The sequence below is a fragment of the Juglans regia genome, chromosome 7 (genome assembly GCF_001411555.2).
Source record: "Juglans regia cultivar Chandler chromosome 7, Walnut 2.0, whole genome shotgun sequence".
In the NCBI taxonomy this organism is placed as follows: Eukaryota; Viridiplantae; Streptophyta; class Magnoliopsida; order Fagales; family Juglandaceae; genus Juglans; species Juglans regia.
The window spans coordinates 51,004,439-51,144,884 of NC_049907.1; the positions used below are offsets into that span (position 1 = coordinate 51,004,439).

Genomic DNA, 140,446 nt, shown 5'->3' on the forward strand with positions numbered 1-140,446 from the left:
GCACCAACCTTCCACAGTATTGTCCTTTCGCTTTCTGCTTATTCTAGGGATATATATCATCGATTTATACCTCTAATTTGATGAATAATAAATCGGTACCCTCAAATTCAATGAAACGTACAACATATATATACAAGTTTACATGAGGGCATGGAATGGGCCTCCCCACACTTCTTTTTTTTTAGGCCTCGTTTGTTTTGGGAAAACATCTCATCTTATCTCATCTAATCATTATAACTTTCTCAACTTCCATTACAAAATAAAATAAACAATTCAACTTTTTCAAATCCCAAAACAAAAATAATATTAAAAAATATACTCTAACAATATTTTATTCAACTTTTTAATTTTAATCTCATCTCATTTCATCTCGTCTCCGAAAACAAACGAGGCCTAATGATTAAAATCCAATTCCACGATTGAGCATATATCAAAATCATCTTGGACAAGTGATCCCGTTTGGATAGTGAAAATGTTTAATCTTATCTCATTTGATCATCATTATAATTTTTTTAAAATTCTCACATAAAATATAATAAATAATTTAACTTTTTCAAATCTTAAAATAATAATAATATTAAAAAATAATATTATAATAATATTTTATTTAATTTTCATGCATCTAAAATCATCTCATCTCAATACTATTCAAACCTCAGCTAAGTATATCGTATGATTGATTGTAAGCAAGAAAAATTCTTCTTATCAGTCACTATATATTCACTAATCTCATTCTATATTTTATAAAAAATACTCTCACATCCTATAAAAAAAAATTATAAATATAGAATATGAGAATAAATACTAACTAATAGATAACATTCTTCCTATAAACAAATACCACCTTACCCTCGTGTTTAAATTATGACGGGCTAGGTAGCTAGGTAGCTATTCCCGGATTAGAGCATGAGAAATCTGAATTCCGTCTAGCTCGCAGCACATGATTGAAGCTAGCTAAGACCGCAAAGGCAAAACTAAATTATTAATTGTAGTTGATCATATATATATATATATATATATATATATGTTTTGCGGCAATCTAGTTTCAATGATGCTGCGAAGAAGAAGAAGAAGAAGACTGAAGAGTCTCGACTCTCAACTCAACGAGAGGGAAAATAATTAATTTATTAGAATTTTCTAGACATATAAAATATGTTGCAATATTCTTCCATCCGTACAATGATTGCAGGGATCATCTATAAAAATATCGCGTCAAACAAATACAAGTCGTCCAATAAGAACAAAAAGTCATGATAAATTATATATATATGTACACAAAAAATTGTAATCAATATAATTAATTCGAGCAGTGCAGTGCAGTGCAGAGCAGAACGAACAATTTGTCAAATATTAATTAATTAAGAAAGCAAATTAATAAAGAAATTTCTGGACATCTTTTAATTATATAGATTGAAAATTAGGCAAAACATCATGATCAATTGTTGATCAAGTGGATCGATCGAGTAATTCAATTCTTCAACGAAATTAGATGGACATGAAATTCTACAAGGAGATGATAGGGTCCTAAGCTGAGAGTGAAGAATTGCATGTTGGACACTAGCTAGTACGTACAATATTTTCTTCAAATGTCAAATATGTCGTCCAAATGTCTCCCCCTTCAACTACAGAGGTTTTCAGAAAGGACACAAGCTGCCAAAATAAAGACCGTAGATATTATCTTTTTCATGTACATGAAACGAATCAAAGGATTGCATGCCCCTTACCTGGGAACACAAAACCACTGACCCCAATTCAACTCCCTACAGCTCCCTTCCATCTCTTCCATATCCACTTCTAGCCTAGGTGTGTCTAAAATTGCATTCTTTTGCTGTAACTCACTAATTTGCAGCTATTTATGGGCCGGGGAGGGGTCTCAATTAGGATGTTTAGTGTGTGTGTATATATATATATATATATATATATTTCTTTTAACGGGGGGAGGCATGATGATCTAGACGATCTGATTGATGAGACGTACAAAAGCTAAAGATATGTCTCGCTAGCTAGCTACGTTTAATTAAGTTCATTACAAAAACACAGATCTCATGCTCAGTTTAATCACCTCACGATCCCATGAACATGCACTTCCATGCCATGCCACGACTCTTTTGTTTTCTTTCCTCTCTGCTTATTATAAATTTCACCCACTCTCCTACCAGAGTTTTTCCCCCTCGACGCCATAACCCTCTTCATGTAATCTTTTAAGGCATATGCAACTTTTGTGTTGTTTTCCTTTTCTCGTCCTTAACCGATGTTCATCAGTTTGTCTTGGGGTGGAGGTTCATCCATTTTCAAATTTCTCATCAACGAGCCGAAAGAATAAATTAGGTTTCCCTTCCAGCCACCGCCGCTCTTTTTTCTTTTTTTTTTTTAAATATATCTTGTATTTTTTCTTTGTTAATGGATAATTGGATTTGCTCTTTTAAAACTTACCATCTTTTGTCACCGTTAGTAATGTAACATATTTTAAGTAATTGTTTTTATAATTACTTCAGTATCAATCACTTGATTCACTTATAATCATGTGTGCCGTGTGGCATGTTTTTAAGATAACAAATTTGAAATAAACAACAGCATTAAATCCTAAAAATTAGTTCATGATGCTCATTAATTATATTTCTGGGGAGAGTAATATACTCTTCTTCCATCTTCTCATCATCCTAAATATGATGTGGTATTAGATGATTAGAAATTATAAAATAATCATTTAATACCACATCATAAAATGATGAGAAAAAAGATAATGAATAGATTTTTTTTTACTGAAAATTTCTGATTGGATTTTCATCATTTAAAGGCATAACAAGAGTGCGAAGCATAGTGAATTGTCGAACCACGATAGCAATACGATTTTCAACTAGATACAGGCTGGGCCAGCCAAAATGTTGGGAAGTTGGTGTAACAAGGATCCCAAAGTTCTTATTGTGCATCGTTTTGTCAAAGGGAAAGAGACGTACGGTCTTCAAGTTTTTTTCCGAAGGTGGAACACAATCCACATAGGGTACTCTGCACCATTATAGTGTATTTTGACCAACTTAGCTACCATATCTACCTTCTTTAAGGGAAATGATGAGGATTACGTGGGAGCAACTCCGGTCACGCCCATGGTCAGAGACTCAGTGTTAATACAGCCCCACCTACCATGATTATGTCTGTAAGATCACCCGAGATTCAGATGAGCTTCATAGTTTCTAGAAATTCATAACTTTTCCATATATTTATGTGATCCCAATGTTCTGGTTTAATCATATTAATTTTCTTTGGTGCTTAATTAGTTTTTGTTTTATTTTAATTGCAAACTATATTATATGCTGGTTTGTGATGGGTTAACTACTTATATACGTACCTTAATTAATATGTCTAGCAACATTGTACAAACGTACTGATGATCTATGAGGACACACAAGACAGGGATCCAACATGTACATGAAAGTGGCATGCAGTTGAACCCATGATACGCGATGCCGAAACAGTGATGTTTATTTGACGTATCATCGGCGTGGGTTGGTTAATTTGTGATGCTAAGTTGAGGTCACTGCGCTACGTACGGTTCGGTACTAGTACAGCAGTAGCATACAAAGTTCTGTTGCAGTGGCATCGGTTTCGAAAATGGGACGGACTACTACTGCAATTATATTATATATATTATGCCGGGCGGCTTAATATCTTCGAGGTACTGCTATACACCTACGAAACTATTCAGGATATATAGAAACCAAGATATACAGTCGATGAAAACATTCGAGCTGGCTGCAGTAGCAGCAAGCAGTGGGTTGGCAATGATGATGGCGTTAAGCTGGTGGCAACGCAAGTGTAGTGGGGATTAGACGTGGCGTGCGAAAGTTTCACGAAGTTGTTGAGGTTAGTCATTAGTGGGTGAAAATGGAGGGTGGAATACTAGAAAGTTTACTTTTGCATGCCTTTTTCTTAGCCCGGCCCGTTTCCACAGTGAGATATATTTGCTATGAAGGTGACCTGCTGTAAGCAAACAATATATTTGCTATAAACAAAAATGGGAAAAAAATAAATCAAATCTCGCCTTTTATACAGCAGACGTTTGTAACCCACCAAAACATGATCAGATAATGTCATTGGAATCAAAATCTCGTTTCCAAGGTCTTTGCGATCCAAGAGCTAGCATTGAAAAATCGCGACATAGTTCCAATAGTCTGTTGTTGGAAATGATTTTTCAACCTGTACAACGTGGACCCAGATGCCTTGTATGCACACTTTGCTTGCGGCAGATATCAGACACAAGGTCTTGTCTACTCGGCAACCACTTTCGTATCGAGCTTAGCCATACAACATATAGTACTCCATGCCCGTTAGATTGCATGAGATGAGATATCATGTTCGGTGTCGCGGTCGAGTTTTCACCTAATGATGGCATTAACTTACTTTTGTATAAATTGATTTAGCACGAACTGATGGGAGAAGATCCGAGTTAGATGATGCTAAACTATCAAATTGCATGTTGATGGCGCTGAATTATCTCGAGACGATAGATCAGCACAAGTACAGTAGGAAACAATGATTTTTCTTTATTTGAAGCAGTTTTGAGTACGTATCTGTATTTTAATCATAACTTTGGCTACAAGTATCGGATTCGAGCATATGGCCCCAATTCAGAAAGCACTTTTCGGCGCACAAGTTGTGATCACTAAACTACGCTCAGTGTGCTTGGTTTTTTAGTCTAAAATTAGCTGTTTTCCCCTTTCAAATCTCCAATTTTATATATTTTTTTACCTTTTATGGTAATATTTCGTTTCTCGGTTAGGAAGTGATTTTGAACCCAATTTTGGCCCGTTAATTACGTATTTATTTTTTGTGTTTATTAAAATTTTGCTATTTTTGATAAAATTATGATATTTTCAGCTTTACAGTTATTTCATCCCGGCTTGTGGGTTGGTTGGATGAATCTTAAATTTTAATAATTTTCAATCGAAAAGTGAAAACAAAGTTATTTTTTCTGTGTTTTGGGCGAATCTCGTCTTCTCTGCTTTGATTATCTGTTGAAACTAGCTACCATAATTAATCTTAATTTTGTTCGGCATCAGGAATGAAGCTAGAACTTTTATTGAAGGGGGTTACATTAGACTGTTAATTATTTTCATTAGGGAGGTTAACATTCATAAAATGATTAGACTAAGGGAAAAGCTTCAAACCGGTTAGGGTGTTATTTCTCCTTTTACACCCTCCACTAAAAGAGCAACACATAGCAAATTCATTGGACTTATGATGGGTGCGAGTCCATTCTCCCATCTACCTTCTCTTCCATCTTCTCTCTTCTCTCTTCTCTCTTCTCTCTTCTCCCCTAAAGCTCTCCCTCGACACATCAAACCTCTCTCTCCATCTCTCTCAACAGATCCCATCTTCCTTCAAGAGATTTGAACCCATCTTCATCTCCGTCTCTCTCGACAGATCCCATATTTCTTCAAGGGATTCGAACTCATCTTCGTCTCCGTCAAGATGGTTTTACTAGCCAAAATATACAAGTCACCAAAATATCTAAGTTTAGGTGAAACTGTTCCGATGAAGTGAGATGGTAACACTAAGGATGCAAGTGCTTCCAATTACAAAAGAAAACCCCAACTTTATTTCAAAATAAAAGAATATCACATTCTTTCTTGTTTTACCGTCTCTCTCCTCACCGACATGCCTTTCACGGTAGAACTGAAAGCATGAGCTTTCTCCTTTCAAACCCAACTATTTATCTCCCTCTCCATCTCTGATTTGTGTTAATTTTTTTTTCATTTACCCGGGTTTTGATTTAGTCGGTGACTTTTGATGCTTTTTTTTCATTACGGTTGGAGAAAGGATGGACATGTAGATTATCGACTTTGGACAAGTTCTTTTGTAGTCTGCAATTCTATTTTTTCTTATTTCTAATACCCAAAAGATAGTGTATTTTTTGGAGTGTTTGGATTTGATTTTAAGTGAAATGGAGAAATGGGTTTAGTTTATGTTGACGTCAAATTGGAGGGGGGGTGCGTGGGACGACGATGGGTGTGTGGGGACAACAGAGTGAAGATTAGGTTTCGAGTGTGAAGGGAAGGGGGGACAACAGATTCATTGCATGCAGCTCATATTTAATTTTGATAGAGTTACTACGTGTTTTATTATTATTAGTGGGTGTAAAATGAAGTTTGACACCCATCCGGCTCCTAGCACACTCTTAGACTAACTCAATTTTGTGTTTTTTTCCCCTTTTTGTTGGAAAAGTCCTGGGATTCTGAACTTCCAGACGATCAATACACACATTGGTTTAAGAAACCATGTTACTTTATTAGGAATCTTAAGCTTCGTTTGGTTACTAAACTCAACTGAATTCAGCTGAGTTCAATCTAATTTTAAGTTGAGTCTAACATCCAAACACTCAATTCTCAAATTACTAAATTCATCTCAACTCAAAACATTTTTACACATGGGACTCACAACTTTTTTTAACTTAAAATATCTTTATATGTGGGACCCACAACCTTTTTCAATTTCTCATAAAAAGTACTAAACTCATTTTAACATTCAAACATACTTTAAACTCAGTTTAGATGGATTTCAAATAATTATCTTTACTACTCAACTTATTACTATTCATAAAAAATTTAAGTTAATTGAGTTCAGTTCAAGATTCAAACGCAGTCTTAATAGTGGTCTTCAAATCTCATAGTTAAGTAAAAATCAGCCATCTATTTGAGGTAAAATATTTTGAGGAGTTACTCATTTTGTTTGTTTTTTTTTTTTTTTTTTTTTGGGCCCTGATGACCTAGTTGGGTTTGTGATGAATTTACTGGAGCAATAGGTTTATTGGGTTCATATATCATCTTTCGGCCCTGTACTAACCCGGGCCTACGTGTACCCTCATATCTTGGTCCCGCTTTGTAGTTGGATACGCTTGGGCTGCACCGGCAGCTCTGGAGTGGAGATGAAGTCCCCCGCGGACAGCCTGTGCATTGTTATTTATTTATTTATTTTTATTTTTATATGAAAATGCTTGGGTGAAGACTGAAGAGTCCAGATAAGGCTAACACTGAACAGTAACTTTTATTGGCCTTCAGTGTTTCCGTTTCCATGTTTGGGTCGGTGCATATAGTACGGCTTTTTAAATATTGGTGTGGAAGGATATGGAAGGTTTGGATAGTGAATTGAAAATTAAATAAAATATTTTTTTTAAAATTTAAAAAAATTAAAATATTTTATATATTTTATATAAAAATTAAAAAAAAATATAATAATAAAATGATACGAGTTAAATACATTTTTGTATCCAAATCTGGAAGTCTGAAGTACAAACGGATTGCAGTACTATAGACAGAAATTTTACGGGGATGAGAAAGAAACATAGTGATAGGGCCAAGCGTGGAGATAAAGTTTGAGATAAAGGTGAGCTAGTGTTTCAAATGAACCCATCAGTTTAAAAAATTATAAGAAATCTATATCATATATATATATTTTAATTTAAATTTTAAATTTTAAATTTTATCACTCAAATCTTATCTAAATACTGTATATAATATACTATACACGTCAAATTTAAAAATAGAATAACTCAAAATATATACCTGTATTGTTATTATTTTATTAATTTATAAGATCACTCCATTTAAGTAATTTTATAAATTGATCGCTTAAAATAAAAAATCACTTGACTAGGTTTGGATATCATAATTATTTTGATCTATCTCATTTGATCATTATAATTTTTATAAATTTTTATATAAAATATAATAAATAATTTAATATTAAAATAATATTAATATTAAAAAAATATTTTATTTAATTTTTAATTTTTATCTAAAATATCTCATATAATTTCAATCTCAAAATCTTATTTGATTGAAAACGACAAATCAAGATAAAGAACGACGAAAACACAATGACGAAATAAATATATAATATTGAAATTTATATAATCAAATTCAATCTTTCCAACCCCACGTTTTTTGTTTTTATGTTTGAACTTTTTTGGGTTATTAGCAAAGAATCTTTCCCACCACTGAAAAATAAAAGTAAAAGCTGAGAAATAAAGCAGCTTTCGATACCACCAAGTGTGGGTGGAATGCGTCCGGAGAAAGAATAATAATTAGAAATAACTATAACCAATAATGCCAGCACGTTAAAAAAACATAAAGTTGCCACTAATCTCTAATTTATTAAAACAACCGTTGGATTTCCGGTATTATAGCAGTATATAATGAATCAGGATAGGCTTATTACCCTCCAGCCTCCTGTCACTTTTTTTCTACACTATAGTATATTTAAGATTTTTATTTTTATTTTGTTATAAAAAATATTTTTTATTTTTTTTTTAATTTCTTTTAAAATCCTTAATCATTAAAAATATATATATATATAAACAAATTAACTAATAGTCACTTCATTAATTAAAAAATAAAAAAAATAATAAATAGATAGTAAAAAATAGCAAGTCTATCATTATATATTTTTTTAATAGTATATAATGTCTTTGTACTTGCAAACGCCATTAGAATAAGAATTCCTGTTGTGGTTTTTTAAAAAATGATTTCGCTTTGTATTATACATGAAATAATTGGATCGATAATACTTGATTTAAGATTTTTATTCGTGTTATTATTTTGAATAATTATATTAAAAAATTTATTTTTTTGATAATGGATTCGTTTTTTTTTTTTTTTTTTTTTTACAGAAGTATAAAAAATTTATATATCTTAAAACTATATATAAAATAAATCTAAAGTTCAGGAAACAGCAGATTATCCTACCGAGATTGATTGTAGAGAGCACGTTTTAGCATCAAAAGTAACTTCAACAAACTCTCCTACTTTTACTATTATTATCGTCTTTCTTTTCTTTTTAACTAAGAATATATAAATGATAAAGAAAGGGACTCGGTCCCACTTAAAAGTTCGATCACTGCATATCATTCGACGAGCTTAGCTATATTTGATTATTTAATTAAATTCAATTTATTTCAATTCATTTCAAATTAATTATTTATATAATTTAATTATTTTTTATAAAAAATTAAAAAATTAATATAATTAATATAATTAATAAAATATTACCATTCATAATTCAATTCCTCAACATTCGCAACTTAAATCTGACCCGATTCAATAAATTCTTTCTATTATCAATTGACAGGTGCAAGGTTGAAAGATATAATATAGATTGATGTGAATTGAGCACCAACACTTGCAATAATTAATAAAAAAATTAACATTTCCCTGTCCACCTCCACATTTACTCGCAAACATACAAAGGCATATATATAGGCAACCCAGCCCTGCAAAATCTATCAAATCCAGATTATGTGCATGTCATCGATTTTTTCGGTGATGATTTTTCATGTTTATTTTTGGCTTGGTCTATCGTATCTTGTTTTTATTATGTAATGGATTGAAAGATTAATGAAAATTAAAATGGTAGATAGTCTTAATATAGCACGAAAGCTTTGATGGTAACGGGCAGCTTAACACCTACGCAAGTTAGGCAATTGTCAAAACAAAAAGTTGCGATTGTCTAACCCCCACAGCACACTAAATAAGGACTCTTTAGAAAAAAAATTAAATTAAAGATCTAATTAAGAAATAAAATTCAAATAATATTACTAATAATATATAAAAAATTATATGTGGTATATAATGTGAAAATATTGATGAGTAGTGTTAATATCGTGTTTCATACACCTTTGGACATGGTTCTAACAACTTGAGTCTTGGGTCTTTCACTTATACACTTAAGAGAATACAAAGAGTGGAGGGCCTTGGTGGAGGCTGGGGAGTCTCCGATGCTTAAGTCAGTATATTTTCTTAGTAGTTTGTGAGTAAGTTTAGAGGAATCAGAGAGAGTTATTTGTATATGAGATTCGACTTTTATACTAGGTTTCTGGGTGGGGACAATTCATACATGGCTTCGGGGAGTCCATGTCACCTCAACTGTTTGCTTAGTCATAATCATTTAATGCGGTGTGACTTGTGAGGCAGCGTCATTAATGCAACGTCGAGTCCGGGGAATGGCTTGGCTCCCGTACTCATTTTACCCTGCAAGCGTTCCTTATTAAACTTCTTCATATATGTTGTCAGGAGATTGAAGGTTCTTTGTATTTCTCGCACACTTGCTTGCGCGGCACAGGTTCCCGAGGGTTGGGTGTCGTCATGAAGGTTTTAGGGCGGCATGTCTCGTCTGCCTCACCTATCTGCTTTCCCTACGCTTGGGTTGCTTAATGGGCAAGTTTTACTCATAAGCTGAATACTCAATAGAGACTCACTGACTTTTTTTAGAGAATAATCGTTGGGCTTGACCGGGCTCACTGACTCACTACCTAGTGATCCCCAGTGGGCTTGTAGGCCAATAGGAGAAACTCCCTTACAAGTATAATTTTTCAAAATTAAAACATCTCTTTGTTCAATAAAACTTAAAGGGTGGATCTACACCCACTACTGGGAGTTTCCTCTAATCTATTTTAATTTTTTTAATATTATTTTTTTAATATTTTTAAATATATTTTTTAAAAATTTTATAATATTATTAAATAATATTTTTTTAATCACTAAATAAAATAAAAAAATGGAGTGGGAGCTCCAAGCGAGATCCCTAACTTTTGCAAAACTTAAAACTTCTCTCCTTTTTAGAACGTCTAAAAAAACAAGTAAACGAAAAAAACGATAAAGTTATTTTTTTCACCTCACCAAAAGAGTAAATGAGTATTAAATTGAAAAAAACGTGAGCATTTATACGTTATAATGAATATAAAAAAATATTTTATTTGATCTCATTTTATTATTATAATTTTTTTAAATTTTTATATAAAATATAATATATAATTTAACTCAGTTCAAATTTTTAAAATTTTAAAATAATAATAATATTTTAAATTTTATCTAAAACTAAAAATTATTATGCCACTCTCCGAACCTAAATTTTATTCCTCACTACCTCAGGCCCCAAAGGACCGCCTCTGTCTGATAAGTGGAGCCGCCGCCACTTCTTGTTATTAAAAAAAAAAAAAAAAAAGATCCTAGATTCCCAAGTAAAACCAAGATTGGGGGAGGGATTCGCACCGACGACGGGATAAAAGTGGATTCATTTTGTTTCATAGAATGTATGCTCGTTCTGGGATTCGTCGGCAGTAAATAAATCTGGGGAAGTTGCTTTATTCTTGGCTCCTTTTAGGACTATATAAAAATAAGGAAAGAGAGCGTCTGATAATTCAAGCTGGCTGTGACCTGCATAGTTGAGGCGGAGGAGGAAGAGAGCGCAGCACTGATAGGAGGACCTCAGGTGCTTATGATGGAATGCAGCGACGAAGATTCTCGTCCTCAGACAATGCACGAGGAGGACCCGTTGTCCGTGGACATCCCAGAAACCGCTCACCAGATTAGCAAAGGTTTCGTAATTGTCTTTCTTTCTCTCCCATTTCTTTGTTGGTTAAAAATCGTATATGGGTCGTGAAATTGCTTTTATTCTGGGAGGGTGGGATAAATAGTTTGTGGTTTTCATATTGGTTTGGTGCGGCATATATTCGTTTATACATATTCTTTATTGCATACTTCTATATTTTCCGTCTTCAATGGAATGGTTTTTCTCGTTTTGTGTGTTTTGTTTGCCAGAATGATTTGCAGGTAAACACCTGATCTCTCAATCGGAAATCGGAAAACATTAAATCACCCTGAAAGTACCATGGTCTAGTCCACCAGCTAATTGATCCAGGCAATTAATCCCACAATAATCTTCTATCACCATCCATGTCGACCGTAAACACCCATAAAAGTCTACTGAAAGTTGCCATCCACATTTCTTAAAGTGCAGTCTCCAACATAATCCTTCATGCACTCTTTCGATTTTTTTCTACCCCGCTTGTAGTTGTATCCCTTGTAAACACCAAAAGACTTGCATATGGATAATTTTAAAGGATGAAGAATTTCAATCACCATAAGTTAATGATATTGAATTTTTATCTTTCTTTGAGCGCAATTTTGCTTTTTTTTTTGTTCTTTTATGTATAGATTCATGGTTTCAAGTGGGCTTCGTCCTGACTACTGGTATCAACAGTGCTTATGTACTGGGATACTCTGGGACTATCATGGTGCCTTTGGGTTGGATATTTGGTGTAGTTGGTTTGATAGCAGCCACCGCTATATCTTTGTATGCAAATACTCTTATTGCCAATCTTCATGAATTTGGGGGGAGGAGGCATATCAGATACAGAGATCTGGCGGGATATATATACGGTATGAGCAAAAAAGGAAAATAACAGATGAGAATTAATTGTACTCCTTTCTGTTTTATAATTTCGTAAGCTTTATCTTTTGGGGTTTTCCAATGGCAGGTAGGAAAGCTTATTCTCTCACATGGGGATTGCAATATGTCAATCTTTTTATGATTAACACTGGGTTTATCATTTTGGCTGGTTCGGCCCTAAAGGTTAGATCAAATAGAATAGAATGGCTTATCTTTTCTAACTGCCTTTCATATTCCGAGATATCATTTTGGCTGGTGCTTCACTATTCTTGCAACTGGAAAAGGTTGTCTTCTCCGTCCTTTATAACAGAATTGTGCATAAAATAGATATGCAAAAGATCTCTTTTTTTCGTTAGCTAATACTCTGTCATAGTCTGATAATATGTGCCTCATTCTATTTCACACCATGCTTTACATCTGACAGTTACCGTTGAGCTATTTGAATAAGAACTAGCTAAAGTTATGTCAACTTGACAAAGCATAAGTGTGCTTTATCAGTTAAGAACTCTACCCTGTAAATTGCATCAAATGAATAAATGCAGTAGTTAAAGTTGCCTCAATTATTTCTCAACCTTTTGGTCTATGTATTTTCTATTGCAGGCTGTCTATGTACTTTTCAGGGATGACCATGCTTTGAAGCTCCCATACTGTATTGTTATAGCTGGGTTTGTATGTGCCTTGTTTGCCATATGTATACCCCATTTATCAGCGCTAAGGATTTGGCTGGGATTTTCAACATTCTTCAGCCTAGTTTATATAATCATAGCATTTGTGCTGTCACTTCAAGATGGTAAGGTCTTGGTGTTTTATTCCAGAACTGTGCTTACCATTTGAACATATTCATGTAATGATATAAACCCTGTTCTTTGTGTTGCATGGATGATAAAATGTCAAATTATTAACACGCTAGGACATAAGACTAGGTTCTTAGGCTGGCATCTTAGAGACCAATTGGGGCATTAGCTAGCTTGATCAGTGATCAGGTGGTTTGCAAAACCATGGTTACCTGAGGTGACATTCTAAATGTGCAAGGAAGTGGGATGCGGGTGCTTTAACTACATGGTTTTGAAGGCTTGACTAAGTGCAATTCCCTTGAATGTCCTTGATAGTAATCATTAGCTAGAGTTTCTCCTGTAAAGAATGCTCGTGATTTCTTTCTTGTGATTTTGATTGGTGCCTTTCGTCCATGCTAGTGCAACTAATAATAAATTTTCTAATTAAGAATCTTGTAGTGTCGAGTTTACATCAATATTCTGTGTTATTGTAGGAATCAATGCCCCAGCCAGGGATTATGGCATTCCAGGAACAACAACAAGCAAAATCTTCACAACAATAGGGGCAGCTGCTAATCTTGTTTTTGCATTCAATACTGGAATGCTTCCAGAGATACAGGTAGGCTAGGACTAGTACAAGGCCTTGAGTTTTTAATGAGCGAGGGAATCCTCTTTTGTCTCATCTGCATGAATAATTACTGTTTTACAGTTTTTGAAACTTTCCGCTTCCTGTGCCTGGTCATGGGATAATGAAGGCATTGAAGGGTAGTAGTTTTGATACTTTTAAGGGAAAACTGAACTCTTTGAATCCGCTTGCTGCTTTTAAAAAACAATAAAATTTGCATTCCGCGATAAGAATAGGCATGTCATTTGTAACTCTCTTTCCACGTTTTTTTCCTGCGTTTGGCTTCAAAACTCACTTTTTTCTGTATTTTTTTTTTTTTTTTAATTCTAACAGGCAACGGTGAGGAAGCCTGTTGTTGACAACATGTTAAAAGCTTTGTACTTCCAGTTCACAGTGGGGGTTTTACCAATGTATCTTGTCACTTTTGTTGGATACTGGGCTTATGGATCTTCTACATCTTCTTACTTGCTCAACAATGTCACCGGTCCGGTTTGGGTCAAGGCGATGGCCAATATTTCTGCCTTTCTGCAGACAGTCATTGCTTTGCATGTACTTGCCTTCGTTCCTCACTCTCGGTTTCCCAAAATCTTGTCTTCTGTTTCTTGCTGTTGCACTAACCTCTAACATTAGTTTCCTCTGCTGCTTGTAGATATTTGCAAGTCCAATGTACGAGTATGTGGACACCAAATACGGTATTAAAGGAAGTGCATTGTCATTTCGCAACTTGTCATTCAGAATTGCGGTAAGAGGCGGCTACCTAGCTATTAACACGCTGGTTTCAGCTCTTTTGCCGTTCCTCGGAGATTTCATGAGCCTCACAGGGGCAATCAGCACATTTCCCTTGACGTTTATCCTAGCAAACCACATGTATCTAGTGGCGAAGAAGAACAAACTCAACTCATTACAGAAGCTCTGGCATTGGCTCAACGTTTGTTTCTTTGGCTGCATGTCCGTGGCAGCAGCAATTGCAGCCTTGAGGCTCATTGCTGTAGATTCCAAAGCATACCATGTTTTTGCGGATATATGATGGCTTTCTCTTCTACCTAAAAAAAAAAAAAATACAAAAAACAAAAAATGATGGCTTTCTCTTCTAGTCAGTCTTCTTCCCACATTTTTTTGAAGAAAAAAACTATAGATTAAACTCTCATTTCACTAATATTTTATCCTGGTGACATTGCTCATAATCTTTGAATCAACTCTTATTTTTTTAAGGGAAAAAATCGAGGATTAATGGCAAGTGTTCTCAGTATAATAAGATGAAGTGAGATAAGTGTAATAGATAGCATAGATTTTTATATTATTGTTGTTTTAAAAATTTTCCAAACTGTTCATGAACAATTCATGAGTGACAAGTTGGGTATTTGTTTTTTTTTTCTCTCTCTGTACAAGTAGGAGTATTGTTATCTTTTAGAATAGAGGCTTTCAGTATATATATAATAGCCTGCCGTTTCAAATATGATTATTGCCCAATTTTATCATACTTTGACCCAGGCTTTTTTAGTTCGATCGAACGAGGTGTGTGCGCTTTGCATACGAGGAACTGGCGTACCCATTGCTCAATTACCTCCAGAAGTAGTCACTGCTGACAATGTACTTCAACCTCCAGTATTTGCTATTTTCGAATAAGGGTGACAGCATGATCACAATAAATAAATAACTACTGCATATAATCAGGAAGTTGTTCATGAGTTGGAGGGAGAGGACATGAGTTGTGCTGCTCCATTCAGAGTTACATGCTGACAAACAGCGTACAGTCAAGTACCTATCTATACGTTTGAATCATAATTTCCAAGAACGGCAACATTCAACCATTTTTATAAAAAACAGATTCACAATATCCTCATTTCCCCACCGAGATATCTCATCGAAGCAAAAATGCAACCTTACAATGGCTAATCATATAACAGACTTATCAGAAAATCGCATAACAGGATCATACCCCCATTAAAAGAAGAAGAAGAAAAAGCAGCAGCTAAATTCTTCAGCCTTCCTAAAAAAGAACAAGAACTTTCTTTTGCAGAGTCCCATCAGTCTTGAAGCTTTATGATATCCACAGCCACTCATAAACTGAACATAATATAAAGCCCATTATTGGTATACTCTAATCATCACAGAACGAGAAAATCACAAGAGGTCCACATTTTTATCACCATCAAGCAAGCATGTTATAGCATACATGTGAGAGGACGACAACATAACTCAAAAGTAAGGGGGCAGAAACATGGGGGTCAAGACTCAAAATCACATAAAAAAGACTCGAAAGAGCTACTTTTTCCATGGTTAAAGAACCTTCCTATCCAAGAAGAGTAAAAAGATGTGTTTTCTCATTATATTGGAGAGAGAAGGTCTCTCTTTTTTTCTTTTTTCTTTTTTTTTTTTTCATTTCTCAGCCCTTTTTTTGGAAGGGGGTAGAGCAGCAAGATTCACTTACTGATTTACAAATGGATGTTGCCATTTAACATTTTTTTTTTGCTCTATTACTGTCGATGCTACAAATTCACACTGAAGGAATTTCATTTCCTGCTTACATTTGTCTTAAACACCATTCAAGCCCAATAGAATAGTCTTACAAGGAAAACTAAGCTAAAAAAATCAAAGCTGTGCAGAAAAACTGTAAATCCTACCAGTTACTAGATGTAACATCCCGATTTTAGTATGAAAAAGGTGGTGAATGGGATCTGACATTGACCGGAAGAAAAAAGTTTTATAGTTTATCAAGAATTCCAAGGGGTTCTAGTTGTAACATTGACTAGTCATTTTCCAGTATAAGCTCACATCTGGCTTCAACTTTTTTGGGCTGTTAAATTAGGGTTTAAATGGAACCAACCCATATGAAAGGGGAAGATTTGGATTTTCTAGATCATTTCATACAGCTTTGCTTCTTAAAGAGACATCATTTCTCAAAATCAGAAAATAATTTACATCCTGTATGAATGTAACAACCAACAAACTCTCTGTTTTCATGAAACGTAAAATATCCTAGTTACTTCAATAGAAATGCAAGAGTGAAAATTTGTTCATCATACTTAAATTAAATTAAAAAAATATATCTTACCTCGTGTGGTATCATCCTGATACCAACTTCACAACAATGCAGATGAAATTTAGCAGTATGAGAGGAACTCTTAAGTACTGGGTTGCATAGATAAGACCTATAAGCTGCCCCTTAAATGACTTTGTCTTGCCCCCTGAGAATTCTGAGAAGCTCCACCCACGAGGTGCCAGGAAGCGGTCCTCATTTAATATTGCCAATGCATTAGCAAGAAGCAGACATCCCTCCAATAATGTCCATAAACCCATTCTCCTGTGCAATTAAGAATTTATCATGGAAAACCTTGTCGTACTTTAATTTGTAGGCATTTTTCACCACTCCCCCCCTCCTCTTCATTACATAAAACTACTAAAGAAGGGCATACCATAGTAGTACCTTTTCTGCATCTAGTGAAAAGACATGACAGATGGAACAAATGCTAGCATGATTACTTGACGAAACCATCTTTATAAGTAATATAGGCAGATTTTCTTTTCCTTTTTTCTTTGCTAGGTAAACAAACACAAATTGATGATTTCCAAGTTGCAAAATGCAACTTCAGCCAAGAGTTATCGTGACATAGCAGTTTGAATACAGCTGCCAAGTTGTCACCCCCATCACCCATGAATCAGTCGATATACAAGATGTTGATATAAGATAAAAAGAATCACGTGTTCTTCATGGTGTCATGCACATGGCACTAGTTAAGCATGTTTCTTCACTGGTTATGGAAGACGTCATAAGCAAGTTTGAACATTTAACCCATAAAACACAAACACTTAGGAGACGTTTGGATTCAAAGATGACTTGAGATGAGTTGAGATGGATTGTGAATAGCAGTGAGATGAGTTGTGAATAGCAGTGAAATTTGTGAGTTAAAGTTGCTTAATAGTAATGAATAGTAGTGAGATGAGTTGAGATGAGCTGAAATGAGATGAGCTTCGAATCTAAACGTCTCCTTAATATTTTGGTAAGAGTAAGGCTGTGTTTGGTTGCCAAAGTGAGCTCAACCAATCTTAAACCAATCATTGATAAGATCCACTATTTTTTCAACTTCAAAAAAAAAATTAAACACATATCAACCTATTTCATACATTCAAACACATCTCAATGAAATCCACAACACTACTATTCACAAATTATCTCAGATCATCTGAGATAACCTCAACATCCAAATGCACCTTGTTGGTGTTCAATTTCCTAAGCTTCACGTATTTGTTTTTTTTGTTTTTTGTGCTGTAAGAACCAAACTCACTTATGAACTTGGGGTATAGCCTCGTTTTTTCTGAAAAAAAAAAATTATGAATTATATTAACATGACCCACAAACCCAACTTTTTTTTTTTTGTTGCGTTTCTCAACAATTTCAAGGAAACAAGTGTATCCATGTTTATAATCAGACCGTTCATCATTCAACAATCAGATAAACTAATCCATATGTTATTAGAGCTTATAAGGTTTAAAAATGAAATCCCTTTCAATGACTTCAAGTAGTTGCGGATTACGTATTGCATACAGTATTCTGCCGCAAAAGCAACAATTTAAAGATTCAAAACCAGTTCCAAAGATGTACTTTTTTCGAGCACCATACAGATCCTTAACCAAAATGGGTATCGACCTTCTCACTCTTCTTGTTAAAATCCTACTCGAGTCCCCCACAACAAGAAGGACCTAAATTTTCATGGTACCACGGAAAGAAGACAACAACCCAACGGAAGTAAGATCCTCTCATACAACTAACTATAAGCTGGCAACAGGATTTCAACAATAACCCAATTTTGAGAGACACAAATGTGACTGCTCAAGAAAACCCAAATAAAAACCCTAAGAAAATTATGGAGACGATTTTAGAAGTATTAAAATCTGTGACATTTATGAAGTTAGATTGATAGGTAAATCTGTGATGCGTAGGATTTGGGGCAGAAAAGAAAACTTTGTTCTCACTGACCTGATTGTGGAAACTGATCTCCGGAGAGGCTTTGTCTTTGGGAAGGATCGACGTCGGAGTCTGGAGCAGAGGCTTCCCCGAAAAGAAGAGTGGAAGAACGTGCCGTCCCTTTGTGCGCGGAACGTGACAATAACGGGAAATATACCAAAGAGGGCATCAGCCTACACCGACCTTTACACAGGGCCTCAGATAAATATATATAAAAAAAAATTATACGATAAGGTTATACGGATTTAAGTTCAGTTGAAATGTAAATAATAATAGTTCATAAATTTTATTGAGATCAATTTAATTTTTTTTTAAAAAAAATTAAAAATTAATAAATTCTATTAATAATTAATTTGAGAGGAGTTACGACCAAACAATACAGAATTTTGGCAATCATTACTTCGGAGAAGGAAACAAAATTAAGAATGTGTTCAGGAGACACTCACGGGTTTACTTATTTCCTAACATTACTTGATTAAACTTCTCTTTTTTGCTTAGCCATCGTTTGTATAAACAAAAACAAAACATCACTTTTTGCTGCGTTAAAAAATAGAATAATGCTGGAGTGGACTCTTGCTGAGAGCTCCCGTCGGATTTTAGCATGTGTTTTTTATATATTTTTTATATAAATTCTTTAATAATTTTAAATATTTTAAAAAATTAAAAAATAATTTATAAATATTATTAAAAAATAATTTCTTAATTACGAAATAAAATAAGGAAGTGTTTTTATTTTACTTCATCATTAAGAAAGTATTTTTTAATAATTTTCTTTACTTTCTGATTAAAGAAGTATTTTTAATGATATTCTAATTTTATTTTATTTTTTAAAAATATTTAAAAATATTAAAAAAATTTATGTAAAAAATAACTTTAAAAAAATACAAAAAAACACATGCTAGAGCCAACGAGAGCCCCAAGCAGTGGCTCTAGCGTTGTCCTAAAAAATATCCATAATTTTAAAACAAATGTTGAGATTATAAAGTCGAAAGTTTTTTATATTGTAGTGACAATTAGGATTTCAGGAATTTCATTAAAAAAATTTATTTTGCAAATACAGAGATACTGAAACATGTTTTTATTTTATATTAGCAAACTGGGCTGGACAACCAAATATATGTATGTACTCAACCTATGGGCCATGCCCAACACTGACTCGGGCTCTTATGACCCAAAAGCTTTTGGAACAGGGTTTTCAGTCTATAAGCTCAGCCCATCTCTTTAATAAGTACCCGAATCGATGTCTTCCACCAATTAGGGTTTTAGGTTCTTCTAATTACTTGGCCTCTCCGGATTCTGCTTTCTGAAGCGAGCGCCTCCAAAGCGAAGGGAAATGGTGAAGGGACGCCAAGGAGAGCGAGTCAGGTCTGCCTTCCTTTTTTTCCCGCACTCATTTGATCTTTTAAACCCCTAGATCCAACTTCCAAACGCCTATTTTCACTTCATGCCTATAGATTTTCTCTTATTTTCCATCTTTGACCCTGTATTTATTATCAGGCTTTATGTCAGAGGAACAATTCTCGGCTACAAGAGGTACTAGACTTCATTTTCGTCTGTGTATGCTGTTCGATTTTATTTCTTTCTCGGTAATGATTTTCATGTCTCTTCTGGATTCTGTTGGGCCGCTCAGAAAACCGGGAGAAAATCACTATTACTATGATTATAGTTGGAGTTTCTGTTTCCTCGGTGCCCAAATCCGTAAAAGTGAGGATTTTCTTGTATAGATGGGTTAGGTAGATGGTAATTGCTTTATTTTAGCATCAGTTTGTATGCTGAGAAATATAGGAAAAGAGAACGAGGATTTACTGGGTTGATTCTTTTTTCTTTTTAATTCCAGAGTCACAAAGAGTGAAAGCGGTGGACATAAGATTGTTTATGTAGTTTTATTATTTTCACATGCATTTACTCAGCTGGTCTTTAAATGTTTGATGGGAATGATGGGTCCAGGTCCAAGTCAAACCAATACCCGAACACTTCCCTCATCCAGGTTGAGGGGGTGAACACCAAGGAGGAGGTTGCATGGTACGCTGGTAAGCGCATGGCTTATATCTACAAGGCCAAGGTGAAGAAGAATGGAACTCACTACCGCTGCATTTGGGGTAAGGTGACAAGGCCTCATGGTAACAGCGGTATTGTTCGTGCTAAGTTCAAGTCGAATCTTCCACCGAAATCCATGGTACTGTCAAAGAAGAGATTTTTTCTATGGTTATAAATTGGCTTTCTATAAGGAGATTTCTCGTTTATTTTGTCTTTGTTTCTTCTGCAGGGGGCTAGAGTTAGGGTTTTTATGTACCCCAGCAATATATGAGGTACTTTCCGATCCTTTTCTTCATTTAATTCCCTCGTTTATTTTCGCCCTTATGTATGTTTTCAGTTGTGTTCAATATTATAATAAGTAGGCAGCTATGACATTGTACGTGGGCTACACCTAAATTGCTCACCAATAATGTGATACTCCATATGATATGAATACGAGTAGGTGGTGTATTGGATCCCACATTGCTTGGGAAGGAGAAGTTCTTACTCTTTATAAAATTCCAATGAGGCTCAAATTGCATCATTGACTTAGGTATTCCATTGGGACGTTACAAATGGTCCTACATTTCTGGTTAGGATAGTCTCTGATACTATTTGTAACGCACTAATGGAAGATCCAAATCACATGATCTATACTCCAAAAGGACTAATCAATGATACAATTGGAGCATCATTAGAACCTTATAAAGAGCAAGAACTTCACATTCCCAAGCAATGTGGGATCTCATACATCACCTACTATTATCTATATCATATGAGGTATCACAAATAAAATCTAAAATTACTTATTGAAAAAAAAAATCCAAAGCATGGGCTCTGTGTTCATATCAATGCCAGACATAAATCATAAATGATTTACAAGCATTTTCAATGATTATCGTATGAATTATTATCATATCTTATCAATAATTATCCTACCAGCTGTACTAATGGGGTTTAGCCTTTTTTATCTCTCTATATTTGGAGAATGTTTATATACCCTGTTGTGTCTTAAGATCCTTCAGCAATGATCATATCATTCTACATTTCTTTTTCTCCATCATAATTTTGCTGCGAAGGGTTATGTAGTTATAATGTGTTTTGGGTTTCCCCTTTCTTAGAATGGGTATTAGAGTGTTTTGCATCCGTTTATCAGTTTGAGGGGGAAAGAATAACCATGTGTATGACATTGATTTTGTCTTTTCTAGCACGGTTATTCACTGTGTCTCTACCATTTGTAACAACCATTTGAGATAATGAGAGATCCTGTTGTTTGTTGCCGCCATTAACTGATCTGCTTGACTTAAACTAACCATACATAAACCAAAATTAGGTGTAACCACAAGGATGACTCCGTCTCTGTCTTTCTATCCCAGAATTTGTTAACTCTTTTGGTGAAAAGTTTTCAAAATAATGAGGGATATTATAAGCGTGTGCTTGCTATTATGTTCTTGTGTTAATCTCATGTAACTATCATGTGAATGCATACGTGGCAATTAAATGGTTTTGTGGTTGGACTACCTTCCTCTGTTAATTCATGCTTCATTTTTTTTCCTTGCAGCTCTGAGGTTGTGTAGATGCCAGATTGAGCAGGTGACTGAGAGTTATGCAGTTACGTCTTTTTATCAGTTAAATTTATGTCATGTTTTGGATCCAAATCGTTTTTGTTTATTAAGATTAGTGGATGGAATATTGTTTGAATTTTCTAGTTTCGGAAAGAAGCAATTGCCACCTGTTTATTTCTTGATTTATTTTTTGCGAAAAAGACTGTCTTTTTCATTCTCTTTAGAGCAAAAAATGAATACAAAGGAGGATAATCCTCTAACTGATTACTCTCCTGAGTCCTAGTGCACTCTTTGCTAATACATGTGCAGCATTATTGACATTTCTAGGAACATGCCTTACAGTCCACTGGCTCACTATTTCTTGCAGTTTCTTGACATTTCTTAGGATTCGTTTGGTTGAACAGATAAGAAATATGTAAATAGTAGTGTAATAATTTGTGAACAGTAGTAAAATTATTTGAGTTAAGATTTTTATAGGGTTTTGGAAAAAGAGAGTAAATATTGAATAAAAATTATAAAATTATAAATTTTATTAATATTATTATTGTTTCGAGATTTGAAAAAGTTGAATTATTTTTTGTGTTTTGTTTGAAAATTTAAAAAATTGTAATGATTAGGTAATAATTAGATGAAAAAGTTAAAAATTTGAAATTAAAAATTTTTTGTGTTTGAATGGTATTTTAATGATAATATGAGATGAGATTGTTTCAAAGGTTTGATTTATTTATTTATCAAAAGATTGATTCAAAGGTTTGTGAAACTAAGCCATGCCTTAATAATCATCCCTACTGAATTCCATCTCTTCTCATAACCATTAATGGCATTAACCTGTCAATGCATCTCCTTCAAAAATATGCTGCAAGCCCAGCCCACTGTAGAAAATAGTGGCTTTGAGAACTGCAAGTCTGCAATGGCTTCATCCGTAAGAGCATCAGGATATATTCTCTAGAGTGGATCTCAATAGTGGCTTTATTTCTTGATTTGGCTAGTTTGGGTAGTGGAGCAGTACTATTCAATAGTTTTTTATTATTTTTTATTACTATTTAAAGAATATATGAAATTATTTCACTATCTAAACTCAACCTTAAGCATTTTGACTATTTCTATTTCATAGAAATGGATATTGAGCAATATTAGTCCTAGGTATTTATAAATTTGCTACCTTTCCTCCTTCTGAAAAGTTTTTTTTTTTTTAATTTTTTTAACTTGCTCTATGCTTGTTTGATTGCTCTTTTCATATTACGTTAATTGTAATATGAAAATTTTTAATTTTTTAGGAAAAATTTTATTTATCATTTTTACACTACACTTTTAATATTTTATTTTTCTTTAGTAGGTATGTGAGTGTATAAATGATGAGTAGAATTTTTTTAAAAAAAAATTATAAAATGGTTACATTGGGTGAGAGAAACTATGATGGATGTTGGCGCTAAGAATTGGCCAAAGCTGAAGGATGACTAAATTTAGATAATCTGTGTCAAAAAGATCACACATTAAATTGGGCATCTCTAAAATAATTTGGATTTCAGCTATAATGCTTTACCAAATATAGCTAACTACAAATGTTTTATCAAACATTAAAATATTAATTTCTCATTCCAAACAAACAAATTAAATTAATTATAATATAATTATTATTAACATTTAAGTAGTAGAATTACAAAATGTGATGAAAATAAATTTAATTAATTAAGTATTAAAATAATAATATTTTATTATTATATATAGAGTAAATGGATAATTCAATATGAGGATTGAATTTAAATAATGTAAATTTATTTGATATTAAGCTAAAATTTGAACATGCATTTGATCAATTCAATGAAAATGCTCTAAGTAATTTGTTTGGCTATCAAGCCTATTAAAACCGACACGTCAGAACGTGGATTAAAGTCTCGTAAAAGATGAAAGATAAATCTCCAATCTCTGTTGAGATATTGAAAATATTTTATCTCATTATATCATTATAATTTTTTAAAATTTTCACATCAAATAGTAAAAATATTTTATCTCATTATATTATTATAATTTTTTAAAATTTTCACATCAAATATAAAAAACAATTCATTTATTTTTAAATTTTAAAATAATAATATTAAAAAATAATATTTTATTTAATTTTTAATTTTTATTTCAATTTCTCTCATCTTAATTCATTATCTAAAACGATATATGAACATTTAGGGGTGCAAATAGGTTGGTCTGGTCTTGTCCGGCGATGGACCGAACATTTTCGATCCATCATTTTTTCAGATCGAACTGGACCGAACACTCATAGAGACTAGACCGGTAGCTATCGGTTCAATCTGGCCTTTTTTTTTCTTTTTTTAAATCAATTAATAAAAAAATTTATTTACAATACTAAATTAAATTAAGTGACTTATTAATGTGGATTATGTAGCAAACTCAAAAAAAAAATATTTTATATGGTCAATGATAATAAATTAGATGAAAATTACATTATTAATTTATATAATTACTATATAATTAACTAATTGATATTATATATTAGTTAATTTATAGAATATTAACAAGTGTTAATAACATATTTAAAATTTTATATTATTAATAGTGATAGGTTAGATGAAGATATATATAAAATATTGTTAATTTATAGAATATTAACAAGTATTAATAACATATTTGAAATTTTATATTGTTAATTATACAATTATTATATAAATAATATTTTTTTTTTCATTCGGTCCGGTCCGGAAAAACCTTAGACCGTGGACCGGACCAAAACTTTTTAGTCATCTAAAACGTGGACCGAGACCGACTGGTCTCAGTCTCGGTCCGATTCAGATTGAAACGATCAATCCGTTCGATTCGGACGAACCGTTTATCAAACATTCCTGTATAATTCAGCAGCTTGTTGTGTTATATTATATTTTATGTCTATTGCTCTTCAGCAGAAAACATAGCTAAGCTCCAATCACCGTTGCTTATAAAATATATTTGAATGATACATACATATACGTTAACAAGTACATATATCTCCTATGGGCGATGCCTATTGTTCTATTAAGTAAACTCATGGTTACTTGTTAAAATTAAGAGCTTGTTTGAATAGTAAGATGGAATAAGATAAGATAAATGAGTTGAAATGATTTTTGTATCTAAACAATCCCTAAATCCATATATCAAGTGACATTGTTAGTGCTTTCTGGGAAGTTATGGTGGTATATATTTTCACTTTTGAGTTGGATTGATTGAGTATTAACATAATAAATGGTATTTAGCAACCAGGTGAGTTTAAGGGGATACTTTGGAAATGAGATGAGATAAGAATTTTGTGAAGATAAGATCCTATAGTTGTAAGATAGTTTATGAATAATAGTAAAATAGTTTGAGTGAGTTAAATATTTATTGAATTTTTGGAAATGAGAGAGAAGAAGTTGAATAAAAAAATATTATAAAGTTAAAATATTTTTATAATATAATTTTTGTTTTGAAATTTGAAAAAATTGATTTTTTTTTTTTGTTTGAAAATTTTAGAAAATTATAATAATTAGTTTAAAAGTGCTTGTGTTAGAAAAATGTTTAGTAAGAAAATGAGATGGAATGAAATGATATTAGATGAGATAAAAATTGTTTCCAAACATCCGCTAAGGGGGAAGATTGGTTGGGATTTTGCTTTGGGAAGAGAGTTTTGAGATATATCTTTAGACAAGTTCAAGTCATATTCAATGGAAAAATTGTCAAACAATTAAATGTAAAAATTTTAACAGATTAAATCCAATTATCTACTTGTATTAATTAATTCTGAGAAATAATATTTACAGTTTTAGGATGTGCAAGTCTTGCGTACTCATTTTGTAAAAATTTGATAAATCTAGAACCCACAAAAAAAAAAAAAAAATTAATAGTGTACCCTATTTTTTATTTTTTGAAATGATTGTCGAGGGTGTAGCCCGAGAGATTCTCTCAATAAGGCCATTTGGATTTTTATTTTTATTTTTTTTCATACAATTTTTATACCCTTAAAAAAAATCATAACATCACTAAAAAATATTTTTTTAATCACTAAGTTAAAAAGTTTAAAAAAAAATTGAATCGGGAAAATGTTTCCTTTTTGAAATGGATTGTGCAAGACTTGAACAATTTAGACCATATCTAACGTTACCCAATTAATACTTGTATTGAAATGGGATAAAAATAGCAGGCACATATATACCAAGCTTAGTCCATCAAAGAACCACCAGAAAAAAGTAAGAGGAAAAATATAAGAAAGTAACAAAACTAAATGCAAAAGGTGAGGGAAAGAGGAAAGTTAGACACGCAATGAATAAGTGATATAAACTTATTTTCTCACCTAACATTGATAGAGCCACAATAAAAGAGATATGAGATGTTAGGAAAGAGGACTTGGAGACTTCAGAGCGACTATTACAAGAACACAAAAATCATCTTCAACCTCACAATGAGGGCTTCAAAAATAAGGTATTCTCTAGAAAAAGAAGTCTTTGACCTCCATTATATAGAGAGAAACAAGAGACAATAAGAGACTATAAAATACTCATTTTATAGTAGATTTTTCCTCCAAACGATCTGTAGACGTAGATCCTGTGCCAAACCACATAAATTTGTATATCTCCAATTTTGGTAGCAATCAAATCGAAGCCAACACTAACAAAATCGTAGGTACATAGTAAGGTGTCATTTGGCTAGTGAGTTAAAATGAGATGAGTTGATATGAAAGTTAAATAAAATATTATTATAAAATTACTTTTAATATTATTATTGTTTTGATATTTAAAAATATTGAATTGTTTATTATATTTTGTTTAAAAATTTAAAAACTTTGTAGTGATGAGATGATGAAACACTTTCACTATATAAACGAGCTTAAGTCAAACCCCACTCATGATACTTCATTTCCAAAGTCCATTGATGCTGCTTAATATTGGAAAATTGTTTACGGACGCGATCAAACTAAATTTTAGTGATATTGCTTGTATGATTTCGAAGAAGAGGTAGTTCATTCCTATTGCTATTTTTTTTTCCTTCCAAACTATGAGATCTTTATTCAAAAACTTTAAATAGAGTTCAGTTACATAAATATATCTAGACTATTACGACCATTCAAACAAAACCAGCAAATTAAACTTAAACTATTACAAAAGTTGATGGTGGGTCTTTCCCACTGTGAAAATCCAACATGCACTTAGGCAACTTGATGAGGGGTATATCTCCAAAAATAGCATTTGAAGAAGCCCATTGCACCATTGTATGCGTGCATCGGTTCTGAGCCTGATGTATTTTAACAGTCTTCCAACTCTCAAGATTGTTAAGCAATAATCTTGGCTCTCTTATCCATCATTCAATGAGCCAATCAAAGTTTTGATGAGAATGGAGAAGTGCTGAAATTACCACCTGTGAGTCACCTTTCAAAATGATATTTTTCCATTGATTCCTTATTGCCATTTTGACACCTATGAAAGCTGCTAGCGCTTCTCCACAGTTTGGATTACAGCTGGTGGTAAACTCAATTATGCAACCCACAATATTTCCTAAATGATCTCTTCCTACTGCAGAGGCTGTACTACCTCCCTGTCTTACTGCTACGAAGTCTTTCCTATTTCAGGGTGTTTCCAGTGGAGGTTGCCATGAATGAGTTTAAAAGTCCAAGCCTTCCTATGTTCTTGATAAAGTTTTGAGACTTGTACTACAAAATGTTCTATAGGAATAGAATTTGAGCCATGAATAACTTGATTCCTATAAAACCACAAGCAGTCCATTGCTAGAATCGCAAATATTTGAAATTTATGAGCTTCTCGCGATTGAATGTTTAGAAGGGCAGTAGGATCAAGAATGGCTAGAATCCAATCCTTTATGTCTTGGCCAATTATGAATTCAATATTTAAAGGCCATGGTGACTGTTTCCACAAAATTCTTAAATACGGATACCTTAAAAACAAATGGGAAGTTGATTCTCCATCAACATGGCAAATGGGACAAAGAATCTGGTCATTGTTAAGGGAGATGCAATGATTCAGTAAGGACCTAGTAGGAAGAAAATTGTTCAAAACCTTCCATGTAAAAAATTTAAGGCGATCCTGAATTTGAAGAGACCAAAACTTTTTCCAAATATGAGGGATGTGACTATCATTAGGATTTTGAACAATGGTTGCATAGGCCGATTTGACAAAAAATCTGCCAGTAGAGTGATGAAGCCATTTTAAGCTATCCCTCATATTCTGAAAGTTGTATTGGGCTAGAGGGATTTTGTTGATCTCTTGGACAATATGATCTGAAAAAAGAGTAAGGAACAGGAGATTATTCCATCTCCTTGGCTCTTCTAAGATAAGCTCAGATACTTTTAAATCATAATCCTTGAAAGTGTCTGGCGAAGAAGTAATTGGGAAGGGAGGGGACATAGAAGGTATCCAGCAATCCTTCCAAACATTGGTGGTAATGAACTCCCTTTATTTTGCTAACCCTTTCCAAACTTTAGGGTCGCTTTGCTTTATTTGAACTTCCAACTAGGAAGAGGACTTCAAGTATTTGTGAGAAAGAAATTTTTTCCCAATACTTGAACTATTTAAATAATTTTGAATGAGCGACCAACCTAGTTTGCTCAAGAGTGCTTTGTTAAAAGTGGAAATGAGTCTTAAACCCAGCCCCCCATAGATTTTGGTTTACAAATAGAATTCCAAGACTTGGGAGTAAAATTGTGAGTCTTATTAGGATGAAAACCCCACCAAAATCTCATAAAAGATCTGTCAATGTTGGTTGCAATTTTTTTTGGAATAAGAATACTTGACATCATGTAAGTCGGAATGGAGCAAGCCACTGATCTTATCAAAGTAGTTCTGCTTGCTTGAGAAAAAAGTTTGACTTTCCAACTTGACAGGTTTTGTTGGATTTTATCTTTAATACCAAAAAAATATATATATATATTTGTTTGATCTATCCAAATTGAGATGAAGACCAAGGTATTTAAGCTTATTTGAGACAAGCTTGAAATCCATTACTGATCTAATTTCCCTAATGGAAGAGGGAGGAGTGGTTTTGCTGAACTGAATTGAAGATTTGCTTTTATTGATCTTTTGGTGACCACTCTTAAGTATTTTTCTAGACATTTAAGGAAAGAATGGATATCGGTAAGAGAAGTCTCTGAGAAAAGAATAAGGTCATTGGCAAAAAGAAGATGTGTGAGAAGAAGGCCATCTCTGCCCATCTTGATTCCTTTGATATGACCTATTGCTATTTCTTTTTCAAATCCTGTTTTAAACGCATTAAAAATTACATTTCCAATGGTGATTTGAAAACTGCAATAAATAGAAGTTGCAAAGGACGGACGCCCGCTTTCCATTAGTCATGGTAATTTCACTTTTGCCCTTAGCAGTTAGCAATTGTATATTACATCTAGAACTAAGAACAGTGATGGTTTCGTCTTTTTTGGCTTTTTACCGATTGAATCCATCCTGTGCCATGAAACTTAATCGAGTAGTGGGTACATGGCGCCTGAGTACGCAATGGAGGGACAATTCTCAATAAAGTCTGATGTTTATAGCTTCGGAGTTGTAATGCTAGAAATCATAAGTGGGAAAAAGAACAGTGGTAGGCCACTCTTCCTTGTCTGTATCTCGAGCTCAAATATAAAGTTTATACATGAGATAATGAAATGCAATTCAAAACAGGCATGGCATGGCGACTTTGGAATGAAGGCAAGGGACTAGAGTTGATAGATCATGTCGCATTGTTGTGCGTTCAGGAAGAGTCATCATGCTTGCAAGCAGATCGATATACCTACCTCAGCCATCCGCACATCCATTCTCTATTGCTAGATTTACATCTTTTGATCAATCCACAACAACTGGGTCCGAGGCAGGATTTGCCAATTCTGATCAATCTTCAACTATTGGAAAGTGTCATGTCTGATCAATAATAACTTGCTACTTCTTGATCAAGATCTGTTTTTTGTATAAACAAAAGAGTAATTCTACATACAACCGTGAAGTATGTAAACGTCGCATAATCTTTTTGAAAAAGAGTGAGGTTTACTATTAAAAAATTAATTTTTTTTTATGTGACTCATATTTTACTCATTTTTTTCAAAATGATTATACGGTGATTGCACAATTTACGATTGTAAATATATTTTCTCTAAACAAAATCATACTTTTTTTGCTGCGTTAACAAATATCCATAATTTTAAAACAAATGTTGAGATTGTTAAGTGATTTCAGGAATTTCATTAAATAAATTTATTTTGCAAATACAGAGATACTGAAACATGTTTTTATTTTATATTTAGCTAACTGGGCTGGATAACCAAATACATGTATGTACTCGACCCATGGGCCGTACCCAATACTGGGCCCTCGACTCGGGCTCTTATGACTCAAAAGCTTCCTAGGACAGGGTTTTAGGTTCTTGTAAGTACTTTCTAGGACAGCTTTCTGTAAGCTCAGCCCATCTCTTTTATAAATACCCGAATCGCTTTCTTCCACCAATTAGGGTTTTGGGTTCTTGTAAATTACTTGGCCTCTCCGGATTCTACTTTCTGAAGCGAGCGCCTCCAAAGCGAAGGGAAATGGTGAAGGGACGCCAAGGAGAGCGAGTCAGGTCTGCCTTCCTTTTTTCCCGCACTCATTTGATCTTTTAAATCCCTAGATCCAACTTCCAAACGCCTATTTTCACTTCATGCCTATAGATTTTCTCTAATTTTCCATCTTGACCTTGTATTTATTATCAGGCTTTATGTCAGGGGAACAATCCTCGGCTACAAGAGGTAAATAGACTTCATTTTCGTCTATGTAGTATGCTGTTCGGTCTTTTTATTTTCTCGGGAATGGTTTTCATGGCTCTTCTTGATTCTGTTGGGCCGCTCAGAAAACCGGGAGAAAATCACTATTACTATGATTTTAGTTGGGGTTTCTGTTTCCTCTTTTCCCAAATCTGAAAAGGCGAGGATTTTGTTGTATAGATGGGTTAGGTAGATGGTAATTGCTTTATTTTATCATCAGTTTGTATCCTGAGTTGGGCATACAAACTCAGATCTACTGAAATCGTAATTGCTTTATTCCAGAGTCACAGAGTGAAAGCGGTGGATTTAAGATTGTTTCTGTAGTTTTGTTATTTTCACGAGCATTTTCTCAGCTGGTCTCTAAGGCCTGCTTTTGTTACAAAGATCAAACTATCTCATCTTATCTTATATAATTATTATCACTTTTTCAAACTCCCACTTAAAAATATAATAAACAATTTAATTTTTCAAATCTCAAAATAAAAATAATATTAAAAATTATATTCTACTAATATTTTATTAAATTTTTAACTTTTATCTCATTCTGTGTAACCAAATGAGACCTAAATGTTTGATGGGAATGATAGGTCTATTTGAATATCTGACCCTATGGTGTGCATTTTGACAAACAGGTCCAAGTCAAACCAATACCCGAACACTTCCCTCATCCAGGTTGAGGGGGTGAACACCAAGGAGGAAGTTGCATGGTACGCTGGTAAGCGCATGGCTTATATCTACAAGGCCAAGGTGAAGAAGAATGGGACTCACTACCGCTGCATTTGGGGTAAGGTGACAAGGCCTCATGGTAACAGCGGTATTGTTCGTGCTAAGTTCAAGTCAAACCTTCCACCGAAATCCATGGTATTGTAAAAGAAGAGATTTTTTCTATGGTTATAAATTGGCTTTCTGTAAGGAGATTTCTCGTTTATTATGTCTTTGTTTCTTCTGCAGGGGGCTAGAGTTAGGGTTTTCATGTACCCCAGCAATATATGAGGTACTTACCGATCCTTTTCTTCTTTTAATTCCCTCTTTTATTTTCTCCCTTGTGTTTATTTTTCACTTGTGTTCAATATTATAATAAGTAGGCAGCTATGAAATTGTAGGTGGGCTACACCTAAGTTCCTCACCAATAAAATCCTCAATTACTTACTGAAAAAAAAGCAAAAGCATGGGATCCATGGTCATATTAATCAGATATAAATCATAATTGATTTACAAGCATTTTCAATGATTATCCTACCAGCTGTACTAATGGGGTTTAGGCTTTTTGATCTCTCTATATTTGGAGAATGTTTATATACCCTGTTGTTTCTTAAGATCCCTTATCAATGATCATATCATTCTACATTTCTTTTTCTCCATCTTAATTTTGCTTCGAAGGTTTATGTAGTTATATTGTGTTTCGAGTTTCCACTCTCTTAGAATGGGTATTAGAGTGTTTTGCATCCGTTTATCAGTTTGAGGGGGGAAGAATAAACATGTGTAGAACATTTATTTTGTCTTTTCTAGCAGTGTTTCACCGTGTATCTATTATTTGTAACAACCATTTGAGATAATGAGAGATCCTGTTGTTTGTTGCCATTAACTGATCTGTTTGACTAGGCTCTGTTTTGATAGTAAAAGTGTCTCGTCTCATCTCATCATTATTACTCTTGCAAATTTTCACGCAAAATATAATAAGCAATTCAACCATTAATTCCTAAGACAATAATAATATTAAATAAATAATATTTTAAATAAAATTATATGTTTTTAATTGGTATGCCGGGATGTGAGACTTACGTCTAGAATTTTTCTTTTTGAAATAATGATGTATATCATAAGCGTGTGCTTGCTCTTATGTTCTTGTCATCATCTCATTGAACTACTGTGTTCATGCATACGTGGCAATTAAATAATTTTATAGTTGGACTGGCTTCCTCTGGTCATTCATGGATCATTTTTTTTCCTTGCAGCTCTGAGGTTGTGTAGATGCCAGATTGAGCAGGTGACTGAGAGTTATGGCAGTTACTTATTTTTATCAGCTAAGTTTATGTCATGTTTTGGAGCCAAATCGTTTTTGTTTATTAAGGTTGGTCGACGGAATATTGTTTGAATTTTCTAGTTTCGTATAGAAGTAATTGCCATCTGTTTGTTTCTTGATTTAGGCCCTGTTTGGATACAGTGATAATCATCTCATGTCTCTATTCAAACTGGCCCTTGAGCATTAGGACTGTCTTTCATAGAAATGCGTGTCCAGCATAGTGAGTTTACAGTATGGAGTGAAACACGCCATAATGAGTTTTGCTACACAACCTCCATCACATTCCACACTCCACACTTTTTTAAATTTTTAATATTTTTTTTTTTAAAAATTTTAATTTATTTTTTTAAAATTATTTCAAATTTTTTATTCATTATTCATATAATAAATATTTAATAAAAGAAAAAAATAATAAAAATTAAAAATAATATGGAGTGTGGAGTGTTAGGAGGTTGTGAAGATTTTTTGTGTCCATAAACTCTCTGTCATCTCCTTCACTCTCTCTCTCGACCATGACGCACCCTTCCTAGAAACTCTCTTTCTTCCATCATTAATCAAAGTGGAATGCTACACAACTTCTCATTTTCTATACACCATATTTTTTTAAAATTTTTAAATTTTTAAAATTTTTAAAATTTTTAAAATTTTTAAATTTTTTATTTTATTTTATTCTTTTTAAACTAATTTAATTTTTTTATTCATTATTTATATATTAAATATTTGATAAAAATAATAATAATAAAAAAAAAAATATGGCGTAGAGATTGTTTGAATAGTAAAAGGTTGTGAAGATTTTTTGTTAATCAAAATCATCGCCTTGTGATGGCTATTTTTTGATAGTGAGGTAATCTCCCAAGATAAAATAGTAGCAGTGGAAATATTAATAAAATATTAAATAGTAACAAAAAGTAATAATGAAGTATTGAGATTACTCTGCTATCTTAAGACAGCATTAAACTTGGGAGTTTAAGAGTTTAAACTCTGCGCTTCGTTTGGAACTATAATTTCTCTTAATTCATTTCAACTCATCATTATAATTTTTTTAAATTTTAATATAAAATATAATAAATAATTCAATTTTTTTAAATATCAAAATAATAATAATAATAATAAATAATATTCTAATAATATTTTATTATCTCAATTCAACTCAACTTAATTCACTTTAACATCCAAACGCAACCTAAACGCTACGTTAAGAGTTTGGAAGAAGTTTTATCTCATCTTATTTTCAAATTTAATTCAAATATAAATATTTTTTTAATTTCAAATATTTATTTTTTTTATTTAATCATTATAATTTTTTAAAATTTTAAAATAAAAATAAAAAATAATACAATTTTTTTAAATCTCATAACATATATAATATCAAAAAATTATATTCTAATAATTTAAATATTTTGATTTTTTGTTTTAATTTTTTCTCTTATTTTTCAGAACTCAATGAAACATTATAATTTATTTTATTTTTTATTATTTTCAAATAATTTTATTATTATTCATAAATTTTTCTATCTCATTTTATTGTCGCATCTCATTGATCAAATGTAAAAGTAGAATGCAGCAAATACATTTTGGATGTTATTATTATTTCGGAATCGGAAAGACATAATAAATAAATTGAAGGCAGAATGCTAAACACGCACATTAGCAAGAAGGGATTTCCTGCAAAGGTTCCCCCACAAGAGTTACAGAAGCATTACTCCATGAAATCTTGTAGCTTATCCTATTGTAGATTGATTTGAAGTAGTCCTTCCTCTTATTGAGAGCTGATGTTTGTAGCAGCCAACTGCTTCCCAGAGCTCTGTTTTAACGGGTATAAACCAAAGGAAAGTAGATTGGAAATTAGTTGCCAGACACAAAGGAAAACAAAACAAAACAAATTAATGATGTTTGGGTGATGGGTTATCTGTTGTATAAAGCATGCTCCTTCTAGCTAACTTGCAACTTGAGAGAGAGAGAGAGAGAGAGAGAGTAGTTGAGAAAGAAATCGACGGTGAGAGTAAGGAGAGGAATGGTGAGGACAGTAAGGGGTGAACGGACTGAGAACTTGAGAGAGTGAACTTGAAGGGAGAGAGATCAAGGGCTTGAGAGCTTGAGAGAGTGCTTTCGGAGAGAGAGAGAGAGAGAGGAACAGACTAAGGAAGAGAGCAGGCATGTAACGTGTGAGGCATCCCACAGTAAATATCATGGGTTAATGAGGTGTTCCAATATATAGACTGACATTGTTAGTGCCTTCCGGGAAGTTATGGATTACGATGTGGTATATACTTTCAGTTTTGAGTTGGATATATATATTCAGTGAAAAAATTTTCAAACGTGTAAATGTTAAAAATTAAACAGACAACCCAATTATTTATAGAAAAATTCTATTTGCAGTCCTAAGTAGAAATTGCATGTACAGGCACATTATTAAATGAGAAAAAATATTATTTTAAGAGCGATAATTTTATAATTTTAAAAAATTTTAAAATTAAAATAATTTAGACCTGCATATATAATTCCCACTCTGTACCTAACATTGCTCTTATTTACATTCATGATCCAGTCAACAAAATACGTTTAGCAATTTGTATCAGAATATAAGCCACGTATTGGTTATGGGCCGTTTTCTTTTTTCTTTTTAATCAAAGCTAGACATGGCATTAAATTAATGAGTCCATGACAGAAGTACAACAAAGGGGCTACCGCCTCGGATTCGATCCTAATGACGGGAGAGATGCAGAGTTGGGGTCTAGGTTCAGTAGTAGGTTGCGCGGTAAACTATTGTTGAACGGCAAGTATAAGTTTTAAACTTATATATCTTTGTGATTGGATGTTGAAATGAATTGAGTTGAGTTGAGTTGAGATAATAAAATATTATTAGAATATTATTTATTATTATTATTATTATTATTTTGAGATTTGAAAAAGTTAAATTATTTATTATATTTTGTATTAAGATTTGAAAAAATTGTAATGATGAGTTGAGATGAGTTTTAATTCCAAACGTATCAAAAAAAAAAAGTGAGTTTTTAATATATATATTTTTTTACGATGGACTTATAAGAAATTTATTTATTTAAAATTCGTATATATAATTTTTTATATAAAAACTTTGTACAAATTTCGCACAAATTTTATTTTTTTATAAAAAAGTGATATTTAAAAGTGAAAAATTTTACTTTTTCTTAATAAGCCTATATTTTTATAAAATATTTATATAAAGAATAATGCTAGTATAATGCTAGTATATCCCATCATTTTGACTGCTGATATATTTAATTTTTAAGTACTGCTACATCTATAAAGAAGTTACACAAAAAAAAATTTACAAACTGATGTGGATTTATCTGATCTATTAGATCTACTTTATAATAAAAATAAAATTTAACGAATCACATTAAGTCATATCAATTCGTATGATTATTTTTATATAATTTTTTTGTGACTAGAGTATTTCTCTTAAATTTTTTAATTTATTGATTAAAGAAGTGATTATTAAGGCCTCGTTTGTATTCGTAACTCATCTCAACCCACCTCAACTCATCTCATCTCATCTCATCATTACAACTTTCTCAAATTCTCACACAAAATATAATAAACAATTCAAAATTTTAAAATTTTAAAATAACTTTATCAAATTTCCACACAAAATATAATAAATAATTCAACTTTTATTCTACTATTCACAAACTATCTCAACTCATCTCAACTTATTTCTAATTCCAAATCACTCTTAGTATATTAATTTTTTTTGTTCAAATATATTAAAAAAATAAAAAATAAAAAAGTTTTACCTAACGGCACCCAGCAGTAACGACTGTTGGTGGTAGTCTAGCATCACATTTTCTATAAAGGGAAATGCTTTGGGATCCAAAAAGTATCCCCAATGGGATTTTTTTTTTTTTTTTTACTGAATGATTAAAATCATGTTGTGAATTTTTTTTTTAAATATTTATGATGATTAAAAAAATATATTAAAAAAAATCTCTATTCGAGACAATTTTTAAATTTCAAATTCAAGACCTATACACAATAAAATTAATACACATTAGTCAACGTTGAAGTTTCCAAACACACGGCGTGTATGATACAATCAACTACAATAACGATGAAGTTTTCGAAGACACGACGTCTTTGGAAAGAGTTAGATTGTTGACTTCCATCCACACTTTGAAATTATCATCAATTACCATTCAACACAACATCCCCACACCTAATTTATTGTTTTTAGGCATCACCTTCTACCTCTCTCTTATCAAGCTCTATCTTCGACCTCTCTCCTCAAGCTCTCTCTTCAACTCCTTTCTCTCTCATTGAATTCCCTCTCTCTTATCAAGTTTTCTCTCACCGAGTCATCTCTCTTTTCAAGAGAGGAAGAAATGAAGCCAGTTCACACGTAAAATATGAGATATAGAGTGTAAATAATGATAGACTTATTATTCTACTACTACTTATGTACTATTCTTTTTTTTTTTCATTTTACTTAATGATTAAGGAAGTGAATATTAGTAAAGTTATATATATATTTTTAATTTTTTCTTAGTGATTAAGAATGTTAAAAAAATAATTAAAAAAAATGATAAAAAAAATAACAAAAACTTGTAATACACTTGAGTAGTAGATAGATAGTAATATGATAGTAAGTCTATCACTACCTATAGGGTGTGGGGTTTGACACAGTGACTTATGAGAAGATTTACTCGACTACAATAACATATTTGATTGAATTTAGCGACAACAAAAAAATAATTTTCTTTCACAACTCCAAAGCCTTCGTTTTCCTATCATTTGTGGTATGCGCGCTAATCAGCCTCGTTAACTGCCAGACGTATATCATGGAATATTGTTTCCAGCAATCTAATGAAACTGTCGGCACTTCTTACCAAGGGAAGCCGATCAGCGTCCTGGTTGTTGGGAAAATCAACACAGCGGAAGGAATAAAAGCAGAAATAAAAGAGCATACTCATGCACTCAGTGACACCAAGAATTTAACGTGATTTGGAAACTTCCTTTATTCACAGAAAAGAGCTTCATTAATAAATAGTGGAACACAATAAAATATTACAGAAGAGGAGGATCACACTCCACTCAACTCAACTCTCTTATTTTCTCTCAGAGCTCTCCCGACTCTCTCTCTTTTATTTTCTTCTTGGGTGTGTCTGAAACTCTCACATGGAGCTTCAATTTATAAGTGTCTCACCTCATGTATGAATGCATTTATTTGCATTCAATAGGTAACTGCAAATGCAGTTACTTGTTGAGCGTTGAAGGTTGACTACTTACTCGGACAGAGATTTCAACAATTCTCCCCCTCCATGCCCATTTACCTAGATGATATACATCCCAGCTATGTCTCTGCATAGCTCAAGCTTCTCACTTGTAACCACCTTCATCAGCATGTCCGTTGGATTCTCTTTCGTATGGATCTTCATAAGCTTCAACAACTGTTATTCCATCGTTTCGCGTATCCAATGATAGCGGATATCAATATGCTTGGTGCCAGAATGGTATATTGAATTATTGCTCAAGTCTATAGCACTTTGACTGTTACAATTTACCTTGTAGTCTTCTTGACTAACCCTTAATTCTTGGAGAAAATGTTTCATCCATAACATCTCTTTCCCAGCTTCCGATGCGGCAATGTATTATGCCTCTGTTGTAGATAAAACAACACACTTCTACAATTTGGACTGCCAAGAGACAGCTCCTCCTGCAAAGGTGAAGAGAAGTCTCAAAGTAGATTTCCTTCTATCCAGATCTCCTGCCATATCTAAATCTGTATAGCCTTCCAAAACTGGTTTAACTCTTCCAAAACACAAGCACATCTTCGATGTACCTTTTAGATACCTGAGAATCCATTTAACTGTTTCCCAATTATCATTTCCTGGATTTGAAAGGAATCTGCTCACCATGCCTACAACATGAGCAATATCTGGTTAGGTACAAACAATTGCATACATCAGGCTTCTTACTGCTAAAGAGTAGGGGACTGCTTCCATTTCTTTAATCTCCTTCTTTGAAGAAGGACACAAGCTCTTGCTCAACTTGAAGTGGTTAGCAAGTGGAGTATTGACTGGTTTAGCATCTCCCATGTTGAAACGTCTGATGACCCGTTCAACATATTTTTATCGTGATAGTCACACCTTTTTGACTTTCCTATCACGAACAATCTTCATGCCCAAAATTTGTTGGGCTATGCCTAAGTCCTTCATGGCAATTTTGATTTGTGACATATTTCATTATCTCAAGATTAAAGTCTAGTTTAAATATTGAGAATATCTCACTATTCAAAGGCAACCTAATATATATTAAAAGAAAAATCAATATTCTCCAACCTAATTCATGTGACTCTATCACTTTTCAAGATAAGCATATTTTAGAATATCCTTTATATATAAACTAAAAAAAATTATGTCTCCATTGCACGTTATGCGGTTCCACAATTGCTGGAAGAGGAATGATGCGCAACCATGTTTCGTTGTAGCTGAACTCATACGTTACTGATAATTCTAGTTCGAGGTTAGAGTTATTCGGTATTGCATTCTGATCACATTTTCATTATACTGTGTTAATGTGACAGTACTCATTTACCTTTAGATCAGTTATTATTTTTTAAAATGACAAATTTAAATGTTGATGAATAACATCAAATCTTCACAGTAAGATATCATGAGTAAGATGAAGGTACGATATATATTTTTTGTTTGTCTATATTACACCCGATCATATTTTCATCATATTGTATTGTACTATATACCTAAAATCCTTAATTTTAAAATGGTCTTTAGTTCTATACATTTCATGATGTGTTTGTGATTTCAGTTGGTAATATAGTATTTATTAAAAAAATGCAATAAATAAAAATTAAATAATTTGTATGAGCTTCAAACAGATAAATTTGTAAAACGATAGATCACAATTCAAAACAATATAAAAAAAAAAAAACAACGTCCGATCCGATTACTTGTACAGACAAGTCTCCGGCTGCTGCTCCCAATGAGATTCAGACGATCTCGTGATAGTAAATGGCGGCATTTGGACCGGCCATTGCCTAACTCTTCCAAAAAGTTTTAAGTTTCTAAGCACTTTGACTGTTCTCCGCTGATTACGGCACTTTGACTAAGCCACAATAGTATGCATTTTCTTTTTTTCTTCCTCCATTACCTAAGGTCAACGAGAACGTGTCCCTGAATGGTTATTTGGTCATAGACCACGTCACGAAATAATTTCCAATTTTTAATTTATGAATTTTTCAGGATTTAGATTGGGAAATTCGGGTTTGCAATCATTTATTTGTGGGGTTTTGGAATTTAGGTCCTTGAATGGTTCCTTACATATGAACCCACAAATAAATAGAAGGCAACAAAGTGCAAAAATAAAAAAAGAAAAAGAAAAAGAAAACGCCTTTGATCATGTATGGTTATGGCATGCACGAAATGGGACAAAAATTGGTATAAAAATTGAGATTGACATGTTGGTTTGCAATTAGATTACTCCTTTTATACTCCTAATCATCCTCTTATCATACAAGTCTGTTTTTCCAGTCAAATAGGATGTTTTGAAAGATTAAGATCCTATTTAGATTTAGAGATGAATTGAGATGAAATAATTAGTGAATAATAATAAAATTTGTGAATAATATTAAATAATAATAAGATCAAACCAGCTCTAAATAATTAGAAGGACGGTTAACAAAAATGTCTCTTAATACAAAAATAATAAAAATCTGTGCATTCTTTTTTAATTACGCTTCTGAAACCAGCAATTTCTTAGTAAAATCACCTCTATAACATGAGCATTACTCAAAGTCCTACTTTCCTTGAACTGTACACCTCTATAACACGGTGGCAACAAATTAATTACGATTAAGAAAAAAAAATACTAATAAATGAATGCAATAAGACTACAAGTCTACGACTAATTAGCAATAAATTAGTGGGAAATGGGTACGAACCAAGCTCCCCACCCCACCCCACCCCACCCGATACGCGTTTACCTTCTCTGCTTTAAAACTCTCTCCCCCTCTCCCTCCGTCTGTCGGTATCTATTTCCCCTATTTGCAGGGGTACATTGATCGTCGATCGTGTTCTTGTCCTCAAAATACGATCCCAAATCCTTTCCGGCCAGGCCCGCCTCTGTTTCTGTACCCGTCTATGTCTCTTTCTCCCTCTCTCTGAAGAGAAATGAATTTCGATTTCCCTTCAGATCCATGGAATCCAATCCATTTTTTCTCTGCAATATTATCTTGTGTCTCTCGTTTTTACTAAATTCATCAATGTCCAGATATTGACACGCCCAAACCCTAACAGATCTGTATCCAAGTTCTTGTCATACTACAGCCCAACTTGCCTGAATATTGCCTCTTTGTATTTTTTCCTTCTGCTTGGTTGTTGATAAAATCTCATCTCATCTCAGCCGCCTGATCAAGGCCTACCCCCGAAAATGAAGAGCTCAAGTCGATTTTTCACGATCGGGCTCGTGGCCTCTTGGTACTCCTCCAACATTGGGGTCCTCTTGCTCAACAAATATTTGCTCAGCAACTACGGCTTCAAGTACCCGATCTTCCTGACCATGTGCCACATGACCGCTTGCTCTCTGCTCAGCTACGTCGCCATCGCATGGATGAAGATGGTCCCCATGCAGACAATTCGATCCCGGGTCCAGTTCTTCAAGATCGCTGCACTCAGCCTCGTCTTCTGCATCTCGGTCGTCTTTGGCAACGTCTCGCTCCGCTTCTTGCCCGTCTCCTTCAACCAGGCTATTGGGGCCACGACGCCGTTTTTCACTGCTGTGTTTGCCTACCTCATGACGTTGAAGAGGGAGGCTTGGCTTACCTATGTGACCCTCATTCCTGTTGTTACCGGGGTGGTCATCGCAAGCGGGGTATGGCACCTTTTTTTTTTTTTTTTCTAGTTTGTGCCAGTTGATCAATAGTATTAGGAGTTAATTTGAAATGTGGATTCTTGTTTTTGAAATTGAAGGTGGGCTGCCTTTTTGTTTGTGTGTGAATTTGTTTTTTTTTTTTTTTTTTCGGGGGGTGGCGGCACGTGTTGAGCTACTTTGCTATGCAATTGGCTCAAGTTTTATTTGGAGTTCCTGCAAATTGTGGAGATGGGTGGGGAGGAATGTATAAAAGAATTAAGTTGTGGTTGTTCGGCTGGAAAATCTAGGAAAAATTATCTTTCTGTTTCTCCCAGCTGAACCTAGTTCAACTCTTAGCCTGGATGCTAACATTTAAGGATGGATCTTTGTTTGACTGCATCTAACTTAATACGTTGCTTTAATCTCACTTCCCGTTTCTTTATTTTAAATAATCTTTGAGGTTTGTATGTACTTGTGTTGTACCATAACCTTGATTTCAAAACTTTACAAATCATTCGTTTTCTGGTTTGGAAGATTTATTTTTGGTTGGTTGAATCATTAATGGATTTTTGGTTAGAGACACTCCCACTATTAATTACCCTGTAGTTCTTTGATTGACAGTTGTCTCTTTTCTAGCGAGACATCATTAGTATGAGGTAGATGCCTTCTAAATTGTGGTTTTTTGTTTTTCTTATGGTCACAGGGTGAACCGAGTTTCCATCTGTTTGGGTTCATAATGTGTGTAGCAGCTACGGCTGCGAGGGCGCTCAAATCTGTTCTACAAGGGATTTTGCTGTCTTCTGAAGGGTAAGGAACTCTTATGCATCCATCATTTCGAGACTGAAATTAATGGGATAAAACTTTGTTCTATATTTGGGCTTTTGGAAATTTAAAGTTTGGATTATTTTAAAACTAAAAACGGTACTGAGAGGCCTGCAATATTATTTTAGGGAGAAGCTGAACTCTATGAACCTCCTGCTTTACATGGCTCCAATAGCTGTTGTCTTTCTGCTACCCGCAACACTTATTATGGAAGAAAATGTGGTTGGCATCACCCTGGCTCTCGCTAGAGATGATATAAAGATCATATGGTACTTACTATTCAATTCGTCGCTGGCATATTTTGTGAACCTGACCAACTTTTTGGTCACAAAACACACCAGTGCTCTCACTCTCCAGGTATGGCCTCTTAATACGGACTAATTTCCATTTGTTATCCTACATTTTATGGTTGCAGTTATTTACTTGTATTGTCCTTGAGCTGTAAGAAATCAATATTCTCCTTCCCTATATAGTTATGACTGTTTAGGAGGAATGGTCTTTACTTTGCCAATCACCCAAATTTAGCTGCTCCATTGCCAATAAGATATTTCCTATTGGGATGCCTTGGATATTCGCAAAATCCATGCGTGATATGCTCAGAAATTGGTGAGAAATTAGAATGGATTTATGTTATTACCGCGAGATTATCTTCTGATGCTACCTGTGCTGGTTTTGGAAGGAGTTAACAGTTGAAGATAAGCAGTTGTCTCTTATGTTGATGCCCATGGAAACTCAATTGCAGCAATTTGTTTTAAGCATCATTTTTGTATTTTTGAAAAAGTATGGAGATAATAGGGATAATAATAAGTTGGAGCTCTAGGCATCGCCAATCAAGAGCGTGGTGAAAGAATCATCTAAGATGGTTTTGCTCATGGATAATGGGATGCAATAGATTGGTACCATTGAGGGGGTGCTTTGGTTTAAGCCAAAGGCAGCTCTCGGAAGGATGGTTAAAATTGTGTGGGTTGAAGATGCAGGGAACAAAATCCATGTTGCCACATTCCAAGTGAGGAGGATAGTGCTTTTATAGAATTTGTAGATCTCATGTTGTATATCTTTACGTTGGCTATTTTTGACCACTGAATCTTATTCAGAGCATAAGAACTTGCTGATAACACACTTTAAAAATGTTTAGCAGTATATTTTGCCCTAAAGCTGTCCCAGCCGCTTTGTTCATTTTCCCTTGTTCAATCTTGCTGCCCCGTCTATTTGAGTTTTAAAAGGCTCAATGCATATAATATGCAATGTTGCCTTATTTTTCCTTTGATTTATTGCTTCTATATGATTTGGAAGTTTGAACTTTGTAAAACGAGAGTCCTTGGTTGCTTCAGGTACTAGGAAATGCAAAAGGAGCTGTTGCTGTGGTGGTTTCAATTTTAATTTTCAGAAATCCTGTCTCGGTTACTGGAATGCTCGGTTACTCGCTCACAGTCTTCGGAGTTATACTCTACAGTGAAGCCAAGAAACGAAGCAAATGATATCATTATGGGAGATGATGGAGTGGATGTTCCTATATTTTGATTTTCTAAAAGCAAGTACAGCATCAACGCCCGTGGAGGAGGGGGGATTTGGCCCTTGGGCCACATGCTAACAATTGGTAGCATGAGCATCATATTGCCCTCTAATTTTTTGCCTGGAAGCCCAGAGATTGGCTTCCACTTGTATCAGCAACAACCCAGATTAGCCAAAAAGTAGAAAAGTTCAATAAGTGACTTATATGCCTCTATTACTCCCTGTTTGGGGTTTTGGAATGCTTTTTTTTTTTTTAATTATTGATTATAATTATTCTTTCAGGAAACGGCTGTAGATTGGGTCTATACACAATCGATATGTTAATTAACATTTCACATTATATTGATTAATTAATGAAAATCATTCATGATCTTGCCATTCTGCGCTTATACATCGCTGCGTTCAAGGAATTTCTTCAAAATTCATAGCGCACAAGGATAGGGCTAAGCATTGCCAATGTCGGAGTCAGAGTGTGACTCCGACTTTGTCAGGACACTCTGACTCTGACTTTGTCAGAGGTCGGATTGGAGGTCGAATCCAACCTCCAACTTTGATTCGCATAGCCTCCGATTCGACTCCAAGTTGTCGGAGTGGTGTCAGATTTGGACTTTTTTTTCTTAGTCCACAATTTTGGACTTTCACTAATTAGATTTGGGCTTCCAAATTTCAAATTTTTTTTTTAAAAAAATATTTTCTCAATTTCAATTTTATTAAAAATAACCAAAATTGAAAAAATAAATCATTATACAAATTATTGTCATTATACATGTTATTATATGTTAATGTTTATACATTAGTATTACATGTTATTATATATTAAATTATACATTACTAATACATGTTATTATACTTTAATTATTATATATTAGTATTACATGTTATTATAAATTTATATATTTGTGTTTATACACAATACATTAGTATTAAATATCATTATACATTAGTTATGATATAATTAGTATTATATGTTATTATATATTAGTGTATATATATTAATTGTTATTATACATTAGTATTACATGATAATAATAATTAATAGTGTAGTGTTTACATATACGAAACTATTATTAGTGAATTTAGTATATTTATATTATTTTGAAATAATTTGTTCATATTAATATATTATTAAATTTAATTAACTATATAAGTTATAGTTATATAAAATATATATGATTAATATATAAAAAAAATATATTTTTATAAAATATGTACAATATCAAAATCAGAATTGGTACATCGCCCTCTCCAACTTTCTTGGATAAAAAAACTTCAACTACGGCTCTAACTTATCAGAATCGCAGCGGAGCAAGGATGAAATCAGATATGGAGTTGGAATTTTCGAATTTTTGCTAAATACAAGGATATCAAATACATGTGTGTATACAACATGAAAATTAACTAAGAACCAGTCCACGGCTTGATTTGGCGATGCAACGACGGCAATTGGACGTTTGCTCTCCGGAAAAGTCAACGAAGGACGCCATGGGACTTTAAGCCTTGTTTGTTTTGGGAAAACTTTTCATCTCATCTCATCTCATCTCATCTAATCATTACAATTTTTCCAACTTCCAATACAAAATAAAATAAACAATTCAACTTTTTCAAATCCTAAAATAAAAATAATATTAAAAAATATACTCTAACAATATTTTATTCAACTTTTTAACTTTAATCTCATCTCATCTCATCTCATCTCCGAAAGCAAACGAGGCTAAGATGCATGCCCGTGTCGTCAAAGTAAAGGGGAACTGAATGACCAGAAGGGAAAGAAAAAACCAAAATCAGAATACAGTTACGTTTAGACGTTGAGTTGAGTTGAAATGATAAAATATTATTATTTATTATTATTATTATTATTTTAATATTTAAAAAAATTAAATTATTTATTATATTTTATATTAAGATTTAAAAAAATTATAATGATTAGTTGAGATTAATTGAACTTCCAAACAAAGCCGGTTTCAGAGGACCAAGTCAACCATACCCTTTATAAAAACAATAGTGTGGCAAAAATCTAACCATTGAATTAGGTTCAGCCATTGATACGTTAGATGTTAAGAGGCAATGACACCAGATGAACTACTCATCATCCATAAGATCGGCTTCGACCTTGGTTTCCACCACCATGCTTTCCACTTGAGGCTCCCTCTCCTCTTCGGACTTGATCTCCAATTTAGGTTTGGTCTCTACTTTAGGCTTGGCCTCCACTTTACGCTTGGTTTCCGCTTTAGGTCTGATGTCGACTTGAGGCCTGGCTTCAACTTGAGTTTCGATCTCGTCTTCTTCTAACTTGGGAGCCAAGTAGAACCTTATGTAACCCATCTCCGCCACTTTGTACTCAACTACCCCAGGCAGATCTGAAGACAGGCTAATTGTCACTTGGCTTGCCAAAGGGGTTGCCTTTGTGAATGAGTTCATATACCTCAGAGCAAATGTCAATGTGACTGGCTCCTCCATTTCTATGACTGTAGCTTCTTCTGGCTGTAAATACCAACATCAACATGACAAAAGAACCCATAGGTAAGTCCGTCCTGTGACAGTCTCTCAATTCTGGAGAAAACAGAAGCAGGCATGTCTAGAGCCCTACATTGCTGAGAGGTATATAACCAAATGCCTAAATATCCACTTTCCAATGGTTCAAGTTGAGTTTCAAAATTACAAATATACAAATAATTTCAAGACTATAGAACGTCACTAACCTTGTCCACAGTTGTATTCTGCCTGCAAACAATACTGGCAGTCCCAATATCACCTCTGGTGGAGAACTTCACACCTTCCTTTGTCACGGATATAACAACTGCAAAAATCATCATTACACCCAGAGTGAGAGTTCTGAATTTCTGACACGTGTACACTGAAACAAATTAACTATTTTCATTAATAATTATAAAGTAACTGTAACAAGGAAGAAAGTGAGAATGCAGAATACCAGTGTCACCAATGGTGCTAAGGTCCTTGCAAATCCTTGCAAACTCAGCCGATGGCATCCTAACAATGGCTTGGAACTCTGCTTCTGGGATCCCAAGGTGCTCACTGTCTATGTCCATCAGCTTCATCTCGAAGTCAGAAATCTTATCCTGAGCTTCATGCCAAGAAAAAGCAGCAAGCAATCAAATAACTCTCCAAAGGAATAAAAAGCATACCACATTCAGTGAAGAGAGTCCCAATTTCATGTAGCAAACTCATGCATCCGGACAAACAGCCTAAGCTTAAGCACAGTAAATTTTCACCAAATCGGGCCAATTTACAGACCTGCGCGCACTTTTTTTCGTTCATTCATTCCAATAACCAACGGAGCAAAGATAAACTCAAAAAATTATTAAAAGATTAGAAGCCACAGAAAATTTCAGCAATTCATAATTTGCATTTTAAAAGAGCCACAAAAATGATATATCATGAAAGGAAACTAGAGTCTAGAATCTTCAACTTAATATCTCTGTAGTAGGAGACCATCAAAAGAAAAGCCTCCAAAATATTGGTCCAAGGCATTCGCAAAAACGCAGAAAAATAGATCGTTTTCCATTATTTTTGCTCACTCTCAAATCACACGAGACCATATCATAAAGAAGGCATTCAGGATTTCACCTTCAGAACAAAGCTACTATCAATTTTCCTTTCCTACATTCTTTCAACAAACAAAAGGCCTAAAGAACCACACAGAAAAGATAAAATATTAAAAAAAAAAAAACAGAGAGAGATTAAAACTTTCAAACATTAATAGAATCAAACAGAACTGATTTGCGCCTTTTCTTCATGCCCTTTCTCCCACATTTCCTCGGAAACCACCAATGTTACAAATTGAATTTAAAGGAAAGGGAGTGAAATCTTACTAGGGCTCTCGAACATAAAGGTGACAGAGTCGGCGCCGTCATCTGCCTTGATCGTGACGATGTCGTCGTTGCCAGCACACTTGAGCATCTTGGCCATGTTGTTGAGGTTCATGCCCATGGAGAGATTGCGGTCGCAGCGGTAGTGCTCGAAGCCCTCGGATCGGAGAAGGAGGGCCACCAGGGCGACGTGGCTGGAATCCATGGCCTGAAGTGAGAACCCCGCGGGCGAGCAGTCAAAGTTGGCGTCATTGACAAGGTCCTTGATTGCTTCCAGAACCTTCTTTAGAAGACCGCCTTGGACCAGCCTAAGCTCCAGCATTTTTCTCTGTCACTTCGACAGGTTAGAACGCGAACTCAATTTTACAGAGTAAATTTTGGATTTAGTTTTCTTTAGAAGATCTCCGCGCGCGCGCTAGAGAGAGCGCGTTATTCATGTGGTTGTGGGCCTGTGGCACTCTCTTTGGCGGGAAATGGAAACAGTCCCGCCAGAATCAATATGGAAACGAAACCGTTTTCGGACTTTCATGAAACAGGTCAAGCGAGACAATGGCTCATATTTTTCTTTTTTACAAGAAAAAAAAAAATTACAAATCGTTGCAATGTCTTGCGGTTCGTTTGGATAGTTAGATTAAATGACAAATCTGTAAATAATAGAAAGAAGATTTATGAATAATAATAAAATAATTTGAGTTAAAATTTTTATTAAATTTTGAAAAAGAAAGAAAGGAAAAGTTGAATAAAAATGTTATATAATTAAAATATTCTTAAAATATAATTTTTATTTTAAAATTTAAAAAAACTGAATTTTTTTATATAAAATTTTGAGAAAGTTGTAAAAGTTATATAAAAAACTATGAAAAAGAAATTAAAAAATATTTATATTTAAATATTAAAATCAGATGAAACAAGACGAGACCAACTACATATCTGTTATAATTGAAAAATATTAAAAAATATTTGTTATAATTGTTGTTCACGCAACTTGCGTCTATGAATACTTATGATGTATTGTGCCATGATCGTGACCATTATAACAGTCACTAGATCGAAGCACCAACAAACAATTACGTGTTGAATTCAGAAAAGAAATAAAAAATCAAACAAACAACCAATTAATTTGATTAATTTTGCATTGCACGGTACTTTTCTTCTTGAAAATTCTATTAAACAGTTTTATACCACACGCCTGCTTTTATTTTTTTATCTTTTTATTTTTATTTTCTTTCCCCCTATGCTAAAGTCTATATTTCTTCCAATTTGATTGATACAAAAAGAAGATTAATTTTTCCAAAGCTTGCTATAGTATGTATTTTTAATTTTTTCTTATAAGCACAACAACTTTTACAAATTATATATATATATATATATATATTTTTCAAGAAATCCCCAACTAAGTGAAATAGAAAACGGAATTGACAAATGTTCCCAAGGTAAATCTCTGGCTAATGAGAAAGCAGCAAGAATACGCGGCCTTTTCACACTCCGTATCTTTGTAACAAGCCAATCCAAAAAGTACATAAAGCTCGTGAAGTTCTGCAAATGGGTCCTGCGAATCATTTTACACCAGTTGGATTGGCATCCCATATATCAAGCAAACACAACAGTATGCTCAACACTGACGAGCAAAAAGGGAACACGGAGAAGAACCAAGTTTTGCCAGTTCCCCACCCTTGAGATCAGGAATCAGAAGAAACACACAATAATAAAAAAGAAAGGAATGTAATCAAATCCATAGTTTAAGGATTGGGACTTTAAGCCTCTGGAATGGAAGCTGCTGCTGCTGCACGTTTAATTGATGCAGACTTGATAAGATGGTTGTAGCTCCCTTTCTCCTTGAAAAGCTGGGAGAAATGGTGTTTGCAATATAAAATCCCCTCCAGGGCGGCATAATTAGATGGGGTTATAGGACAACCGCCGTGCGAGCACTTGAAACATGACTTATGATAGGCCTGGCTCTCCACTGTCACCTGCAAATTTTTTGTTTGAAAAACCCATTTGTAATCCACGTTATCAGAGGCACGATTGAATCTAATTGGGGTCAAAATCACATACAAGGGGGATCGTTTTAATTTTATTTTTATCAATATATATCACCCTGGTAATGATGCCAAGCAATTGCAGTACATTGTATGCATCTACCTGCATAACTTTATGCATGTACAGCCAAAGTGGATTGCTGGGAACTAGATTCGCACAGCTACCTAAAAAAAAAAAAAAAAAATGATCTGCACGGATCACAGAAAAGTTTTGAGCATTGCTATTCATAAACCCATACACCACACCAAAAAAATTTTATTTTTTTAAAGTTTTTTTGGTTTTATTATTCTTAAAATAATTAAATTATTCTACTCATAATCCATATACCACACATTTGATAAGAGAATAAAATTAAAAAAATCATAAAAAAGATGGTGTGTGGTGTATGAGGTTTAGGAATAGAATTTTTCAAAAGTTTTAGATGCTTTTGAATTTATTGGTAAAATACCCAACGGACAATTTCCCTTATTTGCATTTCGCTATTATCTGCTTTTGACATATAATTCCTACTTTTTTTTATAAGTATATATAATTATATATGCTACTATTGGAGTTCAGAACTAGCAACTTTGGGAAAGGCTTCACTCATTGCCAAAGAAAACTTGACCGAGCCAAGCCTGAATATATGCTCCTTTTGTTTTTTTTCCTCGTTCACTATATGCCCATTCTTCCACAAATAACTACCAACCTGATCCCCAAGCAACATTCCACACTTATTTCCTTACTCTTATTTTATAGGTAAAAACTTGATTACCTATAAAAAAAATTATAGGTAAAAACTTATTTTGTTACCATCAACTAAAACATTTAAAGGGTCATCCAAACTGCCATCAGGAAAAGAGGAAAAAATATGCAGTGGAAAAAACACAAATGGAAAATATATGCAACTGAATAAAACTTCAATGCAACCTCCCATGTAGCATGTAACAACAAATTAACCTGTTAGAAATTTAGAATTTTACCTTCTCCAATGGATAAGCAGTTTTACCACAGGTAGCACACTTTTCTTGTGTCCCAGAAAACATGCTGGCAGCTTTGCTTGGTGACCTAGTCTGAAACCAACTCAAGCTTTTGAGAATCAGTGACAACATCCAAAATCAGATTAGATTCCTTACAATGAATTTGTCCACTCATAATAGAATCATAAAAACTTGAAGTGCAATATGGAAAATTACCAGCTCGGGAGTTAACTTCTCGGCTGACTTTGCAGCTGTTAAAAATGAAATCCATGGCAACTTAAGTATGCAAAAGAGAAAATCTCAACAGAAAAAGAAATATAGAACTTCTCTGGTAAATGAAAAGACGTACGCGACTGAAAGTTCTTGTTGAAATTACCCGTCTCCTTGAATAGCTGTTCAAAGTGAGGCTTACAGTATAAAACCCCTTCCATTGAAGAATAGTTGCTGAGCTGAAAACATAAAATTTACACACCTCAATAGCCTATTTAGAATCAGCCCACAAAAACAGAAGCTGCTAATATTCACTAAACAGGATCTGCGTTAATGCAAACCATTCTTGCTTACATTATGAACCCCTATAGTAGCAACATAAATAGCGTACGTAATTCTCTCAATAGTTTATTTATATAGGACCAAAGATTTATCATTTTATTATTTTTGAATCATAAAACTTTCAGTGTAACCAAAGTGGACTCTAATTGGAAGGGATGTTTACATCCCCTACCAGGTTGGGCCTAACTTATCCCAGGAGGTTCAGTGACCAAAGCATAGTCGGCGAAAGGGGAAAGAGGCCCAGGGCCCACGCAGGAAGAAAATAGACGTGGAATGATGGGACACCGACATTTCTGACACCGCTCTGCGCACGCATGTAAAGGTAGGGCCACGCCACTCTTAAGGACAGATAAGAAACGTGGACAGGGATCATGGTAAGGGCCCCTGTCCCTGACAAGGTGCACGACACAATCCCCTGCCCCTGATAGAGTGCACAGCGCAACCCCCTGTCCCTGACAAAACGCACGAAAGGTGGCCACACTCACCCACCTGCCACAAGGACATGGCCCGGGGAGGCCACACCGCATGAAAGACAACAATGTGGTGTTCCATACGGAAAGCAAACACCTCTGACATGGGATACGGAGGACCAACCACCTCAACATGCAGTATAAAAGACAGGCACCAGGTCAGAATTACTATCATACATTCTCTCATATACTGAAATTCTCTCTAAAGAGTTGAAAACCGACTTAGGCAACGGAGGTGTTTCATCAACCCCAAGCCCCCACTTTCCTCATGTTGCGGGTAGTTGAACCCAGTGACCAGTGTGCGAAACATGTTATTAATACTAATAATTTCAGTGAAAGCATAACCAAAAAGGCAAGAAATTAAAATATAAAATTAAAAAGAAAAAAAGAAAGAAAGAAAAGAAAAGAAAAAGAACCATAGTTGCCACGGGCGCTGATACATGCATGCATACTATAAAGCCAAAAAAGAGCCAGGAATAACGATAGATATACCTTTAGCGTCCCTTTGCAGTGGGAGCACTTGAAGCAAGACTTGTGGTAAACAACCCCATCGGCAGATAGCTGCTCTACCGGATAAACCGTCTTCTCACAGACCTTGCATTTCTGTTGGGTGCCAGTGAAAGACATATCTCCTGCCTCGGATCTAGCTCTTCTCTAAATGCTTAAATTACCGCCAACCCCAAGGAAATAGATCGGTTCCAAAATAAGGGAAGTGGGTTTTCTTTCCAGCAACAAACTTATCTACCAAGAACTTTAAAAAACAAACAGAATCAAGAATGTAGCCAGACTATGTCAAAGAAGGGAAAATACATCATTCGTTATGATTGGTTTCGGAGAAAACTAGGGAATAAAACTGAAAGACAGCCCCACAATTTTAAAATTTTTAAGTGATTTATTTTGATGGGTTTTCTAAGAAACCTAACATCCAACTTAATAGAACCAAATACAGATATTTGACTTGGATTGAGAAAAGTGTTCATCCGGTATGTTGAAAGGACAAAAAAATACCCAGTTTCATTATATTTTCCCCAGCTTTCTCCGAAATCGATTGGGACTTGTAGAAACACGTAATGGTAAAATGTAGGGATCTCTAGGAGAAAACCCAAAGAAATGCGAATATCTATTTAAGCACAGAAGAGATTTAACAAGATCTGATTCCTTGGGAGATAAAGTTTACCTCGAAAAATAGAGCAATTGTGGATCTGAGAGCTTCACGGAATTGGGCGCGATCTAAAAGCTAAAAGTTCGGAAATGGGGATTGAACGCGAAGGGTCAGAGAGACGTTTTATGCAGCGAAGTGGAAAATATAGATATATTATAGTATTATACCCACGGGAGAGAGAGGATAATGAGATTATTATATAAATAAAATAAAAATAATAAAACACGCCAAATTATCTTTGTTGGCTCCACTATGTTGCGTTCAACGACTCGATTACGCGGCTTTCCCACCCGGAGAACTTCGTTGAGGGCATGTAAACATTTCGCGCTCACTCTTTATACTTCGGTGGGCCAGACGTTATTTTATTTCTTTCGTTTTCACACGTTTAACCCCTGATTAAAAAAAAAAAAAAAAAAACCCCTGATCATTCCATTGATCAACAGATACCAAAGGCAGTGAGGAGTTTCCTCCGAATCCACTATACACTCTGATATAAGCAGAGCATTTTTATCTATTGTATATGTAACTACATTGCCTTCTTTGAGGATATGTTTAATATTACAAACATCAAAACATATAATTCTTGATTTGATATATGAAATGGTCATTCCAAAATAGCTTTCATCTGTCACTTGTTTCTGAATTTCCTTTACTACTCTTTTGGAATCACCTTCTAGAATTACTTTTCTCATTCTCAAATCAATACCAAAATTTACTGTTGTAAGCCTATAAGTTCTCCTTTCGCTTATGCTAATAGTAGATAAGGAAATAGAACTTGCTTCTTTCTTATGGTGGCCAGAAAGTTACATTCCTCATCTCTGACAACAATCTCAATTCCAATCATATAGTGCTTCTTATCAGCTTCCACATCCCAATTTTATCTTACAAAAACCTGGTGGTGGATTCTCTCATGTGCCCCTCCTTACATTATTACCAGTAACTTGGTTGGAAATCCTGGTTTCAGATGTTGCAATGTCTTGTAGCATTTGATAGACCCTGTGTAGTACTGACTTGGGATCAACGTGATGTTTTTGAAGACATTCTTTCCTTTTCCACCACAAATTCCAAAGAATCAGAGACAATTCTTCTATCTCATCCTTTTGTTGCTTCCTGAACATGTCTTCTACTAATGCCTTTAGACTCTTGCATAAGGCCTTAGTTTTTTGAATTTTCCTTGAACATTATCCCAGGATATCAGTTGTAGAAATACATTCCCATGGAATATGTTCTGTAGTTTCTGGTTCCATTGAGCAGAGAGGGCAAGTATCTTCTTCTTGCACAGGTTGACCTTAGTAGGTAATATATTGAGGCAAGCTCTTCACAGGAAATTCTTTGTAGCTGGAGGGATGGCTAGTTTCCATATTCTGGTCTAGTCCTCACGATTATGGGAGCTTTGTGAGCATTGGCCCTTTTTTCTTTCTTGAAGTTTCCTTTTGTAGGTAGTAAGCACTCCTAACAGTGAATATTCTATTTGATGTGCTTCTCCACATCAGTTTATCTGCCCTGTTGCAGTGGCTGATTGGAAGCTGGCTTATTATTTCAGCATCTTCCTTTGAAAAAACTACTCTTATGAGATTAAAATTCCATTTCATTGTTCCTTCATTGATAAGAACTCCATTTTAGCATATGCCCCCATTGTGTTCTTTCTTGAAGTTTCCTTTTGTAGGTGGTAAGCACTCCTAACAGTGAATATTCTATTTGATGTGCTTCTCCACATCAGTTTATCTGCCCTGTTGCAGTGGCTGATTGGAAGCTGGCTTATTATTTCAGCATATTCCTTTGAAAAAACTACTCTTATGAGATTAAAATTCCATTTCATTGTTCCTTCATTGATAAGAACTTCATTTTAGCATATGCCCCCAGTGTGTTCTGTCCACTTTGAGGTTTGAATGTAATTGGTTGTGGCAACCATTTATCTAACCATATTCTAACTGACTATCCATTCTCAATCCTCCATATAATCCCTTCTTGAAGCAAATATCTAGTAGATAAGAAACTCCCCCAAATATAAGATGGATAGCTACCCAACTTAGCATGGAGAAAATCAGTATTGGAAAAATATTTGTAATGTAACACTTGTGAAGCTAGGGAATTTAGGTATTGAATCATCCTCTATCATTGTTTTGCTAACAAAACTATGTTGAAGTTTTTAAAATCTCTAAACCCCAAACCCCTTTCAACTTTAGATTTCCCCATTTGATTCCAATTTATCCAACTAAGTTTTCTCTTGTGATTTATTTGTCCCCATCAGTAACCTTTCATTAGTTTATTAAGTTCTTGTAGCAAGCCTTTGGGTAGTTTAAAAACTCCATAGAATAAGTAGGAATGGCTTGAATCACTGACTTGAGCTGTATTTCTTTACCTGTTTTCGATAGGAACTTCATTTTCCAGTTATTTAGTTTACCTCTAACTTTGTCAATAATATTGTTAAAATCCTTTACTCTAGATCTTCCAACCAAATATGGTAATCCAATATAACCTCATAAGAATTTGTTCTTCTTATCCCTTCAATACTGAGGATGCTATCTTTTGTAAATGCCCTTGTATTCTTATTGAAAAATAGAGGATTTTTCTTTGTTCAACCTCTGGGGCTGATGATGTTTCATATCGGCCTATCAAGTGTAGCAACCTACTCCATTCTAAAGAAAAAGCTTGACAGAATAACAAGATATCATTTGTAAAAAATAGATGATTTATTGTTAGCTCTCCTCTTGCCATTGGAAAACCAGAAATAACTCTCAACCTTTTATGTGAGAGGGTGATCAGGATTTTTTTTTTTTTATTTAAAAAAGGCTATTAGAAAGATAAACTAAATCATGGATTAATTTTAGGTTTCCTTTACATTGACACTAATGCACAAGCGTGGTAGGTATGGTGATGCCAATTTTGGTCTTTTAAGGGCTAGTTACATTAATTATATATATATATATATATATATATATATATATGAAAACAAGATTTAAATTCCCGTGTATTCTTATTATGTGTTATTTCTTTATCAATTGATTAATGTTACATCAAAATATGTTGAAAATTTTGATATTTAAAAAAATAAGAAATAGCATTTTCTTCTCCAATTATCACTGATATAAAGTTTACAATTGCATGAATCTATCTAAAAAAAAAAGGCATATTTGTCCTACATTTTTTTTAAATAATGCTCAATACAAGGGGTTGTGCCTTATTGGTTAGGGGTTGTTTGGAAGATGGAATGGTTTTATTTCATTCCATTTGATCTCATTTCCTTCCCAATTATTACTTAAATACAAATACTTTACAATTTCAAATTTTTAACTTTTAACTTTTTTTTTTTAATTATTACAATTTTTTCAAACTTCAAAACAAAATACACAAAATAATTTAATTTTTCCAAGTCTCAAAACAAAAATTATATTAATAAATTATATTATAACAATATTTTAATTTTATAAATTTTTTAATTTATTATTTCTCTCTCATTTCACAAAATCCAATAAAACTTTAATTCAAATTATTTCACTATTATTCACAGACTATCTCACTATTGTTTACAAATTTCTCGTCTCATCTCGTTTTATTTGATCATCCAAATGAAACCTTAGTATCACAAAAATCATGTTTGATTAACGCGTCATTGCTCAGCTCAAAATAGGCCTAGATGAGGGGTCGTGGAAGATGAGGGCTCGAGATAAGAATGCTATGTCTTTAGACCACACATACATGAGCTTAGGCTACATATCCCATGAGAGCCCAAAGGTAGGTAGGAAAATGGAAAGAAAATGAGGGGAAAGGGAGTAATCTCAAAGTTTAAGAGGAGTAAATGTTTACAAGATGAGAATGTAGAATACACAAATTCATTGGCAGTGGCTGGTTCTCAGCCCTGCCAAATGCAATGAGTCTATTAGTATGGAACTATCGAGGGTTTAGGAACTCTCAGACAGATAGAATACTTAGTCTTTTGACTAATGATAAGTGCCCTAATTTGATATTCCTGGTGGAAACCAAAAGCTCAAAGAATTGTATGGAAGAAATTAGAAGAACCTTGAGATTTGATTGCAATTTTGCCGTAAATAGTTTGGGATGCAGTGGTGAACTTGCATTACTATGGAAGTCTAAATGGCAAGTGAGTATTTGCAACTATACAAGGTGGCACATTAGTGCCACTGTTCAGGAACATGAGAATGGCCCCACCTGGATGTTCACAGGTTTCTATGGTCATCCTGACACTTCTGAGAGGGATGACAGTTGGAAACTTATGAAATATCTTAAACCCCCCATCACCTATGCCTTGGATTTGCACTAGGGATTTCAATGAGATATTAAGCCAAAGTGAGAAGTTTGGGACAACATTCAAACCTTATAGACAGATGGAGTCCTTCAGACAAGCAGTCGAAGATTGCTTACTAAATGACATTCACTCATTTGGGCATAAGTTTGCTTGGTCAAATAACAAGCATGACAAGGAGTTTACAAAAGAAAGAATTGATTGAGCCATGGTCAACAAAGAATGGAATGACTTGTTTCCAAATGCAGTTTACAATGTATTACCTGCAATGAAGTCAGACCACTCACCCTCCATATCAGCATGCAAATGAGGATCCAAGGAGAATAAGGTCTAATGTGATATTTAGATATGAAACTGCTTGGGAGTTAAGGGAAGAGTGTTCTAAGACAGTAGAAGCAGCTTGGGACAAAAGGCTTGTGGGTGATAATGGGGCCTCCATGATTAGATACAAACTTGAGCAATGTCAAATAGTTCTTTTGAAATGGAACTCAACTAAGCAGAATCAAGGTGTTAGGGTAGTTAAAAGTGGAATGGCCAGGATTGGAGAGCTTCAAGAGCATGAAGATGGTAATCATATTTCAAAAGTTCAGGAAATTAAAAAAGAAGTGGATTATTCTCTGGGGCAAAAGAAGATCTGAGGTGGAAGCAACAAGTCAAGCAGCACTGGCTAAAGCATGTGGATAGAAATATCAAGTTTTCTCAGATGCAAGCCAGCCAGAGAAGGAAAGCTAATGCAATCAGAATCATGATTTACCATAATAGAGTCACAGTGACTGAGCAGAATAACATTGGTGCTATTTTTACGGATTTTTTCTTTGATCTTTTTACCACTTCTTTGCCTACTAAACTTGAGAGGTGTTTGCATGGTTTGGCCTCTAAGATTACTGATGACATGAATGAAAGACTAATGTTGAAATTTACTGAAAAGGAGGTGAAAGGAGCAGTCTTTCAAATGAATCCAATGGGCTCACCAGGTCTTGATGGTTTTTCAACTTAGTTTTACCAAAATCACTAGGATGTGGTAGGGAAAGAAGTTTGCAAATTCACTCTACATATGCTCAATCAAGGTGAATCTCTCCAAGATGTCAATGATACATTTATCACCCTCATTCCCAAAGTTAAGAATCATAAGAGATTGACTGATTTTAGGCCTATCAGCCTATGCAATGTAATTTACAAGATTGTGTCTAAAACTCTGGCTAATAGGCTAAAATCTATCATATCTGACATTATATCTTTGAATCATAGTGCATTTGTACCTGGAAAGCTAATTTCTGAAAATATTTTGGAGACTTATGAGATTCTACATTCCATGAACCCTCGGATGAAGAGGAAGACATAGTTTATGGCTCTAAAGCTAGACATGAGTAAGACCTAGTAGTTTATTTTGCAAGGCTAATCCTAAAGAGTGGGGTTGTGTGTTTCAGATTCTCGAACTGTATGAATAAGCCTCTGGACAAGTCCTGAATAAAGAAAAGACTTCAATTTATTTTAACAAGAACACATCTACTGAGGCACAAAGAACAATCCTAAGGATGGCTGAGGTAAGTCTACTGGAGTTTTTGAGAAATATCTTGGGTTACCTGCAATGGTGGGAAGATCAAAGATAACCGCTTTTCACTCAATTATTGATAGAACTTAGGCAATAATTGCTAATTGGAAGACAAAGTTCCTGTCAGCAGCAGAGAAATAAGTGTTGTTAAAGGCTGTTCTTCAAGCAATCCCTACCTATACCATGAGGAGTTTCTTACTCCCTTTCTCAATAACTCAAAGACTAAACAAGCTACTTAAAATGATTTGGTGGGGATACAATAAGGATCACTCGAAAATTCAGTGGGTGAAATGGAATCAGGTGAGTCATTCAAAAGACAAATGTGGGCTGAGATTTAGAGATTTTAGGAGTTTCAATTTGGCTATGCTTTCCAAGCAAAGTTGTAGAATAATTCAGAATCCAAATTCTCTGTTAGCATAGGTTTTCAAGCATAAATATTTCAGGAAGATAAATATGTTGGAAGCTAAACTGGGGTTAGGACCTTCTTATGCTTGAAGGAGCATTTTGCAGTTGCTAAAAAATGACCTATTTTGGAGGATTAACAATGGCAAAAGTGTAAACATCTGGACTGATAGGTTGCTGCCAAGACCACAATCTTACAAAGTGGTATCATCTAGAGCCAATTTAGAATGTTGTGAGAAAGTGGCTGATTTAATTAATCCCGATCTGAAGCAGTGGAAGGAAGAGTCACTACAATAGTTGTTCTCTACTTAGGAAGCTAAGTTAATCTAGTCCATACCAATTAGTCTTGGTGACAGGGCAGATAAATTGGTATGGTTACATACTACTGATGACAAGTATTCTGTTACAAGTGCTTATCACATTCACAGAGAGCTTGAGACTAGTAATGAGGGAGAATCATCGAATGAGAGGGTGGGTCACGAAGGTTGGAAAGCAGTGTGGAGAATGAATGTTCCAAATGCAATGAAGATGTTCATTTGGAAGGCTTGCATTGAAGCTCTCTCCACTCTATCCAATTTAAGGAAAATAAAAGTGGTTGAGGACAACTTATGCCCCATTTGTAGATTGGATCAGGAGACCTCAGGACATGTTTTATGGGAGTGTGGTGCTGCTAGAGATGTGTGGAGCCAAAGCTGCAGAAAAGTCCAAAAGATGGTATGCCATAGTGTGTTCTTTCTTGATATCTAGAACAATATGGTTAATTTCCTCAAACAAGAGGAACTTGAGGAGGCTGTTATAATATCGAGATTAATTTGGACTATAAGAAATGAGTTTTTACATGAGAAAAGCTTCAAATATCCCACTCTTCTGCTCAGAAAGGCTAGTGATGAATTGAAATTATTTAAAAGCTCAAGACAGCCATCTCAGAAGAGATCCATTCAAATAGCACTCGTGCAACATAAGTGGCAGAAACCAAGGGAATGAGCATACAAACTGAACAGGGATGCTGTAAATAGTGCAGCAGGCAGAATTGGCATATGTATGATTGCTAGGGACTTTAAGGGATAGGTCATTGGCACTTTTAGAGCCTTGAAAAGTGTGAGTGGTAACTCTTTTGATGTAGAAGCTCATGCCCTGGTGTTAGCTGCTATTTTTTGCAAAGAAATAGGCTTAACACAGATCATTGTAGAGGGTGATGCATTGCAAGTGATGAATTTGTCGAAGAAGAACAAATCAAATTGGAGCTTAGGGGGTTTACTGATAGGGGATGGAAGGAGAATTCTGAATTCTTTCGCCTCTTGGTCAGTGACACATACCAATAGCGGTGCTAATATGGCTGCTCATCACTTTGCTAGAAATGCTCTCAATTTTGATGAAGACTTTTTTGATTTGGAAGATTATCTTCAATGTATTCATTCTACTGTTTTAAGTGAGATGTTGTAAGTCTTCAGTATTAAGAAATATCAGTTTCATTTTTTTTAAAAAAAGGCCTAGGTGATGGGTCACCCACTTGACGTTTATATATATATATTAACTAAAAAATAGACTTTAGCCTATGACTGTTCATTTGGGTTCTGTCCTGGGAGTCCGGGTATACCAGGACCAAAACTCGGGTTTCAAACCCTGGCCGAAATCTGGACCGGATTAATCCAGGTCAAACCTGGGCCGGAACCCAGATGAACCTGGGTTTTCTAAAACCCAATTTATTATTTTTTTTTAACAATAAAATTACATGCCTTACAACTGCAATCAATCTTTATTTCCTAAGTAAAATAACTTGAAAATCAAAATCCTCGGATGGTTCTTAGTACATTTTCTAAGATTTTTTTTTTCCACGAATACTGCCTTTCCCATAATTCGTATAGCCAAAAGAACAACAGGAAGCAGTCTATTCCAACTCTAATGTGTCCTCATCCTCTGCAGCGATGTAAGTAGAAAATTATGGAAGCATTGAAATGTCAGGTTTCTTGTAGAAGGCATCTTTTACAAACACAAAGTTCCCTTCGGCACCCGGCATTTTTTTGCCTTTAAATACCTATTTAGGAAACATATGGTTTTGAAAATTAGAATCCAAGGGCAATTGCAAAATAAATTCACTAAATATCAAATTAGACAATACCACATGATCGATCTCTAATGTTAAAAAAAAAAAAACCTGGATAACGGGTATACCCGAATTTTACAACCTGAGTTCTGGACCCGGCCTAAATGAAAAGCCCTACTTTAGCCTAATCAGCTCTTTCTTTTCTCTTTTCTTCTACTTCTATTATTTCTATCTTCTCCCTTGCTCAAACTCACGGCGTAGTCACTAGTCTCTAATGCTAGACTTACAACACTGACAATAATGGCCATCAACATGGGTATAGGTAATGCTTCAAACTTTCACAAATCCATAACGTGTAGTCTGCCACACGTGCCATCCAAGTTGTAAAACCTTGGAAAAAAATGAATGACTACTTGTAAAAATTAGAGTCCAATTTCATCTGATAACTAAAGAATGCAGGAATTAGTATTCATATTTATCTTTGTAATTTATTGAATCCACGTGAAACGTTATTTTTCTCAACACGGATGAGTGTCTTCTGCAAGTAATGTTGGCAAGGAAAGATTGTAAATTACACATCTGGTAAAACAAAGCCATACAGAGATTACATTATAATTTGAAAATGCTATTTTATTATATCATTTCGTATTACTTTCTAATATAAATTGAATAGAATAATTTTAGAAATAATATAACATTTTTTCATAATTTTAGACACGTAGTCTTTTTTTTTAATAATTTCATTTAGAAAAGAGTACAATTATATACAATTTAAAATGTTAAAAATTAAGATTTTTAATGAAAAACTAAATCGGAGACAGAGGATGGATGACCAATGACCAAACCTGGGTTGGGTCTAGACTTCTAGTAAGTGCGCGACTTTCACAATGCCAACGACGGCCCGTTTGAGGTCAGTCGTTTCGTAATACCTCTTCGAGCACATGGAGAGCATCTTCGTTCCCCAAACCGAACTCGAACTCGAACTCCTCGAGTCCTAACGAGCGAGTGAAGATCCGAATCGAGTCAACAATGTCGAAATCGTTCTCCGACCTCCATCACCTTCTCATTCAGTAATCTCTCTCTCTCTCTCTCTCTCTCTCCATATCTTCCTTCTATTAATTTCATTTTAATTTTTTGAAGGTTATCGGAGCCAATAACGGAGTCGCTCTCCAAAATCCAATACACTCCACCAGAGGGCTCCTACATTTCTGTCAAAGCCCTAATCGAACCCCTCCTCCCGCACAAAGCCTCCCTGCCAAACCCTAGCATCGCCGAGGACCAAATTCATGCTTTAATAAGAGATTTTTCCTTAGCTTGCGCCTTGATATCCTCCTCCCAGTCCTCGACCCACGAAATCCTCTCGTGGATTCCCCAGCACCTGTCGGTCTCTGCAAACTCTTCCTTTCGCAAGCTCTCCGAAGCATACTGTGGCGTTTTTGGCGAAACAAATGCAAAGAGGATCGTTGAGTTGGGTGTGGATATTGGTTCGATTCCTGAAGATAGGAGACTTGTGGTGGAATTGATCCCGGAGGTGCTGCCATTGTTGAAGGAGAGGATTAAGGAGAGCTCGATAGATAAGTCGGACGAGAGCCACGAGGTCTCGGCCGCGTCGGCTCGGGTTCCGGTAGGGCTCGCCATCGTAGCAGCTTATCAGTTTAGATGGTTTGTCACTCAGGTTGTGCTTTGGATATTCTTTTTTAGATTTGAAAGGGTGTTGACGAGGAAAATGTTGGTTTTTCATGTTCATGTGAGCTTATTTACATTTATTTGCCTGATAGGTTGGTTATCCTTCTTTGGGACAACTGTGCGCTTTGGTGATTCCTTGTGCATTGACTGCGCTTGATCACTGGTCAGCGGAGGTGAAAGTATGTGCATTTTTTTTTGTCTGTAGTATCAGCTTCAAGTATTGTTTCAATGATATATTTTCAATGGGAAGCCAGAGCTTATTTTGAGTGAATTTGTGCAAAGAATTATGTCCAAAGGGCACTTCCTTCCCCCATAAGAATGGAGAGTGAACCTAATGGATATGTGCTTAACTTAAAAATAAAAGAAATTTATACTGGATAGGTGTCACATTGGGTGCATGATACTCTCTTTTCCTGTTTTTAGGGCCAGGGCATGATTAGCCTTACACATCTTGCAAAAAATGTTGATGCCATGGATCTGGGCGGGTATGAGGATGTGATTCTTGATGCATGCTGCCAGAATATTGCTTCTAGTGATGATATATGGCATCATGTAGTTGAGATGTCAACACTTCTTGTGACTTGTACTCAGAGGGGCAACCCTCGTAGCCCATGGTATGCTTATTTGTCTACATTCCTTCACTTCTTGACTGTTATTTCTGATGAGTTTTTGTAGGTGTTATTTTGAAAAACAAATGAACGTAATTATGCATTTTATAATCATGGACAGTATTTCTTCATGGGGAATATTATTTATGTAATCAAGTACTAACAAAAACCTTGAATATGGATCATGATTAAAAAGAGTTTCAAAAGGAAACTTTCTCTGGTATTACTCTAGTCAGTGATTAGTTAGAATGAAAGGAATCTTTTAGTCTTTTCCCTCTGCAAGTCAAAAATGTTATATAAGGTACCTGTTTGTGTTGACTTTTATCACCCTTTCTGGATACACTGCATCAGAGACAGGAATTCTAGTTTTGTCTGGCTGATTGAATATCACTTATAATTTTAGATCAGTTATATAAATAAATTTTGTAAGTGTGATTATGAATTTATTACTCTAGGCTGCTGTTTGATGCATGCTTAGAGATGTTGTCTACATGCCTCTTGTTGTCCAGCTATTGCATATTTATGGAAATTGTTGTTTACTCATTATTGTGTCCCATTGTTTAGGTTTGAAAGGATGTTGAATGAGATGTTAAGTCACTTGGAGCGGCAGCCAAGGAACAAGGAGCGTCGGATTGCATGGCTCAAATATATTGAGCCACTTTTAAGTAGTGTTGGTCTTGTGTTATTAGCTCATTTTAGGCGTATTTTTCCCCTTTTCCTTAAGTGGATGCATGCCGATGATGATGAGACTGTTCTACTGGTGAGAATAATTGCAAGTTCTTTTTAAATTTAATATAATATTTCACAACCTCACTGATGAAGTTTCATTTTTTGTGCTTTTCTCATTGAATAATTAGTCTAGGGAAAGCCTAGCATAATTTACTGGAGCTGACGTTTGTTGGATGTAGTAACTGATATACAATTTTTGAATTTTTTTAATTGCATGCAGGTTCTGGAAAGGATCCAAACTATCTTAAGGTTAACATGGATAAGGAACACACCATATGTTGGAAGGTAAACTGCTAGGTAATCATGCTTTATTATCCATAGAATGTACAGTTAGGAAGCCATTTGGAACTTCTCTGGAATGTTATTCATGTTATTGTCTTGCATGCATCTGAATATGTAGTTGATGGTCTAAAAGATCAGAACTTACATATGTCAAATAGAATGAGGTAGGAATCTTTTGATCTTCACTTTACCTTATTGAACAAGTGAACATAATTTATATTAAAAAATTCCAGCAAAAAAGAAAGGCATCTAAACCTCTATCTGTGTCACCTTTCTTCACGTCCAGTTTGTGGTCAATGCTGTTTCTAAGTTATGGCTGTCAATGGATTTACCTGTCATTTCCCCATTTCTCCCGACTGAGACTTGATTCAAGCATGTATTTTTTATGAAGCCAAGTGTATATTCCCAGAATCGCTGCATCCTGTTGTGTTTACAATTCTCCATACTTTGGTGTCAGGTTGGTCGATGAACTCACTATGTTGTATAAAGAGGCAGCATTGAAGAGGACTCGCGAAGAAGTTAGAGCACAAATTGTTCAGATATTGATCTTACTCCAACAGTAAGGGTTATGTCATGATTTCCAGGATAATAATGAAATTTAACAGGATTTATTCTTAGATGATTTGTTGTTTTGATATTCTTCCTGTAATCACAAGATGTAAAGGTATGCAATTCGAAGCAGCCTGGGGCAAGCACAAGGATGATCCAAACTTGACAAATCTTGAGGCATCACTAAGTAGAAAAGACACAGCGACGGTAAGAATTATGTTCTTTGTTGCTGCACAGGAATAATAATTGCAGTGTGGTTGGTTCAATTCAAAGCCCTAAGAGAGCTTATTGAGCGTGGCATGATGTAAACTGTAAGCAGCACTTGTAAAACAATTTCAACAAGGGGGGAGGGGATCTGAAGCGAGCTTATCGAGTTACATCTCCTTTTGATGTTTTTTCTATTATTAGGATACCCAGGTCCTATTGTGATTTCATACATGTTCTGTTCTTCTTTACCTATTTAACATGTGGTATGTGATGCAGGTCATTCAATGATCTTTCGGAAGCAGACGGAATGCGCTATTGCTTAAGATATGGTGTAAATAGCTTATTTTGGGATCTGTATTCTGTGTACATGTAATTATGAGCACTATATAACTTTCCTTATTTTATGTATGGTGTTGCCGTATTCCTCGAGCATAAGCCCACAACCGTTGGTATGTATATCATGTAATACAAATAGCTAACGAAAGATTAATATAGAGTAGAAAACTTTTAGGCTCAGCATTTCACGAGTTGAAGGCTCACGGGTTTTACATTCACTGCTTAAGAGTGTGATACCGTGTTTGGCCAGGTAAGTAAGAATAATCCCCCCAACAGCTTGAAAAACCTAAGGAGTTCACCGCCAAATGGTTAGTGGAGTAACTAAATTAGGAAAGAACCATCCAGCGCCGTTTTTTTTATTTTTTATTCTTCTTCATTGTGCAGCAAAAGCCTTGATTGTGTTGGGGGTTCTGGAACTAAAGAAAGAGCAGGAAACAAGTCTCCAAATGGGAATTTAATAGTTTTGCGCAGACCATGGAGCCATTTGGGCAATGCTATCTTTATTATTTTCAAACACAGAATATTTTAAGTAGTTTGAGTTTATATAAAAAAACCACCTAAATTATATCAAAAAAATACACATAATTATAAATAATGAAGCTGTCTGAAAAGTAAGATTCCAGCTACAGCACTGACCAGACTATTTGTCAAGCTGATTCGCCAGACGTTACCCTCCCTCCATTCCTACAAAACTTAATAACCGCCTTAACTCAAACCGATCCCAACGGCCTAAAGTAACCTCCTCCCTAGCTCTCTCTCAATTTCAAAACCCCAAGAAAACCCTCCAAAACTTCCTAATCTAAAACCCCCCCGCCTCCCGAACCAACGGCATGGCTTCCATGGGTCCTCCTCCACTCTCCTTCTCGACTTTCATTCTTTCTCTCTACCTCTTCTCTCTCCTCCTAAGAACCACCTACTCGCTTCCCACTACCCTCGGCGTCACCTACTTCACCCCCGTCCCCACCACTACTCAGCCAAAGCCACCTCCACCTGTCCACATTGCCACAGCCATCTCCTCCCTCGGCTTCAACTCTATCCGCGTCCTCAACCCTGACCCAACCCTCACCCGCGCCTTCACCTACACCAACACCACCCTCTTCCTCACCATTCCCAACCCCTTGGTCCAACCCATCGCCTCCAACCGCTCTATGGCCCTCCGCTGGCTCTACGTCCACGTCGTCCCCTTCTACCCACGCGCTCGTATCACCACCATCTCCGTCGGCAATGATTTCCTCTCCGCCTCCCCCCCTGGCTTCTACTCCTTCCTCCTCCCCGCAATCCGTAACGTACACCTGGCGCTTCGCGATATTGGCATCCGCAAGATCTCCGTCTCCACCTCCTTCTCCTTCATCAACATCGTTTCCACGCCGTTTCCTCCCTCCTCTGCCGAGTTCCAAGGCCTGGCTTCGGATAATCTGATCAAACCGCTGCTTCAGTTCCTGCGTGACACCAACTCGTCCTTCTTGATCAACATCTATCCCTACAACGTGTACAGGTTGAACTCCGAGATTCCCATTGGCTTCGCTCTGTTTCAGGAGCACCCTTTTAATTTCCGTGACGACTTGATCACCGGCGTTCGTTACCGGAACCTCTTCGACATGATGGTCGATGCCGTAATCAGTGCCATGACAGCGGCGGGCTTCGTGAACATTCCTGTGGTTGTGGCCGAGACAGGGTGGCCAAGCTCGGGCGATGCGCTGGAGGTTGATGCCAACTCGGCCTACGCCGAGATGTACCTTCGAGGCCTCGTGGCGCACTTGAAATCCGGACTCGGCACGCCGCTGAGGAAGGAAGGGGTGGCGGAGGCTTACATATACGAGCTATTTGACGACGAAGTTAGGTGGGGAAAGACTCCTCATGAACGCAGTTGGGGAATTCTGTTTTCCAATATGACCAAGAAGTACGAGATCGAATTCTCTGGATCAGACAGCGCCGGAGGGAGTCGGGCTTTTCTTTGTCTTTGCTCGTTTGCTGTTGCAGTAAATATAATACGTGGACCTTTGCATTTGCTCAGCTTGTGATGCTCTGTTTCTTTGGTGTTGAAGCTTCTTTGGATTACAAGATCTTGAGGAGATGTTGTTTGAGCTGATATGTCTCTTTGTAGTAGAGATGATAATTCTTTGGCACAGTTGTTATTACGTGATTTGAGGCCCAGGGTCGAGATTTCCGTTTCTCGTTGAAGTTGGCGAGTTAGGCTGAGACCTTGTACTGGTACATTAATGGCCGAAAACTTTCTTCAAGTTGACGATGTACATGAGGTCTTTGATAAAAACAAAATCAATGAAATGTGGTTTATGTTTCACCTAAAATCTCGTCTGCTGGTATGTTTTTTTTTTTAACCCAAATTTCAAAGCATTTTGTGTGCTTGTGTCAGCAGTTAAGTATGACCTATCAGTACTGTTGAAATCTTCAACCTGAAAAGGCAAACCAGAAGCTGCACAATTTCGATTCTAAGGAACTGTAGCTTACTTACAAATTAGAAATTATCTTGGATGGGACAATAAACACGCTGGATGCATAGAAGTTTTGACTAGGCATAAGAGGAACAATGGTAATTTGACCGACCTCAAATTCATACAAGTAACAGGTTGTTTTTAGATATGCAGATGAGCCTCCAACCACACCTCCTTGAATCCCCAAGCTAGTGCGGGCGGCACAGATTCACCTCGACTCATCCAGGGGGTGTTATTTGCACCACTGGTGGTCAAACCTCTGCACTACTTCTAGCCTCAGGTGCCTGTCAACCATGTATTTTCCGGGTTGTGTGGAAAGTACGTCCTGGAGTTGTCAACCATGCCTAATGGCCTTCTTTCTTCTGTCAGCAGTAACTCACTCATCCATCGACATATTCTTCTGGTTGAACTCTATTGTTCTTTAAGTCACTTCATTATAATATATGAAAAGATTGAACAAATATATACAAATATCTGATAATAACAATTATCAACTAAATTGGAGATCTCTGAATCGAGTTTACAAACGGAAACTCCCAAAGAATTTTTAGCCATGAACTAATCTATTCTGAAATAGATGTGCTCTCAAGATTGTAATATATAGCATTTGGAAGCTTAAAAATACGCTTTCCTAAAAATGGGCCAGTTAAAGCATCCATGCGGCTGCTTATCACACCTGTTATTTGGAAACCATCTCTTTGCATTAGAGCCCTTCGCGTAGAGAAGTACTGACAGGCATCCATTTGCAGTTCATCGTCTGATCTGCATGGATAATGAACATTTTAGCGAAGAGCATAGGCGGCATAATAGAAGACTATTGCAGCATATACTTCATAATAATAAAAATAATTAATACAGAAAACATTCGTTAAAGTTTAAAAGGCTCGCAGTTCACCTATAGGGTTAAAATAAAATGAAGCAACATATTAACAATACCTCATAATCAATGAGGTCCAACCACTGTATCCTGCAGAAATAAGATACCCTACAGTGGCATTCTTTTGTATCACAGACCTTCTTGATAACAAAACCAAAGGCCACCCGCCAGCTTGAAGTTTCATGTATAATCTAAATATAAGGAGGTGCTTCAGATGCGTAGCCTCTTCGACACAATCACGACAACCGAGCTGATCAAATCTGTACCAAGGAGAATCATTTTCATCTTGATAGGATGATGAAGTGCTAAACCAATTAATTCAGTAAATCCAGATTGGAAGAACTCAAATGTGACTTTTTTTTAGGAGACTTATGACTGACATGAACAGGCACTTTACAGAAACCAACTTAACCATACATGAGGACTATAAAATGTCATTAAAGATTTCAGCAGATTCAGAAATCCAATCTATGAAGCCCACTCAAAACTCTGCCATGAAATGGGGAAAAAAGCCAAAAAAACAACATAAAAAAGTGCAGAATGCAATTAGGAAATTACCTGTGCATTAATAGATTATTATGGTGAGGATCTGAGGAAAGAATGTCATCTATGTCCATCAATACGACATCAAGACCATCATTTGGCGGTGTAATGCTACTGAAGTAATTCTCAACCACCAGCATGGTAGCATTTAAATCTTTGGCATATTGACCAGCTTTAATATACCAAATAGCAAAAGCCTGGCAAGTTGAAGGGATTTCATCTGCTTCAAAGATGTTGAGCTCTGCATACAGAGCAAAAAACTTGCAACCATTGTAATCATTGACTGTTTTCTGAATCTCAACAACCCCTGAACTCTTACTCTGACAAGATTGCAACATTACTGTTAATGCAATCAGCAAAGTGATTAATAAAACCCCTACAGTTACAAGTGAAGCAATGAAGATCGTTGCAGCAAAAGACGTCATGTAGAACCCTGATTCCATCACATACCGGCTTCCCATCTCTGTGCCCAAAGAAAAAGAATCAGATAGGAAGTATATCAAAATTAATCCCATAGAAAATTAAAAATGTATTCTGGCTTGAATACATGTTAAATAGTCTACCAAACAGGCCAGTACATGCGGCACATGATGATAGGCACAAACAGTGTACCACTTGAAGGCCTTCTTTGAATCAACACAAGAAGTTCCATTATCCAAGTTTACATTGTTCGTTCCCAAGTTTAATACAATTTCAACTTTGCAAACAAATATAAGAGGGTAACTTAAGGTTTTAGGTATTTGTTTAAAACATTTCGCAGATAAAACGGTTGATGATAACACAGTTCCACAACAATAAACAGATTTCTACGAATTGGAACTTGAGAGAGTTTCTAGATTCTCGCAATAGCACTTGTATACTGCCCTAATGAACATCAAATGGCATAAACTACTTGTACCCCATAAGATAGTTAAAAAGTGGCGAGTATCACTTACCAGAATTTCTACTGGAGAGACTTCGGGCTGAGATCTCCCGCTCCATTTCATGGGCGTACGCAGACATGGTTCCTGAATTAAAAATCAATGGCAAAAGCAGTGCACACAAGAATATTCAAATCACTTCCGGATGATAGAATGGACACCTGTAATACAGTGTTCAAACTCGTCAAACACCAGCCTCATTTGGGTTTACATTATTTTAGAGTCATATGCACTCCTATGACTAAAAATATTAACATTTGAATAAAGCCATAACTTACAAGCAGCTTCATTTACTATGTTAAAAAAAATCATCCGTACCACATCTCAACTTCTTTGTCTATCACACTTCGGGGTTTCATTACGACACTCAAGTAAGTTCTTATTACAGTTTGTCTGCCGAAAGGGTGCCAAACTGTAGTAAGATGCTATACAATACTGTGATGATGGCTCCAAACGGTATCAAAAGCCCGAGGGACTTCGTTGAATTCAGGACAAAAAAAGGAAGGGAAAAATGGCTTTTAGAAAAAGAAGGGCATCCCTTACTCCATTCATACTGAATGGCGGGACGGGGGAGAAACAAAGTTAGTAATACACTTCGTGAACAACAGAACAAGGAAAATGACAAAAAAATAAACAGATAATGATTTTTCTAGAATATCATGTATTTATATTAGAAGAGACATGACTTCTGATAAAAAAAATCTTGTTATAGAAAAAATAAATATAGGAAATTGATGAGGAATGAACATGATTCTTTTTTTTTTTTTTTAATTTCGTAATTTTTAGATGGCCTAAAAAATGAAAGGTTATCCTGACGGAGGGGGTCAATCAGTGGAGGTTTTTATTGACTTTCTCATGCTCCTCCGATTAATAAGTTACAGACCAACTACAATGATCCCAAAAAAAATATCAATCTTCCGATAAAATATATTCTTCAGAATTGCCCATTCAAAACTGTATCTTGTTCATTATATGCCCATCAGTCTGAATTCTAGCAGCAAATAAAGACCCGGAAAAAGAAAAGGCATTGAATCTTAAAAATTAAAACCATCTGATCAGCCATAATGATGAAAATAATATAAAATCATTTATTGGGTCCATAAAACGCTAAGGTGATCGGATGTTGGAACCCTTCAAGTTTCAATTGGTGTGGTCGCATTAGAAACAACATAATTGGATTAATCCTTTATTTCTGTTTAGCAAATATTCTTCATAAGTCATCCAGCAAAGTAAATACTTGAAGCTAAACGAATCAGGCAAATTTGATCCGAGAGAAAGAGAGAGTACCAGAGACAGAGACATTGAAGAGAAGGTGATTTCTGGAAGAGGGCATAGGCTAAGATGAATTAATAAGCTCTAACAAACTCCAGGGTTTCTATTCTTACTCTCTGGCTATCTCCAGACTCCCCACAAGATCTGTTATTCTCTCTCAGTGACGAAGCTTCCTTCTTGTTTGGAACGAGAATGATTGCTGTTGTGGGGCCTCTCGGAGATTACAAACGGAAAAGCTTTAAAAAAAAGGACAGCACAAAAGCAGCGAGATATTTGGCAAGTTATTATTATTATTTTGAAAAAAAATATACCTAATATAAAAAATATTTTTTTAATTATTGTTATTGAATTTTGTAAAAATTGGTAAGAGTAAGGAAATTTGTTTTTGAATTTTGTTTTAGATATATTTTTCTATAAAGTGGTGGGCAGGTAAAATGAAAAGTTATCCCATAAAAAAGTCTTGAACTGATTTTCGAAAGTGAGTAACTAGGAATTTAGGATGGAAAATTGTTTAAATAAAACATTTTAACTATATTTCGTATTAGAAATTGTTTTGATTTTTCCTTAAATTAAAACAACTGATTAGATGAACTTTTTTATAATTTAAAATATGTGTGGTCTGGAAAGAAAAATATTTTTAAAAATCAATTTAAAAAATTTTAAATTGATTTTTAAAAGAGTCTAGCTATTACTTGACGCGATTAAGATGAAGGAGAATAATAACAGATAGAAAACTTAATGGTCTTTTATTGGAGATGAAACAATAAAACTGATGTTCAATATTAAGATTCATTAGGGAAAAACTGATTTATTTGTTTTTAATATGATTGGTACTATTCTGCCACATGCAGATGTCTACTCTGTGCTGTTTCGTATAAATTATATATATATTTATTTTATATATTTTTAAAAAATAAAAAATATATAAATATATTAATAATCATTTTTTTAACTATTAAGAAAAAAAATTAAATAAATAAATGGTTAAAATGAGAAAATAAATTCAGGAGGACCGAGACATAATAGCATTATTCTTTTAATATTTACTGGTGTTTTTTGGGCTAACTCTAACAGAGCAGGGCCCATGGTTTGGGTCGGAAAGCAAGGATAACGGGGAGTCATGGGTGTTGTCTGGGTTGGATGATGGGCCCAACAATTGTCCAAAAATGGGCCCTGGCCCTTTATATTCATCCAAGCGCTCAGATTATTTTTCCTAGGTAAATGAGTTTTTATTGGTAGCCTCTGTAATTTTATTACCTCCAATATGGACACAATCCGTTTTACTGTAACGGCGGCTTGAATCTTAAGAGAGTAAAAATTTATCTCTAAACCTAACAACAACTGATAATAGAATTCGATGCTAACTCTATTATATATAGGGTGAGAGAAGAGAAGGGCTTTCCTCATGTGTTAATATTTTGGCCCATTGCATTATGAGCCTAAGACCGATACAATATCTATACTTGTCCATAACAAATACAACAAGATGGCAATCGTATCATAATTTTTAATAAAAAGAGGCCTTACAAAATTAGTATTTAATAGTAGACTTCATTCTTTTTTAAAGTGACTGTACGATATTTATACATTTCACAACTGTATGTAGTATTATTCATTTCTTATGTGCATCTCACTGTCACCTTCTTTCTCATTTTTTTCCCTCTTTATTTATTATTGTTTTGGCTTTTCATGTAACCACCTTTTTATTTTCTTAACGTCAAATTATAATATCTATTTTTTTCTCTGACAATATAATTTCCATTAGATGCATAGAACAGGAAAATGAAAAGAAATATATTGAAAATCTATTTCCATTAATTATTTGTTATTTATGCTGAGTGATTGGCCCGAGTGACCCTCGTACAGACCGGTTCATGAAACAAGATCGACAAACATTAATGGAAAATCTGAAATAATAATCTATTTATTAAATATGCCATGCATAATAGTATTTCATAGATTAACAGGTCGCAGTCCGACAGCATTGTGGCATTGAGTGAGTACGTAGTAATCCTATCTGTCTAGCATCTGCCACTAACAAACTAAATAACAATACGTATGCAGAAGCAGAATACCGAATACAGGCCAGGCCGTCAAACGCAAGTGGGGCTTTTAATTGTGTCTGTTAATAGGACCAGATCGAGCAGAGCCACATAAATCTGAGCGGATACTTGATTAACCTTAGCCCATGCCACATTATCAGCTATCTTTGCAACATCTACCACGTGGCTGACGGCTACTAACCACTCATCTGCTATCCTTCACCATTCCCCAGTTTCCATGCGAAAGACGAGATGCAATAACACACAACCCAAAGACATTACCACAACCTAAGTGGCTGCTTGTAATTTGGTCTTTGCTTTGAATTACAATCTGCACTTGTGAGCATGGAGACTGGCATAGCGTGCTATACTCGTGGGGCATTCTTGCCTAGTACACTTCCTTCTCAGCATTCAACTGCTCTAGTATCTCCACCATCCATCTCTTCATCTTTCAGCTCCCGGGTATGAAAAATACATATGGGTGCAAATATTCCTGTTAACCTCTCTATATTTACTTTGTTTTGAAAAAATAATTAATGGTTCATATGATCATATATAGTATTTATTCAATCAAACTTATATACTGTATCCAATTTGTAAAAAGTGTTCTGACATGCATGGCAGAGTTTGAAATCAACCTCTCTCTTTGGAGAATCATTAAGAGTGGTGCCAAAATCATCACTGAAAGTTTCCAAGACAAAGAACTCTTCCCATGTAACAAGATGCGAAATCGGCGATAGCTTGGTAAGTTGCATGGAGGCTAATTCTATTTCATGAGCCTAAGTTGTTAAAAGCTGGACAACCTGTGTGAGTAATTCAGGTTGTGAATTCCACATCTAGTGAAATCTAGCCATGTAGAAGAAGGGAATTCAGGAAGCATGGATAAAGTATGATTTGATATGACTTTGTACTTGTAGGAAGAGTTCCTTGCAAAGGCTACCCCAGATAAGGGACTAATCAGGTTGATGACGTGCATGGGAGAAGCATTAAGGACCATATCTTTCAAAGTGAGGACAGCTTCTTGTGGAGGGACAGCATGTGTGAATTCCTTTGGAGACGAACAGCTTGCTGTGGATATGCTAGCCGACAAACTTCTTTTTGAGGTTGGACTCGATTTCCCCATTCAATGTGTTCTAACTTGTTCTATTTTCTACTCTAATCCTGTTGGATTTATGATTGATAGAAACATTGATAAGTAATGATGACTAGAATGAATTTTAAATGGACTCATCTTCATGCGACTTTCTCTTTGTTGTGAAAAAGGGTGCAGTTGATATGTTAAAACTTATCTCAAAACTAAATTCTATGAAATGTAGATGTGACATTTCAAGTGATATGAAACATTATAATAAACAACGTAGATCTTAGAGCCTTAGACATGCTTCTTTGAACGAAGCTTCTGTTTCAAGTACAAAGTGTAGCATTTCTAACCGTTCCAGCTACCTACTTGTTTATGAGCAACCCTACTACAAACATTCCTTGATGCTATTGGATTTGAGATATAATCTGAAATTCGCATAAGAAGTTACACATCGTTTTCAATCATAAGTGATTTCCCCCCAAATTTACTCCTGTTTCCTAAATAAATTCTTGAGTTCAGAATCAATGTCGCTGACTTTTCTTGTGTAGGCCTTAACTTACTCGCACTTCTGCAAATATGCTTGCTCTGAAGAAGTTCCTGAACTCCAAGACATGGGAGGCCCGGTTGAAGGTCCGAAAGTCCTTTCACCTGTATAGAAATTCGTATATTGGATTTTTTTTTTTTTTGATCATGTATATTGGAAATTTTAGTACTTAAAAGGACGTATTAAAATAACGTTTCATGAGATTTTGCACTATGAACAGGTGGATTTAGTGTTGCTTTTGATCCACTTGATGGCTCCAGTATTGTGGACACAAATTTTACAGTAGGCACCATCTTTGGGGTGTGGCCTGGAGACAAGCTAACTGGGGTGACAGGAAGAGATCAAGTCGCTTCAGCCATGGGCATTTATGGTCCCAGAACTACATATGTTCTTGCTCTTAAAGGCTTTCCCGGCACCCACGAGTTCCTTCTTCTCGATGAAGGTCTGCTTTCCACAATATAATCAAATTCCAAATTTTTATCTGGAACTTCTTTTTCTAATCTTCTCCACATCATTTTATGATAAAAGCCTGGAGGCTCCTGAATTGCTCTTTAAATGATTAAAAGAGGTTCCCTACTTGCCAAGGAATGAAGGGTTCCCTGTTTTTAAAATGTGAGGATCACTCTCTATTCTCTCTCTCGTCACATGGTGCATTTTGTCAGGAAAATGGCAACATGTCAAGGAGACAACAGAAATTGGTGAAGGAAAGCTATTCTCCCCTGGAAACTTGAGGGCCACATTCGACAACCCTGACTACAACAAGGTCTCACTAATTACTTGGTTTTAATATTATTGATATTTCATCATCGTCTTAAGGCAGACCGCTAATTAGATATTTAATTTGTGATCCAACAGCTGATCAACTATTATGTAAACGAGAAGTACACGTTGAGGTACACCGGAGGAATGGTGCCGGATGTTAACCAGGTTTGTCCTGTTGCCCTGTTTTGTTTTTGTTGTTTTTCAGAAAAGCTCAAGCATTCTGACGAGATTCACGATTTCCATGTCATGCAGATTATCGTGAAAGAAAAGGGTATCTTCACTAATGTGATTTCCCCATCTACCAAAGCCAAGCTGAGACTGTTATTTGAGGTAGCCCCTTTGGGATTACTGGTTGAGAATGCTGGAGGTTACAGCAGTGATGGCCATCAATCTGTACTAGACAAAGTGATCAACAATCTTGACGACAGAACCCAAGTTGCTTATGGATCCAAGAATGAGATTGTCCGATTCGAAAAAACTCTATATGGATCCTCCAGGCTTGAAGCTGGGGTGCCAGTTGGAGCTGCTGCATAAATGAAATAGTATTGTTTTTGGTTGTTAATTTTGAACCAAGTTTAAGGAGTGGGTCTTCTACGAGTGAAATACTCAACTTATGGTGAGACTTTGGAAATTGAAGGTTGAATTCCTGTGAAACAACAATAACACTAGCTGAAAATTATTGCTAAGCCACGCGTCATGTACATTGTTACGTAACTTGATTTCCAGTTCAAAAAACTTCCCGATGATCCTATCAAATCCATATATTAAAATTTAATTACATAATAATAATAATAATAGATATCAGTTATTGATATGCTAAACATTATAAGAACGAAATCCATATATCAAAATGAAGGATCATTCTACTGTGCAGCCCAACTATTACCGTTGGATGTGCCTATAGTGCAATCTCACTTTAAAAAAAAATAAAAAAATAAAAAAATATCTTTAAATATTTAAAGAAAACACAAATTCACTATTGTAACTTTTTTTAACATTTAACAAAAGAAAAAAAATTAAAATACGTCAGCAGTCAAATACATAGAGTAAACTAGGAAAGAAAATATTATTTGTATTTATAATAACATTACAATACGTTTTTATGTAAGATACATCGATACTAAAATGGTAACGCGCCAGGTAGGGATCGAACCTACGACTTTCTGCTTCGGAAACAGACGCTCCATCCACTGAGCTACAGGCGCAACAACAGTTAAGGGAAAGAGGAGCCGTTATTTAAATGTACAATCAGATTGTTTTAAGTTTAGAATCAGGAATTCCGCGCAAACTATTCCCAACGGTCGAATTGATCGTGTAACTATCCTTGGACAACACACAGACAATTTGAGAGTATTACACAAATCCTAATGATGGTTTTTCATTCGCAAACTATTCAACAAAGTGTCGTGCTGTTCAAATTTTCATTTTTCTAACATCCATTGCGCTCGATTTTTGCATGATCTGCTCCCAAAATGCAGAGAGGCCTACGAGGAAGGATTCGGATTGTTTCTGATAATATGGCAGAAGTACGTGCGGTTTTGGATTGTGTAGAATTAAACAGTAAGCTCCGTTTTCAATGCAATCGAAATAGAGTCTTAACTGTATGGGTGCAGTTTGAGGTTCTGGATCAAATTTCAGTTTGCTGCCAAGGTTTAAGTTTTAATTGAACAGGTGAAACACATTTACAGAGTAGCAAACCAAATTGCTGATTTCTTTAATCAAGGTGGGTGCATCTCAAGTGTTTTTGTTTTTTGAAGACGTTCTAAGAGAGATTAAGGAGTATTTATGTGTTTGAAAGATCTGGTTTACTTTTCTCTTGATCTCTTCTTTCGAAAAAATAAAACTAGATGTCGCCTTTATTAAAAAAAAAGATTAACTTCAAATCGAACCAAGTGAACAAGGGGTTTTTACATCCTCTAATAAAATTTTGACACATAGGTATTTTAAAAGAAATTCACTTTCTCTCTCTTTTCCCCCTCACTCTCCCTCTTTCTCCCCCTCTCTCCACTCTCTTTATCTGATTTTTCCTGTGCCAAGCTAATTTTCAGCATATGCACCCAAATTTGTGTACTTTTATTTATGAATTTGTAAATGCTTATGGACAGACAACAAACATCCAAAAAGATTGAAGAACCAAAAATTCATGTTCGCGATAGCAAGCCCTCTCTTAGTATATAACCTCTCGATAAACCCTCAAAATTTGGGTAAGAAGGGAAGGGTGAGAAAATTATATTCCTTGTAACACTCCAAACCCGGGTGGCTTGGAGATTTACTACTTTACACTCATAAACATGTCTCCCAACACATCCAAAGAAAAATTCTCCAAAAACTTTATAAATGAAATCAATCTCAAATCTTCTCAATAATCTCATTACAAACTCCACACAAACTTTAATGCAATAATAATAGATCAAAGGGGTCCATAACCTCCCGGTAGTAACATACCAAACTGAAAACACCATAGGTCCTACTAAACCCAAACAAATAATTAAAACTTAAAGGCAATAAAAACTAAGAACATCAAGAGTCCTTATTCCAACTACATCTCCTCAGCTTAACCATGTTCACCAATCTAATCCAGGTCCTCATTTGGACTCTCCACATCATCTGAAAAATATTATCATGATAGGGGGTGAGTTATCACAACTCAGTAAGCAGAAATCATATGCTAGCGTGCAAACATGAGCATTTATAAAATAGAATATGCAGAATAAAATATTTTCCAGAGTTATCATGCAGAACAGAACATATTTTCAAAATAACAGAGCGATGGTTTTAAAACAAGTAAAACCCATGGTACTTTGGCATAACATAAACTGAGTATCATCATCAGATCAAAACAGAGCATCAAACAGAGCAGAGACCATGTTTCACCCCCGTGGTAGGGTTGTGCTAACCCCGGTGGCCAAACCAGGCAGAGACAGAGGTGAAATCTTTCCTTTATTCTTCTCGGAGCCCCGAGTGTGCACACAGGAAAGACCACAATAAAACCACTTTGTTTCCAAAGTGGGTGCACTCAGAGACAGAGAAGTTGGTACCAACCCAAACAGAGCAGAGCATAACAGAGCAGAGCAGAGCAAAGCAGAGACAGAGTCAGATACGAAAACCAGTACACCATGCCAAAGGTTTTCAGATGTTATATCAAAATAATACAGAGTACCAAAATAGAATCAGAACAGTTTGCACACGCTGAACACAAAAGTCAGAACAAATAAATGCACAACTTTTCATATTCTCAATATCGCTCTTTTCCAGATTTCAGAAATCACATGACAGAATTTAGCTCATGTCTACACAATGCATGTCAGAATATATTTTCTTTTTCACACAGATTTCATGAATAATGCAGATAAGAGACCGAGGTTGATCTTTGTTTTCACAAGTTTCCAACACAACACAAATTATGCAAGTTTTCATAAAATCAACCACAGTCTTATTAACTTGTACAAAAACCCAGCATAGGAACCCCGCTTACCTGACTCCTGCAGCGTATTATCTAAACCTTGAAAATGATCTCTACCAATCTCGCCACCTAATCATGAAAATAATATAGATACACTGATTATTAAACGACCACTGGCATAACTTCCATCTAATAATTAAAACATATAATCCCAAACCATATTATAGCAAAAACAACACACTAAGACAACCATATAGTAAATTGGACAGCCCCCATTTCAACCCAAAGAACCATATACTAATCTTTGATATATTCCTAAACGCTCACCAAAGTCAACATCAAACACAAAAATAAAATATCAATCCCACTTCAAAGGCCCTTAACTCCAAGCAATCACTTACAAAATAATTTAATCCTCCACTCCAACAGTAGTATAAAAACCCGAACAGTACAAAAGCAACACCCATTCAACTCCGACTATCCATTTGGTTTACTGCACATCCAAACCAAATACTTCAAAATAAACCACAAATCACACTCAATTCCGCAGCTATAACTCCCAACAACCAACACAATTTAACTACAACAACATTACACCGTTTCCAAGCTCCTTCCGCACCACCTCGCCAACACCCAAAATCACCAACAGCAAACCAAGCCCAACCATAGATTATAAGACGTAGAAAAATTTTCCAAGAATCATAACATCACAAGCCACAAATCACTCGGTTTCCTTACCTCTTAACCGTTGGACAGAGAATCGGTGCCAACACTGCGGTAAGGAGAAGACGCAGCAACACCACCTACAAACATCCCACACGGCAGCACAAAGAAACAGGGGCCGAAGGAAGAAGAAAAACAGCAAAAAAAATAAATAACTAAATAAACTGCAAAAACACTGAAAGGCGTCGACTAGAGAGGAAAAGAAGATACCTGAAGATGAAAGCGCAGCGCGAGTGGAAGAGAAGAGCGAGTTTGAAGTGAGGGATGCCGACTGCAACAACAGTGGGGCGCGAGGGAGAGGAAGAGGAAGTGCAGTAATCGGTAACCCACTGAAACAAATGCAGCGCATGAGAGAAAGTCTAAGCCATGTGATTCAAAATCACGAAATCAACCAAAAGCAAACAAGGAGAGATGATCGGCGAAAATGATTTACCTGATGGAGAGTCTGACTGCACGAGAGAAACCCAGAAAAAACCAGAAGGAAAAGAAACGAAACAGAAACCGCAACAATGAGGAAATATTCGGAACCTCCAATCAATGCCAACAAATGGAAATGAAGAAGAAACCGAGAGAAAAAAAAAAGAAGGAAACGTGGGAGAGAAGGAGAGGTCTGGACGTGAGAAAGAAAAAATAAAATCAGAAACTGAAAGAGAGAAAGAGGGAGAAAGAAACGGGAGGGAAAACAGGAAGGAAAACCAAAACTTACCTAAACGATGCCGTTCAGACTAACACGAAAATGGCTGGGCCATTTTCACGCACGGACCGGGCCACTGAAGAAGAAACTGGGCCTTACATTCCTCTTTCTATTTTTCTCCTTGTTTGAATTTGGAGATTGTATGCCAACAATGACAGAGTGAACAGAGAGAGCACACTGCCAAGCACAGAGAATGAGAGAGCGCGTGACAAGAAAACAGAGGGAGAGAATGAAGAAAAGAAAAAATAGGTTTTACTTGCATGTTGTACGGTTCTATTATTATTATTTTTAGAATAGTTATATGTCAAAATTCTATTAAAGAGTGTAAAAGTCCCAAATTCACCCGTCCGGCCCCTAGCCTCTCCCTAAAAAAAAAAAAAAAAAAAAACAAGTTATGAGTGACTTATCATTGGCTTCAATTACACTCTAAAATCATGAAGTTCCTATGCACTTGAGAAAAATTGTTGTTTTTTTTCTTGGGGTTCTGGATAATTGAGATTTGAGATGGGTATAAAGGGTGAAACCCTTAATAATTTGAAACTTAAAAGGAACAGACCAACATAACAATTTACCGATCAAACTTACCTAATTAAACATCGGGAGGATAGTATCAACTATCAATTATGAAAGCCTAATTTGGCCCATTGGAAAAAGAAAAGAAAGCGAAAGGGAAAAGATGAGAAAAATCACGATCCTTTTTCTTTTTTGGCAGAGGAAAAATCATTATCAAACACCCTACAATAATAAGAGGGAACTGTCGCTGGGCCTGTTCTTCCTGTCTCAACTTGCCACATTTCATGCCCCCAATTCTCTGTCCCAGTTCTTCTCTCCTTTGAATTCTTCTACAACTACCGAGAAATCTTAACTGATTTTGATTCATTGATTCTTGACTTTCTCACTGATCTTTCTTATATAGATTGAACTTTCTCTTGTCAAAGAAACCAAGAAAAAATATATGTTTCCCGCCTTTTCCTCTCCGGATTCTTCAGAATCCGTCTTTTTTCTCCACTGCTTTGTCCACCTTTTTCTACGATCTTGCTCCTTGGTTCTTCGTATTTTGCTCTCTTTTCATGATTTTCTGGAGCTTCCGAGTAGTTTCAATTTTTCACTTTTGATCTTCATTTCTTCGAAAGTTTTCGGCTTCTTTGCTTAAAATTAAAAAAAAAAAAAAAAACCATCTGTGTTTTGGTTTCTCTCTCTAGGGGTTTATACCAAAGCAACAAAATCAGATTGCTCACGTTTTTCCAAGATTCCCTTCGATTCTTAAAAGGTGGGTCTTTTTAGGATTCTTCAGTTGATGCTATTAAGAAAAGAAGATTCTTGATTCCCAGTAAAAGATTCTGAATTCAATGCGTTTTAAATCATTGTAAAGATTCCATTCTTTCTAACTTCTGTCTCTGTTTCTAATACTTCTCTAATACTTATCTCACTTTCTAAGTTTAATTTCAATGCTACTTAAATGAATTATCGGGCTATTGTTGTAAATCAGTACTAGGAATTATGGAAACTCTCTATCCAGCTTCGTTTATGTCAAACTCCAACTGGTTTGTCCAAGCGAGCCAGAGCACAGAATGGACTAGAGAAGAAAACAAGAAGTTTGAGAGAGCGCTTGCTATATACGACGAGAACACTCACGACCGATGGACAAAAGTGGCGGAAATGATCCCGGGAAAGACGGTGTGGGATGTGATCAAGCAGTACAAGGAGTTGGAAGATGATGTCAGTGATATAGAAGCAGGGCGGTTTCCGATTCCCGATTACCTGATCTCTTCCTTCACAATGGAGTTGTTTGATGATCGCAACTTTGATGCCCATAGAAGAAAATCTTCAACAGCTCGTGGTCCTGATCAGGAAAGGAAGAAAGGAGTGCCATGGACAGAAGACGAACACAGGTGAATTCCCTTATATTTCGTTGGAATCTTTAGAATTTAGCTTCTAAGTGTGAGAACGCATGAGGTTTTTGGTGACTCTTTTCTTTCTTCCTTCGTTTAGAAAACTAAAAGAAAAGTGAGTATATGGACTCTTAAAAACTCCGTTTAGTTCCAATGCCCTTTATCAGTTACTGTGGAAACCAAGGAAAAGAAACTCTCAAATTGGTAGTCTTACATGATGCTGTTCCATTATAATGTTAAATGAAATTAAAGCTCTAACCGATTTAATCACACGATTGTGCTTGGCTTACTTGAACTTCTTTTTTCTTGGTCATCGATTTGAGAAAAATAACCAAATAAATGTCCTTTTCAACCGATTGGTTGTTAGCTAAATAAATTTTCAACTATGCTACATTGTTACTTGAGTAGTCGTACTTTTTAAGTTTTTCTAGTAGATGTTTATGAAGTGGTAATTTGAATTTTGAAAACCCAAAATACGAACAAAAGAAGTTCAAAGCAATTGTAAATAGAGCCCGTGACGTCGTTTAACATGGAGATGAGTTGGTAAAGTCTCAAACTTGTTGGCATTCTGAACTTCGCCTTCATCTTTAGATTGTCTATTCTGCAGTTTGAAGTCTTTTGAATGTCATGCTTTTGTTCTTGAAGTTGGGGCTGTTTTGTAATGAATTACAGGCGGTTCCTGATGGGGCTTCAAACGTACGGTAGAGGGGACTGGAGAAATATCTCCCGGAACTATGTAATTACCAAGACTCCAACTCAAGTGGCAAGTCATGCTCAGAAGTACTTTATAAGGCAGCTTTCAGGAGGGAAAGATAAGAGAAGGCCAAGCATCCATGACATCACAACTGTCAGTCTCACAGACACCACACCGGAAAATAATAAACCTCTCCCATATGATCAGTCTTTTGTGCTTCCACTTCAGCAAAAGCCAACCAGCGCTCCAAGAATGTCACTTGACTGGAATCAACCTCCCAATGAAGCAGTCACGGTTTTCGACTTAGCTCGTGGAAACCTTTTAATGTCATCTCCATATGACTTTAAAGCACAAGGGCGAAATCTGTATGGCAGTGCTCATTATGGAACTCATACCAAGCCGCACAATTTGATGTTTCAATTCCAATCCTCAAGACATCAAATACCTGGATAAGGCAGCTATCATGTATGTTTTAACAAGTCTAGGCTATGTTCAGTATAGTTTCACTGTCAGTGCTTTTGTGATGGTTTTTCTGTGTGATCGCCTGATTGAGGGCTTGAGTTTCATTGTTTTTAAACGATGCAAAAGAAGAAAATACTATAATGATTTAAATCTCAGTCTTAAGTATGAAATCAAATGGAGACGCTTCAATTTATGTGCATATTCCCCTCCTCTTGAAGAACTAATTGTTTCCTAGGTATCAAATTATCAATCCCTGTGGATGCTTTGACTGAGTTAGCATTACGTACTAAAATGGATGGTAGGCAGTTTGAGGATGGATTAAACATAACCAGTTAAAGACATCAATAAGGTTGTTGACTTGCACAATTGGCCGTTTCAGACAATCATGTTAGTTTGTGCTCAGTAATCTTTAGTCCTTTATTGTCCGCTTTTTTAGACAGATCAAAACCTAAATATGATGGTTAGCTACCCAGTTCTGCAAATACGTGGTCCCATTAATCTGAGTCTATAATTCAAAACCCTGGATTTCTTGCCGTGAAGGTTTTATGAAGTTGTTGCTGCATTCAGGCCCTAAGGGTCCGTGTACACATGATTATGCTTTTACCTGTGAAATAGTTTTGTGATTATTGTTTCACACAAGCAACCATGTTCTTTTGGGTGAAGTAGGTGTAAGGGGATTTTCCCCCACTTCACAAGCCCACTGACTTCAACTCGATATCTGGCCCCAGGGTTTGAGCTTACCTATGAAGCAAGGCGCCTACAAGAAAAAGTAAACAATAATTGCTAATAGAATGGACATGCCTGACATCGCTCGGCCACACTCCGATTATGGGGACTTGTACATGGCAAAAGGGGAAAGACGGAAAACCCTTGATTCTTTGACATGGGACATTGATGGTCCGCCAAAGATAAAACAAGTCAGAAAACCACGCCACATTAATGACACCACTATCCGAGCTACACGCCACATTAATGACAATGTCGCAAAGGCACGCCGCATTAAAAGACTCTGACAACAGGAACAGTGCAAATGACATGCGCTCTACGGGGGTAGACACGATCTATCTCCCCCTCTCCAAACTCCTAGTATAAATAGCAACTCTCATATACGAGAAACTCTCTCTAATCCTTAGACTCTTTCACTTATTTACAAACTCTCAAAAGAAGATACTAATTTTGGAATCAGAGACTTCCGAGCTCCAAGGCCACCCACTTCTAGTTGTCTTCTTTTCTATTTTCGCAAGCTCAATTCTAAAGAACTGAATTGCTAAAACCAGGCTCAAAGACATACGAAACATGACGTTAACAGTAGGCAAACCGGCTGACTCACTTATCACTCTTTGGACATTCGATAGTATCTGATCGCTTACTTTTCTCTCAGTACACTTGCCGCCAGTCTCACCTTTATCAGGTATAATATGGCCAAGTTGACCATGCTTCATCCGTTCATCGCCTAGTCGAAGCTGAGTTTGCATTCCACTTACAAGCATCCCATGCTTTAATCCGCTGTAGAACATTGGAAGATCCACGTAAGAATGCCAATGCAATGGGGTTTACGTGTTTTCTAATCATCTTTTTTTTTTTTTTTTTTTTTGGGGGGGGGGGGGGACCTATCCAATTTTTACCGTATATTTGATATTTCTGCATCCGCCAATCCAATTGTCGATGGTGGCAAGAATGTTGCATCAGTATAGTTGCAGCTTTTACTAGTCTCCGGAAGCATCATGCTTTGTGGTGATTCTTTATTTTACTTGCAAATCCAACAAGGAGTTATAATTGCATGCGTTCAGATTTTGTGCATGTTTTGACTCTATTCATCGGAACAGAGAATCAATCAAGCTTTGAAATTATGCAGAATGAGGTATTGACTGTTTGGTATAATTTCCTATTTTGCTTAATTTGATCAGTCTGAGTTGATAATTCGAGTAGATAAACAGGGAACTAATGCTTGTAGTTTTATCTGCGGAATGTTCCAAAAATAAAATTTACTTAGATATGCGAGGCAAAATAGTAAAGTATTCTGGAATAATCTTATTTCTGAGAAATCTTAAAAAAAAAAAAAAAAGAAAAAGAGAGAGAGAGAGGAAACTGTAGGGATACTTCTTTGGGTTTGGGGGCCCATGAAATGGGTGATGGTGGATCACTATCTCAAAGGTAAGGCGTTCCACAAAAGTCAAAAGAAATAAACAAATCATATTTCCTGATATGCTGTTACTGTGTTTGTTTTTTCTTTTATTAGTTGCCAATGTTGCTGCTGCAACTATTCTGAAAAAGGCTTAGTGCCCACCCAAGTCACTTTGCATATACCAATCTCTCAGCCACACATTTAGCATTAAAATCTCCAATGCAACATGAGCAACTTGGTTATTCATGTCAAATTTTCTTCTTTTCTTCGATAAATGACATAACTATCAACTTTGTATTACTTTTCAAGAAAAGCAGTCTTTCTGCAACTTGCATCAGAAAGCACCCTGGCCACTTCAAAGAACAAATATTTTAGGTTTTTCTTCAAAATCCTTTTGAGAACCATGCAAATTAAGACCATATTCCATTTTCAAACACATACTTAAATTATATGACAACGTACATAGCTCTATAGTGCGTCTTTGCTGGTCCATGTGGATTGTAAGGATAAGTTGTAGGAAGCCTTTTGTCATCAGATTGATATAACGGGTAGAACTTGTGGATTAATTAGTTACTGAAATATTTACAGTTTACATATCTGGGTAGCTTTTATAGAAGTGAAAGAGAAGTCTCGAGGGGATGGAACAGAGCAACATAGAAGGACGAAGGTTCAGTATCAGAAAACCAAACAGCTGTACGACATCTCTATTATTAGGTAATGACCTGTCCATGTAGTGCAGCATATATATATATATATATATATATATATATATATATATATATATATACTGTGCGATGACAAGAAGTGTGCACATAACTCTGATGGTCTTTTACCCTCCTAATTGGACACCACAAAATGGTGAAAACAAGTATCTTTGAAGAATGAGGACAAAATCAATGCAAATAGGTTGGTTCTCTTCGGGAAGAAGTACCTGTTCTATTCAGAATGGGAATTGACTTCATCCATGGAGTCGCCCACTACAATTTTAACTTTTACGTTGAAAATAAAAAAAAGTCCAATCGCCTTTTTTTTTTTTTTCTCTTTCTTGGTTTAATTATTGAAGTATTGAAATTTGTACATTGAGCGCAGATGATGATGACTTCTTTAACATATTTGCTTCATGAACACCCATTTCACTTGTGTCCCTCTCCTCTTCCTCTACAGCTTTGCATGATTCTCCACTTCTATTATCTACACATGCCGGCAGCATTGAGGTGCCACACACATCACCTCATTGATAAATACCCCCCCGGCTAGTAAAACTGAATTAAGTTGCTTTGAACAAAATGTTGTTCTACTGAACAGGTTTTTCTTTCAAATTCTACTGTTTGATGAAACCAATGACAATTATATTTCTATAAAAATAAAAAATAAAAACACTGGTGTTGATGTTGTGTTTCGCAGCTTGAGCAGTACCACAGTAGCAGCGAGGAAGAAGGATGGGTTCCGGTGATGTCCAAGGTCCTTCTAATGCCAAAGTTAGTGGAGATTATTTGAGTGATGAAGAAAGCTAAGTGAGTCAAGAAAGAGAAGAGTTTAGAGAGCCTTCCCCTAGGAGCGATGATTGTATTTATACTTGGCTTGGACTTGAATGCGGCGTGTCTCTGGCCTAACATGCCCACAATCATACACGCCCAGCCACCTACGCTATGCTACGGTTGTCTGTTGCATACCTTATTGCAAGGCTTGACCACCCACCGAGGTCCTAGGCAATTGCTGCCTTGTGGATGGGTAGGCGAGTCGTGGGCTCTGCACACGGCTTCTTGGCTTGGGCTCCTGACCTGCTTCAGTTTCCACCTGAAGGGCCTAGAGCCTCCACGATTTGATCTCTTTAGGTCTTGGCCACTCTCCAGAAGGGCTCCCTCACAACCAGTACCATTCTTTTTTTATGCTAACCATATCCTTTTTTTAATTGAATCACTTTATGGTTGCATTTGATTTCCTTCAGTGGTGAACAAAGGTGACATATTAGTGAAGTTATCATTTGTGCAAAAAGAGTAAGCTACGTCTGTCCCTTACTCATATACTTACTTTTTAGGGATTGCAAGTATTGATGTTTCCCCATCAGCACTAATCCTGCCCTTAACGGGGGCAACATGGCACATGGAAAGTGTAACCCACCTCTAAGTCCGCCAACACTGCACATGGGAAGCGTAATTTGTTGAGAGCTTTGTTTAGAAGATCAGAATGATTAGCTTGTTCCACTTGAAAGTCTTGACCGTTTTCAAGATACTGATCAAACATGTTTCTGATTCTTTGTCAAATCAGAAACTCCCACAAAACGATTCCCTTAAAAAAAAAAAAAAAAATCAGTACGTTTTCAAAGGGTCAAAACATTTTGAAGGCTAGTCTTCCAAATTCTACTGAATGACACATGATTTACACGATACCACCACAAGATTTAATGCAATAAAACCTGTTACAGCTTCTGCGTCTGCCAACGTGAATCATGCATTTTTATTAGTACTAAATAAGGCAAACCTTGACCTTCAAATCTGGCCAGTTAAGGGTTTAGAGATACTGTGGTCAAGCTAGTTACCCATTCTAATGGTGCTAATTAATATTCACGATGCACTTCTTTAAGTGCTTAAAATTATGTATTTCTTTTATTGAAATAATAAATATAAATATAAGTCGTTTACAATGGGACCATATCATTAGTAAAAAACTTCAAAACATATTTTTTCATGCTAGCTGACATGGTGGACTTCTACATCATGTAGTCGGTGTATTTGGTGTGCAGTTGTACACTAGTCGGGAAAAAAAGAGAGAGAGAGAGAGAGAGAGAGACCATGTTGTATTATGGGATGAGGTAGTTGATCCCACCTGAACGATGATGAAAAAAAATTGAAACTGTAGGATCGTAAGTTGGGCATAATCCAAGCAAATTACTATGACTAATAGATTATACACAAGGATTAAACTCCCGTCCTTGGGGACTTCTAGATAAGCCAAGTTTAGCTACTAATTGAACACATGAGGACAGACCCATAAGTTTAGTGTATGGTGGGGTGCAGTCGCAGCACCATCCCTTCTGGACCAAGTCTAGATCACGTTATCACGTTCAAAGTTAAAATTCAAAATCCGGAAAATCCAAGCTAATCTAAAATGTTGGATATTGAATTGAATTGAGTTGAGTTGAAATGATAAAATATTATTAAAATATTATTATTATTATTTTAATATTTAGAAAAGTTAAATTGTTTATTATATTTTATGTTAGAATTTAAAAAAGTTATAATAATGAGTTGAAATGAATTTAAGTTTCAAACGAAACACATTTTATGCCGTCTTATTTTGTATTTATTTTGTATTTTTTACATTTTTTTCTTTTACTTACCGATTAAGAAAGTGACTATTAATATATTAATATTTTTTTATTTTTTTATAAATGTTTAAAAGTACTAAAAAAATATGAATAAGTATAATTAAAAAAATTAAAAGGAAAAATTTTGCCTAGGGGCACCCTAGCAGCACTCTTGCTATAATAATTATTTGCAAGCATTGCACGTATCTGCGAGTAGTGAAAATATATTGCAGGAGCACAAAATCATGGCTAGTAAAACCACACTTACTATCTTTTTATTCACAAACTTGAAACGTCCCACAACATTATACAGAGAAAACAACAATGATTTCCAAAAAGATTGACTCGGGATATTAATACAAGTCACCAAAATGTCGAAGCTTAGACCAAACTGTTCCCCAAGCGGTGAAGTGAGACGGTAACACCAAGGATGCAAGTGCTTCCAAATTACAAGAAAAAACTCCAACTTTATTACAGGACTAATGTCTAGAACTAGGGCAGAAAAATAAATTAAAATCGAAAACCTCTTACCAAAAGGGAAAAAAATTTATGAACAAGACATGACAAGGAAAAAAACTCCTTAATAGATAGAAGAGGTATATACAGCTCTAAGTAACCAAGGATTCTGGATCCAAAGGAATGACAGTATCTGGAAAATCCGTTCTTGGTCCAGCAAGGGAGTAATATGCAAGTATATGGGCAGGATGCTCAACCAGAACAGCCTCCTCAAGCTGACCCGGGACAACAACTCGTCTAGAAACAACTCGTCTAGAAGGAATTAATTCAATATTCCAGTATGGGCGAGCCATCGCCAGAAGGTCACAACAACCCGTTGCAGAGGTGGCTCTGTATCCTTGCACCCATAGGTACCTCAGAGAAGTCAGCTGCAATACAGCAGCAGCCAGTGCGCGCTCACTGAAGCAGCAGCCCCTCATTTCTAACTTTTGCAAGCTGGGACAGCCTCTAGAAAAATCCAGAAGCCCCGTATCAGACTCCCCAACATAACCTAGAAGCATCCATCTTATATTTTTGCTGTACTGCCCAACATAACTGAGACCCACATCAGTCAAGCCCCCAGGTCGGAGATACAATGCAAACCTTTTAAGCTTTTCACATCCCCTCAACAGATCTCGAACCCCATTGTCCAGAGGCAAATCCGTTATCCTCTCTTCTCGGTCAAGCAAGACAAGGCGGAAATCACAGAGGTTTTTAGAGTAGTTACCAATAGACTCCAAAGAAGCATTTGTGATATCAGAAACATAAACAGCCAAGTATTCCAGTTCTAGGCAGCCTTGAGCCAAAGCAATCAAACCTCTTTGTGAAACTACACCTCCTTCATCCTCCATGCCCTGCTCATCAGCACCTCGCTCAATTCTAAGCCTCTTTAGTCTCTTACAACTCCGAGCAAGAACTTCCAATCCTCTATCTCCAATAACATCCCTTGTCTGTCCATAAGAAAAACAGATGAGAATATATATATATATATATATAAAACAAAAAAAAAAACAAAATTCAGAAGTAGTTCGTAGTCCAAAGAAGAACACAACACCCATTCCCCTCAGTAGTAGTAACTTAATAGAATATCAGAATTTGGGCATTTTGTATTGTCCTCAAATTTGTAAATAGTATTTTTCCAATTACCCAGGTGAACAGTGAGTTTGATTTTTTGTTTTTGGTTTTACAGGTAAAATGAAAGTTTTAAATTGACATAAACAAGCTAAACTCTAGAAATCTCGTCTTTTAAACCCAGACACCAATGTCAAATAATACATTATCAAGAACTTCCAGACATTCTTAGGGAAGAACAGAGATCCATGATAAGTTAAAACGAACTGCAACAAATCCGGACAGAAAAAGCAGTAACAAGAGCCTGTTGAGGAAGATGTACACATATAGAGCAACAAGAACAATCTAAAGATGATTCTGACTGAAGGAAAAAATGATAAGAAAGTTTAAAAGAAGAAATGGTTTTGCGATTCTACCTCAAGAATTTCTAAGTTGGGGCACCTTTGGATTAACATACAATGGTCCTCAGTGTCAAGCAGTGCATATAGAAGATCCAATTTTTTGAGTAGGGGCGCACAAGGGAATACAATTGGCATTTCAATCGTCCCCATGTATGTTAGCCCCAAACGGCACAACTTTGGGGGTAATGATACACTTAAGTACTTGTCTGGCTGCTCATTGAAGGAACCCCCACAAAATTCCTCTAAAGCAGGGGCAGCACAAAAGAAACGCAGGAGGCCCAAGATTTCACAATCACTAACTTTAACGGAAACTAAGGATGAACAATTTCTGGCTATGAGTTCAAGGTCTTCAAAGCTGACTTCAAGATCCGTCATATAAAAGTTCAAAGTTTCAAGAACCGTGTTGTTCACAGCAAGCTCATGTAGCCATTCACCACCATGATTAGTTATTGAGCTCTCCTCCAAAAACAAAGTTTTTAAACTCCTGAGGAAGCATATAAAGAATTATCACATCAGTCAATAGAAAACCCAGATACCAGGGCTCCAGAACCAAAAGCACAATTCATTCCGACTGACGACTGTCCTCCCACATCCACAGTAACAAAATTGCATAGAAATGAAAAGGAAAAAAAAGAAAAAACTCATAAGAATATATAATATACATCCAACCCATGTAAGCTTTAAAATTTTTAACATGGTAAAATCTTATTTTCAAAACATGACTCATGTTCATACTATTTATGGCCTAACTACACAGTTACCAACCTAGATATAATTACATGATCAGTTAAAATACCATATTCATCACGACTTTTTTAAAAGAAAAAGGCTTATCTGAACCAATTCGCGGCACCACCGTACAAGTCCTGTTTCTCCAAATATATGACATTGCCTCTAGTAGGTCATAATTTCTCTTCCACTCTCTCAACACCTTTTTTTCTTTTTGTTCTTTAAAGGCCAGGCTCACCATCAGCAAGACATACACAGCGAGCGCAGATTTTCCACACAATTGAAATGCATAGAAATTTCTAAGAGCAAAAATAAAAGCAAAATGAAGAAACGAAGCATAGAGAGAGCTTTCAAGGGTGTGAAAATTTTTGTGAGTGCAACACAATTCTCCACATTCAACTTGTATTATATTCCAATCTAAATCAATAGTAGTTGTTCAGTACAATTTAATCTATAAATTCTACAAGAACAAGCGCATTCATGCACTATGGAATTAATGCTGCAGCTCTAACCAGTCAGAAGTTTCAAGATATAGAATCTAGGTAGTTTACTTGAAAGCAAAAGCAGAAATATAATTCACTTTTTTCCATTCAAGAAAGGACACCTAGATGCAGTTGCTTAAAATGAAAAGCTTGGCATCAGTGCATGAGCAACCTCTCGATCTCACTCAAATCATCATGCATGTATGTTTCACAAAGGTATGCAGGTCAAAAGTATTACTTTTTTAAGTTTTAAGTCTCAGTTCTACATTTGATGAATTTGCATTAATTAATATTGAGACTCATCAGCTGTTTTTTTTTTTTTTTTTTTTTGGTATAAGATTCATAATCAGTCTATGAATCAGTCTTCACTATTTACAATTTCTTATGACATTATTCTTAGTTCTATTCCATCCTTTCTCCAAGTATTCAGGCAGAATGGCTTTGTATTCCTAATATATGTGTATATTTTTTAGCAAGTAAAAATAATATATTTTTGTATATTGCTTTGGTTAACTTTTAATGATGTCTATTATTCTAAAAAAAAATGAAAATACCTTCATTCCCCTTTTTCCATTATCTAATTTTTTATTCAGTGCTGAACCTACCTCAAAACCCAATGAAAGAATATCTATATACATACATACATACATACATATATATATAGAGAGAGAAATACTTTAGCTACAAATGAATTACACAAAATTTAACCCATAAACTAACATGGTTTAATGAGGTAAATAAAATTGTAAAATTACTTTTATTGTAAAATAAATCTAATGGATCTTAAAAAGCCACGTCAGTTTGTAAATTTATTTTTATATATTCTCTTTTTGTCTGTAGCAGTTTTCATATATATATATATATATATATATAAACTTTCCATTAGTCATCCAAGTCAAAAATAGGGTTGCCAACTTGCCACAGTTGATCTCAACACCATAAAACCAAGTCAAATTTTCATTGCTCATTCCAAAACATGATGGTCTTTAAATCTGCTCTTCATTCCCTCCAAAGTCTAACAACATACCTCGATAAGCTTCAAGAAACATTAATTAATGCAACCTTTTTTTTTATGTCAGGGAACCTCTCCAAAGCAGGGCCCTTCGGACCCACCCATACAGAGTAAACTCCAGTCACGTGCACCGCACTCTCGGAAGTTTTAATTAATGCAACTTTCTGGTCATTGATTGACGTCTTCATCAATATGTTTTTTTTTCTCTATTCATCTAATGATTTCACCGGCTTTAGAATCACAGTGTCTCGTAGACCATTGTCATACACAACCCAGAGTTTGAAGGGAAAAAAATTGTGGAAGTTTAATTTAGATTATTTGAGGCATGAGATAAGCCAACCCCAGCTACCTGAGCAATCCTCGATATGATCTAATATGAAATAACAACACAATAAATACGGTCAATGTCCAAGTCTTCCAAGTACTTGGACATTTCTGGATCTTTGCATGCTGCATCATTCTTCTCGATCAGAAACCACCGAGACATTGTATCAAAGCTTTACTCCTGAGTGAGCAAGCTATCAATTCACAATTATAAATTCTTTCAAACCACAACTTACCGAAGAGAAGTGAAACATTATTTCTTTGGCACAAGCAAGTATATGGATAAACACTTAATGATAGTCTAATGACTTTAAGTTCTGGCGAATCGTTAAAACAACTAGTAGTAACTAGTAGTTTATTCGACATTCAAGGATGAATAGAAAAATTAGCACGTCAACCAATAAAGGCTCAACCCCTGAACAAAAATTAGAACCCTGCACCGTTTGGATAAAAAATGATTGAGAAGGAAGTAGAAACTAAATGAAGATAAAGGAAAATCATAAAATCTCACTCTCACTAAGAAAATTAAGTCTTGTAGACCGTATTTAACATTTAACCAATCCAACAAGAAGAAAAACGCAATAAAGAATCAAATTGGCGGATATTTTTCCAAAAATTAAAGAGAAAACCGGCTAAGCCACGCGATCGGAAGAAGAATTAAACTAGTTACACGTACTACAGCATCTATTGGTCATAAAAAAAAAAAAGCAGTCACGTTCTAAGCAGGAAGAAAGAGTTAAATAAGCAGATCGATACACCTAAATAAGCTGTTCTACCTTTTATTTCTCTTCATAAAGCATCAAATATTGTTAGATTCATACTTATATAAAAAAAAAATATCGTTAGATTCACTTTCACTTGATAATTTTTTTTTTGATAGAGACTTTCACTTGATAATTAATATTCGCTACTGACCTAAAATTTAATACAATCCTTAAATTATATATTCTTATTAACAGCAATTATAGAATCCAAATCGCAAGTAAAAAGGAAAAGAAAATTACCTGCAGGACCGACCGATATGCAGAAGACCATCCGTAGTAAAGCCAGAACATTTATCGAGCTTGAGCGACTGAAGAGCGCGCCCGCGAGACCGAGCAAGAAGCTCGAGATCGGAGTCCCTCACAATCATTCGCCGGAAGTGAAGCGACTTCAAGCAATTGAAAGACTCGGCCATCTCGTTCATCCAGGGAGTGACGTAACCTCCCCAATCTTCAGGTATCAGATTGAACATCGCAGCCCTCGGCTTTCCCTTCAGCTTCAGCGATTCCAGGTGACGAAACCTCCGGCGCAATCGATCGGGGCTCGTCGTGTAGCACAGAGCGATCGTCACGTGCTTCCGCGTCAGCGCGTCAAGCTCGTACCAGCGCCGGCACACACGGGAAACCGCATCCCGATCCTTGGGGTCGTGAATATACGGTATCACGCAGCCGATAACCACCTCAGACATTCCGGGACGCACTCTGGAGACTTTTCCATCCTCCATCACTACCAGAACTCCACGAAATATCCCCGTGGAAACAAAATTATCTTCTGCTTTTACTTCTTTAAGAAACAATAATTCTCCCTCTCCAACTGGAGAAGCTGGAGAAAGTAAAAGATAGCCTCAGACGCTACCAGAACCTCAAATCTCGAGACCGAAATCCGTCAAACGAATCAATTCAAAAGGCAAAACCCGAAACACTTATCAAAAGCCGTACAAAGCCCAAATCGACAGATGACGCTTCATCTAACGACACACGAAAGAAGAACATCTCGGAGTGAAGTGAAAGTCGGCAACGCCGAAAAGCGGCTCGAACGAGACCTGCATGGTGAGAGAAAGATTGGAGGGTAGGGATCTCCGGAATAGGAATCCGACGGCAACGGTTGGAAAACAGTTGAGGTGGGGGATTGGATCAGAGCCTAGATGAGTAGCGTGGGGCGAGGGGTGTTGGGGGGAGGGGTCTATCATGCGTCCTGTAAAAACAAAAGGGGGCTGATTTTGGGTGTAAAGAAGAAAGGACGAGAGGCGGAGTGGGAAAAAATATCAATCATAATAAATAAATAAAAAAATAAAAGAGAAAACGACAAAACTATGTTGGGCGCAACCAATCAGACTTCATTATTGAAAAAATGGAATTGAGAAATAATTATGTCTTGAAAAATTTTGATCATTATTTTCACTTCACATATTATATATAATTTTTTTAATTTTAATTTTTAATTTTTAATTTTTCTATCAAATATATGATATATGAATAATGAGTAGAAAAATTTAATTAATTTAAATTAATTAATTAAAAAAATAAATATGATATATGATAAGTAAAAATTATAAATAACTTATTTGAACCAATGTTTTTAATTTCGTACCGTACCAGCCGGTACGGTTGAAATTTTTCGTTTCGGCCGTCCGGCCGGTACAGGTACTAGATATATACCGTACCGGCCTAATTATCAGCCCATTATATTTCTGCCAGACTGTGTTTTTTTTTTTTTTTTCGTTTTTTCTAACTACAAGTTTATTTTTTGACCCCCAATTTAGATTAGACTATTTATAATTTATATGTATGTATGTATTTATATATAATTTATTCATATATAAACTATTATTTTAGAATATAATTGTTATATATATTTATATATATAATTTATTCATATATCGACTATTCCGAAATGGTACACGAAACGGTACTGGTACCGAAATATTTCGTTCCAGTGTCTTGACCGGTACGCCATCCGATACGGTATTCAAAACATTGATTTGAACCGTCATTCTGTGTTTTGGCACACCACTCCCTTCCGGTGGAACGAAGCGGAGATAGAGAGAGACGACGCTACGAGAGGATGAAATAAATAACAACTTTTTGTGAATTATTATAAATTTTGGTGAGTGATGGTGATGTGGTCGATCATGATAGGTAGGTTATGTTTAAGCTTTCAGTCACTTTCCTGCATCGATGGTGACTGGGAGTGCTTTTATTTTAGAATAAAATTACATTGCCTCCCTAATGTATTGATTTTTTTTTATTTTTTTAAAATATTTAAATATATTAAAAAATATGAAAAGGAAAATGAAAAAAAATAAAAACACACAGTCGGTCAACTGGGGGGCAGAGTAGCCCGACTCAAACAATTTATGAAGAGTTTTTCTCAGCTACTGTTCATCAACATACATCCCACACTTTTTTTTTCTCTCTCTCTAAACCCATCCCGCACCTCCCCCTCGCTCCCTCTCTCTCGTCCCCCAGCACCTTTGAGCATTGTTGTCCCTGTCATCGCCCAGCATTAGCAACTTGTCGGCCTGCCTCTACCCATCGCCACCCAACCTGTTTTTTCCACATACCATTTTAAATAAGAGGGAGGGGTTCACGGGAACCACTCGTCGCCCGACACCCGCATCACCCTCCCTCCACTAGCACCACCACGCGACGCAACTTCGACTCATCATTGTCCCTCTTGTTGCCCAGCATTTGTGACTCCTACCTCTGTTTCACTGCCTATTTGTTTCGTCGACAGGTCATTTTATATTTTGGTTTTCTTTTTGCTATTTCATAAGTTTTCTTTCTTTCTTTATTTTGAAAGTAAAATGTTTGCTTTTTGAAACGTAGTGTGGGAACTGGAGAGATGAAGACGTTGAAGAGAAGAGGGGGAGATGAAGACGTCGAAGAGAAGAGGGATGGCGACGAGGGTACTGGGCAGAGGGAGGGTCAATGGCGACAGGGCAACTTTGCAGAGGATGGGCAACAGAGCTCAAAGAATTTGAAAAGGGTCTGTTAGAGAGAACCGTGCGAAAGATGGAAAAAAAAACTCCAAAATAAATGTTATTTTCCATGTGAGGTGTGCAACGACTGATAAGAAACAGTGGTTGATGATAAGTTTTTCCTTTTATAAATATATATATATATATAAATAGAATCTCAAAACTTAGAATCAATGGAGAAGTGGGTTTCAATAATCATTCCATTCAGTTCATAAAGTTAAAAATAAATAAAATATAGAAAATGAGTCTAATAATGTTTACCCAATCCCATTTGTGTTTCTCCATACCAAGATCATGTAATCATCCTAGGACGATTTTTATGACAATTAAGTTGTGGGGTTACTATGGCTTATGCTTTTGTAACAATTCGTTTTCTGGTAATTGTCTTCAAATTCTTTTTTCATATTGTATTGCAAAGGAATACCGAATATGTGGCTTTAACCTAATAAAAAAAATATATATATATATATATATTCGCACAAGTCTCAATAATAAATTTTGCATAAACTCTTTGTAAAAAAGTAGATTTTACTATAAAAAAATATAATTTTTTTTCTTTTTTAATAAGATTCATATTTTTACAAAAGGTTAGACTTATCTATTTAAAACTTATACTTAACATTACTCTAAAAAAACAAACAAACAAACGGAGCTCAGCAGCAAGTGAAGGCCTCATGCTTGCCAAAAGTGGTACTGTTCAATCGGTCGGAATGACGGAATTGCTCTCCGATACTACTACCTATTCATTCCATTCCATAAATATCCTTAATAATTGAAGGAAAAGCGAAAGCAACGTTGGGTTCTTTTTTTTCTTTTTCCCCCACTACTACCAGTTGTAGTATATTATCCACTTGTAATGAAAATCCAAAAAATCTCACGTACACAACGTTTAAAGAAATAAAAAGTATACTTTCAATAGAGTCAATGCTGGGCAATTAAAAATTAAAAATCTGTTACTGATTTTTTGTACTGTTGAAATTCCTGTATAAATCAAAGAAAATGCTTACAATAAATAGATTGAATTACTATTTGATTGTGGTGTTCAATGCTAAATACATACACATGTGTAGAGAGAGAGATCAGAGGAAAACTATTATGCATGGTTCAGAAATTTTGATAAATGAAAAAATAAAAATAAATAAAAGAAGTGAGAATGTGATGGCAAAAAAGAAGAACTAGAACCGCGTACGCAACTTGCGGTCTAGAATGTGGTGTCCACTTTTCCCGTTTTGCACAAACCAAAAGACAACAAATTAAAACGTAAAGTATGCCAGATGATGGATGAGTTAGCTAGCTAGCTATCAAGTAGCTAGTAGCTAGTCCCCTCTTGGTACGGGCAAAACTGGCTCAATCCATCCCCTCTTCCTCCTTTCAGTCTTTTGGGTCGATATGTATAAGAAACAACAAATTAACCTCAATTTTGTTTTGTTTTTGTGTTTTTGTTTTTTTGCCCAGATCAACCTCCTTTGTAAACTCCTTCCTGGCCCCATTGATTCTTTGGCAGCTTTCGTTAGCTCAACACCTGTAGCCTTTGTCATCCACAACATTACTAGATCTTGTGCTATCAAACTCAACATTCAAGACCTGATCGATGACCTGTACGTACGTTTCTGATATCAGATTCAATGATGGTTTCAAAACAAGGCTTCCTTGGAGGTCCAAGTACAATGCACCGGGATGATATTTTATGATAGTTACATTTATGAGTACAGTGTAATTATTTAAAAATAAATAAATATATATAAGATTTATAAAAAAATAATTTTTTAATAATAATTTTTTTTTAAATAATTATAAGATATTTACATACTTTATAACTATATATAACATTATTTTATTTTTTAACTTATTTTCCAACGCTCTTTGTTTGTTATTATTGTCAGGTAAATTAGAAGATGCATTGTTTCGTGAATAACTATATTTCTTGGCTGATTTGAATTCAAATATGAGAAGAGGTAATTTTAAATAAAATATGAAAGTTAAAAAAAAATTATTAAAATGTTATTTTTTTAATGTTATTATTAAAAAAATTAAATTATTTATTATATTTTATATAAAAATTTTAAAAAAATTATAATAATAAAATAAGATGTGATAAAATATTTTTTAAATTCAAATAAGATTATATCTTTGAGCGAAATTCATAGAGTTGAAATTCATAGAAACGTGGCCAAGTCCCAGTCACATCTTTATTTTGGCTTTACTGAAGTCTACTCTTATCTCTAACCAATTGCATTGCGCGAGCAAAAAGTTGCTCAATTCATTATATAAAAATAAAAAATTCCGATATTTGTTTGTTTGTCTTCTATTTTTTTTGTTTTTTTGTTTTTTTTTTTCTATATGAAAATTGAATGGTCTTTAATTGGGAATTGAAATTCGAAAGGATTTTTAGGCAACAAACAATGTCTTTTAAATTTAAATAGTAATGAAGAATTATAATAAACGTGTAAAGTGGTTGGCACAATACAATTAGAGTGAAAAAGTTGATATGGTAATTAAGAAAATTGCAAAATTAAGAATCTAATAAAAAGGTAAAAGAATTACAATAAAAAATAATGAGATGTCTCGATAAGAGCAAATCAAATACTTGAGAAATTATCTAGATAATGGATAGTATTACTGCAAATTAAATAGATAAGGTCGGCCAGAGTTTAGACTATTGCTTTTTTGGGATTTGGATCTTCTAAATTATTGTCTAAAATTTTAAGACGATTTTATTTATTTTTATGTATAAGATGAGTTGAGATAAATTAAGATTAAAGTTAAAAGGTTAAATAAAATATTATTATAATATATTTTTTAATATTATTTTTATTTTTAAATTTAAAAAAGTTATATTCGTTTATATTATTTTGTGTGAAAATTTTTAAAAAATATAATAATTAATTAAGAAGAATTGTGAAAACAAATAAGACATTGAGAGCGGAATGTAGATAAAGTGGGATCACAATATTTATTGTTATTTAAAAAGAATTACTCGAATAATTATAAATGTCGCAAGATCCAATATTTCATACGTCTATATATCTTTTAAACTTGAGATAATTTGAATACATTGTGTTTTTAATTGCTCTAATGATCCATACAGACTTAACAGTGTTATGTTTTATTTATTCTTGTTTAATTGTGGAATACAAATATAAATAGGGTGAGGAAAAGTAAAACCCAAAACCTATTATCTGCCAAGACTGATAATATCGAAAATTACACGTACCTAGCAGCCAAGCGGGTGAGTTTTGATATCTATTTAAGACAAAACCAATCTGTTTTTATTTGAGAACTAGTTCATACAAGATCAACCAATTCATTAGATTCTTATAGATATTTTAAAATAAAAGATGGAATACCACGTCGATGAGTTGTCCACCAAAACCATGAGTCCATCATGACCCATCTTTTTGCATTAATTGTCAGATAACTTTGGTATTTTTTGGTCTAGGAAAAACAAATTTCGTGAAAAGCATTCCCTTCTTAAGCTTGCGTTTTTGTCTGATAACCTCGTTTAGGTTAAATATTAGGAAACACTAATTTGCCTCCCACTTTGATCGCTCAAAGTGACGACTTGAACCTCTTTTTTTATTTTTTTATACTTAATAATTAAAGAAATGATTTTAAATATATTGATGTATTTTTTATTTTTTAAAAATATTTAAATATGAAAATAAAAAAGAAAAAAAAATTACTGGGCAATACACCCAACGGTAAAGGCGGGGCGGTAGAGTAGCCCCACCCTAAATATAATTATAGATTGTACAAGCCTTTTACATTTTTTAAAAAAAAAGAGTAAAATTCATTATTAAAAAAACTACTTTTTTTTATATGAATATCATATTTACTTACTTTTTCTAATAATTGTGTACGGCCTTCACGTACTTTAAGAGTGTAAATATTATTTCTTAGCATATTAATAGGAGAAAAATAAAGGAAAATGATTTTGACAAATAAGAAAGTGGGACTTACTCCAAAAATTCATTTTTTGTAGCTGGTCTATTTTTTTTTTTTTTTAATGAATTGCATAAGAATTGCACATCTTAAACTTGTATATTTCATTGTTGTAAAAAAGATGTTAATGAAATGGATAACCACCAGTAGGAGTGAATTCGGTCTGGTCCGATCGGTTTGGTCTGGTTGATTTGAATGGTATTTTTTGGACTGGACCGGACAAGTCCCTATTGGTCCATTCAATTCATAGGATCTAAATGGCGTCGTTTAGATCCTATTTCACTCTAAATGTACATAGTAACCCATGAGTTCGCTCGAGCGAAGATCAACCCATGAATTCGCTTGATAAGTGCTCAACACATCGCTCGAGCGAATCACTAGTGTTTGCTCGAGCCCCGCTCGACATACTGCTCGAACCAAGAAGAGGAGAAAATAAGGAAGGAAGGGAAAGAAATATAATCGAAGGTTCCTATGAGACTCTTCATTAAGTATGAGTGTGTACCACGCGAAGAAAATAAAAATTAGCAGTGAATGATTAAAATTTAGGGAAAATGTTTTATGGTACTAATATTTCTTTATTATTGTTGTCTATTTACATATAATGGCATAAATTATCATATGATTTATGATAGATTATTAAATGATAGCATATATTATTTAATATTTTATATGATCAATGATAATAAATTAGATAAAAATTACATCATTAACGTATATAATTACTGTATAAAAATAATACATTAAATTATTAAAAATATTTTAAATATATATATAGTTCGGTCTGGTCCGGTCCAAAATTTATAGACTTCGAGACTTTGGACCAGACCGAACTTCTTCGGTCCAAAATTTTTGGGATTGAGATCAGTCTCTCCAGTATTCGGTCTAGTCCGATCCAGACCGAAATTTTTGATCCGGTCGATTTTTTCTGGTCTGGACCGAATTTTGTACACCCCTAACCACTAGCACATGTCCTCACTGTAACGAGGTTGCACCGAATGTCCAGTTCTATAGAGTGAATGAGGATAGAGATAAGGTAATGTAAGAACAGCAACGGCGCTTGTTTGTAGTGGACTGACTACAACGACAAGCCCAAAGTGACTAGGTGGTTCTCCGCTATGGTCCCTCGGTTAAGCCATAAATCAGCTTCGATATTTGCTCATAAAACACCAAGACAAGTTGACATGCACTACTCCTATATTGCTTATTCCAATATATCATCTTCGTAATGCTTCAAAAAAAAAAAAAAAACTTAAAAAAGGTGTCCAATTTCTATTGAATGCAGTCATATGGCCACTTGCTTTTGTTCAAGTTCGTTGCGGCAAAATCATTTGCATGGTGGAATGACATGAAAACATGTTTTAAAGTGGCTGAAGATAGGTAGCTGAGGATATATATGAGATTCTATGTCTTGTCCTGTCTGCGAGTGGATATATTGCCCCCCCCGTTTTGGGGATCCACAAACAATTGCTCGTTTTCTTGAGTCATAGCAAATGTCAATGCTGTGAGTTGTTTGAATTATTACACGTCACTCAAGAATGCAATCTATTCAAATGAAGAGAACACTTGCATAATATTTGACTACATCTTCACAATATAATTCTTCCTAATTTAAGGTATCCTGTACCGATGGAGCAACTAAGCCTTGTTTGTTTTCAGGAAAATTTTTAACTCATCTTATTTTATCATTATATGTTTTTTAAATTTTCATACAAAATAAAATAAATAATTTAATTTTTTCAAATTCTAAAATAAAAATAATATTAAAAATATATATTCTAATAATATTTTATTCAACTTTTAACTTTAATTTTAAAAAACTCTCATCTCATCTCATCTCATCTCATCTTATCCCTAAAAATAAAATAAGCCTAAATATCTATATAATAAGCGAAACAAATGTTTGGACAGTACGGGCAGAAAAATGAAGTAACTTTTTCTTTGAAGTGCGGCTAACAATCGAGACTTCAAAGTCTCGAGGGGCGGCGGGGGGACAACGTCGGTGGACTTTTTGCAGCAACGTACTCTATAGCCTAAGTTGGAGTGACTAATGTCCATCGTCCACCCAATTTGAAAGCAACATGCTGTCCAGAATTGCTTTTATTGTGCCTTCAAGTTGTAATAGCATGATCAACACCAAAGAAGTAGGATCATTTTATGGACGTAGTGCTCAAGCTGCCAAATCACTTCTTTCTATTTTCTTGGCTTGTTTTAAATGCAACGAATAATTCAAGCACTTCTTTGTTCTTCCTAGGTTGGAAATCTTTACCATGGGCACCAGGAATGACAAAAAGGATGAGAAATTGATCCAAGGCGGAGAAAGTCACCGTTTGATGTGACAGCTATTCTTTAGGTACTCTGTTCTATTCCAATAACGACACCGCTTTGTTTCATGTTACGCTTCTAATTTTTTATAGATATGTGGATGTGAGAGGAATTTGAGAAGTTGCAGTCCAGCTTTTCAAACGATGACCAAAAGTATCGAACAAGTTTTGCTTCCTTAGTCAACCAGTAAAGCTAAGTAAGTGGCTTTTTTTCGTATGTTAAGAGTCAATTTGGCATTCACATGAAGATGGGATTCTTTTGAAAATGAATTCTGTATTGTTTCCGTGCAGTTGATTTTGCCCATAGAATTGAATTATTTTAGCTAGGGTTGTTTCTATCTGGAATATTATTAGCTAAGGTTGTTTCTACCATATAAAAAGACCAAATATCAAATAAGACAACGTTATATGCAGAGGCCTCAGATCAAGGGCACCGACCAATCTTATTTAATGAACTCTGTTGCTCTCTCCCATGTGTTTTCTAGCAATACACTGAGGGATATCTTAGCTGGCTCATTCAAATCCATTTCTCATGCACAAAGAGCTCTTTTTATTCGCTTTCATTAGTTTATTTCAATCAGTACTCAAGACAGAGGGTATCTTTGTTGCTCTGAGAAACATCCTAAACATTCTGATTCCTACTGGCAAGAGTTATTCCAATCAGATATCCCACAAAAAAAATGCCCACGATTTTGACAGGAGAAAATAAATAAATAAATAAATCAAGATACGATGCATGTGATTAGCTCTTGTTGGAATGTAAACATATGGCAGACAGCTTGGAAATACCTTGGTATTTTAAATGTTTTAAGCTCGATCTGATTCAAAACATGTCGATGGTTGAATTGAAGTCTTGAATGCGGTTGAAGAAAAAGCTGATTTAGAGAGCAAAGACACTAACTGAATAGGGGAACTAGCTAAGGACTGGGTTATGGTTCGAATACAATGAATGCATGTGAAGATATCAAATATCCAGGCCCAAGACCGGGCCCAAGCCACCACTAGAAGACAAGAAGAGAAAAAGCAAGAAAGTAAGGAAAAAGAGTGTGTCAGGAGGCAAGAGAGACAGTGTCAGGAGAAAGTGAGAAAGTGAGAGATAGTCAGACATGCAAAGCAGATGTCCCTTACCACTACCGAGGCGCACGCAAAAAGAGGGTCAAATAAAAAGCAAATGGCCAGACGACTTCGACTTCTTCTTCATCCTCTCAAAGGGGAGCTCCAGCGGGGTGGTCTTCTCCAGCAAATATATTCAAAATCTTCATTGTACAATGAGAAATGAGAGGCTATGAGAGACTGTAAACAAGCATGTTATAGTGGATTTTCTCTCCACAAACGCCCAGTGGACGTAGGAATATGCCGAACCACGTAAATCTATGTGTTTATCTTTCTTTACTTTCTCTACACTTATTTTCTTTTCATCGCCATGGATGTATTCATCAATATTGTACAATCGCATCGGACCATTGTTGGGGGCTTCAGACCACACTAATGACTGATCGAGGCCCAAATCGTTATAGCGGGCTGGGAAGGACTCTTTCTCTCATTTCGGCCTGTTGTGCGGTTTTTTATGAATCAACAGTTGGTGCCGTCTGTGAAATCTAATTTACTCTCTACATCGGAGGTGGGATAAAGACGATTTTTCGGCACGCTGAATAATTACCGGATTAGCAAATAACATCCTCCAGATAAGTGTTCTTAGTTTTTTCAATTACATTTATAAAAAACACTACTGCAAATAATGGGCGAGTAAATCTTTTCTCGCCCAGAACCCAAGCTCCTCGTTATTGCACTCAGTACACTTTGAATGGACTATGCAAAGCGGGAAGTACATGGTGAGCACTATTCACATAAAAAAAAAAAAAGCACATTGTCCAGACACATATACTTCCCAAGTCATTAGCACAATGCATTGCACATGTCAGGGGTACTGTACACTTAAGTGCACAGTACAGTGCACATGGGAGTGTACAGTACCATGCAAGTTCCCATCACCGTGAACAAAAAGGAACAGGAACGTGGGCGAATGTGCAATAAGATGCACTCAAGCGCACTGTACACTTGCACTACAATGCACGTCCCCGCCATGCATGGCAACACGACAGGTGCACGTCTTGTGCACCCGAGATCCACCTCAGACTCATGTCGTGGACCCTCTAGAGGGAACTCCTGACCACCCAAAAGGCCGCTGGAATTCTCTGTCGCGGCCATGGTGGTCACCGGTGATGAAGGCCGTCCACAACGGGTAGCGACTGGACGTTACCACACTCGACCTATAGGCACACGACGGGCAGCACAAAACATTATGCGTGCGGCGGGCAACCACGAGCCTGGTGAACCTATCGACGGCCATGACGTGGTCCACCGGTAGTTTCTATCTCCAACCGGCTCATCCCCGCTGCAGGATATCGAGCACGGTGCACCCAAAAGGCTCACGACAACTAGCTATGAGCCCGTTGAACATGCTAACAGCCACCAAGTGGCCCACCGACAGTTTCTATTCCCATGTGGATGTCCCCCGTTGACAGCCACCAAGTGGCCGTGCACTACAGGAGGCAATAGGGCATGATGTCGTGCACCCATTTGGCCCCATCCCACGGAAATGCCATGCATTGCGAGCTAGCAGGATCATCACCTGGAACTACCAAGCACGACAGTGATTTCAGTCGTAGGCGAGATGTTCGACTAACCAAGTCCCCCCTGTAATGTCCACGTGCGCCCGAGAAGCACGGCGAGCAACAGATGCACGCAACACACACCCAACAGGGACCTCCCTCGCGGCCACCGCAAGCTGGCAGGCAACGCCACCTTCCACTAAGACCATCGGTGATCTCTATCGCCGGTGGAGTGCTCCACGACTTAGCTAGGTCTCCCAGCCACCACATGCAAACGAGCATCAACATTACGCCACCGATAACATGGTGAGGAACTCTTCCTCAGGCATCTGTGGTGGGTACCTCCTTGCCTGGTCACACTCCTCGACCACACAATGGCGAGGAACCAAGCTGCCCGGTCACTCTCCTCGACCACACAATGGCGAGGAACCAAGCTGCCCAGTTACTCTCCTCGGCCACACTAGTGAGAAACCAAGCTCTGCTTCTCGTCCATTTTCCTCAGGCCATGTGTATCTCAGCCACCGTCCTGCCACGCACACAGGCAGTTATGTAGCAGGCAGGCCACTCACTTCCCTTGGCCGCCACATGCAATGTACCATGTCCTATACCATAACGAAGACAACGGTTAGAACTGCCACACGACCAACCTCACCCAACATGTTGCATGGCCATGCTCGGCTAACACACTTCACTAACTTGCTCGCCCAACACGTTCCACCAACTTGCTCGCCCAACATGCTCCACTAACCTGCTCACCCAAGTCTGCTTGTCCGATTTCAGTCAAGCAAAATCAACTACGGTAACCAAAAACTCTCCAGTTTGTCTCTCTTAAATTTGTGTGAATTTTATTTCTACTAACAAAGTTGCTTCTTGTGGCGCCGAACATCGAACACCGGCAACATGGCCCCACTCGAGCACTGCTCATACACCCTAATATGGCTCCATCGGAACAAATTGCCTAGCACTAACGTGCACTCGAACACATCGAACCTTCGTCACCATCGAAACATGGCAATTCACAAGCCTCACTCGGCCCGCCTCCAACCTTTGTTGTTCTCTGACAGGGCAAGTCAAGTTTGCCACCTCACTTTGTGATTGGGGTTGTTTACGCTAACCAAATTGACCTTTTTTGGCACGGACAAGCATCTCCTTTAGCAAAGTCAAGTCCAGTGACACAAAGGTCAAACACAAGTCCCTTGACTTGTCGACCATCGCGGCAGCAAAGTTGAGTCCCTTGACTCGCTGTGACACAACGGTCAGACACAAGTCCATTGGCTTGCCGACCCTTATGCTAGCCAAGTTGGGTCCCTTGACTCGCCAAGATGCATTGGTTAGGCTAGAGCCCTAAGGCTCGCCCACGCGAACAATCGGACACAAGTCCCTTGACTTGTTGACGTTCGTGACACCTTGCCACGATACATTGGTCAAGCTAGGGCCCCAAGTAGGGGTGTAACCGATCCGGTTTTGGACAAAATTTAGGATCAAATCGATATGCACCTGTTTTGCATTTTCGAAAACCGATTACGCATCAGTTATCCTCCTAAACCGATACCTCCAGTTTTACCGGTTCTGGTCTAGTTTGGTCTGATTTTTCGATTTTAATAAAATGCAAATTTGCCATAAAATATCTGTTTATATATAATAATAAAAAAAACTACTTTAAAAATCTATTACTATTTACAAAAATCTGCTTTATAAAAAACTATATGTTATGTAAAAAAAAAACTAATATAAAACAAATAAGAAAAAACTGCTATAAAATGTTATTAATATATTTATTTTATGTTTAAAGCATATGATCAAATAAATTTTCATATTTAAGATTAAAATTTTATGTTATAAATTATAATATCATTATCTTATATATAATTATATATAAGATAAAACATATTATATATAATATTAAAAGAATTCATTTAAAAATATAATATAGTGAACTGGTCCAGTCTAGTCCTAAAAAACATAGAACCAGAACTGGACCGGTACAAGCCGGTTTTGGAATTAAGGGAACTGGTCCCGAACCGGACCAGCTCCACCGGTTCAGGCCAGTCCCCTTTTTTGGTTTCCCAGTTAATTTTTATACCCCTAGCCCCAGGGCTTGCCCACACGACCAGTCGGATGCAAGTCACTTGACTTGTTGACCTTCGTGGTGCCAAGCCGAGTCCCTAGACTCTTGGCGAAGTTTAGACCAGGCACTAGTCCTAGGACTTGTCCATACGGTCATTCGGGCACAAGTCCCTTAACTTGTCGACCTTCACGCTGATACATGTCCCTAGACTCACACCGAATGTCACAGTCGAGCCATAATCGTTGCTAGTGGGTTACCTCCGGGAACGCGCCTTCATAGTTAATGGGCCTCCGAGCTCCTTATTCGTATTATACGCAGTCAAGTACACCTCCCGCCACATAGAGCTCCGTGCTTGCATCTTACATGGTCAAGTACACCTCCTGTCACATCCGAGCTCCATGCTCACATCTTATGCGGTCGAGTACACCTCTAGTCACATAAAGTTTTGCGCTCGCATCTTATGCGGTCTAGTACACCTCTCGTCACATTCAAGCTCCGCACTCGCATCATTTGCGGTTGAGTACACCTCTTGCCTAACTCCACGCCCGAAAGTCTTTATCACTTAACGCAAGTGAAGCGGACAACCAGGGACCAACTCCCGAAATTTATTTTCTCACAGATTTCTACATATAACCTCGGTTGCATATTTTATCTTAAGGATTCCTAAGGTCTTTGTTGGAATAAATTGCTCTTAAGAATCACGGGCAACTAAAGAGGATAAAATACCCAGGCTCAACCCACCAGGCTACCACTAGGAGACAAAAGGAAAAGCAAGAAGGTTAGGGAGAAGAGTATGCCAGGAGGCAAGGGGGACAATGTCAGGAGGCAAGGGGGCAGTGTCAGGTGAAAATGAGAAAGAGAGAGGTGGTCAAACACACAAAACAGACTTCCATCACCACTACCAAGGCGCATGCAAGAAGATGGTCAGATAAAAAGTAAAGGGACAAAAGACTTTGACTTTTTCTTCAACCTCTTGAATGGGAGCTCTAGTGGGGGGTATTCTCCAACAAATATATTCATGATCTCTATTGTATAGTGAGAAATATGAGGCTATGAGAGACTGTAAACAAGTATGTTATAGTAGATTTTTCCTCCACAAATTCTTTGTGGACGTAGGCAATATGTCAAATCAAGTAGATTTGTGTGTTTATCTTTCTTTATTTTCTCTATATTTATTTTTTCTTTCATCGCCATAGATGTACACATCGACACCGTACAGCGGCACCAAATCACTATCGGGGGTTCCAGACCACACCGATTGAGGCTCGAATCATCATAGCATGTCAGGAATGACTACTTCTCTCCTTCTGGCCTATTGTGCGATTTTTTATGCATAAACAACATGCATTAAGTAATCCAATATTAGAGGAAAAAACAAAAAGTTTCTCGGGCCATGCCACGAAGAGGTCTACAGGGATGCAATTAGGGTGGGTAGATTTCACACATAAGTTCATATCCTTTGCAGGTCCATTGTTTTTCATTGTATTCTTAATGTCATACCAAAAACCCACGTGGCTGTTGGGCAACTTCGATTCCAATCAACCCAACTGGCCACATTAATGGCCTTGAAAATTATTTGACTTTGGTCGCATTGATTAAAACATTAATGTTGTCGTATTTCTAATCAATACTAGGAGATGGATCTAGTTTTTTTATGAAAATTGGCATGTGATTGATACAGGGATCACCTCTCATTCGCTTAGAAATTCTAGGTGGCTTTTCCAGCTTTCACAGAGGCACCTCTTGATGGAGACGGGACATCACAAATAGTTGTCAAAAACCCGGCCTTATTATTTGTGGGTTCTTAGTTATTGAGACCGTTGTTAGAACATCACTTATTGTTAACATTTGCCGGCCCGATAAATAGAAACAGTTCGAGTACATGGAGAGGATCTCAAATCGAAGCCTTAAGTTACCCGACAAAATTAATACGAGATCAAGCCTCAAAGAGAGTTTTGCAGGAGAGTAATGCTAGATACAAATTATAAATAAATAAGTCTCATTCAAGCCTTTTGTAAAACAATAAATCCTACTAATAAATAATAATAATTTTTTACACTATTTTAAGATAGAATCCATTTTTTTACAAAGACTTGTATGAAACTTGTCTATTTAGAACTTGTATAAATCATTTCTCTTTGCGAGATATCTATTATATATAAATGGGAATGTTGAGTAACAGTATTTTCGTCTAACAATTTTTTTTTTCAATTTTGCCCTTACTTTTATTCCAAAATTACATTATGTTTCATTTTATACCACACTCAACACAAATCCTCTCTCTCATTATCGGTTCTCTGACTCTCCCTCCCAAGTTCTCTCTCTCAATTCAGAACCTCTCTCTTCGCCTCGCGTGACTTATTGCCATTAGTAGCCACGGACCAGGCCGGACAAAAGCCCTCCTTCAAGTAGCAGCAACTATGTCTCGATCTCTCCTACGTTTTCCACTTGCAGCTGCCGTTTCATCCAATAAGTGTGAATCGGAGATGAATAGTAATTTTCTCGTTATTCTTTCAGAAATTCATACTCGTGTACAGGAGAACAAAGGAAATAAGAGAAATGTAATTTCTGTAAATACAAAAACAAAAACAATTACAAAAATTCTTCATTAAAGAACATTACATCCAAATTTAAAAAAGAAAAAAAAATCAACCCCACTGATTTGAGGAAGAAGATTTCTAAGATTTCTAAGATTTCGAAATTTCTACAAAATCACTAAAACACTATATCCATCTACACGAAAGCCAAACAAGAACAAAGCCAGAAACAAGAACACCCTATGTGCATTGTTGTTACTGCTTCTTCCATCGTTCATTTGTATTTCCTTTAGCCCAGATTACATCACAAGGTGTAGACTGTTAACATATACACGATCTAAACAACAAAATTAAAAAAAAAAAAAAACTTCAGATCTCAAAGAATCTTACATTTAGATTTGAAATGAAAAAAAAAACTCCATCTTTCCCATGAAGAACAACTATGTTTTTCGTTGGTTGACTTAGGCCGCAATTTTCTTCATTTTCTTTGAGACCAAATACGGGAAACGTCTGTAGAGAGGAGATTTGAGAGACACAGTTGAAGAATCGTGAGGATAGAGAGAGAGAGAGACCTTTGGTTTTCGACAAAAAATAGATTACAAAAGAGAGAGGTGTGAGAGAGTGAGTTTGAGGAGGAGAGAGGGAGAGAGAGAGAGAGAGAGAGAGAGAGAGAGAAGAAGGTTTGGGAAGGGAAGGCTAGGCTGGAGGGGGGAAGAAAAAGGAAAAAAATGAATGGGGGTGCTGACTGGGTTTATAAGATTTTCTTTGGGTTTTACAAGTGCATTTTAGATCTTATTAGAAATAGTCTTGAATATTATTTTCCGAAAATGATAGTAAATTTTCATAAAATTCTTAAGGAAACAAAAACTCAACAGAGATGAATTTTAATATTGCATAGTGTTTTATTCCCTCCATAAGAATCAAAAGAAAATGTTTATAAATTAAATTTTAATGTTGTGTAGTATTTTATATCTTTTAATTTTGAGTCCTGTAAATAGTGAATTGAATTTTTGTGTTCTACTACAAATATGTAGTTAGCTATATAATTTCCTTTGTTTCTATTAATGGTTTCTTTTTAGTGATTTATTAAAATATATATTTTCTAAACCTAAATGTTTCTTCCGTTTTCGGATAAATTGAAGATTTTCTTCCAAAATAAATATATTTCTTAGTATAATTATAAATTTCCATCTGGGAATGAATTATAATTTTTTAATAATTTAAATAAATCTGTATATTTATTAGATCTCTTATTATTCTTAATATATAGTTATTTATTAAGTGTAAATATAGATGGAATGACTTTGGACTTAACCATTAACCTATAGTCTGTTCATTGTTTTTAAAAATTATTATACCAATTGCTCATAAAATTGTCATAAGAAATTAAAAGACCACCTCCTATATTTCTAAAATATTGTAAGTCAAATTTCAGAGAAATAATGGATGATCCATTTAGGCGCACAAATAAATGAACTTGGGTAATTGCACAAAAACAAGTTGAACCTGTTCTCCATCAATGTTGTAACCGAAGCAGCATCATAAATGATGTATGAAAGTGAAAAGGTTGGATAGAAATTGGGCGACCATGTGGCGGAAGAAGAGATGAGAGAGAGAGAGTTGGAAGCAAGGGTAAAGAGGAGATATTTTAGACTTTTGTTCTTCAAATGTGAAAAAGAGAGAACTTGACACAGGTGGATTGGGGGGAAAGAAAAAGATGTGAAAATAATAAATAAAAAAATAAGAGAGAAAGAAATAGATAAGAAAAAAAATATACTAAATTTTAAAATTAATTTTTTTATTCTTGATTTAAAATTAAAATTTTTTATTATAAAATAAAATGATAAATTTTAATAAATATTTCTTAAGAGAATAGAGTCATATAAATAATAAGAGTTCTTAATATAAAATAAATTAATGAATATTAAATAATATTTTTAAAATAATAAAATTATTTAAATTAATTAATTTTTTAAAAATATATTATTTTTGAAACTCTAAAATATAAAAAGATTTACTTGAAACTGTATCGTTTGTTTTCAAAAATTATATGAGATGAGATAAAAAAAATTTAAATATATGTGAATAATATTGAGATATGTTAAATATAGATGGGATAAGATGAGATGTAATTAATTTAACTTTTTTTTGAAGTATTTATGGTTATGTAACCTACATCAGTTTTGCCTTTTTTTTTTTTTTTTTTTTTTTTTTTTTTTTTTTTTTTTTGCTTTTATTTTTATTTTTTTCCCCGCATTTTGGCTTTACTGCCACTGGGACTCACTAATCTTTACCATTGGAATCTACTCATAAAAACTATTTGCTGCCAAAGATGATCACAAGAGAAAGAAAATAGGCCCTACTGGCAGCTTTTTCAGTGTATAGTATAATTGATAAACAGTGATAAAATAATTAGAAAAAATAAAATAAAATAAAAAATATGTGTTTTCAGATAATGTACCGTACAAAACTTAAAAAAGTTTTTAAAATTTTACGTTTCATCTCTCGAAGCAAACGAGGGTCTTTGTTCAATAACACTATAAATACTTTATTTAAAATGATTTTGATAAAATATTTACAAGATTTTAGAATTCTTGACTTAATTTAAAAATCATCGGCTAGATTTAAAATGATTTTTTTAAAAAAAATTCTATTCATCATCTCCACACTGCACACTAATATGTAATTTCTTAAATTGAATAGTAAAAATAAGAAATCACATTTACTGTATAGTATAGGAGATGATGAGCTAATTTTTTTTTTTCCTATAGTTCATTATTTCTGCTTTTTAAAGTAATTTATTTGTTTAAAAAATAAAAAAATTATGTAAAATTAAACTGAATACACATGCAGGGCACGTTGTCCTTTCCTAGTGCAATATAAATATTCAAATACCCAAACTTTTTAAATTCGGTATGGCTTATGCTAGCAAGTAGAACATATTTTAATAAACATTTTCATTACAGTGCATTGAAATGGGCAAAATGGCAAACGTAAAAGAGAGAGAACATTCTTTTTTAAGAAAAAATAAAAATAAAAAGTTAATAATGGTATTTTGAAGTTGTATGACAGAAAAAGTTAAATAGCGTTGTGTAGATCCTAAATTTTACGCGAACTTTTGAAGAAAATATCATATTAAATGAAACAGAAATACATAAAAGGTATGTTCAAAATTAGTTAATAATCTTAAATCAAACAATATCGCTCATTGCAGTGGTGACTCCCAGTCTCGGAGTTGAACCGAAAAATACATGGCGGATTATCAATATTAAAGTCGGAATTCAGAAACAAGAACGAAAATAACGAATGGGGAAAATCAAACTTGGGAACAAGAATATACACCACTTAAAACAAAATCCAAATTTCATTCACATTCTAATCCAGAACTAGTACAATTAATGGCTCAAAAGAGAGCCAAGAAACGGTGGGATTTTCACTAGTTACAACTCAAAAGGACAAACCTACAGCCACTTATCTACACTTGTGGGAACAAAAACAGGTTTATACGGAGGAATTAAAAAAGAGCCCATGCGAAGGAGCGCACTCTGTCAATCAGTTTCTTCCCTACAATCTGAACATGAAGCGGTTCCCTCCTCATCTTGAAAAGATCCCCCCAAGCCACTAGATCCCGCCTGTTGTATATCCGTATTCTCATAGCTGCCACCACCAGATCTCCCAGACAGGGAAGCCAAACTAATGGCAGCGATGCCCTTTGCAATGACGCCGACATCTGTGGTTCCACTGTATAGACCTCGGCTACCAGCAAGTAGTATGCCTTGATTCTGATCTGCTTTTGTTAGAACAGCAGGCAATACCTCCATCAACGGTGGTTTTGTCATCTGGGATGATCCACTAATAAGCAGACGCAGAGTCTCTCTCGCACCCTTTTCTACCATGGTGTCAGTTTCAGGAATCAATGGGTTCACAAGTTTTTGGTGCAATGGAGGAATGACATTTGAAATAGCAGGACCGGCACTAACTAGGTAGCCTTGACCAGAAGAGCAAACATCAATAACTGGAATGTGAACAATTGGGTCACACATTAAAGGTGTGAAAGTTGGTATCTGCTGAGAAGTTTGAATTGGCAACCGGACCAATTGGTCTGACCGCAATGCTGGGAAATTCACTGTGGAAGCTTCGTCTAGACCCAGAGGTGATGTGGAAGTCAACAAACTGGATGGCATCGTATCAGGTAATAAAGAAGAAAGTGAGGGAAATGGCAGTGATTCACTTGATGATACAGGAAGTTGTTGAGGTGCGGCTGAGAATTGCAGAGTTGGCATACCGGGAGGGCACCAACAATAGTAAGGGGAGAAGAGAGGCGAGGCTACACAAGAGATTTGAGTTGTGGGGCTAAGAGCTGGTACCGCAGCTAATTTCCCAAGTGACTCTAGAAAACTCAATGGGGAGTACGACATATTCCTGGTGATTTCTGGGAACTTGTCACTCGCAGAATTATTTGATGAGGATGCTTCAAATGCAGTTGATGAAGTAATGGTCAGATTGTCAACTGAAGAAACATGACTGTCCCCTCGCCGTCGCAACTTCTCCCTAGCAGCACTCCTTAGAGAAGACAAGTTTCTTGGCAGGCCCTCTTTAAAGGAACTGGATCTTGGACTCAGGCTACCCTGATGAAAAGAATTTGCTTTTGCTGCTTGACTTCCAGAGTGCCGAGATCGCAAAGATTTTGTCGACATTGATGAGGACATTCCATTCTGAGATGTATCAAACAGTTCAGTGGTGGTACCCAAGGAAGGAATGGGTGATCCTGGAGAACTTGCTCGTGAACTACCCACTGTTGCAACCAGATAGGCACGAAGATGAGTTGCAAAGCAGCTGAGGCGTGACTCACAAATTCCGGTCAATTCAGCAATAGAAGGCTTCCTCACGAGTAAATCCCTCATCTGTTAGAAGGGAAACGCAAAAAAATTAAATTAACCACTCTACCAGAGAAAGTCGCATGTAAAATAGTTTGAGCAGATTCTTTTTCTTCTCAAATCGATTTCAACTTGCAAGTAGTAAATTTCAGAGTCAAGGCCCACTCAAAGTATCATGACAGTGGAGTGTGTGCACACGTGCATTCTTGAAGTCAGGCACACCTTTGCAAGCAATTCAGCTCCCAAAAGCTTCGACTTCTCAGAGCACCAAAAGTAGAAAACCTGGCCATCTGGGATCTTGATATGGAATGATCGGCCAGAATTATCTGCTGGGATCTCATCCACTTCTACAGAAGTGCACTGGGATTTACTGATGGTAAATAATCTCTCGGTCAGACCGTCGTCTCCAGTGAATGAGAGACGCAGATCAGATGTAGGCAAAACTATAAGATTCAGATTTCCCCTGCAAAAATGGAGAGAAGAAGAATGACTTAGAAAAACTGAATACTGAAATGACTACCAAAACTACATCCAACAAAGTAAATAAGTAGATATTACAACGTAATGTTTGGATTGTTATCAAGAGCCAATAAAAACAGAAAATGTAATTAGAAGTACTGTCCCGTCAAAGATTTTCACCTATTCTTCAGTTTAAACATCAATTCTACCGCCATTTTTCCACCTTTGGCGATTTGTACTAAAACTCTTCTTGGTTTATCAAAAATAATACTTTTCACCTAATTCATCTATTAATGCCTTTTAATTTCTTTTTTGATAGGTATATACTAATGTCTTTTTTTTAAAAGGTATCTATTAATGTTGTTTCAGATATGATTTACAGGATTTCCTGCAAATTGTTTAGTGCTAAATATAATCCCCAACTCAGTAGCAAAGAAACGCTAAAGCATGTCATGTTCTATACATTTTCTCCGTTGGACAAAGTCACCAAACAAACAAAACACATGTAAACAAATCCAGTACCTGCTTCTCCAGTGGAGAAAATAGTCCTGGACGAGGTCAAATTAACTGAGAATGACTACTAAGTTTCACAAATTATCCAGCACAGAGTTTTCTTCCTTTTTCAGACTTTCGAGTCTTCGACCCCAAACTTATTAAAAATGACAAATACTTAGTTGTACTAGTTTAACTTTTGCCAAACCTCCTTCAATGTATATGGAGTTGAGCATTAAGTTCAAAATATAGCTCTTCATATATCACTTTTTTCTTTTGGGTTTATGCATTGACCGGCTTCAACAATGCATTACTTATGGAACCTTGTTAGTTTATTCAAACTTCTCGAGCAACACAGTACAGATGCTAAAGAAGTCATTGGCAAATGAATTTAAAGAAGACAAAGGATATATATATATATATATCTAATAATCACACGTATCCTCAAACCAAGTGACAAATTCATGAAAGAGACGCATAAAGCGAAACATCGTTTTCAATGAACAGAAGGTAAACGTTAACATGTATAGTGCAGAAATTAGACTATCCAAGTCCAAAAATAAATCTTAAGAGAAAGGTACACAGACAGAGTCTAACAGAATCAAGAGCATATAAGACAACGCATTTTACACTCAAATTCAATTCAAATTACAAATGTCAACCCTATAAATCCAAAAGGCAGCAGCAAGCTATATATATAATACAGGAGCATGAAACTACCTTTACTTCCTCTTAATTCAGAGATCATAATAGAATACGCCCACTTTACCTACAAGTCAAAAGATATATTTATTTGGAATAATGAAGATTTTCACCATCAATAAGCTAAAATATAGATTCCTGATATTTCTATTTATCACCAACACGGATATGCTTTCCAGCAACACTGTATACACAAAACGTAACTGTAGAAGAAGAGTTCAAACACTCGATCAAAACTTAATCCCCCGTCCCCCAAACAAACAAAAAAAAAAAAAATCTTCTAAACGAAGATGCCATAGAAGAATACAAGAGAAGGGTAAGGTGACTACCATCTAAAAGATAATTAACATTAAAAAAAAAAGGATATTCACTAAATTGGAGTAAACAGAAACTAGATTCACAAGTGAAGGAAAGCTAAGATCAATTCTATCATGAACAGACTCCTTATGTAAGAAAACTCAAGCTACCTTTATTTCACTTCATTCTCTGGGAAGGATGAGAAAATGATACAAGAACTAACAGTTGACTTTTATTCTTATAACCAGTGAAACTGGGTATAATCATCAAACTAACCTCCATCACGTCGCCCCATGTGAAAATGCAACCACAGCTATGCAGTGTCATGTCAAGATGCAGCAGTCTATCAAACAAGAAAATAGAATCTTGCATATGCAGCCATTACATGATTGCAGTTCAAATACTTTCTAGACATTGTAACATGCAACCCCAACATGTAACAAGTCAAAAATTAAATGACCTCCCTGTCCGCTTGAGTTAAGAGGTAACCCATCATGAACATATGAAAAAAATAAAACTGGCAAAAATCACTATCAACCATATTCAGAAACAAGATCAACTAAAAGGACTGCTTGAAAGTATGGAGACAAAAAAAATCTTTTCACAAGGTTAAGAGTCAGCAAGAAGATTACAAACAAAAGTTGTTGTGCAAGTATCTGCTGAAATCCAAAGCACGCAGAAGTTCTTAAAACCAATATATATGTATCTATATACACATTCATGAGCTTTAACATTTATAATCACAGACAAATTAAAAGGTATATTAGCATGTGCTATATATATACTGTGAAATATCAGAATATTAGTAGCATGGCATATTTTTACACCGGCTGCCTGCACGGAATATTCATAATCAATTACATGAAATAGCTACAAAATGGCCCAAAACATTGTCCATATATGTGTTCTCACTGGAAGGAGGTAAAAGAAACATCAATGGCATTGTATTTGTAAAACTAATGACACGGATGCAGAACACCAAAATGTAGAGAGGTGCAACAGTGATTGACAGTTAAGAATTTATTCCTCAAACAACAATCTATTGATGATGCATGTCAAAATGAACTTCTAGAGCTTGACATCAAAATTATTGCCCCTCCTGAGAGAGGATCACCAGTTTGAGGAATCACAAGAATAAATAATGATTGACCTCTACTGCAGCAAGAAATGAATCATACAGTTATTTCAGATTGTTATTGTCAGTATGTTTTTTTTTTTTTTGTAAGTAACTTCAGAGATCGTTATTTTCGTAGAACGCTAATCAAATTAAAGGTATACATGGGGAGATTTCAGAATCATAACAAAGGAAAGCCGAAAGAGCGACAAAAAGAAGTAGAGCTTTCAACTACTTTTGAAACACGATGACTTGGAAAAGGTACAAAACGTCATATGCAATGTTATCAAACACGCCATCGCACATCTCAAGAACATAAAACATATAGACATGCCGACATCCATGTTACGGAAATTACCTTGTACCAGTTGGGCACAACTGATTTCCTTGCCTGCTGATCTTTCCCACACGAAGAGAAACTAGAGGTATACAGAAGCACCTCGCTAGCATACCAACCTCTGCTGGCTCGAAATTCTGTTCATTAAAACAAAATAGAATCCATCATTTAAGTATAGAGATGTATAAACAACAAATAAATATGGCATGAGAGAAAGCTTCTGCGGACAAAATACATATATGGAAATCATCAATTCAACACGATGCACAATTAATCATGTCCATGTTTTGACTCACGGCCAATTCGTGAAACCGTGCAACCATCACCTGCCACCACACCAATTCCTACATAGAATCGCCAAACAAACTTCCACCACAGAAGCGGTGAACTCTTTGATGAAAAAGTATCCAAATCTCAGAGAATCAAATTATCTTCAAATAAGATACATACCTGACTTAAATGAACCAGCAGGCGATCCTCAGCGACTCCATTCGAAGCGTTTGTCTTCAACAAAGGCTTCAACCTCTCATCCGCTCGACAAGCCCCCATCACTTGCATATCCAAAGCCTGTAGCCACCGCAGAACCCGGTCTTCGCGATCGTTCTGCTGAAGCAACAGATCTCCATCTCCTCCGTCCACAAGAACATCCGTCAACCGCTCCGTGAGCCCAATCTCGCTTGTCGACCCACCGCTCTCTCGTGAGCCACTCGAACTCGCAACGGATCCGACGTCACAGGAAGAGAGCGCATCCACCGACGACGAATCGTCAAAGTCCTCGCCATCGTATCGGTTCGAGCGATCAAGATCCTCGATCTTATCGTTACTAGTTGAATCTTGGTTTGTAGAGTTCGACATATCCAATCTCAGAAACTTCCCCTCAACAAAGTCGAACAATCCGTAAGCAGATTCGAAACCCTAGCTTCGGAATATATAAAACCGAATTAGAAACGTGGAAACAGACTCAAATCCTCAGGAAATCGATCGCAATAAGGAACGTGAGATAGAGATAGAAGGACCGAGTTTTAGAGAGAGAAACAAATATCTCCCACAGGAATTGTGTGCGCAAAAATGGTAGGATAAGATGCGCCCGGGTCCATTAAATAACAGGCCGCGGAGGAGCGGAGACCCGGGGGGGAAGCCTGGCGGACTTGAAATCGGTTTGTGAAATGAGATTTTTTAGAGTCGGTTTCAAGTCCGAGCATGATTGCATTCCACGTCATCTTCTTCATAAGTTTGTCCCACAAATGTTTATGCGGGACCAAGGGACTGGACGTTTTGGGAACTGCCACGTCATAATCGTAGCCGACATTTGCGTGTAGGGAAGGAACGAAAGAAGGAAGGAAGCGCAGCGCCAAATAGGAGGGTGATGTAGGTACCGCTGGTGTATAATAGCGTGCGCGTCGGAGAGGGATTGAGATTAACGAGGATTGAGGGAACAACAAAGTACGAGCTGGCCGTTTGGTTAAATAATGAATGGGGGGGACTACATTGACCAATTATTATGGATCACTATTTTTCTTACTTTTTTTTGGCATATTTCTTTTGGTGAAGGGATTTTTTTTTTAATTTTTTTATTAGTTTGGATTTTCGACCCATAGATTAACGATGTGTCAAAGATGCGGACCCACTTCACCGACAGATACCTTCTTTTGTAGGTCCCACTTACTGAAATGATTGTCTTCGTAGTTCTGCTGCTCAATCGGATGGCGAATCCGAATAATACTTTCAAATAATAATAATATCATAAAATTATATATTTCTTTTCACTTGTAAAAATATATAAAATTGTGATTATAAAAAATGATATTTACAGTCGTAAATATATAAAATATCGTATAATTATTTTTAAAAAAATAAATAAATATAAAATTTAGATAAAAATTAATTAATTTTTTAATAATAAATTTTATTCTTTTTTAAAATAATTATTAAATATTTACACATTTTACTATTATATCTACCATTATTCATTTCATATATTAACAGGTCATATTGTCATATCCGATGTTGTCTTATCATTATACAATAACTTCTTTAAAGCTTCATTAAACGACTCATATAACGTTATGAATGGGTGTAAAAAAATAGAAGCCTAACATAGGGGACGGGAGGGCCAGATGAGATTGGACTTTATGGAGCATATGCCGGGTATATGCCTCTGGATCACAATATCAAACTCATCCTCTTTATTTGTTACCGTGACGAGGTTAACTTCTCTCTCTTTTTTTCTCAAAAAGATGGAAGCTTAATGTGCATCGAAAGGACCCGTTTCACCCGCTCTTTACATGATTGCCCCGTCTGATTCAGATGTTAGTTTAAAGATGAATTGAGATAAATTAGTTTAAAGATGAATTGAGATGATTTTAAATAAGTTGAATAAAATATTATTTTTTTAATAATATTATTATTTTAAAATTTGAAAAAATTAAACTATTTATTATATTTTGTATAAAAATTTAATAAAATTATAATGATAAAATAAGATGAAACACTTCTAAAATTCAAACTGACCTAATGTACATCGACAAGGACCCTTTTCACGCGCTCCATCTTCAATCCTTTACATGATTGAATCTCACAAGTGAGAAAGGATCAAAGGACGTACTGAGGCACGCATAATTGTTATCGAAATAATAGGTTCCCTATCAAATGACCAGATTCAAAAGAAATTTGCCTGATACAATGATTTTTGCACACTCTTTGTACAAAAAGCATAGCTAGGAAATCAGTATTGAGTAAAAATAGAGAAATAACCACTTCCTGTAGACAAGCCCAAGTCTCGAAGTTTGTCCTTCTCCAGAACATTGGCCCAACAATCGGCGGCATCGTCAAAACATACAATAAGAAATCGTAACAAACCAAAACTCGGATCTGGTAAAAGACAGCATCAAACCAGCACACGGTAAACAACTGACAACACCATCACATATTTCTAAGTTTTAGGAAGCAAGAAAAAAGCCAGATGGAAAGAACGCGTACGATTTTACTAACAAAAAATCTACCTAGCTATTGTGCATGATCCTTATCTAGATCCATTCTCAGCATTGGATTGGACGTAAAATTTTCAACTAGAAAGAAATAACTGTTTAGTGAAAACGATCTGACTCATGCACCACAAACGGCCATTTTAATTCAATTTGTTTGGTTCTCTCAATGCCAAAAACCATGATATCACTGAGGAACATCTGGATTCACGTCAAAAGATGACTAGAGTTCTGAACCAATGCCCGATCAGACAATGTCTGAAGCTTCAATTCACTTGCTCTTCTTTGGTTCTTTTGCATATTCATTAATTAAGGCTTCAACATCTTTCCAGAATAGACCCTCCACCAAAACTCCATCCTTTGTGAACCTATAACATCACAAGAGACCAGAAACGTAACAGAGCGTATATTGATGTGCAGTTCAATGTGTATGTACAGCTAACATGCATGTGTGCATGTAATATATATATATATATATATATATAGAGAGAGAGAGAGAGAGAGACCATTGAGTAACACTTTTGGTTAACTGTACTGGTTGATTTGCAGAAATAGATTTAGGATCTGCACTCACTATGCCAAGTGTGTACGTATCAGAAAATCTCGGCAGCTTGGAAGACACCACCAAGCCTGTACTGGTAAAGGATCCCTGTCCAGAGAAATTGCAACTAAATTAGATAGGAGAACAACTAAATTTCGTTGTATCAGTTTGTATGATGTATGCACGACAAATTTGACCGACAGAGGTAGATAATTCAACTGCTGGAGTCTTACAACATATTATTTTTTATAAGTAAATAAACAAATGGAGTCTAGCTAGAAGATCCTTTTTTTCTGTCAAACCACCCCCGATTTATGCACACAGAAAATATTGGGAGAGGTTGCATTGTGTTTGCTTCTCTTCGAATCAAGCAAGAACAAGTTCTTAGCCTTCAGAAATAGAGAATGCATACTAAGGTTTCTGAGCTTACATGTGCATTTATGAGACCATGATGGCTAGACCTCAAAGGGGGTATTAAGTTCATAATGGAAAGATCGAGAAAAAAACAATAAACACGGCCTAACAAAGAAAAGTAATTTCCTTTCTCCCCACCCACACCTTATCTTTCTGATAAGCTGAATTCAATTAAATTAGGAAAAGAAAATGATATGCTCTGCACACAGAAGGTATCCAAAGGTCAGACCTTAAAGACAGCTTAGATTTAAAAAGAACCAAAACCTCCAAAAAGGAACTCTTTTTCATGGATAAGTGCGATGATCACAAAATCAACATCTATGTAAGAAATCACATTACAAGATGACATTTAAAGCTTTAGCAAGACTAGTCCAATACTTCAAAGATTTTTGTATTTTATATTTCCTTCAACAGCACCAAGCTGCCCTGCTACTCTTCCTTCCATCTTCCACCCCTAACCGCATAAAGACCCGGCAGGGATAAACAATCCAACCAGGTGTAAGATTATTAATGGAAGATCAAGGCCCTAGAAAGCACGCAATGATGAAAGATAAGATGTTACCACTCCCCATTACACTTACTCTTAGGACACGCTGCCAAGCAAATTATCCCCCATCATGCCAATGACTAACGCTGGTATAGAAAGAGAGAGAGAGAAGAAGAAGAAGAAGAAGAAGATACACATCTGAAGGGGACGTGAGTTTGCAGAGAAACCCCACAATCTAACCCAACATATCAATCTTTTAAAAATATTATGTAATGACTAAGCTCAGAATTGTATATCTTGAGAGCTGTCTCCAGGTCATTGTATATTCCCCAAAGCTAATTATGCTATTGTCACTCTAAAGAAAAGCATGGCTACTTCTAAACTCCCAACCATGGAATGCAAAGGCTCGCATGAACAAACTTGAGCAATCTTCAATAAGGGCCTTCATTCATAATTTTTTTAATACTTGTAACAAAATTCATATATAATCCAGGGCCTTTTTTCATCAGCAAGACCCGTGAATAGAAGTAGCCATACAATATGCGACTGATGGTTTAAAATAAAATAGTTTGAAGCATGCAGTATTTCATCCATTCATCCAGAAAACTAAACCCTGATGATTCGCCACCAATACCTCGAGTCAACTATCTTATGCAACCAGTGTCGGTACTATTAAAATCAATTATGGAAGGATTTAGAATCAAGTCAAGAATTTATGGCTTACATGAGGTTCTCTTTAGAGCAATTGCCACTAGAACATAACCTATGATACCAAAAAGAATGCATTATATTCGTGGAACATTATGGCTTTTAACCAATCTTACATACATAAAACCTCGTCCGACAAATTTTGCAGAAAATTACCCAAGGGGCTGACTTGACAACTCACTTTCCCTTAACTCCATCAATAATCTTCAAATATCAAACATCCAGCTATCTCTTCCCTAACCATAAAGCACACACTCTAGCGCAAGCTTTGTAAATCAGAGAGGCAGATCTCCTAAAACTTTGTTACCATAGCTCACACTCCATCCCTTCCTCATTCCACGAAACTTGGGATAGGGATTAACTTCAGTGCTGATGAAAGTAGTCATACAGGTATCGAAAAAATGTATGATATTTATGTTGTAATATAAATCACTTGATCCTCTTTTCTTTCAATAAGCAGATTGTATTTCCAAAGACAAACACAGCGTCTAGAATTATTGCTAAGTTTCCATATGGAAAGAGATATTACCGCAGGGGGATAAGTAAACAGAATTTCATTCTTCTCCTTTGTGTAGATGATCAGCTGCAATAACCCATTGAAGACTATATACTTGCCAGAGTCAAAGATCAAACAAAGTTGAAAACGAAAGCCAACGCATTATCAACACGAGCTAAATATTTTTAAAACTCGAACCGGAAATATTTAGATTCCCTTTCCCTATCCCGCATTTTGCCAGAAACGAGACGGATTTTCTCATCAATGAAAAAGAGAAGTCACACGAAAAAAAAAATACAAAAACCAGGGAAGAACAAAGGATATAATAAGATGCAGCCGATGAGAAAATTCCTGTTCTCAGGAAACTTTTTCTTGTAAAACTGAGCCGCCAGAGCAATGATGATTATAATCGTGCCCATCAACAATCGTATATTGCTCATCCTCACGTCTTCCACATATCCACGACTCGTTACAATCTATGGAAAAAATTAAAGAAGTATACATATTTTTATTATAAATAAAAAAGAACATGATCATAGATCTAAAAAAATAAAAAAAAGGTAAGTTAGGCTTTTCTGTTCTTTGGATTTACCTCGGAGACGGACTCGTCGAGGATGTGCTTGATAGAGTGGTGGTCTAAGAGATTGGCCTTCTTAGAGTTTTTGGTGGCGATTTCGGGTTTATTGTCTTGCATTTTTATTTTTGTCTTTGGGAGGTCCAGGTGGGGTTTTGCTTGAGAAATGGTCGAGAATGAGGGGGCAGTTCAGTCAGAGCATCGCAGTGGTGTGTTAAAACCTTCTTCAAAGCGCGGTCTACTGAACGATGGCTGAATAAAAGCCACCCAACCGAATTTTGGGGCGAATTAAATATATCTTCAACAATTCGTTTTGAACTTTATGGTCCTATCCACGGGATATCATGCATCCTCTAATTTTATTTTGGATAATTTTAGCTTCACATTAAATATGCATGTTAACGTCGTATTTCATACATCTTTAGCTCGGATTTCAGCAATTTGAATCTTGATTTTTGTATCTACACACTTTAAAAAATACAGGAAAAAGGGGACCTTAGTAGAAGCCAGAAAGTCTATGATGCTTAAGTTATTATATTTCTTTAATAATTTGTGCGAGAGGTTAGAGGAGTAAGAGAAAGTTCTTCGTACTTGGAGGTCAGCTTTTATGCCTGGTTTTTGGGTGGGAGACAATCCATACCTTGCTTCAGGGAGTTCATGTCATTTTAATTGTTTGCCTGTCAGAATCTTTTAATGCGGCGTGACTTCTGGGGTGGTGTTATTAATATGGCGTGGCATATAAATGTGGTGTGGCTCCTAAAAAACCATAGTTCCATTAATAGAGTTTACATTGTTGGCATGTAAATGTAAATTACAAGTTATAAGCTCTTTAACAATAAAACTTTCGTAGATACTCGGCGTTCTAGGGGTGTGGTAGCTCGTTCCCTTGGGAGTTTTGGAGCTAGTAAGAGCCCAGGAAAATGTTGGTTGTGACCACATAGGGGCCCTCCCATTGAGGGCCTAGTTTTCCTTCATCTTGGGTAGTCATCCCTGTCTGTTTTAGCACGAGATCCCCTATCTTGAATGCCCGTAGCGTACCCGTTTGTTGAAACATCGTTACGCACTCCTCTTGTTGATGGTTGTCCTTACTTCTGCTTCAAGTCTGATTTCCTCCAGCAAGTCAAGTTGTTCTTATAGTCGTTCATTGTTGGAGTTTTGCTCAAGTGTTGTACCTTGTAGGTAGGGATCCCAACCTCGACTGGCGGCATCATCTCATGTCCGTAAGTGAGAGTGAAGGGTGTTTATCTAGTCGGGGTCCTTACTGTGATTCAGTATGCCCATAAAAACTCTGGGGAGTTCCTCTGCCCAGGTCCTCTTTTTGTCGTTGAGCTTCAAGTATACCCATCAATGTCTTGTAGGTCACCTCCACTTGCCTATTGGACTGAGGATATCCTAGAGACGAGTATCAGAATTTGATCCCCAAGTCCTCGCACCAGTCTTGGTAGTGGTCAGAGTCAATTTTCCTTCCATTATCCGATATGATGATATAGGGATGCCAAATCTGCAAATGACAGTCTTCCACAAGAAACGAGTGATGTTGCTTGCCTTAATCGTTGCCAACGCCTCGGCTTCTACCCATTTAATGAAGTAATCCACTTCCATTACTACAAATCTTACCCTTCCTTTGCCCTGGGGGAGGGGGCCCACTACGTCAATTCCCAACTGAGCAAAGGGTCGTGGTGAGGTGATTGATGTAAGTTCGTCCGGTGGGCAATGAGGCACTTTAGAGTACTCATGACATTTCCTACATTTCCGCACGTATACCTCCGCATCCTGAAGGGCGCGAGGCCAGTTGTATCCCGCCCTCATCATTTTGCCTGCCAACACCTTTCCTCTAGAGTGGTCATCGTAGATTCCCCCGTGTACTTCTATTAGCACGTGTTAGGCCTCTTCGAATGAGACGCACCTCAGGAGAGGTGTGGAGTACCCCTTTCTATGTAGGGTTCCCTCGAGTAGAATGTAACGTTCTGCCCTGTTCCTAATCTTTCTAGCTTCCCATTTGTTGCCGAGTAGCTCATTGGCATCTATGTACTTGCTAATATCCAACAACCATTCCAGAGCTTCCGACTTTACTTCTACCACTTCTATTCCCACAGCAGGTATCTTAACAGTCTTAATCCCTGTTTGTTCTGGCATAGGAGAGTCTTCATGCTCAGACGCCGCTCGCGCTAACTTAAATTTTTTTTTTATTCTCGGCACTTGTTGGATCTGAAAGTATCTAAATTGGGTGTGTTTGCCTTCTATCAGTATTAGATACTTCTTCAATTTTTTGCTCTTCGCAGCGAACTCTCCTCGTACTTGATTAACCACTAGCTGAAAACCAACTCATAACTCTATTTCTTTGGCACCCAAAGATGTGCGATCACTAGACTAGATAACAATGCCTCATATTCTGCCTCATTTTTTTTTTATTTTAAATGCTAACTTAATAGCGTAATCATGCTTTTTGCTCATGTCTGTAACAATATGTACCCTCACTCCCCCTTTAGCCCAGCAGAACGAGCCGTCAACAAAAACCTGCTAGGGCTTCACAGGAGGTGCATGTTCGACCTTTTCTGGGAAGCTAGTGAATTCTATCACAAAACCTGCCAATACTTACCCTTTAACAGAATTTCGGGGTGCGTACTCGATGTCGAACTTGCTCAGTTCCATGACCCAATTCCTAAGGCTGCCTCAGGCGTCTGGTCTTTGAAGGATCTTATTCAAAAGGGTCTAAGTGAGGACCCTCACTAAGTGAGCCTATAAATACGAGCGGAGTTGTCGTGTGGTCACCACTAAGGCGAAGAGGAATTGCTCTATGCGTGGGTATCTAGCCTCTGCTCCTAGGTAAGCCCAGCTGGTGTAGTACATGGGTTTTTTGATTCCCTCTTCGTTTCATACCAGGGCCAAGGAAGCTGCTTGCGGGGAGACTGATAGGTACAGGACCAAGGTTTCTCCACATCTGGGTTGGTTGAGCAGTGGAGGGCTTATGAGATGTTTCTTGAGAGCCTCGAAAGATTGGTTGCACTCGTCATCCCAAGCTCGTGCTTTCTGCAATATTTTAAAAAACGGTAGACATTAGTCGGTGGACCTCAACACGAACCTGTAAAGAGCCGTTATCCGTCTAGTGAGTTTTTGCACTTCATTGATGTTTTGAGGAGGGGCCATGTGGAGTATGGCTTCCACTTTCTCTGGGTTAGCTTCTATCCCTCATTCTGAAACCATGAAACCTAATAATTTCCTGGAGCCTACACTGAAGGCAAACTTCGTGGAGTTCAATTTCATCTGGTACTGCCGCAATATTGTAAAGGATTCACGAAGGTCGTCAAGGTGTTGCTTGAGAGCTTCATTTTTTACCAGCAAATCATCCACATAGACCTCCATGTTTCTCACGATCTGAGCCTTGAACATGCGGTTGACTAGCCGCTGGTATGTGGTCCTTACGTCTTTTAATCCAAACTGCATGGCAGAGTAGCAGTATAGTCTCTGATCAGTGATGAATGAAGTCTTCTACTCATTGTCGGGGTTCATGCAGATTTAGTTGTACCTGGAGTAGGCATCTATAAAGTTAAGCATGCAATAACCCACCATGGAGTCGACGATTAGATCGATGCAAGGTAGAGGGAAGCTGTCTTTCAGCCAAGCCTTATTCAAGTCAGTGAAGTCAACACACATTCTCCATTTGCAGTTTTACTTCTTTACCAACACCACGTTGGACAACCAGTTTGGGTAATGTGCTACCCGTATGAAGCCCACCTCGAGTAATTGGTCGACCTCTGCGACGATGGCGATATTCTTCTCTGTGCTGAAGTTTCGACGTTTCTGCCTTACTCCCTTGGTTTTTGATTCCACGCCCAGGTGGTGTTGTATGATTTATGGGTCGATTCTAGGCGAAGACATCGTGGTGTTCCATGAGGATTTATTGCATGGCGCACCTCATTTCGAGTGTCATCCCACTGGCAATCCTAGCCATGGCTTCCGAGAGGCTTGGGTTCAAAGGGATTAACTCCAGTGGCTCATTTGGCTCCACTTTCCTAAGTGTCTGTTCATCTCAAATCTCTCCATCTGTTGTGGTGTGTTCAGGCTGGGGCAGGAGAACATGGTCATTGTCCGGGTTGTGGACTACATGTACCCCGCCATCCCTTGGCTTCAATTCCTGCACGTAATAGTCATGTGTCAGGATCTGTTCTTCCCATATTTCGCACACTCCCCAGGGGGTTAGAAACTTCATATTCAAGTGGTAAGTCGACGTCACCGCCCTCAGGTTGTTGGGGGTAGGTTTGCCAAGTCTAACGTTGTATGATGATGGAGCTTTTACCACTAAGACAGAAAATGTGATGGTGCCGACCGGCTGGACCATATCCCCCGAGAAGCCCTTCAGTGACATGGGAGCTGGTTGGAGTCGGACGGTATCTATCCCCATCTGGGTGAAGGCTTCCCAGAAAAGGATATCTGCTGAGCTGCCATTGTCAACAAGGATCCTCCTAGTGGTGAAGTTGGCAACCAACATAATCACAACCATGGCGTCATCGTGTGGATAGAAGACCCCCTCCTTGTCGTCTTTTGCAAAAGACATGACAGGGGCTGGCTCCCTTTTCTTGTATTTGGTGGGGCGGTACTCGACTGAGTACACTTCTCGGTATTATGCTTGCCTAGCGTGCGCCTTCTCACCTGATGAGGTTACACCCCCATCGGCGAACCCTCCTGCAATGGTTCTGATTTCGTCCAGCGGGGATTCTTCTTGATGTGGTGCGTGGGGGCGACCATGCGGGGGTCCCCGCTGAGCTACCTTTGCCTCAGGCTCCCTTTCCTCTTTAGTTTGTTGGCCCTTTCTGCACTTATTTCCCGTGATCTCTTCCTCCAATCTCGTTCTAGTCTCCGAGCGAGAGGATACAACGGTCTTGGTCGCCTAGCTTGTTCTCTTTCATCTTTCAATAAAATGCAATCTTCCGTATTATGAGTGTTGGACTAATGGTAAGTGCAATGGTGGCGACTAGTGCTCCTACAGCCGTCTTCTTGAATGGCTGGCCAGTCGTCTTTTTGTACGGTGAGTGTCATCCTGTCAAATTGAAACCCCAAGCCTCTCATAGGAGCTTTCTCCCTCTTGTTGTCTCGTGATTCTTTTTCTAGCTTCTCTCGAGCTTTGCTCTTGGTTGATGCCTTCACTTTCCTATATGTCTGCTCCAATTCTTTTTTTCTTAGCTCAGTCAGGACCCGGAGTGTGTCTTTGGTGTTGATGAAATTGTCAACTTGATCCATAAACTTTCACAGCGTGGCGAAAGTCCTCCTTGCCAATTCTGCCATGAATTGGGATCGGGGCCATACCCCTCATAAAAGTGCTGCCTAAGTTATCTTCTCATCTTGGTCGTCCGTAGTCACGTGCTCTTTGTTGAACCTATATAGGTATGCTTTCAAACCTTCTTATTCCCCTTGTTTCATGGAAATGAGATATGCAACGGGGCATCTCTTTCTTCTGCTTGCCATAAACTGTGAGAGGAATAGATGGGCCAACTCCCCAAAGTTGTCTATGGATCCAGGCGCCAAGGATCTGAACCATACTCTCGCTGGTCCTTTCAAGGTTAGCAAGAAAACTCTACAAACCACTTTTTCTGAGAAACCATGCAGGGTCATGTGGGTTCTGAAGGTTTCTAGGTGTTCAAGGGGGTCCTTGGTCCCATCGTACATGTCCATAAGGGGAACTCGAAACTTCGGTTGTAGCGGCACGACCATCACCTCCACACTGTAAGGTAGGCTCGTGCTAGTGAGAAGTTGGTCTACTGATGTAACGCCCGTCCTTGTGGTGTGACTTTTTCCAAAATATTTTTATAAAAAGGACGACGGGAATTACCGTCCTATTTAAAACTTTTCACTTGCATACCCAGGGTGTGAGACTCCACGTTTATAAAATGAAATGTGCTTTGGGATAAAAGAGGTTTACAGAGGAAAACATTAATTTTTACAATAAAATGCGTCTCGTATGTTTAAAACTCGTGCCTAAACTTCTGTGCTCTTCCCCATTGGTCGTGTCCGTCCTGATCATACAGTTCTTGTGAGGGGAAGGGACATGCATAAAAACTAAAATGAGTCGAAGACTTGTAAGCATTACTTCATACAATTAAAATATAACAATATAGATTTTCATTCATGCATTCATCACTCGTACATACTATTACGTGCATGCATACGTGTCATACGTGCATTCGTTTGAAAACGTCACTAGACATGGTTTTTCTCTTTAAAACATGGGCATCCTTTTCGTAAAACGTTTCTCCCATCAGTGCCTTCATTTCTTCAAGAGTTCGTGCATGTTTACGTGCATACGTGAATTCTTTTGAAAACGTTACTGGACGGGGTTTTTCTCTTTTAAAAAGGCTTTCCTTTCTTTAAAACGTGTCTCCTGTCAGTGCCTTCATTTCTTAAATGTTCATGCATTCCTGCGTTCGTACATGCATACATCCATTCATTCTTATCACTTTCATAGGCCAGTACACACTGTTACGCCCCGTGTGTTTTGGGGTTAGCGGTCTTCCTTTGAACCCGGATTCCGCCTGTGGCCACTGGTTGGGAATCCCTTTCATAGGGGGCAGCACTAGGTGCACTTCCAGTACTACTTACCCTGCATTGCAATCTGCCTATTCATTGGTACCCTTTTCATTCATTCATGTGGCCGTTACGTATCTTCATACATTCATGCTTTTATTTCTTTCTTTTTTGTTTTTCATTCATGCATTCATTCATTCATGTCAGCTTGAAAGAGCTGGAGCTTTCATTCAATTCTTTCTTTCATTAACAGTCATTTTTTTTCATGAGAAAATATCGTTTGGGACGTAAGCCCGAAAATGGTCTTTTCTTGGAGGAGGGGGTGGTCTTGTCCTTCTCCTCCTTTGGAGGATGAGGGTGGTTTGTTCTTCTCCTCATATGAATGATGGAGGTAATTTTGTCCTTCTCCTCATTTGGAGGTGGGACATGGTTATCTCTATTTTTTTTACAGAGAGTGGTACTCTCAGACAAACCAGTTTTGTCAGTAGAGAGTTCCTAAAAGTTAAGACAATGTCTGTCGTAAAGAAATTTGTGTGCGGGGAAGCTTCCCACAAATGAGTAGTTTGGCGTATAATTTGATTTTTTTCTCTATATTGACCAGTCACAGTTGTAACTTCGATTTCATAAATGAAATGATGTATATTTTCTATAAAAAAAAAAATAAATAGATATACTCAGAAACCTGTCTACCATATTTAGACTACTGGTTCCAGAATGAAGTAAAAGAAATGGAGAAAACCTGATGTGGATTATATGAAGATGAATTGGAATGCTACACTCGAAGAATTCAGGATTGGGAGTTATTGTTAGAGATGCAGAGGGAGAAGTCCAAGCTTCAATATGTTGCAACATAGATGCTGAATTACAACCTGCAGTTGTAGAAGCAATGGCTTTGAGAAGAGCACTGATGTTGTGTTATGATCTGGGGTTCTCAAGGGTTGTCTTTGAAGGAGACTGCCAGGAAGTTAATGCAATCAACTCTTCACATGAAAGCTCGGCAAAAGCAAGTTCATTGATTCATGACATTAAAAGACTGTTGAAGTACAGAGTGGGATGGAAAGTGTCATTCAATTACAGGGAGACAAACTTGGCTGCATATCAGTTGGCTAAATTAGCTATTTCTTTGTTAGAAGAGAGGAACATTCACATTTTGATTCATAATGTGGTGTTGCAAGAAAAACTTTGTATTTAGTGATATTTATATTAGTAGTGTTATGTTAATTTAAAAAATATAGGAAAATATTAGTATGTCGTCTGAGTTTGTCCTTTTATTTTGATCGCTCATGTATTTAATTTTTTTTATTTTTTTTTTGTATTTAATGATTGAGAAAATGATTTTTAATGTATTGATATATATTTTTATTTTTTTAATATTTAAATATATTTAAAAAATATAAAAAAAAAGATAAAAATAAAAAAGTAACTTTGTGCTAGCGGGCACGCCTAGCAATCAAAGCTGGACGGCATGCTAGCACGACTAAAAAATATGAGAAATGATAGTTACAATCATAAGTATGTAAGCACCGTGTAATTATTTTAAAAAAAAAATAAATACATAATTCATATGATAAAAAAATAATTTTTTAATAATAGATTATATTTTTTTAAAAATAAATTATATGATACTTACATATTTCGTAACTGAATATAATATTACTTTAAATATATCAATATTAGTAGGAGTTTTTTACTTATCTTGGGCCACGGTCCACGGACCAAAGGACAAACCGACCCATGAATGGAAAGAACGTCAACTTTATACCCAATCACTTCGGCCTTTGGTAATTAGTATCCCAAGCAAATAACAGTCCTCTGATTTTTATCTCCCTCGTTACCACAGACAGCCATGGCCTCCTCTCGCCCTCAGCCACCGAAGTCTCTGGACCTGGAGCTCACCATCGTCTCCGCCAAGCACCTAAAGAACGTAAACTGGAAGATCGGTGACCTCAAGCCTTACGCAGTCTTCTGGGTTGACCCCGACCGCCGACTAGCCACCAAATCCGACGACGCCGGCTCCACCCGCCCCGTTTGGAACGAACGATTCACCCTTCCACTGGCCCTCCCTCTCCAAGAATCTGTCCTCACCCTTGAGATCTTCCACTCCAAACCTTCAGAGACCCCCAAGCCCTTGGTCGGCACACTCCGTGTCCCGCTCAAGGACCTCACCGAAAACCCCGACGAATCGACCGGTATCAGAACGTTCCATCTCGTCCGTCCGTCCGGTCGTCCCCAGGGCAAGATCCGCCTAAAGCTCGCCGTCCGTGAACGCCCTTTGCCTCCAGATTACCATATTGCCCCTCCGCCGACCTATTTTTACTCCAGTGCCCCTGTCATTCCACCGCGCGACTACAGGGGTTACTCGCAATCTCCGTACACTTCACCACTGCCCGCCCCGTCTCCATCGCCTTCACCGTCGCCGCCGCCTCCGTATCCATATAGTTCATATCCTGATGCGTATTCTGGGTACTATCCAGGGTACTATTCCAGTGCGCCACCACCACCGATGCCACCCAGGCCGTTCTTCGATCGGCCCGTGAACTACGGTGTGCCTGCGGGGCCCAGTGGGCCGTCGGCACCTGTGGATTACTCGCCGTACGATCAGAAGCCGAAGTCCTCGAAAATGGGTTTGGGGACTGGATTGGCTGTGGGCGCGGTCGCTGGAGCGTTGGGTGGGCTCGCATTGGAAGAGGAATTGAAGTATGAAGAGGAGAAGATCGCTGATAGGGTCGAGAATGACTTGGCTGCGCGAGACGATTACAGCGATTACCGAGGCGACTATCGTACCGATTATTGATATATTGGGAACGAATATGGTGAGCTTCTACTTGGGAAAATGCTAGTTATGCGAATTTAGAATATATATATATATATATATATATATATATCTATACGTGTGTATATTTTGCGATTGAATTTGAGTCCAGTTTAAAGCTTTGGATGGATGCTTTTATCGGTTGAAACCTATTTGGTGTTATGAGTTTTCTTCCAGTCAATAAATGGTCCGTCCGTCTCGTTCATGAGGCTTGGCATATAATTCTAGGATTTTGTGAAATTGCATGAATACTGTGAGTCAACCAGTATACGTATTAAGGTTTGTTTGAGGTGGGGCAATTTACAAAGCTAAAGTGCCTGATAAGTGATAAGCTCTAGCACCTTAGGTTGTGCCTAACTCATCACTCTTATATGAATTCCGGAAATTGGCTTTGGCAGTGGCCTTTCCATACAAGTTTACTACCCAATGGTTCTTTTGGAAAATGAAAGAAGTCTGATATGGTGGACAAGTTTCCCGTCTTTGGATTTGGATTAATGAGGAACAAGTAGAGTGGATTCAGTGGAGCATTTTTCCGGTTAAATATTATCCTGATTGTGGGTTTTTTTTTTTTTTGATAAGTAAGAGATAAATTTTATTGATATGAATGAAATAGGCATGTACCACGTACACATGAAGTATACAAAAGAACACCTAAATACATTTTAAGAGTGATGAACTAAAGACAAGAAGTCATGAATATTATTCCTAGTTAAAACAATAGCAGAAAACCAAAGCAATAAGGTATTTAGAAAAAAATTCTTCAGCTCCACCACTGTGCGTTCCTTGTCTTCAAAACTGCACGCATTCTTTTTCATCCAAATGCACCACATGATACACGACATAATCATCTTCCAAACTGCTGCCACTTGATGACAGCCCTGCAATTTTCTCCAACAACCCATCAAATCCACCACCCTCATAAGCATTACCCAAGCGAACCAACCCTCCGAAAGATCTCATCCCACAACACCCTTGTTACGTCATAATGTAGTAAGAGATGATCCACCGATTCTCCATTTTTTTTACACATGTAGCACCAATCCATCACTACACATTCTCTCTTCCTCAAATTGTCCGTGGTCAAGATCTTCCCAAGAGCGGCGTTCCAAATAATAAAAGCAAATTTGGAGGGCACACAAGACCTCCAAATGTTCTTCCAGGGGAACGAAGTATGGTCCTGTGTTATCAAAAGGTTATAGTACATCTTAACAGTACATAACTTATGATCCGTAGACCTCCACTTCAAGCTATCATGTTGTGCCTTAGTAGTCCCCAAGGAATGTAATAGGTTGAAAAAGTCTGTAACCATAGCTAGTTCCCAATCGTGAAAATCCCTATTAAACAGAATATTCCACTGATGCGAACCATGAGAAAATAACCGCACATCAGCCACTGAAACCTCCCTATTAGCTGCAATATGATATAAAGCCGGAAAAATCCTTTCCAATGCATGATCTCCACACCACACGTTCTGCCAAAAACTGATTCTGTTGCCCTTACCGGCTACAAAGCGAATATGATTTTCAAAACATATCCACCCCATCTTTATAAACTTCCATAACCCCACTCCATACCTCCCTCTCACTTCGTTGGAACACCAACCGCTCGAAACAACACCTTATCTCGCGTCTATAGTTTCCTTCCACAATGCTCCCCCCTCCCGATGATATCTCCAAAGCCATTTCCCCAATAGTGCTTTATTAAAGGTTCTCAAGTTGCACACACCCAACCCTCCATTCACAATTGGGACACATACTGTCTTCCAACTAACCAGTTGTAATTTCTTCTCCTCCCCTAGGCTTCCCCATAAGAATGTCCTAAAAAGTTTCTCAATCTTATTCACCACCCCTGCAGGCATAGGAAAAAGAGATAAGAAATACGTGGAGAGGTTAGTGAGTGTGCTCTTGAAAGTTGCTCCTAACGGAAGGTCCAAATATTTTATTGGGAATGAGGACACCCTACAATCCAAAAGACTTGTTAGACTGCGGATATTAGGAACCTCACCCACCGGTACAATCTCAGATTTGCTAAGGTTCACCTTGAGCCTTGACACTGCTTTGAAACAAAGTAACAATGCTTGTAGAGTTTGGACCTAACTGCTATCCGCTTCACAGAATACCAGAGTGTCATATGCAAAAAGAAGGTGTGAGATGATAAATGGGTCGTCAAAACCATTTCCCACCTGAAAACCAGATAAAAAACCCCATCAACAGTAGCCTGCACCATCCTACTCAACGCCTTCATAATGATAACAAATAGAAGAGGAGATAATGGATCTCCCTGTTGCAAACCCCTCGAGTTATCAAAAAACCCAGCAGGCGTGCCATTAACTAGAACTGAGAATTGGGCAGTTGAAATACAATGACTCATCCAAGAAATCCACTTATTTCCAAAGCCACACCTCTCAAGCAGGTACAAGAAGAATTCCCAATTCACATGATCATAAGCCTTCTCAATGTCAAGCTTACAGAGAATACCTAGACTTCCCTCCCGCAATCTAGCATCGAGGCTCTCATTTGCTATGAGCAACGAATCAAGAGTATGTCTCCCACGAATAAAAGCATTCTGAGGCTTGGATATAATATTTTCCAACACTGCACTAAGTTGGTTATCAAGCACCTTCGATATAATTTTATGAACACTACTAACCAAACTTATTGGACGAAAATCCTCTATAATCGAAGCCTCGTGTTTCTTGGGGATGAGAGCAATAAATGTCGCATTAAGGGATTTTTCAAACTTCTGAAAATCGTGGAATTCACTGAACACCTACAAGACATCACCTTTTACAACATCTCAACAAGTTTGGAAGAAACTCATTGAGAAATCATCCGGGCCTGGCGCTTTATCCTTAGCCATACCAGAGATGACCTTGAAAATCTCTTCTTCATCGAAATGTCTCTCTAAAACACTCACATATTGCGGAGCAATCGTCTCAAAAGACAAAGCATCAAGCTTCGGCCTCCAAATTGCCGATTCGGTGAGAAGAGTCTCATAATAATGTCAATAAGATTTTCTAATTTGGGATGAGGATAACATCTGAGTACTAGAATGAAGCGACTCAATAACATTGTTACGCCAATGTGAATTAGTCACTTTGTGAAAGAACTTTGTAAATCTATCACCCTCTTTCAACCAAAAAGCCATGGATTTTTGACGCCATGATATCTCCTTTGACAACAAAACCCTCTCCAACTTTGTCACATCCGTGCCCTTACTCAATAATACCTCCTTCGAGGCATCTCCCAATAGTTCCCTACCCTCTATGTCCTGCAATTCCTCCAAGAAAGTAGACTTCTGATTGTCTATGTGACCAAAAACTTCTAAATTTCATTTCTTTAGATCTTGTTTTAGAGCCTTAAGCTTACCTGCTAAAATGAAACTTGGGAGTGCCACTAAACTGATACGATGCCCACCAAGCACGCACCGTCTCTATAAATTCATTCGCTGTTAGCCACATGTTCTCAAACTTGAAGTACCAGCGACCCCTATGAATGCCCCCACAATTTAGAAGAATGGAAAAATGATCTGAACTAACTCGAGCTAACCTTTTTTTACTTACTTCTGGATAGTGGGCTTCCCATGATGGAGAGGACAAGAAATCTATCCAACTTCGACCAAGCCCGGCTGTTAGACCATGTGTACTCACCCCCCATCAAGGGAAGGTCCATAAGGTCTAGATAAAAAATGAACTTAGAGAATTCCTCCATGGCCATATTATGCCGATGATGTCCTGATCGTTCACTGTGAAAGCGAGTAATGTTGAAATCACCCCCCATACACCACGGCACATCCTATAATGAGTATATATCCGCCAATTCCTCCCACAACCTTCGCCTATCATTGTCCATGTTAGGACCATAAGACCCTACAAAAGCCCATTCCTATCCATCACTCATATTTTTGAATAAAGTCGAAACAGAGAACTCACCAATACACTCATCGATCGCCTCAACCACTCTTTTATCCTACATTAATAACACTCCACCTGAGGGTCCCAATGAGGCCAAATAAGATCAGCCCACATGCGAGCATATCCCCATAGGCTAAGCACAATTCTTCTATCTATGAGACGCAACTTTGTTTCTTGAAGACATACCAAATCACCCTTTCACATCCTCAATAAAGATTTGATACGAAGACGTTTATTACTATCATCGAGTCCCTGTATGTTCCATGATAAAATCTTAGGCTTCATAAAAAGCTTAACTTACCCCTTTCGGTCTATCCCTTCCGCTACTTCCTTCCTTAATATCAGAATTGATGGAACGAGTTAAACGTTTAAGTTCTCTATCCTGTTTTGTGGCTGATTTCGAACGGCTAGCTTCAACAGCCATTACAAGGGCCATAAATTGCTCTTCATAACCTCCAAAAGAAATCCCAAAAATATTTTGTAGCTTTTCTACCTTCTTAAAAATCCAATTAGACGAGCAACTTCCATAATTAGAACAAGGAGGAAGTGTACACTGAGGATTAGCTGCCCCCTACTCGCCTACACTGTCCTTGGGAAGCAAAGACAGTTCCAAGCCCCCCGTAGAATTTGGTTCGTCACTTGAAGCCAAATTTTCAACGAAAATATCTTCCCCAAATTTATACCCATGAAAAAATCCCGTTTCCAGTGATGGTAGGTCTATTAGAAGCTCCAGACTCGATAACCCAAAATTCAGCTAGGCAGGCTGCACCGGCACATCATCTTGGCCTATGATCTCCACACACAACTCAGTTTGCCCACTCCCCAACACCACGCCAAGAGACGACAACGGTAAAACCTCTCTCAAGGTCTCCACCGCTACCGGCTCCAACGCTAACTCACCATCCTCTAGCTCCTTCCGTCGGAATAACTCAACCGGCACACCAAAGTGGTCGATGGAGGCAGGAGAATTTTTCTGTGCTGGTGGTGGTGCTGGCAAAATACATATCGGCGCCACGGGAACCTGACTCAGTTCCTGGCCCAAAATATCAGTAGTTGCCCTAGTTAAAACCCTCCAGGCCTTCATTGGGCCTGCGGCCCGGCCCATCCTAGGGCCCCACGTACTTGAGGTACAAGGCCCACTCTTATGGCCTGTTACTCGGCTCAGATCTTTCTTCATCTCAGCCTTGCCCTTGATGTAGTGTTTCAAATAACCAATTTCCTCTAACACTGCTCCCACTTTTTTCTCTAAGCCAACCAACATCCTCGTAATAGTTTTCTCATTAGACCCCAACAGCCCACTGCTTTCTCCCTCGTGTCTCTACACAACCTCTGAGATGGGCGCGTTTGACACCGCAGCACTAACTGGTCAAGGCGGAGCCTTCATCGCTTGGAGCA

General features: G+C 36.4%; 17 protein-coding genes and 1 non-coding gene across 26 annotated transcripts; 10 read left to right on the top strand and 8 right to left on the bottom strand.

Moving 5' to 3' along the window:
• Positions 1-10,981: 10,981 nt before the first annotated feature.
• On the top strand, positions 10,982-14,993 carry LOC108991915 (proline transporter 1-like). Its single transcript, XM_018966336.2, has 7 exons — positions 10,982-11,368; positions 11,988-12,212; positions 12,311-12,405; positions 12,823-13,012; positions 13,490-13,614; positions 13,954-14,169; positions 14,270-14,993. The coding sequence occupies exons 1-7, from the start codon at positions 11,269-11,271 to the stop codon at positions 14,645-14,647; spliced, it is 1,329 nt and encodes a 442-aa protein (XP_018821881.1). The 5' UTR covers positions 10,982-11,268; the 3' UTR covers positions 14,648-14,993.
• A 267-nt stretch (positions 14,994-15,260) lies between these two features.
• Positions 15,261-18,763, bottom strand: LOC108991940 (immediate early response 3-interacting protein 1-like). The gene is made up of 3 exons (XM_018966368.2): positions 18,599-18,763; positions 16,676-16,924; positions 15,261-15,687 (listed from the first exon to the last, which is right to left on the bottom strand). Exon 2 carries the CDS (start codon positions 16,918-16,920, stop codon positions 16,687-16,689), a length of 234 nt encoding a protein of 77 aa, XP_018821913.1. The 5' UTR covers positions 16,921-16,924; positions 18,599-18,763; the 3' UTR covers positions 15,261-15,687; positions 16,676-16,686.
• A 1,055-nt stretch (positions 18,764-19,818) lies between these two features.
• On the top strand, positions 19,819-22,441 carry LOC108991888 (60S ribosomal protein L35a-1). Its single transcript, XM_018966292.2, has 5 exons — positions 19,819-19,951; positions 20,084-20,119; positions 20,534-20,762; positions 20,853-20,895; positions 22,164-22,441. The coding sequence occupies exons 1-4, from the start codon at positions 19,920-19,922 to the stop codon at positions 20,892-20,894; spliced, it is 339 nt and encodes a 112-aa protein (XP_018821837.1). The 5' UTR covers positions 19,819-19,919; the 3' UTR covers position 20,895; positions 22,164-22,441.
• Positions 22,442-30,595: 8,154 nt separating this feature from the next.
• LOC108991889 (60S ribosomal protein L35a-1) lies at positions 30,596-33,085 on the top strand. The gene is made up of 5 exons (XM_018966293.2): positions 30,596-30,741; positions 30,872-30,907; positions 31,555-31,783; positions 31,874-31,916; positions 32,878-33,085. Exons 1-4 carry the CDS (start codon positions 30,710-30,712, stop codon positions 31,913-31,915), a joined length of 339 nt encoding a protein of 112 aa, XP_018821838.1. The 5' UTR covers positions 30,596-30,709; the 3' UTR covers position 31,916; positions 32,878-33,085.
• Positions 33,086-40,859: 7,774 nt separating this feature from the next.
• Positions 40,860-44,499, top strand: LOC108991908 (probable sugar phosphate/phosphate translocator At3g11320). The gene is made up of 4 exons (XM_018966321.2): positions 40,860-41,813; positions 42,496-42,599; positions 42,743-42,971; positions 43,946-44,499. Exons 1-4 carry the CDS (start codon positions 41,373-41,375, stop codon positions 44,090-44,092), a joined length of 921 nt encoding a protein of 306 aa, XP_018821866.1. The 5' UTR covers positions 40,860-41,372; the 3' UTR covers positions 44,093-44,499.
• Positions 44,500-45,823: 1,324 nt separating this feature from the next.
• On the bottom strand, positions 45,824-48,373 carry LOC108991783 (proliferating cell nuclear antigen-like). Of its 2 annotated transcripts, XR_001996207.2 has the most exons (5): positions 47,957-48,373; positions 47,056-47,208; positions 46,826-46,923; positions 46,146-46,607; positions 45,824-45,874 (listed from the first exon to the last, which is right to left on the bottom strand). XR_001996207.2 is itself a non-coding variant. In XM_018966166.2 (4 exons), exons 1-4 carry the CDS (start codon positions 48,273-48,275, stop codon positions 46,206-46,208), a joined length of 972 nt encoding a protein of 323 aa, XP_018821711.1. In that variant the 5' UTR covers positions 48,276-48,373; the 3' UTR covers positions 46,086-46,205. The 2 variants fall into 2 exon arrangements, 1 of the variants encoding a protein (XP_018821711.1); XM_018966166.2 differs by lacking the exon at positions 45,824-45,874 and having other exon boundaries at positions 46,086-46,607.
• A 995-nt stretch (positions 48,374-49,368) lies between these two features.
• On the bottom strand, positions 49,369-53,441 carry LOC108991919 (LIM domain-containing protein WLIM2b). 2 transcript variants are annotated; one of them, XM_018966342.2, is made up of 6 exons: positions 53,152-53,441; positions 52,467-52,725; positions 51,302-51,401; positions 51,169-51,203; positions 50,956-51,045; positions 49,369-49,923 (listed from the first exon to the last, which is right to left on the bottom strand). In XM_018966342.2, exons 2-6 carry the CDS (start codon positions 52,599-52,601, stop codon positions 49,708-49,710), a joined length of 576 nt encoding a protein of 191 aa, XP_018821887.1. In that variant the 5' UTR covers positions 52,602-52,725; positions 53,152-53,441; the 3' UTR covers positions 49,369-49,707. The 2 variants fall into 2 exon arrangements, with proteins under 2 accessions (XP_018821887.1, XP_018821888.1); XM_018966343.2 differs by having other exon boundaries at positions 51,329-51,401; positions 53,152-53,295.
• Positions 53,442-62,280: 8,839 nt separating this feature from the next.
• Positions 62,281-65,894, top strand: LOC108991930 (uncharacterized protein At2g39910). Of its 3 annotated transcripts, none has more exons than XR_004801958.1 (9): positions 62,281-62,468; positions 62,539-63,073; positions 63,177-63,263; positions 63,508-63,698; positions 64,257-64,452; positions 64,642-64,718; positions 65,161-65,262; positions 65,360-65,459; positions 65,736-65,894. XR_004801958.1 is itself a non-coding variant. In XM_018966356.2 (9 exons), exons 1-9 carry the CDS (start codon positions 62,428-62,430, stop codon positions 65,745-65,747), a joined length of 1,329 nt encoding a protein of 442 aa, XP_018821901.1. In that variant the 5' UTR covers positions 62,281-62,427; the 3' UTR covers positions 65,748-65,894. The 3 variants fall into 3 exon arrangements, 1 of the variants encoding a protein (XP_018821901.1); XR_004801957.1 differs by having other exon boundaries at positions 64,642-64,706; positions 65,368-65,459; XM_018966356.2 differs by having other exon boundaries at positions 64,642-64,706.
• Positions 65,895-66,446: 552 nt separating this feature from the next.
• On the top strand, positions 66,447-68,110 carry LOC108991812 (glucan endo-1,3-beta-glucosidase). Its single transcript, XM_018966201.2, has one exon. The coding sequence runs from the start codon at positions 66,626-66,628 to the stop codon at positions 67,814-67,816; it is 1,191 nt and encodes a 396-aa protein (XP_018821746.1). The 5' UTR covers positions 66,447-66,625; the 3' UTR covers positions 67,817-68,110.
• A 133-nt stretch (positions 68,111-68,243) lies between these two features.
• On the bottom strand, positions 68,244-72,109 carry LOC108991755 (uncharacterized protein At2g39920). 2 transcript variants are annotated; one of them, XM_018966141.2, is made up of 5 exons: positions 71,876-72,109; positions 70,604-70,749; positions 69,684-70,131; positions 69,185-69,385; positions 68,244-69,010 (listed from the first exon to the last, which is right to left on the bottom strand). In XM_018966141.2, the coding sequence occupies exons 2-5, from the start codon at positions 70,668-70,670 to the stop codon at positions 68,812-68,814; spliced, it is 915 nt and encodes a 304-aa protein (XP_018821686.1). In that variant the 5' UTR covers positions 70,671-70,749; positions 71,876-72,109; the 3' UTR covers positions 68,244-68,811. The 2 variants fall into 2 exon arrangements, with proteins under 2 accessions (XP_018821686.1, XP_018821685.1); XM_018966140.2 differs by having other exon boundaries at positions 70,604-70,675; positions 71,876-72,072.
• Positions 72,110-74,053: 1,944 nt separating this feature from the next.
• Positions 74,054-77,003, top strand: LOC108991877 (sedoheptulose-1,7-bisphosphatase, chloroplastic). The gene is made up of 8 exons (XM_018966277.2): positions 74,054-74,364; positions 74,527-74,646; positions 74,820-75,005; positions 75,532-75,613; positions 75,748-75,969; positions 76,190-76,290; positions 76,383-76,454; positions 76,542-77,003. The coding sequence occupies exons 1-8, from the start codon at positions 74,248-74,250 to the stop codon at positions 76,821-76,823; spliced, it is 1,182 nt and encodes a 393-aa protein (XP_018821822.1). The 5' UTR covers positions 74,054-74,247; the 3' UTR covers positions 76,824-77,003.
• Positions 77,004-77,421: 418 nt separating this feature from the next.
• TRNAR-CCG lies at positions 77,422-77,494 on the bottom strand. Its single transcript has one exon. It is a non-coding gene; the product is annotated as a tRNA-Arg (tRNA).
• Positions 77,495-82,251: 4,757 nt separating this feature from the next.
• LOC108991760 (transcription factor DIVARICATA-like) lies at positions 82,252-84,312 on the top strand. Of its 2 annotated transcripts, XM_035692011.1 has the most exons (3): positions 82,252-82,379; positions 82,599-83,001; positions 83,674-84,312. In XM_035692011.1, exons 2-3 carry the CDS (start codon positions 82,610-82,612, stop codon positions 84,146-84,148), a joined length of 867 nt encoding a protein of 288 aa, XP_035547904.1. In that variant the 5' UTR covers positions 82,252-82,379; positions 82,599-82,609; the 3' UTR covers positions 84,149-84,312. The 2 variants fall into 2 exon arrangements, with proteins under 2 accessions (XP_035547904.1, XP_018821689.1); XM_018966144.2 differs by having other exon boundaries at positions 82,283-83,001.
• A 5,523-nt stretch (positions 84,313-89,835) lies between these two features.
• LOC108991856 (coronatine-insensitive protein 1) lies at positions 89,836-96,103 on the bottom strand. Its single transcript, XM_018966251.2, has 3 exons — positions 95,108-96,103; positions 91,572-92,040; positions 89,836-91,034 (listed from the first exon to the last, which is right to left on the bottom strand). Exons 1-3 carry the CDS (start codon positions 95,587-95,589, stop codon positions 90,198-90,200), a joined length of 1,788 nt encoding a protein of 595 aa, XP_018821796.1. The 5' UTR covers positions 95,590-96,103; the 3' UTR covers positions 89,836-90,197.
• An 18,559-nt stretch (positions 96,104-114,662) lies between these two features.
• LOC108991830 lies at positions 114,663-120,748 on the bottom strand. Of its 2 annotated transcripts, XM_018966223.2 has the most exons (5): positions 120,054-120,159; positions 119,900-119,969; positions 119,625-119,740; positions 116,425-116,665; positions 114,663-116,229 (listed from the first exon to the last, which is right to left on the bottom strand). In XM_018966223.2, exons 2-5 carry the CDS (start codon positions 119,924-119,926, stop codon positions 114,874-114,876), a joined length of 1,740 nt encoding a protein of 579 aa, XP_018821768.1. In that variant the 5' UTR covers positions 119,927-119,969; positions 120,054-120,159; the 3' UTR covers positions 114,663-114,873. The 2 variants fall into 2 exon arrangements, with proteins under 2 accessions (XP_018821768.1, XP_018821767.1); XM_018966222.2 differs by lacking the exon at positions 119,900-119,969 and having other exon boundaries at positions 120,054-120,748.
• Positions 120,749-122,272: 1,524 nt separating this feature from the next.
• Positions 122,273-126,063, bottom strand: LOC108991832 (probable signal peptidase complex subunit 2). 2 transcript variants are annotated; one of them, XM_018966225.2, is made up of 5 exons: positions 125,826-126,063; positions 125,558-125,709; positions 125,267-125,348; positions 123,162-123,236; positions 122,273-122,955 (listed from the first exon to the last, which is right to left on the bottom strand). In XM_018966225.2, the coding sequence occupies exons 1-5, from the start codon at positions 125,925-125,927 to the stop codon at positions 122,905-122,907; spliced, it is 462 nt and encodes a 153-aa protein (XP_018821770.1). In that variant the 5' UTR covers positions 125,928-126,063; the 3' UTR covers positions 122,273-122,904. The 2 variants fall into 2 exon arrangements, with proteins under 2 accessions (XP_018821770.1, XP_018821769.1); XM_018966224.2 differs by having other exon boundaries at positions 123,094-123,236.
• A 7,032-nt stretch (positions 126,064-133,095) lies between these two features.
• On the top strand, positions 133,096-133,518 carry LOC108991791. The gene has a single exon (XM_018966172.1). It carries the CDS (start codon positions 133,096-133,098, stop codon positions 133,516-133,518), a length of 423 nt encoding a protein of 140 aa, XP_018821717.1.
• A 584-nt stretch (positions 133,519-134,102) lies between these two features.
• Positions 134,103-135,360, top strand: LOC108991871 (protein SRC2 homolog). Its single transcript, XM_018966269.2, has one exon. The coding sequence runs from the start codon at positions 134,173-134,175 to the stop codon at positions 135,118-135,120; it is 948 nt and encodes a 315-aa protein (XP_018821814.1). The 5' UTR covers positions 134,103-134,172; the 3' UTR covers positions 135,121-135,360.
• The last annotated feature ends 5,086 nt before the right edge of the window (positions 135,361-140,446 follow it).

Excerpts from the sequence above, each read along its gene's own strand:
- LOC108991889 (XM_018966293.2), top strand. The coding sequence starts at position 30,710 with ATGGTGAAGGGACGCCAAGGAGAGCGAGTCAG. Across the intron at positions 30,742-30,871 it reads CGCCAAGGAGAGCGAGTCAG|GCTTTATGTCAGGGGAACAA; the intron begins GTCTGCCTTCCT and ends ATTTATTATCAG. Across the intron at positions 30,908-31,554 it reads ACAATCCTCGGCTACAAGAG|GTCCAAGTCAAACCAATACC; the intron begins GTAAATAGACTT and ends TTTGACAAACAG.
- LOC108991830 (XM_018966222.2), bottom strand. The coding sequence starts at position 120,458 with ATGTCGAACTCTACAAACCAAGATTCAACTAGTAACGATAAGATCGAG. Across the intron at positions 119,741-120,053 it reads TGCTGGTTCATTTAAGTCAG|AATTTCGAGCCAGCAGAGGT; the intron begins GTATGTATCTTA and ends TTTAATGAACAG. Across the intron at positions 116,666-119,624 it reads TTGTGCCCAACTGGTACAAG|GGGAAATCTGAATCTTATAG; the intron begins GTAATTTCCGTA and ends CCATTTTTGCAG.
- LOC108991812 (XM_018966201.2), top strand. The coding sequence starts at position 66,626 with ATGGCTTCCATGGGTCCTCCTCCACTCTCCTTCTCGACTTTCATTCTT.
- LOC108991940 (XM_018966368.2), bottom strand. The coding sequence starts at position 16,920 with ATGGGTTTATGGACATTATTGGAGGGATGTCTGCTTCTTGCTAATGCA.
- LOC108991877 (XM_018966277.2), top strand. The coding sequence starts at position 74,248 with ATGGAGACTGGCATAGCGTGCTATACTCGTGGGGCATTCTTGCCTAGT. Across the intron at positions 74,365-74,526 it reads CTTCATCTTTCAGCTCCCGG|AGTTTGAAATCAACCTCTCT; the intron begins GTATGAAAAATA and ends CATGCATGGCAG. Across the intron at positions 75,614-75,747 it reads CATGGGAGGCCCGGTTGAAG|GTGGATTTAGTGTTGCTTTT; the intron begins GTCCGAAAGTCC and ends CACTATGAACAG.
- LOC108991755 (XM_018966140.2), bottom strand. The coding sequence starts at position 71,921 with ATGCCCTCTTCCAGAAATCACCTTCTCTTCAATGTCTCTGTCTCTG. Across the intron at positions 69,386-69,683 it reads AATAATCTATTAATGCACAG|ATTTGATCAGCTCGGTTGTC; the intron begins GTAATTTCCTAA and ends TCCTTGGTACAG. Across the intron at positions 69,011-69,184 it reads TGGACCTCATTGATTATGAG|ATCAGACGATGAACTGCAAA; the intron begins GTATTGTTAATA and ends TTATCCATGCAG.
- LOC108991930 (XM_018966356.2), top strand. The coding sequence starts at position 62,428 with ATGTCGAAATCGTTCTCCGACCTCCATCACCTTCTCATTCA. Across the intron at positions 63,264-63,507 it reads ACTGGTCAGCGGAGGTGAAA|GGCCAGGGCATGATTAGCCT; the intron begins GTATGTGCATTT and ends TCCTGTTTTTAG. Across the intron at positions 64,453-64,641 it reads ATGATGAGACTGTTCTACTG|GTTCTGGAAAGGATCCAAAC; the intron begins GTGAGAATAATT and ends AATTGCATGCAG.
- LOC108991783 (XM_018966166.2), bottom strand. The coding sequence starts at position 48,275 with ATGCTGGAGCTTAGGCTGGTCCAAGGCGGTCTTCTAAAGAAGGTTCTG. Across the intron at positions 47,209-47,956 it reads CTTTATGTTCGAGAGCCCTA|CTCAGGATAAGATTTCTGAC; the intron begins GTAAGATTTCAC and ends CTTGGCATGAAG. Across the intron at positions 46,608-46,825 it reads AGAATACAACTGTGGACAAG|CCAGAAGAAGCTACAGTCAT; the intron begins GTTAGTGACGTT and ends TGGTATTTACAG.
- LOC108991888 (XM_018966292.2), top strand. The coding sequence starts at position 19,920 with ATGGTGAAGGGACGCCAAGGAGAGCGAGTCAG. Across the intron at positions 19,952-20,083 it reads CGCCAAGGAGAGCGAGTCAG|GCTTTATGTCAGAGGAACAA; the intron begins GTCTGCCTTCCT and ends ATTTATTATCAG. Across the intron at positions 20,763-20,852 it reads ATCTTCCACCGAAATCCATG|GGGGCTAGAGTTAGGGTTTT; the intron begins GTACTGTCAAAG and ends TTTCTTCTGCAG.
- LOC108991832 (XM_018966224.2), bottom strand. The coding sequence starts at position 125,927 with ATGCAAGACAATAAACCCGAAATCGCCACCAAAAACTCTAAGAAGGCC. Across the intron at positions 125,710-125,825 it reads TCGACGAGTCCGTCTCCGAG|ATTGTAACGAGTCGTGGATA; the intron begins GTAAATCCAAAG and ends TTTTTTCCATAG. Across the intron at positions 125,349-125,557 it reads CTCATCGGCTGCATCTTATT|GTATATAGTCTTCAATGGGT; the intron begins ATATCCTTTGTT and ends TGACTCTGGCAA.
- LOC108991871 (XM_018966269.2), top strand. The coding sequence starts at position 134,173 with ATGGCCTCCTCTCGCCCTCAGCCACCGAAGTCTCTGGACCTGGAGCTC.
- LOC108991908 (XM_018966321.2), top strand. The coding sequence starts at position 41,373 with ATGAAGAGCTCAAGTCGATTTTTCACGATCGGGCTCGTGGCCTCTTGG. Across the intron at positions 42,600-42,742 it reads ATTTTGCTGTCTTCTGAAGG|GGAGAAGCTGAACTCTATGA; the intron begins GTAAGGAACTCT and ends ATATTATTTTAG. Across the intron at positions 42,972-43,945 it reads CCAGTGCTCTCACTCTCCAG|GTACTAGGAAATGCAAAAGG; the intron begins GTATGGCCTCTT and ends TGGTTGCTTCAG.
- LOC108991915 (XM_018966336.2), top strand. The coding sequence starts at position 11,269 with ATGATGGAATGCAGCGACGAAGATTCTCGTCCTCAGACAATGCACGAG. Across the intron at positions 11,369-11,987 it reads CGCTCACCAGATTAGCAAAG|ATTCATGGTTTCAAGTGGGC; the intron begins GTTTCGTAATTG and ends TTTTATGTATAG. Across the intron at positions 12,213-12,310 it reads TCTGGCGGGATATATATACG|GTAGGAAAGCTTATTCTCTC; the intron begins GTATGAGCAAAA and ends TTCCAATGGCAG.
- LOC108991791 (XM_018966172.1), top strand. The coding sequence starts at position 133,096 with ATGCTACACTCGAAGAATTCAGGATTGGGAGTTATTGTTAGAGATGCA.
- LOC108991919 (XM_018966342.2), bottom strand. The coding sequence starts at position 52,601 with ATGTCTTTCACTGGCACCCAACAGAAATGCAAGGTCTGTGAGAAGACG. Across the intron at positions 51,046-51,168 it reads AGAAGTTAACTCCCGAGCTG|ACTAGGTCACCAAGCAAAGC; the intron begins GTAATTTTCCAT and ends AGTTGGTTTCAG. Across the intron at positions 49,924-50,955 it reads CTGCTTATCCATTGGAGAAG|GTGACAGTGGAGAGCCAGGC; the intron begins GTAAAATTCTAA and ends AAAAATTTGCAG.
- LOC108991760 (XM_035692011.1), top strand. The coding sequence starts at position 82,610 with ATGGAAACTCTCTATCCAGCTTCGTTTATGTCAAACTCCAACTGGTTT. Across the intron at positions 83,002-83,673 it reads TGGACAGAAGACGAACACAG|GCGGTTCCTGATGGGGCTTC; the intron begins GTGAATTCCCTT and ends AATGAATTACAG.
- LOC108991856 (XM_018966251.2), bottom strand. The coding sequence starts at position 95,589 with ATGGAGGATGGAAAAGTCTCCAGAGTGCGTCCCGGAATGTCTGAGGTG. Across the intron at positions 92,041-95,107 it reads CATATCGGTCGGTCCTGCAG|GAGTTTAAAAACTTTGTTTT; the intron begins GTAATTTTCTTT and ends ATGCTTCCTCAG. Across the intron at positions 91,035-91,571 it reads CCAACTTAGAAATTCTTGAG|ACAAGGGATGTTATTGGAGA; the intron begins GTAGAATCGCAA and ends TCTTATGGACAG.